Below are 136,761 nucleotides of genomic sequence, written 5' to 3'. Positions count from 1 at the left end.
ATATATATATATATAATATAATATATAAAAGTGTGTATAAAAATTATAAATATAAGTAACAAACAAAATTATTAAAGCGGAAACTTCTTTACAGCTTATTTGGTTTATCGTAATAAATATAGCATTGCGTTAAGGAGAAGGTGTAAGGTCAGCTTTATCATAAAAACCATATCTATATACATATAGTAACTTGGGCGAAGCGGTTATCAATTGAATACATAATAATATATATACATATATATCCATAATTCATATATTCCTTAAACTAATTATAATCAATTGTGCTATTTATGCACGAGTTGTCAAATCCGAGATAATGAATTAATTTAAGAACGAAACTGCAAAAAAACTAGATTACAAGAAAATCACCAAAAATAAAAGAAATTTAGAGATATAAAAATGAAATATTTAATACAACGAGTAATTAAATTGTCCCGTTTCTTTATACAGACAACTGTTTTATAATAAAATAGTCCAAGATGTCAAAACTTTTCTTATCGTAAAAATTTCAGAGGGAAACAGCCGTTTATCACAATATTAATGCTTTCATTGTCGTGTATCGTCGTAATTAAATAACAAATTAAGATTCCGTTGAAATAAAGTCTGCTCGAAGAAAGTATATGACTTTGCACAATCTTGTTTGTTTCATATATAACGTCATAAACATATTTATTTCAATAAATTTACTATTCAACTGATAAGTGGCGTAATATGTTTTCACTTTTCACATAATCTGTTTTCACAGAGAGACAAGATCGACTCGAGTATAGACTGAAGAAAACTAATGCAATGGAAAAATAAAATATTCTAAAAAATAAAGCAAAATTAAAAAATATTATAAAATTTAGAAGTGAACATTTTCAAACTGGCGATCCACAATTATAATATTATTTATCTTTTAATTTATAGTAGTACAGTATACATAATATAATAATATACATAGAGAATACATTTCAATTTTATCCTTAAAACTTTTTTATACATTTCAAATTTTAATCTTTTAAATACACAGATATTAAAAAACATTATAAAATTTATTTAATTAAAAAGTTATATGAAGTTTAATAAATTTAAAGATAAAATGTATTTTCTTAATCAAAGAGCGAGAGAGAAAGAGAGAGAGGGGGGGGGAGGGGGAAGAGAAACAATTTCTATTATCATAGTACATATCTGAAGGCACGTGTTTTTCTTAAACTCAAACAATGAAGACTCGGTGCAACGCACGAAAATATCACTTCCCTCTGAGAATCTATCAGCCGAAGATACATATCTCTCTGGATTAGATTAGTGCGTATGTACTTAGTGTACTCATAAGAATGATAAACATGATCGAGCAGTTTAGATAGTCGCGTACACGGAGAACAGACCGTTTACAATCGAGATCAACTGGGATTGAGCAGTTCGTACCTCGCTGCCAAACATTGTCAGATCGTAAACTCTGAAAGAAGGGAAATTTTAAAGAAAATTAATATTAAAATTGCTAATGAAATAATAGCAACGTGTAGTGCGCGATGGTGTCGATCACGGATATATTATAATTGGAAATGTTCGAGCATTCATTTGAGAAACCATAATCAGATTTACATAACAATCAGATTCGTCCTTATAAAGTAGTACGGAGCTGTTGGCTCTCAGGGAAGATTGTATATCACTCAGTACGTAATAAAGTTGCTTTCAGAGTGTATAATATTCTCGAAAAAAAGTTTCCGTTTCACGTCCATCCCCATTGAGTCGTCGAATTCTGTTTCAGAAATCATGAATGTTAAAGGTTCCAGTGACAACTTTCCTGAGAAAGATGAAGATGGTAAGTAAAGGGATTAATCGTAAAACGCTTGGCAATTCTAAGACATTGATAAAGCTAAGGAAAAATCAATAGTTTACGAGATACTTCATACTTTTTTTTCTAGCAAATTTTGACATGAAATATAAACTATCTTGTAAAGTATTAATTTTTTATGTTTTAAAGTAAAGTATTAATTTTTTATGTTTTAATATTTTTATGCACAAAACGATGAGATAAAGAAAATACATTGTTGCTTTAAAAAAATTAGGAAATTGCATACTTTTTATCTCTGTTATTTCTATTTTAATAATCAAATTTTGTATCAAAATAATTAATAAGATCATATTAGATGAACAAATTTATGTAATATTTTACTAAAAAAATGGAAATAATCTATCTTTTTATCGCTTCTATTTAAAAAAATACAGTATAACTAAAATACATTTTCTTCGAAACTATTCTATTTTTAATTAATTTTTTAGATCATTTTTTGTATCATTGTTAATTTAAAAAATAGTTGACAGGATTGATTAAAATGCGACAGTCTATATATGTATTTCTCTTTTTAGCGGACAATAAAAACGCGTTTACAGATGTTTTATGTGAAACGACCGCTGATGTATTGCGAAACAGAATACAGGTGCGAAAGATACATACTCGACTCAATCTGTGATTGAACAATGGATTGATCTGTTAAATTCAATCTGTGATTGAATAATGGAATGTCAATAAAGTTTTGTTAAATATATCAAATTAAGCGCCATGGAGTCTGATAACCCATTAAAAGCATAAACCGAGAATATACGATTTCGTAAGAGAAACATGGCTCTCCAATATATTATTTTTTTGTTGTAAAACTTTTTTATCTTTTTGCAGAAAATAAGAGAGGATGTTTTGGAATACGTTAATAATCATATTAACGATATGATGTCTGAGATTTTGCGGAAGATGCAAATGCCTTTGGCAAAGAATGGAGAATTTTTGTATACCGTAGACAAATATCGAGATAAAAGGTGAGAAATAATCAAAACAGAGAGAAAACTTCGAGCAGAAAATGCTCATAAAAGTATATGGTACAGATAGGGTACATCTATACGGTAGATAGATTTAAAAATATAATATTTGATAATAAAAATATTAGATAGCAATTTTAAGCGAAAAACATCAACTTGAAAAGATACTGCAACATTGTTGCTTAGATCTAATTTGTTTTCTAAAAAATATAATTGTGTACCACAAAAGTACAAATAAAATACAATTTTTACTATATAATTTCATATTTTTATGCTTTAATATTAAAAATATTGTATTAAAACTGTCACATCTAATAAAGTATTATATATTGATTTTTATAATATAATTAAGAAGCTAAGAATCTTAAGAAAAATATGTGATATCAGATTTTAAGATAAGAACCAATCACATTCGACTGTTATTTAGCTACTCAATGAGCAACTGTGTCAGTGAATGCATCCATAGTTACAATTAACATAAGAATAACGCGTATAAACTGAGAATTTGCAATGTATCAATAAAATATATCAATAAATATAATTATAATATGTTGATCATATTTGCATTTTTGTTATCTTTTTAGGAAATCTAGCAATAAAGATGCATTACCAGATAAAGTGTTTGTTGAGAGAAATTCTTTGTTCACTGATCTCTTAAAGATTTCGCATATTCGTGCGATTTACAATTTGTTCTTAATGACCTTTATAATTTTGCTTATCAACACCGTCGCATTCGATATCATGGAGACTGGAACGTAAGTTTGCAATTAAGGAATCTAACTCGTCTTTATTGTGGAATCATTAAGATTTCGTCATTTCGTGAAAAAAAAAATAGAAATATCGCTCTCTTCATGAAATATTTATTTTTATATCATTTAAAAAATATATAAAAATGTATGTTTTTAATAAATATAATATTACTTAAATAAATATCTTTAATAAAAAATTCTAAATATATAATTTTAGTTTTTTTTAAATTTTGCTAACAAATATCAAGTTTTTAAAATATTTTAATATTGTTAGTTTTAAACTTATAAAAACATTTTGCGATGTCACGTGGATCGTAACTTTATTATATACTATCTCACCAATCAAACTGTGCACTTATTAATTGATTATGAGAAACAACGAATTATCAGAATTGAAGTAAATGACATAATATAGTTATTTCATAATTACGTCTAGAAAACCACTTACGATAACAAAGATGGTGATTAAGATATTTACCACTTATTTCAAGTGTGGTGAATCTTCTGTTGAAAGAAAAACTTGTTTAATTATCTGATAATTTGGTTAGATTTTGGACATTCGTTGTTTGCGACATAAACACATTTGTTTCCTATTGACTATATATGCTTTGATTCTAATCATATAAATTTTCCTTTTTTTAATTCACGATTCTTAAGGATTCGCCTTGGTTCCAACACGTTATGGGTTAGTTTCGCAAAGTTTCCAACATGCATTTACATTTGGTCGTTCATGCAAGCTTCGACAATCAGTGTCTACGTGGTTTTTACCCTCTGGGCACATCAACGACTTCGATTTTTGCCAAAATGTAACAATCTCTTCAACTTAGACTTAAATAAATGTGCTAAATTTAAACGTTAAAAAAGTTAAATTAACTGAGAAATTTAAAATTGGAAGTAAATCGCTTAAATTAAAGAATAGTTTGATTGACATAAATATATAAAATAAAATTTCAATTTTTTAAATAATCCTTTTCGTGGTAACATAATAATTGACTAATTGAGTAGAAATTATAATACGACATCATGCAAAAATAATTGAACAAATAATTGTAAAGACCATTAGATAACATTAAATGATTAAAACAATTTTACATTAAATAACATTAATTAATTTAATTCAAATAACTTAGCTATATCTTTCTGTACAGCCTCCATTCAGAAATTGTGGGATTACAGCTGGCTATCCATGATTATACTATATCAAATTCTCTTCATTATTTTTCCTATTAAGGCGATGCTTGAGGCGAATCTTTCTATAGGTTGCAATATGATTATTATTTTTGAACAAGTATGTATCTTTAAAAATCTATGATTATAGCATTTCTCAAATTATGTTAGAAGTAAAAAGTTCGAATCTTTTTTGCAAAGTATACACCAAAGATAAATTTTCTTATTTCATACATTTGATAGTACAAATAAATAAAACGTGTTAATAATTTCTTCTTATTATCGAAGACATTAAAGTAATTTATATTTGAGTTCGAACGATTTACATATAAATATTACATATAAAATCATTGATATAGAATATTTTCAATTATTCCAACATTACAGTAGATGATAGAGTAAAAATTTTTGTACTTAAAGCAATATTTGTTTTTTTAGATACGCATGTTGATGAAGAGTCACGCTTTTGTCAGAAGCGCAGCACCTAGATTTTTGTCATACAAGCCTCACACCGAAACTCCGCGACCGAATGGCCCCAGATTCACGCAATATCTGTATTTCTTGTTCGCACCAACTCTTGTATACCGCGATGAATATCCTAGGTACAGATATTTTATTTTTTGGAGATTATCTCTAAAATTTACAAATATTTTTAAACTCTTCACTTTCCCAATAATGTAATTCTATAATTAAACTCTTTTATTTATCGTCATATTTAAAAGACAATTTAATTACCAGGTATTATCAGGTTGGCTACATTTAATTAGTACTAAGAAACTTTAGAAAAAGAAGATCTTTATTTGAGAGCAATTGATTATTTTAGGACGAAAAGAATTAGATGGAAGGTGGTGATTCAAAATTTCATTGAAGTGGGCCTAGCAATCTTATATCTCGTCTTTGTTTTGGAACGCTTTGTAATACCGGTCTATCACGTGTTCGGTACACAACATTTGGAACGGAAATGGTTTGTCACGAGTGCTATTGAGTCTAGTATTCCCGGCTTTCTCTACTTTATCACTGGACAATACTTACTGCTGCACTCATGGTTGAATGCTTGGGCGGAAATGTTGCAGTTTGCCGATCGATTGTTTTACAAGGTAAATACATACGTTTCTTTATCTACATCTTATTAAAAGTTAAACGAAGAATATGCATAAGTACCTATTTTTACGAGTTATATCGTAGACAATAGCTTTGACATAAACAATAGCTTTTATACAAGCGGTAGCTTAATATAAATATATACATCAAGTCAAGTGAAAGTAAAAATGATCTTATTTTGACGTCATAAAAATCAAAATGATGATTTTAGTTACGAAATTTGACTATTCATTGACGTTAAGGATCAAAATAAAGTCATTTTGATTTTTTAAACGTTTCTTGAGAGTCCAGAATTGACCCTATGATTTATTCACATAGTAATTTTATTTAAAAAATACAGCTGCGAGGAAGCTACTTCCCTTACACGAGAGTATTTGCGATAACTTCGGAAGCACAGTGTAGATTATAGACTTTTGTAAATTATAGCTTCATGAATTACTGTGTCGCTTATTATATTACAGGACTGGTGGAACAGCACGAACTATTACACGTTCTATCGTACGTGGAATCTGGTGGTGCACGACTGGCTGTACACGTACATTTATAAGGACATGTACGAGATCTTGGTGCCGAACAATCGATTATTATCAGCCGCCACTGTGTTCCTCATTTCCGCCATCTTCCACGAATATATACTCGCATTTGGACTCGGCTTCTTCTATCCGATGTTGTTCATCTTTTTCAGTGCCATAGGTTTCCCTATGTTCTTCATCAAGGTCAACAGCGTCGTGATGTGGTTTAGTTGGAGCATGGGCAACGGCCTCCTATTTTATTTATACGCGATGGAGTTCTACGCCCGGCACAACTGTCCGCCTCATCCTAATTACTACGTGGACCTATTCATATCGCGAAGCTGGAACTGTCAACAGCAATTTAACGCTTAGATTTTTTTCGTTTACATTAGCGATACAATTTTTTAATGGGTCGATATATTCCCTGCTCTGCAGCCAGAGCGACTATGTGTATGTAAGAACTGTTATCTACAAATTGGAGCAATTGGTTTAATGTTAAACTAGAATAGAGCAAAGAACAATTGTTGACGTAAAATCGTATTAATAGAGGTCCACGCAATTGTTAATAAAAGATTATTTATTTATGGAATTTTTTTGCACGGCGTTTATTTTTGATGTATTTTTAAATAGCAAAAATAAACTGCAATTCTTCACATCTTTAATGAAAAAAGTTGAAATGGACGAAAACGTTAAATTTTTTTTCATCTTTACTGAAATCTACGTTTATAACCGATAATGATTTTCAAGTTGCACTGTACAAAACGACGTAATATCGCTCTATTGTGATTCTCAGTGAAAATTATTATTACTGTTGAAAACGAAGAAAACTGTCAATTTAACTTATTTTTCAAATATTCTAGTCTATACCAGCATATTCTAGTAACATTACAGCAATTGCTGTAATATTGCAAACGTTGCAGCATTGCTACTGTTAACTTCCATGTTGTATATGGGAGACTGATTGTCTCATTTATTTATTATTATTCCAAATTTATCGTGTCTAATTTTTTCGGAAAAAAGGCTTTCAAACTTCTTTTTTATTTTAAATTTAATTAAATTAGTACTACGGTTGAATAAATTCGTGGTATTTGCAGAGCGATTAGAGTAGAAAGTAGTATTGTTTACAAGAAAAAATATTAATTTTGTAATGAATGTGATATAAAGCGAAATGGACAAATACAACTTATACCGTACAAAAATCTATTAACTTTTCTAACTTTACACGATTTTTTCTTCCTATTTTCGATCTCAATGTCGAGGAAATATTTAGTTTTATCTGTAAAAATATGCGCCATATAAGATCTACAAGTGTATAACGATTCAAGAATAATATCTTATTAAAATTTTATTTCAGTGGAAAGTCACTCTCGCTCGTTCTACTGAGATAAGATGACCGTCAACATATTAATTCAAAAATTCATAATACGTAATACAAGTATGTAATACGAATCGTCCGCATAAATACATATAATGTGTATTTGTATACATATGTGTGTATAAAAATTAATTCGCTCTCCGATCTGGGTCATCTAACTTAGGCATAATATATCGCGCTTAAGATATTAAATTTAGCTAAATGGTTAAATATAATAATGACGTACATATAATGTCACGCCGTGACGGCAGATTGTCAGTACTTGATTATGTCAGATCATGTTGTATTTTTACCGCGTTTTCGCTGTCACGATGTGATAGCAAATAATGATTGATTTTTGTTGTTTATTTCTATTGTTGTGTTAAGTTGGCAGGATAAGCTGTTAGAAACTAAGCTTAATGAGGAAGCAGCAGCTTAATATCTGCTGCACGCCATGATCATGTTTGCTGGCATACTGCTAGCATACTACTAACATTTTGCTATCTGGGTTAAGAAAAACGTCAAAAAAACCAGTATATTTTGAAATTGATAAACTATTATAAATTTAAGAAATAAAACACATAATTTTTTAATTGATGATTACAATATATTTGATATAAGCATTAAATTTATTCTCAACGATCCAAATTTGTATTATAATTGTTTAGAAAATAAAATAAAATTTTAATTTTACTAAATTTCAAAATAAATTTTAATTTCTAAATTAGAAACAGACACAGACAATTTTTCTAAATCAGTAATGAGTGCGCGTGTTCTATTTAAACAACGATAAGTCGTAAAGATTTATTGATGAGACCCACGAAAAACACTTGAGACTTGGGATATGACGATGTCCGTCAAAGAATCATCCAAGGTACACATGTCCTCTGAAGCTAGTTCAGTGCGCACTGTACTCATGAAGAGATAATACGATATCGACCTATTTAAATAATCCGCGTGCACGCAGCAATGTATGCACAGTTGAGATCGGGATCGAACATTTCGTGTTTCACTACCAAACACTGTCAACCGTGTGTTTAAGAAATCTTAAAAAAAGTTAAAACAATTGCTAATTATAAAGAAATAGTAATGTATGGTGCGGCGTGAATTGCAGGTGTATTATGATCGGAGATCTTCGATTATTTAAAAATCCGATTTATTTTTATAAATCAGCACGGAGCCGTTGATTTTCTGGGAGGATCACAAATCACAGAGTTTCATATTCTCGAAGTAGTTCTAGTAAAATCCATAGATCATCTTTATTTAGACATGAGTCCTGTTATAGAAACCATAGATCTGTCCGAGAAGAATAAAAATGCAGGTAACTCATACAGTATAAAATATTTCTGAATTATTTTCAAAATATATATATATATATATATATATGTAAGAAATCAAAGTGTTTTTAAAATATCTTTTGTTCATACAAAATATATTTGTATGTTTTGAAAAATATTCACAAATATTTTTAAAAAATATTTTTGTGAAATAGTTTAAAATGTTTTACAAATTTTTAGGAAGTATATTTGAAATATGAAAAAAATAATTTATATAAACATTCGTTGTCTGGAAAGTAAATTTTTTTTATTAATAGTAAGATGCACGAAAATATTAATTCTGAGACAATTAAATTATATTCGGCTATACAAAATTTTGAATCATACTTCAAATTTACACGCAAATTTTTTCAAAAACAATGACAATTATTTTGGAAATAAAAACCATCATGTTCAATATATAAATAAATTTACCATCAATCTATGTGTTGTCTGATTACATTCAATAATAACTAGAAAAAATAATTTTGCAATAGCGAAAATTATCTGGAAACGATAAATTAATTAAAATATATAAATAAATTTCTAATAAGAGAGTACTGTGATATTGGATATGTTTTGCATCTAATCAGATTACGTAATAGAGATAGAATTTAGATGTGTGCCATAAATTCTATGCGTACGGTACACAATTTTTTATTAGATATAATAATAATTCTAACTGGAGCAAAATATTTGTTTACGCGAAGAATAGAAACGTGAAAAACGAAAATTTTTGTATCTACGTGTATATACATATATGTACATATATATAGGTAGTTCAAAAAGTTCTCGGCCTAATAAAAAAAATAATATTTGACAATTTGTTTATTTATCAATATAGTCTCCTTTCATTTCAATAATCTTATTTTAATATTTTAACTCGTTATACTGTTTATATATGATTTTTCTTCAGTATGTGTCTGTACTTATAATATTTGAGCAGAATCTTTTTTTTGCGAACTATATTTCTTTATACTATCTAGAAAAAGAAGTTTCGGCAATAATTCATGACATATTTACATTAACGAATTAGCGACGATGTTATTACTACACATAGTGATTATGAAAATTTTAACTGTCGCCAAGTTGTCACGAATTATCACGATGTCAAAGTTCAAATTATTTTAACAAAACGCAACGGAAGTAAATACTAAAAAATTTTAGAAAATTTTAATAAATATTTAATAAATAGTACCAATGAAACATCTGTTATCTTACATAAATAAATATGTATTCAATTAAAAAAAAATTGCACTTAATAATTGAAGTATTTTTTAAATTGAATAAATATTTATTTACTGTACGCAAATGTTCCATTAGTATTATCTGAAGTAAACAAATATTTACTAAAATTTTGTAAATATTTTCAGTTCAAATATTTCAGTAGAATTTTAAAAAAAAGATTTGAAAATTTACTGCTTAATTTAAATAACTCGCCATAACTCAATATAACTAGTAATCGTAATATGACTAAAAATTATATTTTTTTAAATTTATATTTATATAATATGATTGAAGAAACTTGTAGAAAAAATTTTGTTCTCTCCGTATGTATGTCATCAAAGTATATACATACAAATACGTCTCTGCATTTCTTATTTCAGCAACCAACGAAAATGCATTCACGGATTTATATGAAGCGACCGCTGATGTATTGCGAAAAAAAATACAGGTGCGAAAAACACCACTGATCTCGACTTGATCCGCGTAATTGGAATATAAATTTAAATAATTTTGTTAAGTTTATCGAGTTAGTACCGTTCAGGTCAAACAAGCACGATCATGTTTCACTACTTATCATTTAAATGTATAAATCGAGAGGATACAATGTTGTGACTCTCTAGTTTATTTTGTTTAATGTAAAACGTATTTCTTCGTAGGAAATAAGACACGATGTTTTGGGATATCTTAACCACTGCATTAATGACATGATGTCCGACGTTCTGCAGAAGATAACGATATCTTTGGTGAAAAATGGAGAATTCTTGTACAGAACGAACAAATATCGCGACAAAAGGTAAAAAATTATTAGAGTAGAGAGAAAATAAATACAGCACAATATTGTTGGGTAAATTTAGAGTTCTCTCTTTCCTTAAAAAAAAGTAAAAGTTTCACAAAGTCCAAATAAAAAAAATTGAATTTTTATCGTGTAACGTTTCTACTATATAGTATATGTCTTGATATTAAAAGTATCACATTAAAATATGATATTTAATAAAAGTATAAATACGACTCTATAATATCTGTAAAACTGAGAATAAAGAAAAATATATAATATAGTTATAAATATATAAATCAGTTCTTCATATATTGATCATATTTTCATCTCTGATATTCTTATAGGCTATCCAGCAAGAAAGATGCGCTGTCGAATAAGGAGTTCATAGAAAGAAACTCCTTGCTCACTGATCTTTTCAAGATTTCGCATATTCGCACAGTTTATAATCTGTTCATGATGTCTTTCATACTTTTCCTTCTCAACACTATCGCATGCGATATCATAGAGTTTGGAACGTAAGTTTGCAACGAGAATCTAATTTGTTTCGTTTCTAGAATCATTAATTTTTTTTATTTTGAGGAAAAACATAGTAATTATCATATGAAATATATATTTGTGGATATATAGAAATATATATTTTTAATTTTTTAACGCTGTGGTTTAATAAATATTTTTAGTCAAGATTTCTAAATTAATTCTTTTTTAATTTTTAACATATTTTGATTTAAATTTTCCAAATTAAATTTTTTAAATGAAGATTTTAATGTCTTAGATTTTTAAAAGAAATTTAGTGATATTACGCAGATTATAATTTCATACTGTTTGACTAATCAGAATCGTTTTTATTATCTGACTGTAAAATATGACGTATTATCGAGGTTGAAGAAAACGGTATAATCACTTCATTATTGCGTTTGGAAAACTACTCATGATAAAAGACGATAATTAAAATGTCTACGCACTCTAAGTACAATGAACCTTCGTTGGAAAATAGAAAAATTTCATTAACAAATTAATTATCATTCAACTCGTTAATCACATATTTTTCATGACATATTTATTTCCTGTTGATTATGCTTTGGTTCCCGCTTTATTTCCCTTTATTAATTACTGATTCTTAAAGGATCCGCGTTGGAACCAACACGTTACGGAATGGCTTTGCAAAGTTCACATCGTGCATCTTCATTTGGTTGTTTATGCAAGCTTCGACACTCGGTGTCTACGCGGCTTTCATCCTCTGGGCATACCGACGATTCCGGTTCTTGCCAAAATGTAACGATCTCTTCAATTCAAGTTTAGAAAAATATATACTTAATTTAAACATTATAAAAGTTAAATGAACTGAGAAATTGGAAATAAATTGTTTGGTTAAAAAGCAGTTTGACGAAAAACAATATATATGTATAAAATAAAATCTCATTCTTTTTATATAATCTTTTTTGTAGTGTAATAATTAATTAATTAAGTTGAGATTATATTACAATAATGACATGGTGCAATAATAATTGACCAAAGTAATTGTAAAAGCTGTTAAATAATATTAACAGATTAGATTATATTATATTAATTAAGTCAAATTATCTATATCTTTTATTTTTGCAGCCTCCATCCGAAAATTATGGGATTACAGCTGGCTAGCAATATTTATATTGTATCAAATTCTCTTTATTATTTTTTCTCTTAAGGCGATGCTCAGCATGAATTTGTTCATATGTTGTAGGATGATTATTATTATGGAACAAGTACGCACTTTTAAAAATTTGCACTTTTTGCGTCTTAATTCAATTATGATATTAGAAGTAAGAAATATGAATTCTTTTCGTAAAGTATACGTCGAAATAAATCAATTTTCTTGTTTCGTACATTTTATGGTACAGATAAATAAAACATATAGTGATCTCTTCTTATTGTCGAAGATATTAAGTAATTTGTGTCTAAATTTGTTTGGACATTTCATATATAAATGTATAGAATAATTTAATGTTATTCATTATTCCAACATTATAGGTGGAGCATAAATTGTTTCACTAAGATAATGTTTGTTTCTTTATAGATACGCATGGTAATGAAAAGTTATGCTTTTGTCAGAAGCGCAGCACCTAGATTTCTGTCGTACAAACCTCATAGCGAAACTCCGCCACCGAGTAGGCCCAAATTCTCGCAATATTTGTATTTCCTTTTCGCACCGACTCTTGTGTATCGCAACGAATATCCCAGGTAAAGATATTTCAAAATTTCTTCGGAAAGATAACAATGTGAGTTTCTATAATTAAGAGATAGAAAAGGCAACTTTAGCGCTACATACTTATTAATTATAAAATTTAACTAGTGTTATTCGGCAGTAATGGATTTTTGTATATCTTAAAAAAACTTTAACAAAAACTTAGAATTAAATTTGTTCACGAAATGTATGTACAAACAGTATATTCTAATCTTTCATAATACAATTCGATACAGCTTAAATATTTATCCTGATATTCAAAAAAAGATAATTTAAAAGTATTCATGTTGGCTACTTTAATTTGATGTTAGAAGAGAAAGGAAACGTGTATTTGAACATAAATAATTTTTTTTAGGACAAAAAGAGTTAGGTGGATGGTGGTAATTCGTAATTTTATTGAATTTGGCCTATCGATCTTCTATCTCACCTTTATCTTAGAAAACCAGGTAATGCCGATTTATCGTGTATTCGGCACACAATATCTGGATTGGAGGTGGTTCGTCAAGAATACCATCAAGCTTAATATTCCCGGCATTATCTCCCTTATGACCATAAATTATCTTCTGTTGCACACGTGGATGAACGCTTGGGCGGAAATGCTACAGTTTGCCGACCGAATGTTTTACAAAGTAAATATGCCTACATTTTTGCAGTAATCTGCCTCACAAAAATTACATGTTGGATATGCGAGTCCATTTCACGTAATATATCACATTTTCATAGTTTCGATGTACGTAATGCGTTATACAAGAACGTGTGTTAAAATTTTTTTATATTGTAATTTCGTGAAGGGAGCAAAGAACCCAATGGCCAGACATGCACCTATATTTGAACACTTTTACACAAAATTTATTATTGTTACTCTTAAATGATTTTTTAATTCCAATATTTAAGAAAGCATTAGATATTAATAATAATAAAAAAAAAAAAAAAAGTTTTTAATAAATATCTGGACACAGACATAATTCTGGTCAAGAGGCAAATATTTTTCTGAAACAAGAGGATCTTGACATTATATAATTATGGATTATCTATTTCTGCAAACTCATTTCATGAATTATTGTATCTTGTGTTACACAGGACTGGTGGAACAGCACGACTTACCACGTGTTTTTCCGCACATGGAACGTGATAGTGCACGACTGGCTGTACATGTATATCTACAAGGATTTATACGAAATCGTCCTATCTCATCGGATGTTGTCAGCTACTGCTGTATTCTTCACCTCCGCCGTCGTCCACGAATACATACTCGCGTTTGCATTTGGCTTTTTCTATCCTGTAGTATTTACCTTATTCAGCACCGTAGGTTTTCCCATGTTTTTCGTCCGCAAGACCAGCAACCTTCTTATGTGGATAACACTGTCCCTTGGAACCGGCATCATTTTTAGTCTACTAACAATAGAGGTATATGCTCGGCAAAACTGTCCGCCTCATCCCGATTACTTCCTGGACCTGTTCATACCGCGAAGCTGGAGCTGTCAGGAAAAATTTAATGTGTAGATCTTTCCATTTGCATTGGCGAGGAAATCAGAAATTTGAAATTATTTTAAAAAATGAGACGATGTACTTTTATTCTGCAGTCAAAAACTATTTTTCAAAACTAATATTAACGTGCAAGTTTGTGTTAAATTGGAATAGAGCAAAAATTTGTTTGTTGAGAGAACATACAATAATAAGAGGATCAGTGAGGATTTAGTAGAAGTATACTAATAGATATACTAATTAGTAGAAGCACATTTTCTTGAGAAGTATATTCTTATTATACTATTATTTTTTAATAAAGTACCAAAAATTAATTGATGTAAAAATATCCTAATGATGTCTACCAGAAATGCGTTGCTTATTTTAAAATTAGAAAACGCATAACAAACTTGATTTAAAATATATATAAGATATATCAACTATCTGGTTTTGGTATTAAATATTCACATTATAAATGAGAAAAGGTCTGTGCCGCTCTAAATTTTGAGAATCATTGTTGGAGCTACATCATACCGAGCATGATCAGCAATATGAACCCACTTATTCCAATTTTATTGTACAATATCAAAAAACAACAGGACCATTGTTGTAATCTGCACCATTGATCAACTTGAAGAAAAATTTTTAGCATTCATGTTAGAAAACAAAAAATGTTTGTTAATTTTTTTGGACACGTGGCAGGCTCATAAAGTAAGAAAAAATCTTCAAATTTTGTTCCGATCAGTTTTCTATATACAAAAATTACTAAACTCACAGCAGCTTAAAAGACATAACGACCTTTCACAAAAGAATAGATTCTTCCCCCCCCCCTTCTCTAAAATCCTTCCTTTAATTTCAATTTTGTTCATTTTGAACGAAATCACAGCTTGAATTTTGAAGTTCGTAGCGCTATGAACTTTTGTTCCGACCCAAATTCGTATACATATGCACGTATATAAAAATTGATTCGCCCTCGGATCTGGGGCATCTAATATATTCATATGTCGAGCGTATGTACGTGTACGTATGCATTTACATCATCAGAATCATAGGTCACTCCTCGCGCTGTTAAGATATTATGGCACACAGTGGCAGAATAATAATAGAGTATATGTATACTGCTCGATGCAAAAACCGATTGCCGCGAATGCATTTCAATTGCTTTAATTACTTTCGTCACCCAGACACAGCGATTACGTAGAATCTAATTATCCAACTGTATTATTATTCTGTTAAACGTAATGATAACATAATTAATGCGCGTTCCTGCAGAAAATCGACAATTCTTTGCCGATTGGTCTATAATCTTAATTATAATAAGTCGACAGATAATTCCTTACGTTTTAATTCGAATTCTTGCGATTTTTGATCTATAAAAATTGCACTCGAGCTTTATATAATGACAACAAAATCATTGAGTCATAATTAAGTGATTAATATTTATAAATATAGTACCCAGATAACACAAAGTTTGAAAAAATTCAGTCATATCTTATCAATTCTAAGTTCATTTCAAGTAACAAAACAATATATATAAATACTTACATAGGCCTCTAATTATAATATATTTATAATTATAAAGCGATAAGATGTAATTCGCAAACAATACGTAATAATTTGTACTTGACTTCCGCACTAAGGAGAATTCAAATACAAAGTCTCGTTTACAATTAACTCCGTTGGAAGTATAGTTTAATTGTTTGCAAATTCTATTTTATAGTCTTATATCAAATATACACATATTATATTATTTATTTATCAATAACCATGGAGGTTCAGTTCACTTATATTCAAGATTCTTATATTTATTCTTTTTATTTTCAATTTATATTTATTTTCTTTTTATTTTTGTATATATTTTATATATAAATGTGCGTAGAAATCGCGGATGCTATCGTAACAAATAAAGTTTCCAAAGAGAGAAACTTCTTAATTTTTCTCGTAGAGGATACCAGCGACTGTAACAATCACAAAAAGACGGTATATAAAAAAATTTGAAAGACCTGTATCAAGAGTTCCTTATCGTTTATCACAATATGCGCATGCACTTGTTGCATACACTCGTACTGTGTTACGAAGGAGGTTTAAAGGTCAAGTAAATCATAAGGATTAGTGTGGATCATTCAAATAATTCATTGTGAGTATATCTAGCATTTTGTAAAGAGTTCATTAAAACTCTGCGTCAACTGATTATCGGTGAATGACGCTTGTAATTAACTAATTAATTACGGACAGAATATCAAATGTTACTAATGTAAACTATTTCAATAACGTAGATAATTATTGATGCAGCTAATTCTTTTTTTCAATGCTCGCATACGCACTCGTCGTTTTGCGATGAGTCAATGAAATCCGAGACGGCAAATTAATTTAAGAGCGAAATTGTGGAAAAAACAAATGTCGTTAAGAATGTTAGGAGATATAAAGATATGAGCAATAAATATGTAATAAGGTGTAATTAGATTATGTTGCATTTCTTTCCGGCCATCATTTCATCATAATATAGTATTTAACGTCAAAAATTTATTTATCAAATGTCAGAAGATCAACCATTTATCGTAATATTCACGCATAGTTATTGCGTATCTATGTATAATTAAGCAACAAATTAAGTTTCATTGAGGAAAAGTCTGATCGAAGTTAATTGTAGCGTATAATTTTGCAATTTCATTTGTTTCATAAAAATTTATCAGAGAAGCTTTTTAATTTGATCAAATTTACTATTTGATCATGATAAGTAGTGCAATATACTTTTGCAGAAAAAAACATCGACACGAGTAGAATCGACTGAAAAAAATAATACAATAGAAAAAATTAAAAATAAAATAAAAAATTGTTATAAAATTTAAAAATAATATAGAAATTTAATTTGAATTAACAGTTATAATACAGTAGTATTTTAATTGATGGGTATGCATAAAATATATTTCAATCTTACTTTTAAAAATTTTATATTTCAAATTTCAAGTTCTTCATATACCTACAAAAATGTAAATTGAAATACATTTTACCTTTAAATCTTATTTTTATAATTTTTTTATTAAATAAAATTTACAATTTTTCAAAATTGGATAAGTATTATAAACTTTTAATTAAATAAATTTTACAATATGTAATTTAAAAAATTACACTTGTATAATTTTAAAATTTACAATTTGAAGAATTATAAAGTTACTAAATTTAAAAAAAAAACGTTTCCTTAAATCATCAGAAAAAACGAGAGAGGAATCATTTTTTTATTACTACGTACTTGGGAGTACGTGTACTCCTTTATATTTTTGTAAACTCAAACGATGACGAGTCGTTAGAATTAAATTTGTGCGACGCACGAAAAACAATTGGAATAGGTACATACATACGTACGACGTCATATTTCACCCGAGGATCTATCACCCAAAGTACACATATTCCCTCAAGCTATATATATCAGTATATACTGTATTCATGGTGGGATGATAAGTACGATCGAGTCGTTTAGATAATCCGCGTGCATGAAGAGGAGCGTGTACAGTCGAGACCGGGATCGAGCAGCTTACGCTTCGCTGTCAAATACCGTCAGATCGTGTCGTACTCTCGAGAAATTTAAAAGAAAATTATCAGTTGTTAATTTATACGTAATAGCAACGTCTTGTGCGCGACGGCGTGGATTGTGGATATGTTATGATTGGAGATCTTCGTTCGTTTCGAAATCCGAGAGAATTTATCAGAGTTCGTTTTTATATTATTTTTATAAACTAACATCACGGAAACGTTGACTTTCTGGAAGGATAGCAAATTACTCAAAACGTGACAGAGTTGCTCGCAGTATAATATTCTTGAAGGAGAGTTTCCATAAGATCCACCTTCATCCCCTTTTTAGTCATGAGTTCAATTATAGAAACTATAAACAGTAAAGATGTTGCAAACAGCCTTCACGAGAAGAGTAAAGATGGTAAGTAAATTTGCTGGCTTAAATAAAAAGTAAGATGTATAACAGTCTTAATTTCTATTCTAATGTGTCTATTATAAATTAAATTTTTTTTCTATAATTCATGTTATATATAATCTCAACAAAATTACCTTTTTAAAAAAAAGGAAAAAAAGGCGCCAAGTGTGTTAGCCTCACAAAATAAAATGAAATCTTTTTAAATTGCGCCAATTATGAAAGAAATATATTTTCTTGACACATATACATAACATACTTTATTTCAAAAAGTAAAAGTACAAAAAACTTGGCGCTGCTAGACCTCAAAATATATAATAATAAGATGGTTATTAAATAATTCCGAATATGAAAAATAATAAGAAATTAATAGAAAAAGAAATAAGGACTCGTTATATAAAAATAAACAATATGAAGAGTCAAGGGCGATATTTTTTTTCTATAATTCATGTTATATATAATTTATATTTTTTATATATATGAAATTAAATTCTCTCTATTATATATTAAAATAATTTAATTCCACAAAAGAAGCTTAAAGTTTCATAACATAAATGTTTTCCTTTAATTTCTAGCGTTTTTTAACTCTAGTTTTCTAATCTTTTATTTAAAATAGGCAGATAAATATAAATATATTTTTATTAATGCATATTTAAGAGAGATCTGATTTTTTTTACATTTACTAATATATATATTTAATAAACTTCTAATGTTAGAGATTAATATAAATATTTCTTTTAAATTAAAATTTATTGAAAACGTTTTTAAATTATTTATTTTAATTGTTTTGATCTTTTAAATAAATAAATTTGATGAAGAAATTATAGTGTTTTTTTTTTTTGGAATTAATTCTTTCTATTCAAAGTTTATCAAATTTTAACAAACTTGTTATTCGCAATCATATGTGTCATGTTTTAAATATCATAAAGGTTTACGAAAATATTATGTATGTTTTATTACGTATATTTGATCAAGTATGTATACAACAAGCTGAGCTTTTGTGTGTTTACTATGCCGTCTGTATCTATCGGTTGACCTCTCTGCAATCGCGGTAACACTTCAAAGTTGATAATTGGACGTTGATACAAATATATATACGTTACGTTGTCACGATTTCATTGCATAAAAATTCACTTTGTTTGAAAATGCTTAATGATTCAAAAATTCTGCCGCTTTTGCATTAACCTTACATCAGCAATGTGAAATTTTCGATCATCGTTTGTAGTTTTAGGCACTGAGATTTACAGCAGTAAATTCTTTTTTGAAGTGACATTTCACTTCGACGAATTTAAAGAGTATACGCGTTTTTCTAATTTAACAAGTTAGAGAAATTTCTTCTCCAATTTTAAATTTATGTATTTATTTTGTCAATTATAAAAGTCCAATGTATCTATTGATCTCGATTAATGTTGATGTTACAATTACATCAGTAAAAAAATAGATGTAAAATACAGAAAAATCTATTAATCTTTATATACTTATTGAAATGTTATCGTCAAAAAACATAAAATACAAAAAAAAACTTCAAATTTTTTATTTGCACAAAATCTTACGCGATTTACTACAATATAGGTCGTCGAGGGCACAAGCATGATACTTCTAGTTGTCCTTGCAACAAAACAAATAATTGGATATTGACAATCTTAACATTATCAAGTTTTTTTAAGACGATATCGAATCCCGGTACCTATCAATTTTTTTAAGTTCGTACTCAAAAAATCGGCTGCGTCTTTATTTTGTCTATTTAAAGTTACTTAGTTTTATTTTCTAAATTACTCTCTCAATTTGTATGAAACTTGGTATGTAGGGTAATTTGATAGATTATTTTTTTGAAATTTGAATTTTAAAAGTCTGAGATCTCAAAGTTGAATTCAACGATATCGAAAATTTTGAAAAAACATATAGGTTAAAAAAGTCCGCATTGCCGGTGGAGGCTTACTATTTCAATTAACTTTCAAAGATTTCTAGTTTCTAATTTTTAAAGAAATAAGTTAAATAAAATAAATAATAATATTTGTATTTTTCTCGACAATCTTACAATTCTAAATGGTAATAAAATTCCAAAATAATTATAAGAAATAAATTATTCTTTTACATTAATTTATATTTCATTACTATTGCCATATTTTTTTTTTTTTTTTTATTATGATGTACAAAATGAAATTTATCTTCATATTGTAACTTCAAAATTAATCAATAAAGACATAAATTTTAAAACATGATGATATCAAAATAAACAATTAATTTGTAAGTAACAATTGAAAGTTTTAAATTTTATTTCAAATATTATTATTATAACAACGTATGTAGAGAAGAAGAGCAAAGAGCCAATATACTGGCTCTATAATTTTTTATTATATTATTATTATCATAATCTTTTTTAATTAGAAAACCGATACATTTTGTTCTGCAATGGAACAATTAAGTCAACGGCCCATTTATAAAAGTTACTCAGCATGAACTTATTAAGTCTCGATAAATATAAATATATTCTTGTGCTAAATATTATCTGCTATCTTTACTTATAGTGTATCTGCGTTTTCTCTTTTTCAGTAGCCAATCGAAACGAGTTTACGGATGTTTTACGTGAAACGACTGCTGATGTATTGCGAAAAAGAATACAGGTGCGAAATAATATACTATTGACCTCGACTTAATCGGTGATTGAACTTAATATAATGTGAATTAAAGTAGTTTCACTAAATGTATCAATAAAATATCGTCTGTGATAGAAAAATAAAACACAATGACATCCAAGAGCACATATTCGAAGATTAAACCGATAAGATACCGTATTCGAGAGATAACGTACCTCTCTAGCATATTCTTTGTTTGTTGTAAGGAGTATTTCCTCGCAGGAAATAAGAGAGGATGTTTTGGAGCACGTTAACAACCGCTTTAACGACATGATGTCCGAGGTTCTGCAGAAGTTAGAAGTGCCTTCAACAAAGAATGGGGAACTTTTGTACAATTTGGATAAATATCGGGATAAAAGGTGAGAAGTGATCAAAAAGGAATGAAAGTTTCGAGCAGGAAATACTTACAAAAATATAAGATAAAGATAGGATAGATTTAAAAATATTTGAAGGTATATAACAATTAAAAAACGTATCAGTGTAAAAAATAATGTAGTATTGTTGCTTAAATTTATTTTTTTAAGTGCCATAAAATCTAAAAATTTTCATTAAATTTATAATAACTTTCACAACAGAATATTAATATTAAAAATATTACATATCAAATAAAGTATGTGTGATATGAGTATATTATATGATATAATTGTGAAGCTAAAAGTTCCAAGAAAATATTTAAAAAATTCCTGACTACGTATTTCTTACGGTTGTCATAGTATTTCGCAACTATTACGCATTGGCGTTGAGTCGCGAACATGTTTCTTTTCGTCTATTAACATAAGAATGTACAGGCGCGAAAAATTGCAATGTAATTAATGAAATATCCCAAGGATTGTATATATATATATACAATACGCCAATACGCGTATAAATGTGCTTTAAATGTAAATTTAAATGCACATTAAAAGCGGATTGCACATTTAAAGCACATATATTTGTTCTACATTATATGCGAATTTAATATGCACTTTATGATAACGTAATTCAAAAAGCGTATCTATATGCTTATTAAAAAGCCCAATTAAATTTCATCAACTTGTTGAAGCTGCAAGCATAGACTTTTGCATAATGTATAAAATACATAATATACAATAAAAATCAACTAATCAAAGTCCATTCTTTTTATGAAGTAAAAGGAGAAGATTAAAGGATTGATTTTCTTATGTCGTGTATGCATTGTGAAAAAGTCTATGCTTGGGCATATATAAAATTTAATAGTAGATCTAAGGACCACACATTGACACTTTGATACAAAAATATGAACAAAGATAATTAATTAGTAAAACCGTTTATTATGTTAATCAGTTTGTAAAATTAAGTAAATATTAATACGTAAGTTTACAGCAAATAGATGCTCACCTTTGGAAAAAATATCACTTCTAAAATATTACTCTAATTTACTACCAATAAAAAAAAGTTAGGACTTGCCCTTAAAAATCTCAATCAATACAGGTATTTTTGGTATAATATATTAATACAACATCACGCTCACAATTAGCGCTGTGTGTGTCAAAGTTATACATTGACTTATTAAATATGTATGTTACGTAAAGAAATATTTCTTAAAATATTTTTGAAGTACGTACATACTTTTAATTTATAATGCTTAAAAAATATTATTTTATATTAAAAAATCAACACATATTACATTTACAATTATTGTAAAAATAAAAATAGAACATTTTTTATTTATACATATAAAATGTAAATAAATTCAAATATGGATTAGGCTACAATCTACTTGATGCTACAAAATTTAAATGCTCGAAGTATATGAATTTTTCGATCGGACTATTATAGTAATATTTTTTCATTTAATTGATTCAATCAAATGAAGCAGTCTAACTCAAAATCCAAGTTGACATTATTTGTCGAAATGATGTCAGCTTGTTACTTAATATGATAACGCCAATTGTAATGAATCGCATGCTGAAATCTGCAAATGCGTAAAAATATCGCATTAGAAAATATGTGCATTTTAAATGCTTAATTAATATGGTTTTGAAACTCAATGCAATATCATACGCGAATTAAAAGCGCATTATACGCGTGTTGGCGCTCCTTGGGATTTACAATAGTATTTCTGTCATTTCTTCAGAGAATCCAGCAAAAAAGGTGCACTACCGGATAAGGAGTTCCTCGAAAGAAATTCATTGCTCACCGATCTCTTCGAGATCCCGCATATTCGCACAGTTTACAATCTGTTCATGGTCACTCTCATACTCTTATTTTTCAACACCGTCGTATCCGATATCATGGAATCCGGAACGTAAGTTCACAATGGATGACATAATCCGTTTCTCGCTGAATCATCGATTTTATGGAAAACTAAACATATCATTTCGTAAAATGTACATTTAAAAAAGTTTTTTTTAAAAAACATTTATAATAACAATTAACTAAATATTTTTAATAAATTCCAAATTTAATTATTTTATTTTTTAAATATCTATTGAATTTTCTTGTCAAATTTTATTACCAAATTGTTAAAAGATATTTTGCGATGTGATGCAGATCGTAATTTTATACAAACTCTCATTAATCAAAACTGCACATTTCTTATTTCTGAATGAGTTATCGTGATTGAAAAGTAAACGGTTACTCATTAGTAATAAAAGAGAACAATGAGATTTATCTATTTACTTATTCGAAGTATAGTGAATCTCAATTGAAAAATACAAGAATCTGATTAATGAATTAAATATCGGATAAATCAATAAGATTTTGATTATTTTTTATTTGTCGTACATACAGTATTAGTTTCATGTCAATATGACAACTTTGATTTCTACCACCTAATGTTCCTGTTTTAATTAATGATTATTAAGGTTTCACGTTGGCACCAACACGTTATGGATTGGTTTCGCAAAGTTTCCAACGTGTATCTATATTTGGTTATTCATGCAAGTCTCGACACTTGGTGTCTACGTGGCTTTCAACCTCTGGGCGTATCAACGACTCCGATTCTTGCCAAAACGTAACAATCTCTTCAACTTAAACTCAAATAAATGTGCTTAATTTAAATATTAAAAAAGTTAAATTAATTGAAAAATTCAAAATTGGAAATAAATTGCTTAAATTAAAGAACAGTTTGATTGAAATAAATATATAAAGTAAAATCTAAATTTTTTCCAATGTTCTCCTTTGTGATGTAAAATAATATACAATTGATTAATTCGGTTAAAATTATAATACGAGATAACGAGAAAATAAATAATCAAAATAATTGTAAAAAATGTTAGGTAACATTAACCAAAAGCAATTTATATTAGATAATATTAATTTTAATAAAATTTAATTCAAAAATTACTTAATTATATCTTTTCTTTTTGCAGCCTCCGTCCTAAAATTGTGGGATTATAACTGGCTATCAACATTTATATCGTATCTAATTCTCTTCATCATATTCCCCATTAAGGCGATGATCGATTCGAATCTCTCCATAGGTTGCAGTATGATTGTTATTATGGAACAAGTACGTATTTTTAAAAACCTGCTTTTATAGTATCTTGAATTAGGACTTGAAAAGTTTAACAAAGTTTAAATGAATTTTTTTACATGTCATCACACACATTCAGTAATGTAAATTAATAAAACGTGTTAGAGAATTTTCTTCGGACTCGCGAATTAATAAAGACTGTGAATCATGAGTTTTTTCGGTAAGATCAAATTTTTGTGCTCTCTAGAATCCGTGGGATGGATCGAAATATCTGTGAGATTGGATGTTTCATCTTACTTAGGGTAGATCTATTTTTGTTTTAAAATTTAATATATTAATCGATGCGTTTAGAGAGGCGCTATTAGCGCTATTCTTTACTCTTCTTGATTATTAGATATAAGACAAGGATAGAATGACACAGATAGTGCTAATAGCATCTCCCCGAACGCATCTCTTGAGAGATGTTGGTTATTATAGAACGCCGCACTAGCTATGCGTGTTGGCGAATCTTGAATAAAACATGTGATGGATACTAAATAAAATGATTAGAATTATGGTTAAAAGGGACATGATTTTTTTTCTGGAGAAGGGCGCAAAGGAGAAACCATGGCTTACGTAGGAATACAAGATCGCTTATTCTAAAGTATAGATCTGTCCCTATATTAGGATAGTAGAGGAGTACCTACACGCTACCTTATGATACAGACTACCTTAACGATGATGATGTGAATTATGAGATTTGTTCCTGCTAAAATTTTTTCCACTCTAAAAAATGTTTGTTTTTTTAGATACGCATGATGATGAAGACTCACGCTTTCGTCAGAAGCGCGTCGCCCAGATTTTTGTCGTACAAGCCTCACAGCGATATTCCGCAACCGAGTGGCCCCACATTCTCGCAATACCTATATTTCCTGTTCGCACCAACTCTTGTGTACCGCGATGAATATCCCAGGTAATATATCGTAATTTCTCTGATAATAGTGTGAGCTTTTAACTGTGCGATAAAGGAGACAACTTTTGCTACATAATTTTATTAATTATAAAATATAACTTATTATTCAGTAGTAATAGATTTTTATATCTTAAAAAACATTTGAAATAAGAAATAACATCAAACACTATTTATGAAATGTAAAAACAAAATGTCGTTCCTCAATAAGGCAATTTGATGATATAGCTTCGTGTTCCAAATTTATCTCATTTAAAAGATAATTTTATATTATAATATCTTTATGGCGATATATCAAATTAATACTAAGGGATTTTAGAAGATTTATTTGAATACAATCGATTTTTTTAGAACGAAAAGAATCAGATGGATGGTGGTAATTCGAAATTTCGCTGAAGTCGGTTTAGCAATCTTTTATCTTGCTTTTATCCTGGAACGGCTTGTATTACCGGTCTATCACGTATACGGTACACAGCACTTGGAACGGAAATGGTTCGTCAAGAATATCATCGAATGTTGTATCCCTGGTATTCTCTATTTCATTACTGGACAATACCTCCTGCTGCACGCGTGGTTGAACGCTTGGGCGGAAATGCTGCAGTTCGCCGATCGTTTGTTTTACAAGGTAAAGAAAACGAGTCTTCAATATTTTACCTTGTAAACCTTGTACTTTGTCATATATGTATATATTCTACGTATAATTTTTATAATTTTAACCCTAGCTGTACAGAGTGGGGTTCCAAAAACTCCAATGCAATTTGTTAAATCGAGCTTTTCTCTCCAATGTGGAGGGAAAAAGACGAAATATAAACCATGCAGAAAACCTTAGTTTAAAAAAACAGATGCGTTGTGTCGTTTGTGTTACAGGATTGGTGGAACAGCACGACTTACCATACTTATTACCGCAAATGGAACGTGGTGGTGCATGATTGGTTGTATACGTACATCTACAAGGACATGTATGAAATCTTGGTGCCACGCAACCGGATGATATCAGCTATCGCCGTATTCCTCGTCTCCGCCATCGTCCACGAGTATATCCTTGCATTCGGATTTGGCTTCTTCTACCCTGTGATGTTCATGTTATTCGGAGTCGTAGGTTTCGCCATGTTCTACGTGCGCAAGGTCGTCACCAGTAACGTCTTTATGTGGTTGAGCTGGAGCGTTGGCAACGGTATTATGTTCAGTCTGTACGCGATGGAGTTCTACGCCCGGCACAATTGTCCGCCTCATTCTAATTATTACCTGGATCTGCTCATACCACGGAGCTGGAGATGTCAAAAACAATTTAACGTGTAAATTATCTCGCTCGCATTAACAATAAATTTTTTTTTTAGACGATGCGTCCCACATGTAATTTCCTTTTTGCAATCAAAGACTATATATTTATGAGACTGTTACGAATTTGTGTAATCAGTTTAGCTTTAAACTGGAATACAACAAGGAGTCGTTTGACTTCTTGAGAACAAAATCGCAATAAAAGGATCAATTAAGATCCAAACGCAATTGTTAGAGAGTAACATTGATTTATGAAATTCCGCACGTATCAATTTATTTTGGATAATTTTTTGATAATAAAAGTAATTGGCAACTTTTTCTCTAAGCCATCGATAAAAAATGTGAAATAAATAAAAACATTTTTTAATCTTTTTTCTGAAGCTTACAGTCATCGTAATCAATGATTCTTTTAACGATTTTCAAGTTGCACCGTAGAAATCAAAGTTACATCATTCTATCACGTTTCATAATAAAAGTTATTTATGGTGACGTAAACAAAACTCAATCCAACTTATTCTTTTGAATTCTGGACAATTCAATTATTAATTATTTTAGATTTGTCGTGTCTTTTCGCAAGAAGACATCTGAGCTTTACTTCTATAGTTACTTTTTTATTTGAGATTTTAATAAATTTCTGTTTATTATACATTTCTGTTTCTACTTTTTATAAAATTGTTTATAAAAGTGTTTTAATAAAATTATGTAATTGTATTTGAAATTTTAATAAAGTAAATGCGTAATATTATCACAGATTAACTATAAGGAGAGAAAAATAGTACTCTGTTTATAAAAAGAAATTAATTTTTGTAATAAAAATAATAAAAATAAAAAATTAATAAAACTTGTCAATGCAAGGTAATTATGTGTAATTTTTTCAATAATTTAAAACTTATTATTTAATTATTTTATTGGTAGCAAATTTTATATACAAAAAGTTTATCTTGAGTTTGTAACTAATTGTAATTAACTCATAAAGTTCCAGAAAATTACTATATGCTTTTTTTTTAAATCCTTATAATTTATTAGATCATAATCAACATTTTTTGTTATTGATATTTATTTCGTTATTGATATTATAGAAATAAGAAAAATTAAAATCTAAAATTTAAATTAAATACATAAAAATATGTTGAAAATCAACACACGTAGGTTTTGTCGACGTAACATAATTTTAAACTTCAAATAGTTATTTATTCGCTCATAATACTGATGTCTTGTTACATGTGAACTAAACTTTCTTATACAATAATTGAAAAATTGTGGAAAGAAGTTTCCTTCAATCCAATACAATTGTGTTGTGTTGTGTGTGTTGTGTAAGAAAATTTAATTTTACAAGGTTATACATGGTTTATGGTAAATGGTTAACATGTAATGAATTTATGATGTAACGAAAGAAATTTTGTAATTATAAGAAATATTCGCTAATACTATCTTGCGTGTGGTTGAATGCTCTATTTCTGTATATCATTTTAAGAAAATTTAGTTTACATGTAACGAGACACCAGTATTATGAGCGAATAACCATATGAAGTTTAAAATATATCACGTCGAAAACTTACGTGTGTTAATTTTCAATGTATTTTTATATAATAAATTTAAATTTGGTATACTAATGACCCAATAAAGGGCAAAACGTTTATATTTATGTTAAAAAATATTTTAAACTTTAAAAATAAATTATAATCTTTAATTATAAATTTCGCAGAACTCTGATATTGGCTTCTATGCTTTTTTATAACATACAACTGTCTCGTTGTTAAAACAAACTTTGAAAAAAAGCTTATTTAAAAAAAAACATATTAATTATCCAAGACATATAAAATAAAATAAAAGTGACTAAAGTCCCAATCCTAGTGACTCTTGTAATTAGTCATTAAAGATTCACAAGAATTACAAGTTACTGATGTAAATTGATTCAATATCGTCAATTGCTAATGCAGCTGATTAGTTTTTTTTCTTAAGGTATGCATCCATCATTTTGAGTCAGCCGAGAGATTTGCACATAAGTTGCGAAATCCGAGACATCAAATTAATTTTATAAGCAAAACTGTAAAAAAAGCAGGTGGTAGCCAAAAATGTCAAAAGATATAAAAAATAATTATAAAGCGTAATTAGAGTTTCTCGTAAAGCAATCATTTTGTGATAAAAGATTCTTTAACGTCAAATCATTAATTAATATTCATAAAATACATTTTAATTTTACTTTTAAAAATAAAAGTTCTTTTTCAAATTTTAATCTATTTTTAAATACAAATTCCTTTGTCTAAATTCTTCTCTAAAATTCATTTGAAAGTACGAAGATTGCTAATTAAATTAGATAGTTAGAGAGAGATCTTGTTTTTATTAGCACGTGTGTTTCCTCAAAAGTCGAACGATAATGACATGGAGAAATTAATCGGTGCGATGAAAAACAATGAGCACAAGTATATATGTGTGCGACATCACACGTCTCTCCAAGTATCTATCAGCCAAAGAACACATGTTTCTTAAGACTAAATCAGTGCGTAGTGTACTACATAGTAGGATGAACACTCGAGCCGTTTAGATAGTCCGCGTATAGGAAGTCGAGACCGGAATCGGGTAACTCGTGCCTCGCTGCAAACCAACACCACCAACATCAGTGTTGTACTCTAGGAAGTCGAAAAGAAAATTAACAATTACTATAATTAAGAAATAACAGTAATGTGCGAGGCGTGAATTGCGGATGTATTTGATCGAAAATTTTCCATCTCTTGAAAATCCAAGAGACTTTATAATTCGTTTTTATAATATTGGTTCGGAGTTATTAATTTTCTAAGAAAATCATAAATCACATTCGAAACGTGACACAGAGTTGCTCAGAGTGTAATACAATATTTTCGGAAAGAAATTTTTGTAAGATCCACAGGCCATTCTCAATGTTGGCCGTTCTCTAGTCTTTGTTCTGTTACAGAAACCATAGACTGTAAAGATTCCGGTGTAATAAATGCAGACCTTCACGAGAGAGATAAAAATGGTAAATAAAAAGTTCAATTTATCATGAGATAAATAACAATCTTAATTTCTGTGAAATAATTAAATTCCATAAAAAATGTAGAATTTCACGAAAAACATTTCTTTTATTCAAAGAAACCTTTTTCTGGGTATTTTCAATATGCAGTTTTCTAATTTTCTAATTAAAATAGACAAGTAAATATAAATAATAAGAATAATAAGGAAATTCCCATCCTCAGTCCTCGATTCTTCTTACAAGAGACATTCTCAACGCACGTGAACAATAAGTAAATATAAATAACGTTTTTGGAAACTTCAAAATAGCAATTTCATAAAAAAGTAAAGAAATATTTAAAGTATTATTATATGTATTTACATAAATGCAAACATTATATCTATGCGTTTCTTTTTTCAGCGACTAATGGAAACGCGGATGTTTTATGTGAAACGACGGTTGTTGTAATGCAAAAAAGAATACAAGTATGAGAAAATAACCCGTGTGAAGCTGGTCTTCCAATATTATAAATAAAAATCGATTTTTTTTCTTTATGCATTTGTTTGCTCATCGTTTGCTCACCCTTAGTTCAAAAGATGTATGAAAATTATGTTTTAGGGGGCCATCTTCACACTAGCCCCCCAATATTAAAAAATCGATTTTTTTCTTCATGCATTCGTTTGCTCACAAATGCTCAGTTGGAATTTTCGTTGCTCACCCTTAGTTCAAAAGATATACGAAAATTATGTTTTGGGGGGCCAACTTCACACTAGCTCCCCAATATTGAAAAATCGATTTTTTAATCGATTTTTCGTCCGCAAGATCGTCACTAGCAATATCTTTATGTGGGTAAGCTGGGGCATTGGCGATGGCATTATGGTGAGTCTGTACTCAATAGAGTGCTACGCCCGGCAGAATTGTCCACCTCATTCCAATTATTACTTAAACCTTTTCATACCGCGAAGCTGGAACTGTTATGAACAATTTAACGCGTAGATCGTCTCGTTTGCGTTAGAAATGAATTTTTTCGCGGAACAACGTGTTTCCCGATTATTCTACAGTCGAAGATTGTATTATGATTAGATTCGTGCTATAAATATAAACAGCGAAACTAGAAGGAAAAGTAGTGGCGTTTCCAAAAAAATTCGTAAAAAAAATGAAGATAAAAAATTAATAAAATTTTCGAAGTGTAGCAGCATTGTATTATATACAAATCTTCAGATAATTAAGTACTTTATTGGTTTTAATTTTAAATTCTCTATAAAGGAAACGTCAAGAAAATCCAAAAGTCTTCTTAGAATTAACTAATGACATTGGATATTTCGAATTTATAATTAATTGTAATTAATTCATTAAGTCAGAAAACTACTACGTACTTTTCTTTTAAATCCTTATAATTTAGATAATAAACAAAACTTTTAGATCACAATATTCAGATCGTAATCATTCTTTTTACCTCTTTTTCAATCTTTATCTTTCTTTTCATTAGATATCTCTTCCTATTGCCAACTAATTTCAAAAAGAGCAATTTTTTTATCTGGTAAATTGCACCCTAAAAACTTTGATAAAGACTCGAGTTGCAAAGAATAAAAATTAAAATTAAAAAAAGTGCGTAGAGACTTAATGTGTTAAATTATGTATAAAAAGGAATGGAATCATTAAAAGAACAATACACGAAAGTTTTTATATAAAAAGGGATAATTTTTATAATCAAAGCTCCACATACGCTTTCCAATTTCCACGTGGCAATAAAGAAGACGTACGTATATATCTTCCGTCCTATATAAATTAATTTATGTCATACAGTTGATACACATGTACAATCCTCTTTCATAATTATTTCTTTTTTCACATTATATATATTTATATATTTACATCGCTTTATATCCTTTTCTCCCTCTTCTCCTCACGCTTGATACAAAGAACGACAAGAAAAAGTAAAAGACGAGCACATACATCCACGCACACATATAATACACATATTGATTTTCATAATTTTATATGATTTTTGATTCCCGTTTTCGATCTCTGCCGCAACGAAGTTATTTCTTCATCCGCAAAAATAATTTATACAACGAGAATATTCGCTGAACATTCGGCATTTTCTCTCATAGTCTTCCTTCATCCCTGACATCTTTTCTTCTTCTCCTATTTGGATAGAAACAGACAATAACACAAAAAGGATGACCGTATCTTATTATGGGATTGCATACATCTTATTTATAAACATTTGTACCTAGATCTGCGCTTGTTCGCTCAGGCAGCCGCATATTACATTACGATGCGATACGATTAATGATTTTGACAGCTCCACGGAAGGAAAGTTTGTTGTAATATCTAAAAGTTAAGTATCATATATAATTTACTTCAACTTAAGTATCATGTATAATTTTATTTTGATAGTTTTCAACAAAAATTATTTTCAGAACTGTATCTAGCTAAAAAATGTTTAGATACTTCAACAAAACTTCTTTCCGTATCCAAATCGGATTTCCTTTGTCTAGGTCGATCCTCTATTCCAATCTTTTCTAAATGAACTTTTTTCTATAAACTTTCTTTCTACTTTATCTCGTTTTTTTCATAAACAATGAAAACGCAGAAACGCTCCCTTAAATATTGATAAAAAGAACATTATGATAAATAATATGAAGTGACAAGTAAATGTATAATATAATCTATAATTTCTAACTGAGAAAATAAGACATTTTAATTGTAACATGCTATTAAATTAAGGATCGGGACCGAAAGGAAAATCTTGGAATACAGGAAAGACTCTTCCTTAATATTACTCTCTATTCTTTGGAGTACAAATCTTACTCTAAACAGTGAAAATCAAACCCGTCTTGAAAAAGAATGACTCAATCATCAATCGTTAAGAGTAAGATTTAGCTCTGCTGACAATAAATGAGAATCACTCTGACGATCGTTTCTACCATTACAGATAAATTTTAATTTCATTCAGCTAATTCCTCATCTGTTTCTAGTTTTAAAAATTTGAACAAAGTTAAAATTACATTGGCAGGTATGAAAGTTTTAGAGAGTAAAGGAAATCGCCACTTGTCAATCGCCAAAAGTCAATTGTCCAACGTGACCTCCCGCTTCGAACAATGCGAAGATCCAATTAATCAAACGTGCAAACCTTCGCATTGTTAGAGGAAAAAAATGTACGACAAAAACGAACACGGAAGCGCAATGTTTATTATTAGCACCGCTCTAAAATTTGTTAACCACAAATGGAAACAACAATTCTTGCTCTCTCCGACATTTTATCTTGAAATTATACAGAAAGAATTTTTTGCTGATGGATATACGAGCTATATCTTAACAAGATACCTCGTCAATGCGAACTGTTTGAAAGAATGAATTGTATACCCAGAATACATACTCTCTAAATTATTTGGAATAGGATCTCACTCTAAAAAGTGAAAATTGAGCCACTTTTCTTCAAGTGAATCAATTTTTGATTTATAAGAGATTTTACTCTCGAGAGTAAAATCTCTAAGTTTAGGAGTAGAAAAACTTTCTATCTTTTTATTAGTACTTATTCCAAAACATTTATTACACATAACAATGCATTCCTTCCCTGATTGAGATCAGCAAGATCGTTCATTGTTCTGGCTTCCAAAATATTATATTCTAAGTCCAGGAGAATAGTAAAATTACTCAGTAAACAAACTTATTTGCTGGGTAATTCACATACATCTGTTAAATATATTATGTATATACTAAATTAATATTCTTTTTTTTTCCCATTCTTGTTGGAATCGAATAATTCACCTCGTTTCCCTATCATTCATTCCTCTTGAATTTTTTCTTTTTTTTTTCAAATACTCGTTTTGACATAAAGATATAATACGTTTTTACTTTTTTTTATCAACGAATTTCGGATAGTCTGACTCGCAATAACTAATTCTGTTTTTTTTAAATTTTTTTCTTAATTATAATATATAGATTTCCGTTTTTCAAAAGAGTATTTTACCCTGTTAACTTGGAATTTGAATTTTTTTCCTTTTTGTAGCAGAGTAGGAAAAAAAAAATTTATTTTTATTAAAAATCCTTACGTCGTATACTTCTGTAGATTTCCTGATAAATCACACACGAACTTCGGGAAAAAGAGAAGAGATAGAAAGTAGGAGATAGAAAGAGAAAAAATGTCACAATTTACGTTCCTCTGCTTTCCTCCTTTTTTTTTAATGCACAGCCTTTGTAACACTATCATTAACGTTCGTATCAAAAGTGCATATCGTGCAGCTGGCATTCTCACTTGCATCGTTAAAACGAAATCTTCGAGAGAACTATCAGACGAAAGGAACGAATAACATCTCTCATGAAATTCCACAGAAAGAGAGAGAAAATCTTTCTTGGGGAATTTAAAAGCAATCGATATACACTTGGCAGTGTTAGAGAATACTTAATATATATGGCTTGACACGAGTGATCGCATCATCAGAAACCAACTAACTTGGAGCAATATACTCAAATATTCCGGAAGCGCGACATCTAAAGACAGAACATGAGAAACGACGGAAGAATACCGTTGAAAGGAAGATTTGCAACCATCAGTCCTCGCAGACTGAAGTGGAGAAGTCGGTACTTCGGTGCAATCGATCTTGACTCGTTTAGACTTCATTCACGCTGCAGTAATAATTTTTCAATTTGCGTCTTGTCCTAACTTTCTCAAAATATACAGTGAATGTATAAGTTTCGTAATTAATAAATAATTAAGAAATATAAAAACTTGAGAAATATATATATATATCTATATACTCTTTTCCTAATATTTTACCTAAATTTATATATCTTTAATTTAATATTATTTATTTTTTAATAAAGCTAAGAAATTTTAATTTATAAAAAATATTTAATATTATATGAAAATAACAAAGTTATATGAAAAATATTAATAGATGTCAAATCTTTAAAAACTGCACCGTTTATTTTACAATTGAATTATATATATATCTATATACGATTTTCCTAATATTTTACCTAAATTTATATATCTTTAATTTAATATTATTTATTTTTTAATAAAGCTAAGAAATTTTAATTTATAAAAAATATTTAATATTATATGAAAATAACAAAGTTATATGAAAAATATTAATAGATGTCAAATCTTTAAAAACTGCACCGTTTATTTTACAATTGAAGAATGCAGTTTTCATTACAAACTTAATTTAAAGTAACACATTACTAGCTAAAAGTTTGAAACTACATATAAAATTTAGAAATATTAAAACACTATTTAAAAGTTCAATTCACATTTCACTCAATATTTTTTCTTAATTAAAAAATGGATATTATATTTAAAACAATTATGATTAACATAGCATTGTTTAATTTAAAAAAGTAGGCTACAGTTGTGAAGCCTTTTTTCCCCAAAACTGAATTATAGGCTATTTTAGAAGATGAATGGAAAATTCTTAAAAAAATAAATAAAAATGTAGCTATATTATTTACATTACTTAAAAAATTAATTAAATAAAGCTAGCTATTTCGATAAAACAAGTATTTAATTAATTCTTCTTGAATTTCACTGAAAAATGTCAAAAAGCAACGTGTAATTTGCATAGTAGAATCAACTCGGCGAATACGATGCTGAAAAGATGACGAGGGATGCATGTTCCAAACAAGATTGCGAACAAATACGAAGAAACGATTTGCTTCAATATAGTATACGAACAGTGTCGCAAATTTAAACGAGTCAAAGATCAATTACATCGACGAACACATTTTCATCTTTTATCAGAAGAAAATAAGCTCACTGCATTCGTTCATATTCTCATACGTTTGTCTTACTAATTTAATCTAGATCGATCCATCTTTTTATATCTATCGTCATACAATTAAAATCTTACAAGTCTCGATAAACCGATCTCAGTGCTCATCAATTTTGCAGTTATTTTTTCACTCTTTTTTGTGATACACACACATACACACACATATATATATATATATTTTCATCCATCTCTCTAAACAGAAAGTAGAACCTAAAACACTCTAGTGTTATTCTTACACTCATATTTCAAGTACACCGAGTTGAACGTCTCAGAAATACGAAATATTTTTATGTAGCCTTTCCGAGTCGGTCACACACATAACAAATATAATACGTTTATCGAAATACGATCATTGATGAACTTTAACAGGTCAATACGGAGACTACAATCAAAGATTTAGTCAATAACGTATGTAAAATGGTCCACCAGAGTAGAGAGAAAGAGAGAAAGAGAGAGGGAGAGAACACGTGAATAACTTCTAAATTCGAAGAAAAAGTTGGATACAATTTGTACAATTTTGAGAGAAAAGTCCAGAGAGAGTTTTATTCGGATATTCCCGTTCCCGGTGGGACTTCTTCTCTGATCTAGAACATTGGAGAACATGAAAGAAACGAGTATTCTCTCTTTGTCTTACAGTTTTAGTAATCTTCATTTGCCCATACCGACCAGCGCCTCGTCCATGAGTTCGTCATCGGTAATACAAGGTGACGCGGACGAATGGGGTGAGGGTGGGATCACTCGGGGACTCGGTGCTGGACTTTTGACGATGTGTACACTAACGGACGGACTAGCAGCAGGCGGAAACGGAGCAGGAAGCGGCGGTGGAGGCGGCGGTGGTGGCGGTGTATTGCGACGCACCGTCTGCGCTGCCTGGGTCATCGCCCGCTCCGGAATCGTCGTTAAATGATGCTGCGTTAAGGATGCTGGTAGACCATGGCTTCCCTTCGTTAAAGAATCCTTGTTCGCCGCAGAGAAGTCCAGCAGCATTTCCGCCGCGGCCGCGGCTGCTGCTGCCGCTACTTCCTGTTCACCACCACCACTGCCACCGCCACTACCGCTGTCGGACGTCATGACGGAATTGCCGTCTGATGAAGTCCCGACACTAGTCAGCGACGAGAAAATTGACGATGATGAAGATGACGACGTAGAGGAAGTTGACGATAACGATGCCGATGACGTCTGCTGCTGTTTCTTCTCCTCGACGGTGATCTTATTATATTTGGTTTGTAGGACTGCCTGGTCAGCAGGCTTGGTACTCAGATTCAAACTCTCGGTAACGATGGCGCCGCTCGATGCGGTCGACGTACTTGTCATCGTACCGTAAGACTTGGCGCCTGATGACGCCAACTGATCGGATACGTTACTTTTGGAGAGAATCCCACCAGCACTTGTGTCGTCCATCTTACCGAGGAACTGCTGACCAGTGGATGTTTGCCTCATTCCTAGATCCTTGCACGAATCACGGGATGGTTCATTGTCCATCGGTTGGATGCACAGATTCGTAGGTACATCAGAATCGGCAGTCGACTGTGGAGGCAGCATCAAACCGGTGTTCTCCCCAACGAGATTCAAAGACATCGCGCCGGTGGCGGATGTTGTGATCGACAGATTGTCCGATTTATTCTGCGAATGGTCCCGTCTCGATTGGTCGTCCGGCAGCGATGATTTGGATATAGACACGGTAACATTGGACAAACCAGCGATTTTGCCCTGTTCCTGTTTCAGACCATCCAAGGTCTGTTTGCTGGAATCAGACAGTACCGACAGTTTATCCGATGACTTATTCTTATCAGCGTCAGCTACATTTGCGCGAGCCGATAGTTTCGGTATCTGAAACTTGGTGTCCAACTGCTTCATTAGGCCTTCCATCATTAGCTGAGGCGGTAGACTCGGCGAAAGGCTAGAGATAGACGCGTGCGCGGCCAGCAGCTTGAATGCTCGCTCACTCTCGCTCTCTTCCCGCAGAGCAGATGGGCTCGATTTTCTGGCATCACCGAGGCCTTTCGATGCGAATATTCCCTTGTCGCCGGATTTCGGAATCCTAGGCTTATCTCGACCACGACTCAGATCAGTTACACCTGAACTCGTCTTCGGTGAACCGGAAGCTTTAGATGAACCACTCTTCGATAACGGGTTTCCTCCAATACCTCCCGTTGTAGTCGCCGTGATACCCGCACCACTGCCGGTATTCGTAGTGCCCGAAGAGATGGTGGATTTCATACCGGCGGCCAACATCATCTTCGTGGGTAGCATTTTCTGTGCAGCCTGTAACGTTTGTGGCTTCTTCGATGCCGGTCCAGAGTTTACGCCAGGTTTAAGACCTGTATGTGTCTTTGGCGAACCATTACTGCCGATAATTACGTTACTGGATGATGAAGAAGCCACGGACGATAAAGAGCTCGAAGATGAAGTCGCCGCCATCGATCCCGATGACGACAACTTCAAATTGGCGGCTTGCTTGGAATCTTTAGTACGAGTTTTATTGATGGTGATCTTTATTCCGTCTGAGCTGTGCTTCACCATATATTCGGCAGGATTCTTCGTATCTACGGACGCATTTTTGGTAACACAAGACTTTCCTCCTTCACCAATAGTCTTCCCTCCACTTGACGACGACGAGCCACCGCCGCCAATATTCTTCTCCTTTTGTCCAGCGCTACTCATTCCACCAGTACCGCTAAGGCCAGAGGATCCACTACCTTTCACGTTACTGCCACCGTTCCCACAAACATCCGTTTCGGTACAATGTTGCGCATTCTTCAACTTATCGATCACGGCGTTGAGAGAACTCTTGCGATTCCGCGCCTGCTGGGCTGCGATTGCGGATTTGCTCGCTGCATCGACCTGACCAGATGGTGGAGTGCTTCCGCCAGAAGCTTGCAGAGACGAGACTTGAGCTTCGCTACTGGGGGAGATCATCTCTAGCTGCTTCATCTTACCACTAGAGGACTTGGTCTTGGGACTCTGATGGCCACCACCTGAACCGCCGGATGAACTGACGGATGATGTTCGTCTGTCTTTATCCCCACGACCGGAGGAATCCTTACTGGAGGACGACGAAGAAGACTTGACTTTGGATGAGGTCGTTGTTGAGTCGGAAGAACTACTGCTGCTGGTCTTACTAGATGGCGAATTTGCCGCTGATTTTAGGGCGGACATGCTAGGTTTGCCACTACTCGCGGCCGAGCTACCATGTTTCGGAGACGAAGTATTACCATGTTTCGGGCTCGCGCTAGCAGGTACCGGGACTGGAACAGACACCGCTACGGACGGCACGTTGCCTACTGTGTTAGGCACCGTGGACACAGATAGCGACATCGGAACCGACATAGGAACCACTGAGACATTCGGCGCGTTGTGCTTCGGACTACTGCCGTAAACGGGTGAGTGCTTCGGGCTTTGTACTGGTTTGCCACAGGTTGCTGCTGCCGACTGACCAGCCTTCAAAGTAGGACTGGACTTACCTACAAGCGTGGCGAGCGAACTGGAATGTGTGGGTGACGGACTGAACTTCCTTACAGCTGCGGGCGAAGTAGGCCGCGAAGATGAGCAGCTCAAACCAACACCAGTACTACCACCACTCGGTGGTGATTGCTCGGGGCTCGGTTTGATGCTCACTGACACTGGTTTCGAGAGTGGATCCTGTTGTTTGCCACTCGATGGAACTTTTTCCGGTGGACCCATCGGACCACCGTCCTCCCGTTTACGTTTGCGCCGTTTCTCCAGTTTGTTCCCACCACTCTTGATATCCTCAGAACTGCTTTTACTACTGCTGCTGCTGCTGCTTTTTCCACCACCACTTTTCCGTTCGCTTCGCTGCCGATCTTCCGTTGCACTCGTTAGACCGCTGGTTTTCGGAGACGATGTTGGACCGGCAATCGGCGTGATGGTAATTGAGCTCGGTAGATTAGTCTGCGACGGCGACGAGGCGATGGGTATGATCTCGATGCCAGGTCTCCTTTCCAAACCCATACCAGTCAGTACGGAGTTATAGTTGGTGGTGCTCGCTTGATCCAGATTACCACACGAAATTGGAGTGATACTTACTGATGGTGGTACCGGCAGACCTTTGTTACTACTATTCGTTGTCGATGTCTCGTCAACAAATATATTCGTTGGGCTCGACTTCTTGTCCTCGCTACCACCACTACTTCGATTTTTTTTAGACTTGCGTGTCGATGAGGATTCGCGTATCTTTATCAATTCCTCTACGTCTTGTTGCGGTTGTTGCTGCTGTTGCTCTACACTAGTGTGTTGCACTTCCATGATCTCACTATCTTTCTCGGAATTGTCGAGATCGTAATCTGAAGTACTCTTATCGAGTATATCGGTAGTATCCAAATTTGAAAAATCCATACCGCTTGTTAAACTAGTAGCTGAAGTTGGTGTAGACGTTCTGGTCTCTGACGCAAGATTCTCTCGACTCGTAGGCGTTCCCAGTGGTGTTGAATTTTCTGAACTTGAACTCTCCAGCAGGATTTCCGTTGCGGTACTATCTCCGCCGTCGTTTTTTCGTTTGGGACTACGCCAAAGACCGTCCGTGCCAGTCTTTCTTTTACGCGTCTTCTTGCCACGCTCATTCGTATTTGAGTTACTAGTTAGGGAGTTTTTTGGTTGTCCCAGCAATGCACCAAGCTGTAACGGGTTCAACATAGAAGTAGAAGTATTGTTCGTTCCAGTAGTACTCATCGTCATCGTCGTCGTATCGGATTGGCCGGAATACGACGGAAAACCGATACTATTTTCCGTTCCGGCATCTAAAAAAGACTGCTGTTGCTGTTGCTGCAATTGATTCGATGACAGTTGCTGTTGTTGTTGCGTTTGTCTACCTCCCATACACCCATTGCTGCCGTTATTCAAACCGGGCTCTTGCTTTATTTTCGTCTCGCCATTCGTAAAGTCGGGCATACCGGACGCGGTACCGGACGCGTTTTGTCCGGTCTGATCTTTATTACCGGATCCTAAATTGAGATTGTAGCTACCATTACTACTGCCACTGCCGCTGGTTAAACTGTTCATTACCGCGGGCAAGGAACGACCCTCCCAGATCTTCAGCAGCATTCGCATGGTTAACGGGATGCTGAGGCAACGTTGTAGCACCCTACCACTGAGATCCGATGTCTGCTCCGCGTTCGTTGTCATACTCACGCCGTATAACCGGCATTTAAGCGTTGATATGTCCGTCAAGTCCAGTTCTGCGGTGGCCATTGTCTCCTCGTACGGATGCTCCACGCTCACGCTGATGTGTTGCCACGAAAGGGCGCTTACCTCGAGTATAGTAGTATGTTCCGGATCCTGGCGTGCCATCGGCCGCACGCAACTCGCAATTAGACAATTGAACAGCGCCTGCTGCCGAAGGTATACCAAAATCTGTGGAACATGTGCGGGATGCGTAAATGGGATACTACACACCAGCACACCCTCCATATTCTTGTTTTCCGTCATGAAGTAACAATGCTGTTGATCCGGCAAGGTCTGCAAGTGAGAGTAGCATGGTTAATCACAGGATATAAAATGATATTTCTTTTATATATATAATCTTGTCACTTACCACATATAAACCTCTGTTGTTCCGACAATCCAGCTGACCGTCGCTTGCATGTTGTATTATCAGACTAAGTAACGGATGTGGCGCGGAGATGTCGCCGCATTCGAGCTCCGTGACTTTCTGTATCCTCTTCACCAACTCCATGCAAATAGGCATCTTCTTGACGAGCTTCAGCACAAAACAGGCAGGCAGCATGGAGGAATTTGTACTAGTCAGGGGAGCATATGAAGGAGTGCTGAAAGAAAAGGGCAATGATAAAATGGCAAATTTGTTTTACTTAAACTAGAATAAATTCAAAAATAAATAATATAAAAAAATGAAAATATAATGGTAGTATAGAACGACTCAAGTAATACAAAATAAATAAAGGTATGTTGAGAAAGACTCTACGAGTCAAAAAAGAAAACAGATTTAATGTTTTTTTTTTTTAAATAAAAGTGAAAATGACAGTATAAACATAGTTACAAACGTTTCGACTCCGATCGGGTCATTATCAATTATTATACAAATATATTATACTTTCGGCGGTTGAGTGTAAAAGCAAAAGAAATAAAACTTGCTCTTACCTCTTGCCTGTGGGACTTCGGTTTACAGTTATAATACTAGAAGTAGGCAACTTGTGACCCGTTGAACCTTCCATACAAACAGTCACTGAATGTCCGATTTTTCTTTTAATAATAGTATCAGGATTCAAAGTGTCATAAGTTCGATTTTCTTCGTCTATTAAATCGTACGGCGACACAAAATATGTCAATTTCATTGGATGACCGCCTCTTCTTCTTTCTAGGATTCCTAGATACAAAAACATATAATTGAGTCACATAATACATAACAGAAGTATTAATATAAATATGCAAATTCACTGCGCAAAAAACAAATAATATAGAAGATAGATATAATAAAAACTAGTATATAACAAGACGCTAACCGACGGGACTCTTGTGAACCAGATTAAACGGTTCTTTCATGAATGTCTGCAGCTGTGCCAGAACACCCAGGTCAGCCTCGAGGGATTGCAGAGCGCTGAATGCCTTGCATTTTACTTTCTTATCGGCATTCAGCTGATAGATCGAAGCCAGTCCTTCTAACTGTGTGGTGAAATCGACGAAGTCACCGCGCGACAGAGCCGAGGCAAGCGCTTCGCAACTCTGCAACAGCAATTTTCAGAATTAATGACGACACTTTAAGAAGAAATAACGTAATAACGTCTGTAGTTCTTACCTGTTGTTCACTTTTTCCCTCATGATGGATTTTAACATCCCTAACAAGTCCTGACGGAGGTTCTAACAAGACCTCCAAGAAGAACATGTCAGAGGATATGAATATTTCCGTGCCTGGAGGACCAGACATCATGAACTTTAATCTGTGCAATGAGATAATTGTTTACATTTAAGTACAATTTATTTTACATGATTTATAAGAGTTATGAAACATTAAATAAATCCTACTCTTACCAAATGACAGATACTCACCCTAACTGCCTTGCTAAGCTCTCTAAACGCTCTACCATAGACTGGAAGGAAGTAACCTTGATAGAATGCTGCAGAGTGTCCAAACATTTCTGCAATTGATTCTTCTCTATGCTGTCGATCGCGAATCGCTTGTCCTGTGTATCAAAAAATCGTATTCATATCTCGATAAGCTTTTAAATGATAAAGTAAGTAGAAATCACTCACTAGCATGGCCATACGCATGTTCTTAGCTGTTTCCACCAAGGGTTTATATGTGGAAGACTTGGAACGCAATTTTTCCATCAGAAACTCCATTTGCCATTCCTTGCCCTTATCAGAGGCAGGTCCTCCTCCAGGTGAAGGTTGCCCCGCTATAAAAAGGTTTCCAATATATTAAAGATATTGCTGTATTAAATATCCAACTAAATACATATTGCTATAAACTAATTCCTCTCTTACTGATTCATAGATCTTGTTTTTCATAATAGATATATAAATACAATTGTATTAATAAAAATTATATTTATATGTATATACTTATATAAATACAAATTATATAAAGAAAAATAATATATAAAGATAAATACATAGTCATAGACTATAAACGTCTTTAAAGAATACATATCATTTTAAGGAGGTTTTCTTGTTTGATGAAATATAATATAAAACAAGTCAATAATATACAATACATGTAATACAAAAGTTAATAATATCAATATCCAGAAAAAAATTCATTGACTTTTACTGTATCATTTTGAAGATATTTAATTCTAAATTTATAGAATTTGACATTACAAGTTAAAGGTATAACCTTAATCTCTAGTTATTCTGTTTTAAATTAAGATATATTTATAAGACAACAATTTTTAAAATTATTATAATTATAAAGTAAACACTTAAGTTTGTTCTCGTAAAGTTTCATTTAAACTGACTGTACAGTTTGAAAAATTTTATATTTTTCAATGAAAAAAGCGAGAATGTATGTCAAATGGACAATATGCATATAAACTGTATAATACTTCAAATGAACATCTTATAACTTTTTTTCATTTAAAAAATATTTAGTAACATATAAAATTAACAGTATAATTATGTATAATGGCATGGTATTGCTGATAACTTTTTTAGTCTATTATTTTAATCAATTTATATATTTTTATGAATAAATCGTCTATTGACCAGGAGATAGTAAGAAAACCTTCTTAAATAAGATATATGAATAATCAGGAGCCACTTTTTAATTATATCAGTGATCCTTTTATTTTTTTGTTGTTTCTATACTTAATTAGGTGAGCATAGCATGGCAGATAGCCCATTGATCTATAAGCCAGAAGTCCTAGGTTCGATCCTAGTGGGAATCAAAATATTTATGCTAATGTCTCCTCTCGGAAAAAATCAGCAACCTCTCGAGTGTTTTTGTTCATAGTAACACCTCTCAAAAAATCCGCCATTCAGAATCGGTATTAAAACTATAGGTTCCATGTACTTGTGGCAATTAAATAGTGTGCGTAATAACATGAGAAAAATATAACACAGGTCAGAGACCTGATGTAAGAGGAAGAAGAAGACACTTAACCATCTAAAGTATAATATATTTAATTTTGTTGTAATGACCTAATCGGAGTCAAAACATCTAAATATAACTATGTTTATATTGTTATTTTATTTTATTTACGAACATTAAATCTATTGTTTTTGGCTCATAGTCCTTCTTAACATACTTTTATTCAATTCATATGAATAATTCCATCAATTATAACTAATTCCTCACTGATTCATAATTTCACATGTTGACAACAAGACTTAGAAAGTCAAATTGAGATTTCCTGTACATAAAAGATATAAATACAGGTGTTGAGAGAATACCCTGCTAAACACACTGCTAAATTACAAAACATCCACATTTGGTAATAAAAGAAAAATTATACAAATACAATTGCGCACAGTTGCATACTGTAAACTGTTTTGCAGGACACATCATTTTAAGTAGGACATATTAATAATTCTGTCAATTAATTAATCTATCACAAAGACTTATATTTCACATATTGCAAAACGATTTTCGAGATTTAAGCAGGTAACATTGATACGAGTTCACGCCTCGTGAAAAAGATCTTCCTCCGAATAAAAAGTATCTCTCACCTTGGAGCTTCTGCCCGTTGGTCGCATCCATGTGCTTCGGTGATTGGCACGGATGCATCCGCGATAGTCCGCGGTGTTTTGCGTTCCTTATGCAGCACGCTATCGCGAAATCGCGACGCTACGTGCAGTAGCCTGACCGGCCATGGCGAATTACAGAGCGGCCAAAGCGAACGAAGAACGACGTGATCGCAAATGCAATCCTTCGGATAGTATCAGGATGCCAGATTCGTGATAATCACCGGGATATTACAACATCAGTTCTAGCCTGGCGATGCCTGCGACTGCTCGCTAAATTCTTCCACCCAGCCTAACCTAATCAAACGTAATCCTGACCTTACCTTACCCTGCAAGACGCGTGTCGCTAGGTGGCGTTACCAGAATTGTCAGATGTGGCGATTTATCCATGAACTTGGTGATTTTTTACTTGATTGGGCGACTTATTTTCAAATTTGACTCATTTGACTGATCCATCTCATTTTGACATATTTAACTCCCTCCTTCTCTCTCTCTCTCTCTCTCTCCTGTTACAAAATATGCTGGGAAATTTTTAGGTGAGTGGTTTACCCCAATTTTCAGTTGACTAACCGACCAATCAACGTTCTACGTTGATTGAAATTGATTTAATTCGATTTTTTGTATTATTCTGTGTAAAAACATCTATACAGACTTTATTTTTTTTATATGGTTGTTAAAATTTAGATACATTTATGTTTAAAAAATTTAAACTTTAAATAAAATTTCCAAAAAATTATATGTAAGTTTAATTGGATCAAAATAAACATTTTTTGTCTGTTAGACTTTTTTTAAAAACCATAATTTTCGAGACAAAAAATACTTAAATTTGAAAAATGTTTATTTTTATGATTTTTTTCTCACAAACTGTTTATAATTGTTTCGATTTTGTGTTCGCCATATCCACCATATTGAATTTTTATTTATTTTAATTTGACATCAGATTCGTAATCAAAAATTTAAATAAAATCCACAAGTATTGATTTTCGAAAAAATTCAACAAAAATTCATGCTATAAGTAAAAATTGATTATGAAGTAACATCATAGATCGAACACACATTAAACACAATAATTAATAATATTAAAAGTAAAAACCGCAGAACATTCTTCTTTATACTGAGAGCCATATTAAAACTAGATAAGAGCAGAATTACAGATTTAAAATTCATGAAATAATAGAACACTTAATTTAACAAACATTTTCTATATTACACGATATACGAAATTACACATAAATTTTTAATCTCGAATTCTATTATTGTAAATTACAAAATAGACTCGAGAAAGTCAAGATAGTTTTTTCGATATATATAATCATTAATGCGTAATGATCGCAACAACATTACAAGAAATGCATGAATGCTTCTGTTACACAGAGTTTCTTTATTGTACATAGTAAAAATTGCGTATAAAAATAATCTCGGTGCGAGATGTAAAATATAAGTCATTTTTTTATATACACTGATTGCAAAAGCGCAATACTAGACTTAATTCATTATAACTTTGTCTTGTAACAATCAGACGGCGCGTATCACACGCTTACATCGCGTTTACTTTACGTCATTTATAAAAGTAAACGCGGCGCAGCTTAAAATCATGGATAAAAATTAAGATGTGTGCCTAATTAACGAGTGACGTTATATATATTGTGATATTTGTACTGTGGTGTTTTTCTTAACTCTTTCCAACATAAATTATCCTTCTGATTTATTTGTGACCGGATGTGTGCAGCAAAAATATATCATTTTCTCGTTAAAAAATATCCAATATCATGATGGGCTAAGATTAATTTCCTAAAATAAATTTTCTATCGTGACTTACAGACTTTTAGTAAACGAGAGAAAATCTTAAAACTTATAAAAAATTCCTATAAATTATAAATGAAAAAATACACTTGAGTAAGATAAAATTGAGCTGCCATACAGTTCTTCATGAAAAACAACAGTATCGAATATAAAAAAGTTCTTCGTTACAAATTTTTGGTTCGATAAAAGTGAGTTTTGTTTCACGTTTGATTGTAAAACGTGATCAAATTCCCTGTAAATGATATAATAACGTAATAAAATTCGCTGTCAATACATAATAAAAAAAAATAATCGATAAAAATGAGTTTTGAATCGATATTCGACTATGAGGCATTCTACGTTAAACCGGGCACTTTTGAAATATTATTCTATTTTTTTTTTAAATTTTTTAATTTGCAATATTTTAAATAAAAATAAAACATGTTTCGCGAAGAAATTGAGACTTTTTTATGAAGTTATTCACGCTAGTAAGTTATAGAAATTCATAAAGAACGTTACTTATACGAACATTCAAATTATTATGTCGTTAAAACCATTAATCGTACAAAAAAAAACGCAAGAAATCGATTTTAATGATCTTAAATTGTTCTATGGATGGGTTATTTTTAATTTATCGTTTTCATATGAATAAATCATTGTCCATTAGTTTATGATTTTTATTAACATTTTTCATCAACTCACCGATTAAAAAATTTTATTTCAATTAATCTCGAAATGGGAATATGATATTTTTACAAAACTTTTTAATTAAATTAAGCTTTAAAAATTTTAAAAAAGAATTCGAATGGACGGTATAGTTTCAAAAAATTATGTTGTGATGGCGCGATTCCATGGCACATACGGTTTTGACGATATACATTGAATGTTGTATGAGCGACGTTTTTAATGAATTTCTGCAACTTCCAAAGGTGAATAACTTTACAAAAAATTTTCAAATTTTTTTCGCAAAATATGTTTTATATTTTTATTTGAAGAATATGTCAGCAAATTAAAAAATATAAAAATACCGATGTTTCAAAGATGCCAAGTTTGACGTGGAATGCCTTCTATGAAACAGGAGTGAAAAAATCAAAGAATGCGTTTATTATAAATTTTTGGTGCTTGGGTGAAAGGAGATCCGTTTGTTCCAGAGTTTTGGAACCGGCGAGAGAACCTGCTCCAAAAATAAGTGCCTCTTCTCCTTCAGATTGAAACGCATGTTGCACAGCGATTTGTCAGTTTTCTCATCTTTTTCTATAGTCCAAGCGTGACTATCATTATTGTCCCTGTTATCGTCTATATTATTAATCTGCCTGTTGTTGTTCGACAAGCTCGGTGACAGATTCTCTTTATTTGGCGATTTTTTCGATACTGTGGGAAGAGTGTTTCTCTTGATGACGCTTTCCGTCTCGGCAGTTTTAGCGTCAATAGACCTGGCTTGACACAGATTATCGCCGTTTTCAACGGATACCAAGGGACTCATTTCAACGTAAAGGTCACTCTCATTCGTGTCAAAATCGTTCTTGCAATCCGCGAACGTGACTTGTCGCATGAGCTTGCTCGCCTTGTCCAAAATCGGTGAATCGGACAAGACAGCGTCTATTAAAGGCGTCTTCTTGATGGATTCGATAGCACAGCACCGAACAAACTCCCTGAATGCGTCTATTTCGCGTTTCTCGACGTCCCATGCGGTCAGATCGATCGAACCGGTCGTCGTCGAGGCGTTCCTGAGATCATTATTGAACAATACTTTGGCAAAGCGCGCCTGCGTCATCAAATTCTTGGGATTCAGGTCTTCCCAATGAGTCCCAGTGGTGTGATAGATATGTCGTGGCGAATTATCCGCTGTATACCGCCTAATCTGATCTATCGTGCTCACGAGAGTACTCGCGGAATCGCGCGATGGCTCTGTCCCGTGTTGAAACTTCTCATCCGACAAATCATCGCGCTCCTCCAATATCGTGTCCAACGCAAGCATACCGCCCCGGTCATCGAACACCACTGGCTTGGCTACATATAGACTGGCATTTTGATCATCAGCGGATGTGGAGAATGTGCTATCGCCGTAAGATGATTTATTGCCCTTAGATTCCACCAAATCGTAAGTCAGAGCGTCCGCGTAATCATCCTGCTTTAATATTCCTCGTGAGATCATACCGTCAGAGTATTCCGAGCTGTATGTTGTGCCGGTCGTGCTCGTTAGAGTATCTCGCCGCCTATCACGCACCACACTATCATCGTGGATGTATGTCTCAATGTCTGTATAGCCCTTCCAGCTGCGGATACACCAAGGCGGCCGAGCGATTCCTAGCGGGCACACATTTTCATAATCGTGAATCGACGTCACGCAGCTCATCGTTTCGTCCCGCTGCTGTAAGAAAAAAATATACATGAAGGAAAAACAGCATAACGAAATAATAAGCAGAAAGCAATAAATTCAATATAATAAATAAATAAAAAGATATAGTGCAAGTCAAAAATATTGCATTATTTATAGAAATAAGGAAATTGTTATTTTAGTACTACTACTTTATACTTTGATAGAAATGCATTTTGAGGGAAAAAGGTAAAGAATTTATAATAATCTCTTAATATATAAATAATAATTAATAATAACAAAAAATACAAAGAATCCATGATAAATAAGCTATGATTGATTTGCATTTTCTATATTATTGGGGATAATGCAAAACTTTTGATCGAGATTACAGATTTAAAATATTGTTAAACCTGCAGTTGCAGGTCTTTCGACACCTTCTCTATATCGAATATCCTGCTGCTTTCCAATGGCGTTGGAGTCGTAAGCTTTTCTCTGTTCTTAATAATGTCCAACGCGCCGATCACTTTACTGCAAGAATCCAGCGTAAGAGAATTGCTCCGCTCGCAGTTATCGAAACCAAGTTTGTCCAAATTGATATTCAATATATCTGGCGCATGCCAGTCTAATTGGGGTGTAATATCGTGCTCGTAAATGCCACGACGTTTACGGGATGAGTCGATGTCAGGTAAGCCAGAATACGGAGAGTTCAACGGCGCACTACTTGTAGTCACGTTGTCCGGATTATCATTAACTGATGTGACTTCCTCCTTGTGTTTGACACCAACGCGACTGTGTGGCCTCTCGCATTCTGTAGAGAGGCGCAAGGCGCTCGCGTTGGACTCATTCTCCGAGCTGTAGTTGCAATTGACAATGCCTTCTTCTACGCAATCGGAAATTTGCGCAATATTTGTAAGCAAAGATTGCTTGTCAGTAGGCACTTCCTCGGTCTTCGGCGATATGTCCATGGAGTGGTGCAACGACACCAAGGAGTCGCGATGGAACAGTTTAAAAGATCTGGATGCGTCAACCTTCGTAATTGTAGAATGCTCGCTGATATTTCGAGAGATGTTTGTCGTCGTTTTTGATGGATGAAACTTGCCGTAATATAGTGACATGCTTGCCAGACTGATGAGCATAAAGCCGATTATCACGGACACAATCATAATCATCGTGATACTCTCGATAGTTCCCCCGAAATGTAATATATACATGATCAGGAAGAACAGATTCTGTGCTGCGACCACCGAATAAAAGATAAGCACGCGATAGCGCGATCTATCGTCGCGCAAGTTGAAGAAGTCAAAGCAGTAGATTAGCCCGATGACACAATTGTAGATGCGCTCCTCCCACGCGGTAGAACAGAACTTTGTCTTCTGCAAGATCACCCAGACTGTCATAGACAACCAATGCAGACCTGAAAAACAACAATTCCTTGAAAATTCAAGCATTACAGCAAGATATTTAGACAATCGACTCAACGTATTATAACTTATAATCACTTAAATCTCTCTTCTATAAAGATCGACTTTCCTCTTTATCTAAAATAGATCTGATTAATAATTACAATTATTTCACATAAACATAACATGGGCTTCTACGTTCTAGTTACAGGACTTTCTCGGTAAAAACTCACCCAGAAATAAAAAGAACCATGCTTTCAGGAAAATAAGCGCTAGTACCAGAACTACGACTCTCGACAACAGCATACCGCTGCGCCAGACAGCCTGAAGAGCGAGAGCGACCCAAGTCACACTGCTGCGCTCTCGATTGATATTGTACATAGCCTTAACGTATGTACTCACTGCCCATGTTAAGGAGCAGAAGGAGGTCACGGCGGAGGCACCTGTGCAAAAATTGCATATGTTAATTTAATTATATTAATAACAATATTTTAATATTTTAATTCTTGGTGGTGGCTGGATCACTTAAGATCCGGACCTTCGTTGATTTTAAAAAATTATAACTTTTTTATATCGCAAGAATATAAAAACCTAAACTTGAAAATTATTACGTTTTTATTGCTGTTGTATGTACTATTTATATGAGAGTAACCAATAGATAGTCCGGATCAAGAATAATCCAACCACAGTCTTTCGAAGAGTTGAGCCTGTAAATATATAAAAATATATACTTTTTAATTTAAATGCAAATATATATTAAGGATATATTTTTTATAATCTATTATAATTTTTATATATACATCTTCCGTAATGCTAAAAAAAAGAACATCAACAATTATAGATATTTGTTTAACAATGTCGAAGTTCTCAATATTCATTAAACAAAACTGGAATGTAATCATATTGAAAAGTGTGATAAAACATAAAATAAAAGATACCAAAGCACTCCTTACTGAAAAAAATCATATCACAAAGTTATACATAACGAAATCATATAATTAAAACAAGTAAATAAATAATAAATGCCTTTGACCAAGTCAACGAATTAAAACAAGCTATGAATTAGATGTACATTAAGTTTACTTTATTGTAATATTTTTATCAAATTCATGGTGTGTTTCGTCTTCACTTAGTCTTTATCAAAAAACACATATAAATAATAACCCTATATATTACATTAGAGCAACACATTATCGATTATTATTTTAATTATAATACAAATACCAAAAAAACAAAGATAGAATACAAACATATTAAGTATAAGGACTATCTCACCTTCAAATTACAAGTAACAATTACGGTAAAGAACAATCATATTATGTCTAATCATATTTATCCAATTATAAATGAAATAATACGTCATTAATCCAAGTTAATTCTTTGTACTGTGATATCAGTTACTACTATAGCAACACATAAAGACAGATCGTAAGAGAGTTTAAACACAAATGAAAAAATAAATAAATCTCATAACAAATTGTTCCAAATCAGTAATTTCTTAAAATCGTACATAATTTCTTAAAATCACATGATTTGAAAAATTACATACAATATTAGAAATTTCATCTATTATGATTTTATAATTATCAAATTTTAAATAATTAAATGACATAGAAATAGAAAAAAAATCATATCATCGTATGATTTCAAATTACGTGATTTTAAAAAATCACGTATTGATTTGGGACAATCCGTTATGTGATTTATAGTTTTTAAGTACGTGAATTTATTATGCAACATTGTGACGTGATTTTTTTTAGCAGGGCTACTATACATATATGTTTCCGTGACTATTGTCCGCGATGGGCTACTGCCTTCTTTTCGGCTATTTTTGAATACGCTTCGACTTTGCTTCGCTACGCTTCGCACTCTTAGTCGCTTTTATATTTAAAACCGTGGAAGAGGACGAGAGGGTCCCTCGCCTGCGGGATCCCTTAGAATTTGTTATCGTGTTGTTACGTTCATGCATTGTAGAGGATAAAATAGATAAACAGAGTGATATTCCTTGCTTCTTCCTGTTATCTGCGGAGGCGGATCACGAGAGAGGAAACGAAAAAATAATATGCATGACAACGATTCATTACGGATTCACGTTTTCGAGCTCAGCATCGATACAGCGGTACAACATAATTTCCAGCAGTTCAATCTTCAGCGATTTATTGAAATGGTGTATTATCTCAAGTGAATCATATATGTGACAAAACAGGAGGCACGATGCATATGTCACACAAAATACTAACGATCAACATATTAACGCCGAATGAAAATAAAAATTATTCGGGACTGAAAACCGGCTTTTATTATTCGAAAAGGCTCTTTTCGTCAATGCAGGTAGGAACACGAAGGTCTAGATTCATATCTCACTTTTATTGATAATTGCGCGCATTTAGTACACACAAAAAATAAAACTTTTTTGTTGATAAACAATGATAAACAATACTGCAAAAAAATTTCATATTCTAGCAACAATAAAATTATTTTCAATTCTTTATCCAGCACAGTTTTCGATCATCCAGTAAAATCGTTCTTTCTGTGTATGTCTCACATATACTGTAAAATCTAAAATATAAATTGCGCATTTATTGATAAAAGCGAGGTATGAATACAAACCACGAAGTGTCCCAAATCAACCGTGTCTTTCTCTTTGTGCCATGCAATCCGTGTATGATTTTTCCGTGCTTCTCGTCTTACAATTCTTCACATAGAGAGAAAAAATTATTTTTATTCGTAGAGACAAATCACGGTGATAGAGTCAGTCGCAATATTAGCGACGATTATGACATTGTTAATACTGATGAACTTAGCACATACGGAGACAAACATAGAGCCGGCCGCATCACTGAGGTATGCATCGCCGAAATATGCATCTGTTGCACGCGCCGTCGCGCCTGGAATAATGCCGCGAGCTCCGATGTCACGAAACCAGATGGAGGATGTCAGGCGTGAGTTGGACAAGAGGAGGTGGTGGGTGGCACGTATGTGTGAGACAATCGACACGAAGAAATCGCACACAGACGCCGCGCTGACAAATATGATCATCGACACGTAAGCAAGAAAGATGCTGAAAACTTCTTTTCGAAAGGACATTTTAGATAACGATTTTAATATCGTTCTAAAAAGTAGAGATAAGTTTTAAATGCTTTTTGAGTCCTCTCCACTATGATAATTTTTGTCAAAGTTACACTTTTTCGAAAATTACCTATTTTTGGAGGAAAAATACGTAATTTCTTAATTTTTTAGTGTAGTGTAGAAATTTAATTTAAAATAATTAAAAAATGTTTTTATCAGATTTTTACGTTAGATTGTGAAAAAATTTAACAATATTATAAAATGCAATAATTTTTTCTACAAATAATTTTATAAATATAATTTACAACAATTCGAAGGGAGCATAACGTGTCGTGGTGTCCAATATATAAGGCGGCGAGTTCCACGTGGATGAATTATTTCGCCGTTCTAAAAGGCACTTTGACGGACGCTACTATAGACTTGGTGCGGCGGAATCTTACGCAGATCAGCGATATCGTGAAACAAAAGTTTCAGCAAGATGCTGATTTTAATCAAACTTATGAGGTAAGAATTGTACTTCCCAACGCCTAAATCCACAACTAACTAATCATCAGCTGTAACTAGCAATAAAAAATTTTTACATAAATCTATAAACAGCAAAAAATCTGTACATATAACAATAAAAGAGAATTTCAAAAAACATTTTTTTTTTTAAGTATTCTTAATAAAAGAGTTAATTATTAAACACAGAATAATAGCTTTTTAGATAAAAGAATCGAATTCCAAAGAATTTAAATAAATAAAGAGAGTGACAATATATTAAATTACGAATTTAACGGGTAATTTTAGAAGATGGACAGAACAAAAAAATTCCTCATTGTGCGACATCCGCTGGAGCGTCTTTTATCCGCATACAGGGATAAGTTGGAACATATACAGAATCGTGAATATTATTACAAACGTTTCGGCCGACGCATCGTACTCAAGTACCGTCAATCCGGTAACACGACGAGATTGGAACCAACGTTTGCCGAATTTCTACGATTTATAGTCAGTGAGAAGTACTTTGATGAGCACTGGATGCCGTATTATCGCACCTGCGAACCGTGCATGATCAATTACGACTATATTCTTAAGTTTGAAACCCTGGACAGAGATCAAAACTTTTTCATCCAGGATGCCAATCTGAATGGATACTTGTATGAGACAAATTATCCGCGAAATATTAATCCATTGGGCACGACCACCAGGAAAACACTCGATGAGTACATCAAAGGAATCTCGCGATCGCTTCTCGATAAGGTTTACAAAATTTATGAGAACGATTATAAATTGTTTAATTACTCATCTGTTTAATATTATCTCTCTGTTGAACAGACAATTTTTACGATTTTTATTTTCTTACAACGTTTTTATACTGACAGTGCGAAGAGATGTTAAAACATCATGAACATTTTAAATGTGATATAACGTAAGAACTTTTTAAATATTTTCATTTTTTTCAGATTCTTAGAGAAAATTTTTTATTTGTTAAAATATATATGAAATAAATGTAATTTTAAAAATATGTTATACATTTTAATACCATTGGAACTTAAAAGGAAAGACCAGGGCTCGTTGACAAATTGGTATTGCGATCCATTTATTCATTGCAAAAAAAGAAAACAATGAAAAAGTTACTGTAAAATATCTCTTTTTATAACATAGATATTCTCTCCTCTCTCTCTTCCTAAATTTTATTTAAATCAAGCAAGTATTGCAAAAAGAAGAGAAATCTGATTCAAGAAGAGGCAAGCAAGATTTTCAGCGTTTTAATTTGTATTAATATATTCTTCAATTTTTCCCTTATTAGAAAAAAAGAAACTATACAATATAAACTATATTAATACTATACTAATACAGAACTGTTTCTGATATGAAAATGTATAGAAAACGAATCTCTCTATTATCTTAGTATATTTTAATGATAATAATTAATTATTTAGAAAGTCTAACGTTGTCCAACAAGCTCTGATCTTCCCTACTTCAATATTTATACATTCAAACACACATACACATATCATTGTACTATACAAAGTATAAAATAATACAATTTATTGAAGAGAACACTTACTCGTCCAAAACGGCGTGTGTTTTAACATCGCAATGATATACAGCTGCAATATCAACTGTGGAGCAGCCCCCATAAACGATTTAAACAAGTGCAACATACATATATCGCTTTCTTGCCGATACACCCAATTCTTGTCCTTGCTAAAGCCGGACTTATTTCTCAAAGAGTGCATCGCAGTGCAAAGTAAAGTTAAGTACCTGAAAATAAATATAAATTGGTAAATAATTTATTATTAGCAGAGAATATACGCTGTGCTCGTACACATTAATTTACGGACAATGACTCGCCGGAATTTAGGGAGAAAAAATTTACAAAAAGTACCTGTGCAAAAAGCCAAGTAGGAGGAAGTGCAGCAACCAGTGAACAGTCCGCAGGGAACCGTCGCTGCGATGCCATCTCAAACTAAATAGTTGGGTAACACAAGCGGGTAAGACGGTGAAACCCAATGCAAAGCATCCCCACGCTAAGTGGCCTTGCAAAAGGTATTCCACACATACAATGCTGTCTGTGTGTGCGAAAAATATTTTACAAGGTGTTCGGTTTACGAAGATAGAAGCTTTCCCGCGCATGCTTTGAGCAAGTGTGCAAAAACAAGTTTTACCACGTATGTGACAACATTTAGACAATTTCAGCACAAAAAGCACATTGAAAGACGTTAGCGAAAAGTATTGCGAGTTTCGTTACAATTATTTATGTTAATTATAATTATAAAATATAATTAATATAAAATTTCTATATACAAACATGATAATTGTTATAATTATTTATTGTGTTAATCATAGCTGTAAAAAAAAGATTAAAATATAATTAAATTCTTATCTCCTCTTGCTATTTTATCACTAAAAATGCAAATGCATAAAATAAACATTAATAATATAATATACAAATATAATTAAAAAAATGTAACTCTATGTTTTACTATTTAGTTTAATATAATATTTTATTTCCATTGTAATCTCGACATACATTTTGAAACTTTCAGAAAGAAAAGATTGCGATGTACTTTACAATGTTCTTTCGGAAAGTTATAGTTTTGCTGTCGCGATACTTTTTACCAACGTCATTGACATAAACAAAGCTGACGTAAAGCATTCGGGGTGTCCCACGATCTCAAATTTTAATGTAAAATTTCGTAAATTAGCTTACTGTGAAATGTCAATACAATAGATATCTTATTCATCGCGATTTTTTGCTATCATCTTTTTTATTTCTATCTAATTTCACTATACTTTATACATCTTCGGAAAGTTGAAGTTCTAGCTAAAATTTAAATTCTGCGTTTATTTTACCTTCGTTTGATAAGTACATCCCAATTGATTAAGAATTTATTGATAATTGAGTTATGTGAATCAATAATTTACACACCAACAACCGCGGAGGCTCCAATAGATACTTTAATAGTATTAAATTTTTTAAATTTCAAATTTTTCCTCAAAGTAAAATCGAAAATAATCGAAAAATACAAATTTTGCAATCGAACAGAAGTTCACTCCGTTCCGTTCAGCCGCAACTTCAGACGTTCGACAGCGCCTCAAAGTATTATTGTACCCTATCGAGTCATAAATACATAATTTAAGCGTCAACAATCGCGGAGGTTTCAATAAGTATTTCACTTTGTGTTAAATTTCTTAAATTTTAAATTTTCTGTCTTAGTAAAATCAAAAATAATGAAAAAATACGAATTTTGTAAACGGACTGAAGTTCGCTCCGTTTCGTTCGACTGCAACTTCAAGGCGTTCGACTGCGCGTCGAATGGACCTGTCAACCTAGATCGAAATTAGGAGGGTCGCAGGACACCCCGTGTCGCACGCACACACGTGTCGCCACGTGCACGTGTGTATGTGTGTGTGTGTGTGTGTGGTCACTCTTTGTTCACCTGTTGCTACGTCCGCGAAAAAGAAACCGACCGAGGACGCATAGTACAGCAGGTCGGCGGCGCGAAATCGGTAAAGCTCGACCTGTCGGCGCGGCGTCGCCGCGCGCGGCTCGTCCGCTTGATCCGTTGTCGCGTCCTCAATGTCGCGCGGAACATCGGCGCACTTCACCTCGCACGACTCCACCGCCGCCGCCATCTTCCCGCATCCTCGCCCGGCGTGACGCACCGGCCATTCGCAATCCCCGGCGCTTTTCGGATCCGTCCGCGCCCGGCACGATGTCGCGATCCGCAGACCGGCTTTTCCACTCGCACATGCGCAGTGCGCATCGCGTCTCCCCGTACCCCCCACTCATTAAACACTGGTCGTGTTCCGAAATGCACTGCCAGTACTGAAAATCTATAGTTCACGTTACATATACTATAAATTTTCAGTACTAGCAGTGCATATCGGAACATGCCTACTGTTGTATGTTGTATGGCGCTATTATCAAATGGTCTATTCGCATTATTCGCATTTTTTGCACTTAGAATATCTTTGTTTTCTCTCTTTTCAATAACCGAGTAAATATTTATTACTTTTTAAATGCATTTTAAACACTTGGATATTTCAATCAAAAGAGGATATGAGAGCCTTTTATCTGTCCTGAAACCACAAAATGTTTTACGCACTACTGCCCTCTGAAAAAATAAATGTTAACTTTTACGCAACACAATATCCATCTTTTTACGGCACTTCTTATGGAAATAAAACGCTGAAATCGTTAAAATCTTTATTAAGGGCCACTCCGATTAACTTAATCGGTCGATTAGTCCATGGGAATTGACCAATCGCGTCTGTCGTCAAAACGAAATGATAAATGCGATTGGTCTATCTTGGTCTATCTTGCAAAGTTATTGAAATGGTTAAGTTAACCGGAGTTTAGTGAAAGTCGCCCTAATTTGATGGATTTTAGTTATTTCAGAGATTTCGACGATTTAAACGATTTAAACCCAAGACACAGTGATCCCTTAATTTTTTTGTGTAATATAATTTATGTAATTATTTATTTAATCATGTGCTGAAGATGAAATTAAAAAATGGAAATATTTAACTTAGCTTTTTTAATTATTTTTTTTACTGATCCGCAGTTATTGATTTCAGTAAATAATATATATTTTTCAAATTATACAAAGTAGAAAAAACATAACATACCTCGCATAACGCAGAACAATAATTGAAGCTTTTATTTTCCATTTCACAATTTATCAGTTATATACGTAATTGCTGTGGATCTCTTGAAAAATTATAATTTATTTTCGAATCATTTGCGTTAAATTGAGTTCTCTTGCATCTTTTAACAGCACATGTGACCATATTGTGAAGATATTCTGAATACACAATCAAACATTTTAAGTATTTAAAAATTTGATTTTTAATAATTATATAATTAAGTGAAAATAAAAACTTACCACGTGACTTTAAATGAATACAAACATCACAAAAGTAAGCAAACATACTGTATGTCAGACACAGACGTTCAAGCTGCGAATCAGCCGGAAACTGATCGTAAAATGGCAGAACCAATCAGGAAGAAAAACCAGGACTGGCTTCACTCTCTTTATACCCACTGTAGGAAATAGAAGATTGGACCTAGATATCTATCATGCTACTTTTTCTCTTGAGAGGATACGTGAAAAGTGAAACTTATAAATTTATATGTATGAACATATACACACATATATACAGAAATTGTCATTTTCCACGTTTCTGCCCTAGGGAAAAATTTACATGATCGATACCTTAGACTTCGGAGTCGAGCAGACGGCACTGAATGTAGATTTTGCCTGGAGATTTGAGGGTCTCTTTTTGCCGAAGGGCCGAAACATGGCGACTGGCGAGTCTCGATGACTAGACGTGTGTAGTGACCATGAAGGAAGATATAAGGAGACTCCACTCGGTCTCGCCAGTCTACAAGACATGAACCCATTTTAGGTTTCGAGTTCCGTTTCCGATTCTCGACACTCGCAGCGCTCGTGAATTTAGTAGTGTGCGCATAATGAGTGCGAGTAAGAGAAATGATCATTTCTCTTACTCGCACTCATCAGAATCGGAAGCTGAACTCGAACCTAAAATGGGTCCACTTTTATTTTACGGAGTGGAGTCTCCTTATATCTTACTTCCTGGTAGTGACCCTCTGATAAGAGTCTGGACACGTGAAGTTCGCCATTATTCGTCGAAATTGTGCGAGAGAGAAAAAATCATGCTATCTCATTCTAGTGGCGCTGTAAGTTGTAGCTGATTGTAGCTCTACAAACTTCATAGTTTCTGTTTCTGTTTCGTCTCGCCTCATGCATCGTATCATTTTTAAGACCAGGACCATTAATATTCGAAGAAGAAGAAGAATCATTATTAATAATATTATTATATTATTATATTATATTATTATATTATTATATTATTATTATATTATTATTATATTATTATTATTTATTATTATTAATTATTATTATTATTATTATTATTAATATTATTATATTATTATGATTAATATTATTATTTATATTATTTTTATTATGCGTTAAAGGAATATATGTTTTTAAATATTTTTTTCTGCATAAATATACTACTTTATTTATTCCCTATTGGTGCTACCTAAGTATTTTTTGTTAAGAATTTTAAAGCATTAATTGTATTATTTGTATTTAAATTTAATTTTTATTAAAGTTTCTTAATCTTGTAATATTTTTATAAATTTTATATATTCTTAATATATTAATTTTTATATTTTCAATATATTTATAATACTTACTTAATTGTTGTTTTTATTTTATGAAAGACATATTGCAACGTTTTTTTTACATAAAAGTTTTTATAGAAAATATTTAATAATGTTAATATAAGTTAAATAATAATAAAAATAAAAATTGTAATTAATTCTACTTTAATTTTTACGAATTTATTAATTTTTACAATTTATAAATTTAAAGAAATTTGCGGGAATGGATGATAAATGTCGGACCAATCACAAACCGGGGAGAAGGTGGCCAGACTCTTATTAGAGGGTCACTAGACGTGTGCGGAGGAGATGCCCATATATGGAGATGCCATACACACATTCCTGACTTCCAGTCGCGACTCGCGAGTCATTCATGGTCGAAGTAACAAGGTCTGCTCGTATCCATGACAAATATTCGTCCGGTTCTGCGCAGGACTGAATTCCGCCATTTTTTATGTGTATGTGTCTGCACACAAAATCATTTTTAAATATATTTCATATATATGCGCGCAATATGGCGGAATTCAGTCTTGCTTGCTATTGGCTAGATATAAAAGGCTGCGCAATAGCAGACCTTGTTACTTCGACCATGGAGTCATTGTCTTTGCCCGGTGATGGACCGTGGAGGATCGACAGAGTATCGTACATTATCGCGGATCCGTCGTCGCGGCATCCGCTAGGTCAAGAACGTTTCATCGAGAACCTTGGATCGTGTTTAACCTTCGAACAGCAGCCGCAGTTTAAAAATTGACGAAACTTTCGTGAGAGAACTTTACGTTGAAAAGGGGGAACATGTGAATCCTAATTACAGAAAATGTCCCATCAATTTCTTGCAAGATAATGAAGACGGTTCACTTATCTCTGTAATTGTTACGAGTGTTTTGGATTTTTGCTGAAGGTGAGTTCTGAGTCTTACCAAGCATGATTAAGCAAGATACATCAACTTTATTATAAATCCTTAAAATTGCAGTACATTTAACAAAATAATTATATATGACATTCAATAGAGTCTGTTCCACAAGATCGTACGATTCCACATTTCATTAATAGATGACGTACAGATGTTAAGTTTGATTTTTTCGATTCTCTGAGCAATTCGGAAGAATGCTTTGAGGTTATATGGATAGTGTGACTTGTTTTATCTGTAACAGAGCAAATTAAGTACAATGAGTGCTGTGTATGGAAGTCATTTTGAAGCAGTATTTTTTTGCACATATTTGAAAAGAACTGAAAATGTAGCTGCCAGCTGCTATATGAAAATGTCAAAAGGGTTTGTTAAAAAGTGGGTAAAATATTATAACAAAACAAAAAGTGTTGACAATCTGCTGACACTTGGCACTCAACAACGAGAAAGGACGACAAAGCTATCATCAAGATACACTAAGAAGAATCCTGGGTATTCGTTACAGCGAGCAAAGACTTATTGAAAAAGAATGTAGAAGTGAGCCTTAATACTATTAAACAATTGTTTGATTCTGAAAACAGCTGGAGGTTCACAAAGAAAGCCCGTACGCTCTTGTGGAACAAACTGTACAAACAAATGTGACAAATTAAAATTTCTTGAGCTGTTAAATCAAATACAATAAAAATGTCAATGCAAAATAACACTGGATAGATGTGTATATAAAATGTATTTCTATCTACAAATCTACAAATATAAATAATAAAAATGTAAATGTTAAAACTTTATATTTTGAAGTCTTCTCAGGTACTTAAATAGTGATTACATATGTCGAGTTAACTATAAAATAATGCTAGTAAAAATTCTAGTAAACTGTTATCAAATAGAATGAGATACCATAATCAAGTGATAATTATTCATCATAAAAATTAGGAATCTAGAAATAAAATGATAGATTATATCCAAGTGTTTTTTTTTATTATGTAAAAAATATTTAATGTAGAAATAATTATTTTACACAGAAAGAGATAAAATTATTTAGAACAAATGCATAAAATAAATAATTGTATATTTTATGTGAAAAACTTGACATTGCTATTATATATTCAATATTTTATTTGTTTTATATATATATATATATAATTATTACAATATTTTTTTATTAATGATATATTTAATACATATTTCAGAGATAAACTCAAGGTGTTGGACAACTGATCATGAATCATGTATAGTTTTGAGGGAGATTATAGGCGCAAGCCACAGCAGAATTTATCAGGTGCTAGCAGACGAGACGAGAGGGCCGTTCTCCTGCAGCATGCACAGTTAGAGAGGTTAAAAAGGGAGCAACAGCGCAAGAAGCACGATGCGGCGCTGAAAATACAGGCGCGCATACGCAGCTTTGTCATTAGAAAGCTGGTGTGTGCGCAGAAGAGAAATGAGTTTGATGAGGCACAACAAGCAATTGGACGCAGGAACCTGAGCCTAGAAGAACTAGTGCCGTACCTGCGAAAGTTGTTATTCTTTTATAATCGCGCCTTGGACGCTAACAGACTGATATGGGTCCTTCAACATTTTTTGAAGCATCAGAGAGAAATTAAATTAAAGTCAATAAGTTCGTCGCAATGGCTGTGGAGATTGCGGTAAATTATTAATATAAATAAACTCAGTTCTAACGGATTCTCCAGATTCAAAAACATAAACTCTAGTAATAATCTAGATTACTGGTATTTATTAATATGAACATATCATATAGAGAAATTAGTATTATGGCTATTATAGATATAATCTTCTTCTTCTGCTTTAGTCTGTTCTTATCCATTCTTGGACATAGATCACTTCCATTTCTTTTCATATTTCTGAGTTCATTTTCCAGACTCTCTAGGTGTTTTTTCTGCTTCATTGTGCGGATATTATAACTTGCTATTAGGATGCTCTTGTTTGTTCGGCTTTTCTTTTTGGAGTGTATCGAAATTTTTTCCCTAGAATTCTTGAGACTATTTTCATGTTGATTTGAAAGGCTTTAATATTAAAACGCCACACTTGCTATTGCATGTTGGTGAGTTTTGTTTCTGTTTTACCGTTAGAAGTCTGTACGAATTACGAAATTTTTCGTAAATATGAGGTGCAGAACTCGTGACCTGTGATTACGAATCCATCGTTCTCACATCAAGCCACACGACCTAATAGAAATAATGACTCCTCTTAATATTTTTTATTATTTTTATTAAATATGAACAAATTCTAGTGATTACTTATGAAATTATTTAATTGACAGTAGCTCGATATTATGTTATGACGCCATAATACCATCTTCTCTACTATATTTAGAGAATATCAATTTTTATAAATACAATTATACTAAACAAATAATAGTTTACATTTCTATTCTGTAACTTTTAACGATACTGTTGTTAAGAGTTATAAAATAGGGATCTTCAATACAACGTTCATTATATATGTCGTACTTATTTTAAATAATACATTATTTGGTACAGATGGATTCTTCGGATGTGTATGCGATATAATACGGAGACGCTGCCAGATGGAGCATACTCCTTGGCGATACCGTTACGAGTTCTGGAGGTATTCACTACGCGAGAAGACACCGAGAAAGTGTTACGTGAACACAGTTATCGACATCTAGAAAGTATATTTGTCTACTTGATCCAACATAATTATTTCGAGCAGTTGAGAAAGCTGTTAGATGAGAAAGTACCACTGATGGCGAAGGTGACGCCGGTCGCGCCGACGCCGATCTCCAAGTGTTTACTGGACATGATCAAACGACCTGTCGATTTGATTTCTTACGTGAATCACGAGAATTTCTCCGCGCTCGTGTTACGAAAATTGTGCCGAAGCGTATTCTCGCCCAGACTGTCCGATCCGATTCGCATGTTTATCGTGCCCGCATTAGCAGAATTTAAAGAATTTCCATACGTCCAGTTAATCATCTGCATCAATCGATTTCAGTTGGTACCTACAATAAACTTACTCTATTGTTTGCTGTCATTGGATTCGTCTAATCAGTTTTGTAAGTTTAAAGAAAAACTCTATTAGCATTATTAGCTTTAATTCTAAAACAGACACATAAACAAACTATATTATTCAGTTTTCTTAATTAAATTATTTAAGCATTTTTTATTAATATTCTTATTCATGTTAATTATATTTTTATTTTTATATAATCTGATTAATATTTTTTATATTTCATAATGCTGACAAAGTCGCAATTTAATTTTATAACATTTATATTTTTAATAAATTAACATTATAATTTTACACTTAACTTTTTTCGTAGCATGGTGCAAATCCGAGGACGCGCTGACAAACTACTTGCAAGTACTCGCGTCTCTAAGTTCAACTATCGTGCCGTTGATGACCGAGCAAAGCGTTTCGGGGCGACAAACCGATAATGATTCAGACAACGAATCGAATGGTAATGTGACCGATCAGGAACAAGCTGATATTTTACGAAAGTGCATCGAGATATTAAATGAGCAGGAGCGTGTAAACGAAATTCTATCGGCGATTGAGCAGAGCCAATCGGACCCTCCTGTGCTGCTACAACCACTGTGTCGGTTATGTCATCATCTACTTATCACTAATAAGCTGGCCGTTCAAAAATATAAACTGCTGTATATGCTTGCATTCAAGCCAGTGTTTCTTAAACATCTATGGATCAGCTTAGCGTCAATTCGCCAGACATCGTTGTTTGGTGGTGGTACCGCCACATCTCTTTTACAGATTATATCGCGCGGAATCGCCCTTTCAACCGAGGACACCGACAGAATAGTCCCATTACTAGCGGTGTTCTGCTCATTGTTTAGCCTATTGATCGCGACATTGCACGACACGGAATTCTTCCTCGAACAAACTTCCGCAGAACATATGTCCAACGACTGCACATATATCCAGCAGAACGCAATGCCTTTTACCATCGCGGAGCTGGCAGTGATGTCCGGTCATCTAAAGGGTGTCTGTTTGGGTCTGGTGGAACTAGCATTTCCTGATACACGACCCACAGTGCGCGACGACTACAGAAACGCTGTACTGGGCCTTACGTCCGCTATTCAATGCCGACACGATACACAGATCTGGACACACTTGTTCAAGGTTCCACCAAGATTTTGATATTTTCGTAACATTTAAAAATCTATTGTTAATTATTGTTTAGCTTTTATACATATACATTCTTTTTCAAGACAGGCTCAGTTTTCACTCTGTAGAGTGAGGTTTCAATTTAAAGAACAGATTAGTTTTTCAGTTTAATTTACTCTTTATTTTTTCTGATTCTTAGAATTAGAACAGAAAATTGAAAATTATTAGCTAAGATTAAAATTAATCTACATTGAAAAAGGTCATGATACAATATTGCTATCGATACATAAATATTAATATACAAGGATCAGAACTGATGTATAACAGAATATTTAAAAGCTCGTCTCAGCTTGTCTTAGCTTTTAGCAGGACAGATTAGATTTATAATAACCATGAAAATATAGCTTAGCATTCATGACCTCACTCACTTGTAAAATTTATATATTGATAACATTCTAAGATTAATGATTCTCTGATTAATTTAGAATTAATCTTTATCTCAAAGAAAATGTTCGAGTTTTTATAAGTTTTATTAATTGCGATTAAAAAAGAGTTATTGTTATGATAAATAATGTTAAACGTAGTTACAAAAATCACATTTATAAATTTTATTATAAATTTACTCTTATACTTATGTATATTATAATTTTATCAAAGGTTACGGTGGGTCTTCTACGGCAATTACACACTCGTGACCTCAGACGGCAGTTCTGTCCGGAAGGCCACTGGATCGCGTCTAACGTCGTCATTCCCATTGACAAACCGCAGGACTTTGCATTCCGCAGACGCCGGCTACGTGGATACGTACCCTTTCAGAATCTGAGGGCTTTCACGAGGGAGGAATTCGAAGAAGGGCCACCGCTGTCGGCGACGGAAGTGCGGACATTGACGCTATTGCGCGAGATACCATTTGTTGTACCATTCAACAATCGTGTAGTGGTATTCCAGTCGTTAATTTACAAGGATAAAGCGGAACAACAGGGTGAACTCGCGCATTTCATGCAGGGTCCATCGATACAGATCTCCGTGAGACGAAACTACCTCTATGAAGACGCTTTCGATAAGTTGTCACTGGAAAACGAACCAGAACTGCGGTTGAAGATGCGAGTTCAGCTGGTTAACACCGCAGGATTGGAGGAAGCCGGTGTCGACGGCGGCGGTCTATTCAGAGAATTTTTATCCGAGTTATTGAAGACCAGTTTCGATCCTAATCGTGGCTTTTTCAAACTCACCAAGGACAACATGCTATACCCGAATCCCACGGTGCAGTTGTTATTTGACGATTTCCCGAAACATTATTACTTCATTGGCAGAATCTTGGGGAAGGCACTATACGAGAATCTGTTAGTAGAGTTACCATTCGCTGAGTTCTTCTTGTCGAAGATCGTCGGACGCCAATCAGACGTGGACGTGCATCATTTGGCCTCCCTTGATCCCGTCATGTATCGCAATCTCCTGTCTCTGAAGACATACACGGGTGATGTATCGGAACTCGGATTGGACTTTACCGTTCTTAGCGACGAGCTTGGCGAGAGACGAATTGACGAATTGAAGCCGAGTGGCGCCAACATCACCGTGACAGAACATAATCGCATTGAGTATATTCATCTGATGGCCGATTACAAACTGAACAAGCAGATACGCGCACAATGTTTCGCGTTCAAGAATGGTATCGGCAGCGTGGTACCGCTCGACTGGTTGCAGATGTTCAACAATAAGGAGTTGCAAGTACTCATCTCGGGCGCGCAGATCCCCGTGGATGTGAACGACTTGATGTTACATACAAATTATACCGGTGGATACGCGCCCGACCATCCGACTATCACTGCCTTCTGGGAGGTCGTTAACGAGTTCAACGATCAGCAGAAGGGCCAACTACTAAAGTTTGTTACCAGCTGTAGTCGCCCTCCTCTCCTAGGATTTAAGGTGCGTTGTAAATATGTGTGCGGTTTTATAATTCAGTATTTGGAAAACTAGATTGCAAAACTGAATCTTAGTCTAAATTTAATTAACAACAATCGGTATTCTAATCATACGTTTATGATATACGTTTCTCCGCTATTTCTCCAACCCTTGATTTTGTTTATAGGAACTCGATCCACCGTTTTGCATCCAGCATGCCGGCACCGTGGATCGTTTGCCGACCTCAAGTACCTGTATGAACTTACTGAAACTTCCCGAGTTTCCGGATGAGAAAATCCTGCGCGAGAAACTTCTATACGCAATACAGGCCGGCGCGGGCTTTGAGCTTAGTTAAAAACTTTAATTTCATCTTTGATTTGACCCAAATGTGTAAATACAAGATGTAAAACTGTGAGTACGTAAGATGTAATAAGGAGAAAATACCGTGAAGAATTTATTCATGCTGTATTTTACGTGGATTAGTATACATATATTAGGACTTCGTACAAGAATTCTCATAAGGAAACGTGGCGAAGATGTTAATATTATGTAACAGGAGGGGCCAACTATATATACACCAGGCAGTCCAATTTAAACTGTGGGACCAAAACAAAAGCCATTGACGCAAAAAAATTCAATGTGAGTAAGAGACTTTAAGGACTGCAGTGTTTGTGTCACTCAGATATATATCAACACCAGTCAACACCTTATATAGTCGCTGAAATCTTAAATTGAATTTTTTGCGTCGATGACTTTGCGTTTGAACTCCGGAGCTCAAATTGGATAGGCCTGTATACATTTAGCAAAAGTACCTATCAACGGAGATTATCATTGATGTCACTTTGATGTGCCGTTTGTAAAAAAAAAGAAGACACGAGACGTATGTATAAGTGTGTATAACGTATATCGGAGAGCATATGGATATTTTTTCGGTTTCAATTTTTCAAACCCTTGGCCTACAATTATATATAAATTATGTATATTTTTATTGTTTTATATTCGCCATGTGATGTGATTTTGTCACAACGACTGCTACTTTACTTCAAATATGTATGTAAGAATAGATGTATGTTTTTATGAGGTATATTGTTAAGTTGTGTAAATAAAATACCTGAAAGTGTTGAAAATGTTTGTTAATATTATTTTAAAGGACATTTATAAACATATATTAATTATTATATTTGCAATCGAATATCAATTATTCTGAATTAATTCAGTAATATATTAATTTGTACGTATACTTTTTCATTATATCTAAACTTGTATCTAAGTCAGATATAAGTATATTATACAGCTTCAATTTTTGATGTCACTCAATTGCGATTTTTAATACGTAATGACTTTTCGAAATTAATTACACATTAAATTAAAATGCAATTAATATGCGTGTCGCAATAAATACATAACGTTGTAACTATGTAATTATACACATACAAATATACATAATAATATAATAATAAATTTTCGAATGCGGCATATCGAAATGCGGTCGATGCAATAGATATGTTAGTATTCTTTTGTCCTCCCAAAGTATTTGACAAAAATTTGTGCCCAACATATTACGTACACATGTAGTACATAATAATGTTGATTAAGCAAGAAAATTTAATAAAATTTTAAATAAAGAGCAGAGGGAAAAATAAAATAGTTTTTAATACATAATAAACGATATTTTTGCAACTAAATTAAATATGAGAACTATATCCCAACAGGATTTAATTTCCTCTCTCTTAAAACAAATTGATATTTACGATTCAACAATTTTTTACACATTCTTATGAAATTATTGAAATTATTCAGAATTTCAGGGAGCACCCCCACAGCCTCCCTCCCCCCCTTAGCTATCCCACTGGATCACAGTATTATAAATTTCTAAAGATCAAAAAATCTAGTGCATGCTTCTCCATGAAGAAATTAGAGGTTTCTCTTCTGGATAATATTTTGATATAATAATAAAGTCCTATACGATCAAACAAAACAGTATGTAGCTTCGCATAACGAAGTCCGAAATTGATCGTATAGTACAGCGCCAATTGACTCTAAGAAATAAAAGCCCTCAGACGAAAGACTGACTTAAAAACCAATACAATTCAAATAGCCAAATTACTTTCTTTGGCAAAATCAATCAGATATTTCGTAAAAAAAAAAGAAAGACAAGAATTAAAGAAATCATGGGATTCGCAATTATGAAATGCGTTAATTATTTTCACAATATAAATATTGTATCAAATTTAAAGTTACCCCCAACAACTAAACTAGCACCAGAAAAGAGGGAAGGCAATTTAAATTAATCAAAGAAATAATTTGTTTTGAGTTGATGGACCAAAGCAGAGAGATCAGTAAGATATCGAGACGGTATTACCGTGGTAACAAGAGCGAGATGGTGAAAGGGTGCGTGAGAAGGGTGAGTTTTCGTTACCACCGCCACCACCGTCCACCAACGGCATCAGCATGGTACATATAAAGTGGTCGCGTGCTCGAAGCGCGGTCACTCTGTCGCGCGGAGACATCGAGGCGACGTTATCTGAAGAAAAGAAAGAAACAGGAAAGAAATTTTTACTCAAAGTATACCATTCTTCTGAGCTGAGGGTGGGAAACCAGGCGATACACCAGTCTGCACGAGGTAAACTTCCGTTTCCACAAACTTTCTCGCGATTTTCTGACTCTTTCTGTTCCGGCAAAAGTTTCTTCGCAAAAGAAAATAATTGCATCGATTATATGGACAAATATTAAACTATATATTTAAATTAATGTAAATTAAATTTTAAAAAATGTAGAAGAAATAAAAAGAAAAATATCATTCTACTGCTAAGGAAAGTGATTGCTTTATTAACTTTCTTTTTCTTATTATAAGTAATGTAATTTGGCAAAAAATATTTTCTTAATAATAATATATTTTGAAATATACTTACAAATTGTATGAAGACTCATTACTATATACTCGAAATAAAACTTTTTTTTGAAGAATAATTAAATTGATCGAACAAACGACTTTATACAGTAAAAGCATCGAATTTCTTTTAATTTATAATAATAATCTTGATTAAAGAATATTGAACTCTCTCGGTAGAATTTAGAATATATTTTTAATAAATTTTTATTTTTTTGATAAACTTATGATTTGCGGATACATGAAACATTTGAAAAAAAGAGTATGTTCTTAGTTAGATATAGTACATATTTTTCTGTAAGTAGAAATAATAACGCAGATGCTTACACGTGATGATCAGTAGAAAGAGACTTTCGTCATCGGACATTGCTTGCCCAGACAACACAAAATTGAGATGTAAGAGACATTCTGCAATGTGCTCTTTGTGTCCTGTTTCTTGCTTTTTATCTTTTGCTTTTCCCTCCTTTACAATTGTTTTATCGACAATTGTATTTCTTGCTACGTGTTTCTTGTTTCTTTCGAAATTTGTTAACTTTTATCTCGAATAATAGAAAACGAAAAACAGAATAACAAGCAAAAGGAAAAGCTATGAAAAATAACAAAAAGCACATTATAGAATGAACTTGAGATGTTTTTTTTTTTTTTTTGGAAAAAGATGTCTTATGTTCTCATTTTGGACACTGTGTCATCTGGATGCACATACGCGGAAAGAATATATTTTATTGAAGAAAAATTTTTTTGCTAGAAAACTTAAAGATTTATTAATCAAATACAGATTTAAAAATAACCTTATTATAAACATCAAAATAATTATGTAAGACGCACGAGCATGATAAGCAATATTGCAAGAAGTTTTGACATTATAGTAATCAATTTGAATGTCCTATCAATAAAAAAAGAATCTGGGAGGAATGGATAGTAGCTACTAAATGTTGAATAAGATAAACAATATTGAATGACATTTTAATCAAATGTTCGATTAATATATCCAAAAATAATTTTACTTTTCTAAATATATACTATATTTAATCAGTATTGTCAAACATGATAATATATATGAGTTGGGGAAAGTCTTTTTACATGTATGTAAAAGGATCTCTGTTTTGCAATATCTTCGTTAAAAATGTAAATTTAAAAAAGGGATTTAGCAAAGCTTGAAATCTTTACTTTTGAAAGGTTACTATATTTTTTTGAGTTTCTGCGTTAGTTTGATAATTTTTACATATAAAAAACTGCGAGCTGAAAAGATGATCAATTTTCCTTTTATTTTGTCGACTTCTTTCACATGCCCCCCAAAAAATCATGAAAATTGTCGACTACCTATCGTGAAAGCTTGAAACCTTCTCTCAAAATCGTTTTTTTTTTTTTAATATTCTTACGATTTTTTGTTCCTGAATTATACGTGAGTAAAGGAAAACCTTCTGATTTTAATTGCTCATAACTCTGTTGAAAATCATCATACCGCAATTAAAAAGCAGATTTTCAAAACTGACTTTATTCTATCTAAAGCTATAAACATTACTCTATCGAATGAAATAACTGAGACGAAAATTTTGCAACAATTAATGAATTGGGGAAGAATCCTTTTACAAGAACCCTTTACAACATTAATATAAAGACATTCTTATTTTCTTTTTTGTTCCTTGAGCCAAATCAAATATTTTTATCAAATCGTTCACAGTAAAAATAATATTATATATATCAGCGTAAAATGGAAAGCATACAAGGTTTTTCGTGTTCAAATGTCGTTCCTCTACGATTAATATACAAATTCAAAAGAATGTTTGAATTAAATGAACGTAAATTTAAATGAAAAGAGAGTGCTAGTTACATTTTTTCACTTGTAAGAAGATACGACTGGCAATCCATGACTGTAAACTTCTCGAATTACACACGACTTTTTTCGATAAAATAATATAATAATTAATAACAAATAGCTTATAAATTGGAACTCACGTTTGTGTTCGCGGCGGCAGTAGAAAAGGTCAGCTTATAATCGGACGTAGCTTCCGTAACATCGTAGCATGTTCGGAAACATGCGGAATTGAAATAATTCTTTTATCGCCAATCCTCGATGTAATTTGCAATAATATCTCAAATGGAGAAAAGTAAATTAATAGCGTTTTCGAGTGCAGAGAATTTGAATCTGACCCAGATCGGTTAATCCACGTTTGACCCGAAAATACCATGACCTTGTCCAATCAGAAATCGAAGTAGAGCATGTGACGTCGCATAGATCCGATTTGACAAGTGTGAGTCAAGTTCAAACTCACTGCACTCGAAAACGCTATATGATAGAATTAACTTGAGATGGAATAAAATAAATAAATGGCATTGTTTATAGTAATGAATGTATAATTTTGATGAATTTATGATGGATATAAAATCTACTATATCTGTTAATTCAATTAATTAAGTTCTTGTTGTTAAATAAATTTACTGATGTAATTTATTTTTCAAAAAAGGATCGAAAAATGAGGAAAAAGGTTCAGAAATCGGTAATATTTCAAATAAATATATTTACGCTCCGATTAAGACTTCATTATAGTTTCAACATACCTCATCAATTTTGCCTTAATAATTCGTCATGTTTGCTAAAATAATTCGTTCAACCGAAAAACTTTAATCTTTTCTTTGTAACTTCATCAAATAAAAATTTTAATTAAAAGATGTTGTATTCTTTCATATGATCGAATACTTTCGATTCCGAGGGGGTAATCACTAGCTGAAATGTCCCACTGATTACATTTTAATCGGTACCTGGATTGTATGCGGATCGGGTCGGAAAATAATGTAGATTGTATATTTCACGTTTAAAGCTGCGTCTTTATTAATTCGATCTTACATAATAAGTATGTTCGCACATGTCGAGAAACGGTAACACAGTCGCTGTCTCGCGAGCATTCACGTGATCTGTCTATACGGAGATCCGTTTCGTTTTGTCGTTATTCGAATTATTTTATCATCTAACTTTAAAACGGACGCGATTTTTACGTTTCTTTTATTTTTTGATTACCGCATGCACTATTGTCGACTAAAGCGCTCGATTGCCTAGTCTCCAGCTATGGACGACTTAGCCGAATCGAAAAATGTTTTATGATGCACCGTAATTACCCGCTTGCAAATTCTATGCCATTTAAGTATTCGGCAATCGTTATAGTTACTTTTATTCTTCGCTCGTTTACCAATTATTATGCTTATATTGCAACCGAGATAGTAGCGACGCTATATTATTTGCATGATATAATGTCATTTGATTTCATCTCTAATTAATATAGATTTTATTTAATTGCATATGAATTTATTATGATTTCTGGTGATTTCATATGATTGCATCCGATTTCATGATTACATCTGATCACAAAATGATTACGTAAGGATATTTTGTGAGTATTTCAGAATAATTTTGAAAACACACTGTTATATTATATTATAAAACCACGATTATATTAAGTTATCTTCTTGTCCGATTCATCGTGTGTGACCTCGAAGGTTAACTTTTAAAGCGTTTAATTTTGAATTCATCTTTTTTATCTCCGATTTTTTCTCTCTTCTCTTGGAATCTTGAACGCGCGTGTATTTTATCAATCATGTTTCTAGCCTTGTATTTTCGATATCAACGCGGCATTAGTAGACAGTTCCCGATAAATGCGTATTAGCCGGCGTTCGAATTATCGTGATGACCTTCTCTAATTAATGAATTAAATTCGCAACGTGCAAACCACCGTGGTGCTTTGTGATTCAAATATACTATTTCATGGCGTTGACGGCGACCAATAATGCGCATCGTTTGTTCCTCCAATTAGTGGATTGTGAAACGGACGGTTGGTGAGTTTCACTGGGCTTCGGTTTTCATTTAGCTCTCCCTCGCCCTCGCATCAATGTATTTGCATCCGATATCTATATACTTTTTTCGCTGACCTTTAATTACACTCCTCTATCGAGTGACGTAAAGAATCTTGATACTTCGATTATTTTTGCGTCGTTAAATTAATAGACACAAAATCCGTTTAAATATTTTTTTTTAATTATCGACTTTGATTCGATCAATCATTATTTTTTGTTTTGCTATATAATTTTTTTCTTTCTTTTTATATAATTATAATTCTTATGTTGGAGATATTATTTATACTGTATATCTTATATATATATATATATAAAGTTAAAAAGTAAGTAAGTAAGTAAGTAAATTCATTTAAAATAAATTTGATACTTTCGTAAACTTATGATAGATTTACAGATACATGAACATTTGAAATATAATACTTAATGTTCGTTTCAAGATGAAGAAAAAAAACATTATAAACTTTATTTGTTCTATTTTTGAAGAAAAAAAACTTGATGGATTGCATTAATTATTTTATTTTAAGTAGATAGGTTTAAGATACTCTTAAATCGATAGGTGAGATGCACAAAACCCTAAAAGAATTTAATTTTATAACCATATTTTTTTACTAGATACTACATTGTGTTATAAAATTAAATTTACATTAGTTGTTATACCTTATGAGATAGAAGAACGTAAAAATAATGAACTTTAAGACTTCTGGACAATATTTTTTATTTTTCTTTCAGAGAGAGAGAACAAGGTTTTAAAGAATTAAAGAAAATCGTACGGAGTACACTGTAGCCACTCTCAACCTACCCAATTAAAGGTTAATTGCGTTTTCTATATATTTATATCTGTACGTTATCAATAAATAAATTACTATGAAACAATTGTGGAACATTGCATTTTAATGTAGACATGCCAAATTTTTTCTTTATTGTAATCCACTTTAGTCATTTTTAGCACGTTTATATGGATCTATATAGGATTATATATGCGTTAATTTTACATATATATATTTCTCTTTCAAATCTCTAACTAATAAAAACAGATTTACCAATTTATTTTCATGCTTGTTCCCAGATTTGGAGCAATGTTGTCCATACAAAGTATTATTGTTCTAACACTAATGATCTTCATCTTAGCGGAATATTCGGGAGCGATGCCGATGCTCGACAAAGATAAAGACAGATTTTCGGACAACATAAATGTAAGTAGAAAGATAAAATCTTGCGATTCTAAAGGTTAGTGCGAGCCAGAAGGACTTCATGAATTTATGCAAAATTTTTTTGTAATCCCGTTTTTAAGATGCAATCGTCTTTTAGAATTATATTCGAAAACTGGTAAGCCGATGTTCGATGAACAAAACAAATTCCGAAGCTTTTGAATTTATGAAACGCTAAATCCACGAGCGACGTTTCGAATCCCAAGAGACCAAGAGACCGGATTTATTTATATTTTCCTGTTCAGGCTCACTTATTGCATGATTTTTATTTTTATTGTTATCATACAAGAGTATAATAACGTACGATGTCAATGTTTAAAACTTTCGAAAATTTTCGGTAAAATATGCCAAAATTAAAATAAGTATTATATATAAAATTTTTGTTCTCAAAAGTCTAAAAAAGAACCCCATATATATATTATAGGTAAATAAAGTTGCCAAGAATTATAAATTGCAAAAAATATTTAACAATAAATAAAAATGAATTTCTCAAAAAAATCACGAAAATCACGAAAAACGCAAATATTTTGAAAAAATATATTTTGCTTAAAATACAATAATTGTATTTGTATTTATATTTGTATCTCAAAAATTTATATCTACTTAAAATAAAAATATACACTTTTTTAACTTTAATTTTTCATAAACCTTTTTGTTGTGGTATTCTGATTCGCGAATTTCAGGATACCTGTATGTATATGTAGATATATATAATTGACGTCTTTCCCTTATTTTTATTTAATTTAAACAAGTTACTGCAAAATTCTCCAACTAAGGGCGGCTCGCGTGGCGAAGGCAACATTACTAATATCAAACTTAAATTGTGGTATTCAAACGCGATGACTCGTCTGATAAAGCGGAGTTTAAAAAAAGATGGGCGAGCGTTTTGCGTAAGCGTTGAACTTTCTTGCGCGACTTTGTTGAAGAAAGGCGAAGTAAGAAAGGCTTAAGGAAAAAGAAAAGAAAAATGTTTACCATCTCCGCAACAATCGCAACGACGACGGCGTCGCCATTACGCAACTCGTTTCCTCCGCGATCACCGCGTTCAATTGGAAATTCCACTTTGAGAGACTTTCAAGAGCTTGTAATAAAAATATGATTGTTGGTGATCAGAAACGTAAACTGACGCTAACGCGAGAAAGAAATAGGAAAATAAGAGGACATACTGTAGCCGTCGCGAAATCGGCAGTCATCAAAAGACACAGCGTCGGCAAATTGTTATGTTGTTACTCGATTTCCCGAGCTACCGGGGAGAATTTTTGTTCCGTTTCCATTTACAAAACGACAATGAACGGCGATACGATATATGATAAGGGAGCGGAGAGGAGGATGGGAAGCTTTATAAAAACGTTGATACTTTCTTCCCATTTGCAACACGCGGAAGAAACGGTTCGAAGAAATTAAATTACGCGTTGCGTAACTCTGTGTGACGCATCCCTGAATCTCGTCGCAAACGACGAGATATGAGTATGCAAGGTGGCACGTATAGGAGGCTAAAGGAGATGAAGAGATGCGAACATCATTTTGAACGTTAAAATCGAGAAAAACGGGGAAAAAATAATACCTTGTTCAATGTAATTTAGATTCATGTTTCCTATTAAAAATAGGAAAGATATCGCACAAAAAAGAGAAAGAGAGAGAGGGAGGGAGGGAGGGAGGGAGGAGAGAGAGAGAGGGGGGGGAGAGAGAATAGGTTTTATCGACATACATTTATGAATATTTATAAACTCTCGCGTTTGTGTGGCAATGAATATTTACCATTGCAGTTTATAAGATAATATTTTTCGCAATACATTACATTATTTATAATTTTTAAGATATTTGAATTGATATCCAATTATTATTATCCTTCGAAGATGCTTATAAGCATTAAATATTTTTAAGTTGTTTATCAATTTAATATGTGATGTTAGCAGGGTTTGGGAAGCACTTTAAGTTATTTTTTAGCTTACCTTATATGTGTTTGTTATAGAAATTGAATACAAACAGTAATACAAAATTAAAGCAAATAATAAAATATGTAATATAAGAAATAAAATACGTGAACTTATTGAACTCAATTTCTATAATAAAAAGTAACTGTTACGAAACTTGTAAAGTGATTTTTCCAACCGTGGATATTATTATATTTAGTTCTATTTGTGATTACGTTGCAAATCGAAAATAGTTTTTATTTCTCGTAATTTATTAATTTATTTCCGTTGACCTAACACAAGTTAAAATTGTAATTAATGAATGTTTGCCGTGTTAAAATAGATTCAAAAGTGTTAAAAAATTATTTTTACTTATTTTTATTACATTACTTTGAATTATTTTGAGGCTAAAGTAAAAAATGAGAATTTCTGACGTAACTATCGTTTTTCCATTCATGGAATTGTGTCATTATGTCTGCGTAAAACAAGTCAAGACCGCACAAAGAAATAAAAAAAATAATCAAGACAGCGCGAAAGTGACGATGGCCAATAAATCTACAGGTTGCAAACCGATAAATCGATAAACTGTGGTTGTCGACGACAATCGTATTTTTGTGGCGCTACCCGTGTGAAGCCTGTGCCCCCCCATATTAAAAAATCGATTTTTTTCTTCATGCATTCGTTTGCTCATCGTTTGATCACGAATGCTCAATTGGAATTTTCGTTTGCTCACCCTTAGTTGAAAAGATATACGAAAATTATGTTTTGGGGGGCCAACTTCACACTAGCCCCGATAAGCAAACGAATGCATAAAGAAAAAATCGATTTTTTAATATTGGGGCCTTTTTTTAAATCAAATTTAATAAATTTTTTTAGTAAAATTATTTAACTTTATTGTTTTAAATTAACGATATATCGAGTAGGAGCAACCTATAAAATGATTAAAAATAATTAACTCAAACTAGGTATAATAACTTTATTATGAATTTAATCAATAGACAATACAAGAAGAAAAGAAACTTTTCCAAATATTAGTCAAGGATTTAATTTTTTCTCTTAAAAAGCTGAAAAATTTAAATTTATATAATTTTTATATAATTTCTGTTTTTTTTAAATGATGAACACCTTTCGGTTTTAAAAAATTTCGACATTTTCGTAAGGTGTGCGAATACATTAACTATATACTTGCGTGACATTTAAACCGAATATTCTGAAAAACACGCGCGAATGTGTGTGACCCAGAAAAGTTTTCTAATATAAAATTGCATAAAGCGTAGTAATTTCGTAAAGGGCAGAGACGTGATAAAAGAAGAGAGAAACGATCCGAGAGAAAATTCCCCATACCAAATCACGTGATATCACGCGAGACGAGCTCATTATATCTTGTAGTACTTTATAATTTACTGTTAGGATTTCACTCCCTCGCTCGTGGCTCACTCCCTTGTTTTATTTAAGTGCATTTTATATAGATATAGTTTTTGTCTGATGGAGTCATTAATATTACTTTGAGGACACTTCGATTTTTTAAAAGATTCTTCGCCGCACAATACAGTTAAGAAGAAAAAAAAGATCGCGAGACTACATAGACTAGGCTCGCGATGTCCTTAGTTTATATTCAATTTTTTTCTTTCTAATTGTATTTTCTCCTTTTTGCATCACTCCTTCATTTCATCATACATTTACGTAAAGAAATTTTTATATCTACCCAAATTAAGTTACGACTTGTTCCGGTTTATCTAGAAAGGCGTGTTAACTTTTAAAAAAAGAAAAGGAAAAGGCATAGCCGGACTTTCAATTGTTCCAGCTGGTGGACGATGACGGCAGCATTGACAAGGCTCTGATGAATTACCTATTCACCAAACAGATCGTGAAGCGCCTCCGTAATCAGATGAACGTCAGCGACTTGCAGCGCAAACGGTACTTCTGGAAGCAGTGCTCCGTCAACGTGGTGGCTTGTTTTGGTAAATAAGTTCGCGAAGGAAAAGCCAGACGAGAGCGAGAGAGAGAGAGAGAGAGAGAGAGAGAGAGAGAGAGAGAGAGAGAGAGAGAGAGAGAGAGAGAGAGAGAGAGAGAGAGAGAGAGAGAGAGAGAGAGAGAGAGAGAGAGAGAGAGAGAGAGAGAGAGAGAGAGAGAGAGAGAGAGAGAGAGAGAGAGAGAGAGAAAGGCGCAAAAGAGTTCATTACGTCCGCGTAATTGCCAGAAAGTTCAAGAACCTCCGTGACATGATGGGTTACATTCGGAAATCTACTTGATTAAAGTAAGATTGAGCTTAAATATGGCTGACATTCATGATTAATATTTAATATATAAAAATAAAAATCGAATACGAATAACATTCAACCTTATTTTACTCAATGAGTATATTTCCGAATGCATCCCTGAGCAAAAGAAATCAGTTCGCGCTGATAAATGAAAAACGCAACGCGATTTGACATTAATATTATTTATTAATAATAACGATAACTATAATTTACCGCCGTTAAATTGTAACTCGATGCGCGTTCCTGATCCGCTTTGCGTGACTTAATTCGTGACCTAATAATGAAATAATTCGACACGAACCACGAAATAAGCCCCAACTGCGAAGTTTAACGCGAGTAATTCGTTTAATCGGGGACACCAAAAAATGTGTTTGGCGATGAGGAAGATCCAAGCTCCGATAATATTTACAATAAAAAGTTGAATGAGTTTTAATAAATACACTTACGCAGTCCAGCGTAATTCACGCGCAAGTGAATTTGCCGGAAATCGACTCCCACTCGAGTTTTCCATGTACCTAAAATAACATTTGTGAACATTATAAAAATGAACCAACCGGAAATGAGTGGCGCGAATAAAAAGCACGGGGCGTATAAAATCTCATCATCGGCGCGCAAGTAATCTCTTTGTTAAAACAATACTAAATAAATATTCCGCACTTTGAAAATGAATCAGTAACTTTAGTGCTGCACTTGTAACTGATGTAATCATCGGCGAATATTTATTGTTTTTCAGTAATAATACCGATTCACTTTTAGAGAGCGATCCGGCAACTGCATAGAGATTTTATAAAAATGTCTAAATCGTTAAAATGTTATAGTTTACGAATGAAGTTGAAGTCGAGATGCCATTTGTATCCAGTAATCATGTACAACCTCGAACAAAATGCTTTGTGAGTGAGTGTTGGTTTTAATCTATGAACATCATCTCGGATACAATTATATCTTTCGTAATTGTAAGTATTATAAATAAAACTAACAAATATTTTTCTTTTAGTATTTTATTTATTTTTTTTCTTTATTTTAATGTTATTTATTTCAGTATTATTTTAGTATAGAATTTGTCATTTTTTTATATTTTTTGGATAATTTCTGTTAATTGGTGTTTACTAGAATATAGTTAATATTTATTTCGGAATACTAATTTGATCGAGTAAAAATGAGCGTTATCCCTTCATTGGCAGAAGAATCTGCTTCACGCTTATAGAGATAGAGATCTAAATATTTCTATAGAAATCTGTAGGAGCAACGACCATTTTTTCGCGGAGTGTGTTCTCGAATCTTCTGGCAAAAACAAGACAAAGAAAGACAAAATCTTCTTTCTCATCCCCTCGCAAATTGTTCAAGCTTTCAAGATTTAGCTATGAAAGTCAGCTTTCGTCGTCTGTTCTTTCCGGACCCTTCCTATATCGCAAAGCGAGAGAGAGAGAGAGAGAGAGAGAGAGAGAGAGAGAGAGAGAGAGAAGAGAGATAACACAGAAAAATAAATTTGTTTACGTTGTGCTTGAAATTTTTGCACCTATAAGAAAAACGAGATAAATATAGATATATTCGGGCGTTGAAAAGAGAAAAAGCAAAGAGTCTGAGTGCAAAAATTGCAAGCAATGCGAATAGATATAACAATATATGGACGCGGTGGATCACAAACGATAAAATTACAACGACAAATGATGATGGAGAACGGTGGGATTGTGTGTAATCAGAATACATATCAGAGGATACCACAGACGACCACATGTCAAATCGAATTCTTCTTTCATGTCGTAATTTACCGATCACCAATTAGTACTGTTTGCCTCATCACACGAATATATATTACATTGTATAAATACACATATATAATATTATTATATATATATGTTTAAGTAAACGTGTTTAATCTCATTTGCATGTTACTAAAGTATCTCGCCTGTACTCGTCACAGAGTTCTATAAATGATTAAACTGTTATGATTGACTCTTTGATCGCATAAAGTATTTTTCAAACCTACCCGCAGATTAATTCTGCGATCGTAGCAACACAAAAACGTAAAATAAATGCACTAATTAGGAAATAGTTAACTGCAGCGTTATTAAAAGTAATAAAAATTTTAAATATCAAGTTTTTAATGACGACTCTAAATAAATTCGTTATTCATAAAAATTTAACAGAGAAAATTTATTTAGAGTTGTACACCTAAAATTGAAAGCTTGACATATCTAAAATTTGTGTTATTTTATAATTAGGTTATGTCTACTGGCACATTTACATTACGTGATGCGGCAACAAAATTCGGTGAATATTATTATAGGAAAATAAGCACCACTAAATTATACAAATAACCTATATTACCCTTCTAAGTAATCTTTAATCTTGGATATTACTCTCGTTGTTACATAGTGATAACAAATGAGACAAAACAATATCCAAAGATGACTTTTCACAGAATTTCCGCAAGCTGTACAAACGTTGTCAGAAGTATATTAGGAAAGATTACTCTAGGAAAGATTACTTTAAAGAGCAATATAAAGGTAATTTGTATATTAATTAAGTAGTGTTTATTTTCTCATGACTGAATTCACTGAACTTTATATTGCCACATCATGTATTACTGTAAATGTCACGAATTTAATTCATCGCAACGTGTTACTTGTTTGCGATTCTGTGTTTATCGTTGTTTAATTATCGAGATGCCACTTAACAAATTGAGTCTTTCTCACTACCAAATTGAGAAATTTTTCTATGTGTTAACGAACTTTGGAAGAAACAAGAAATACGTGGCAAAAAATACAATTGTCAATAAAACGGCTGCAAAGAGAGAAAAAAGCAAGAGCTAAAAAGCAAAAAAAAACAGGAAACGAAGAAGAAGACATTCAGTAGAATACGGTTTTAATTTTGCTTTATTACAGCTTTACATATATTTTATTGACATTTACAAATTTTATTAAAGACATTTACAAAACACGAGTTGTAAATAAATCGTATACGTAACGCGTGTGCATGCATTTGTTGCGTTAACGATGCGTGCATGGGCAATCACAGTAATCCCCAGCCAGCTGGACCGCGTGCCGGATTTCATCCTGTCTCCTGGACTGCGCCGCGGTTTCCTCCAACCAGGACACATTCACGTGCCTAACAGTGCGCGGAAAGACCACGTACTCCTTGCAAATGAAAAGAGCAATATTTCACGATAATGTCTCGTGTATTATCGGAATTAAAGTTCGTTCATTTATCCTTTTAAATCTTTTCAGAACTTTCATCTCCAATTCTTTTTTCTTCTTCAAATTAATTTTTTATGAATACTCTTTCTTTGCAAATACTCGTGAATTTTGAAATTATCTTATTGTAAATTTGTATAATATTTTTAATAATCTAAAAAATTTAGGGAGAGGACTATGGATGTGCTCATGCTGAAATATAAAATAAAAGAAAGGAGAGGGCTAAGTGGAAGAATAAAACTTAAAAATTCATCTGTGTAAAATCGTGGGACGGCAACGCAAATTTTCGTGACGTCCTCATGTCAAGCGTTCCGCTTGCACGCGCAAATATATGTTTTCCACCACTGCTAGTATAACGACGGAAAATTAACGGCGACGTGACGGCCGGTAATCGTCTCTGATGATTAATTGAGCAAATCTCCTAGACGGAAGCTTGCTATTAAGATAACGGAAAATGCTGAACGTCGGAGATAGCAATAATCGCAGTATTAACCGCGATTAATCCGATTTGGTCTCTTACCTTTTCCTCTGTTCCCGCCATGTGGATGTTAAATTTCCGCGCAGCCACGATTTTTCACCGATAAAAGTACTAAAACTGCCTGGCGGCCGTTAGGCAATGGATTAGCGAAGTGTTATCGCGAACGAAGTGTTATCGCGAGCGAAGGGATGTTAGGGAACGAGAAATATGCAACCCTCAGTAAAAATATTGCGACGAACTATTATATATCATAAAATTTTTATTCGCTACGTTTATAAATCTATTAATGAAATTTATGCTATTTTGCTAAAATATTCTCAGATTTTCACGTATAGGAGATGAGTATCTTTACCCCGAAATTTACCAAACAGATTTTTCTCGGAACTGTTTTACTCAAAATTAAATTTCTCGCCAGTCCCGAGCCGTCCCTTCGTCGCACCCTTCGCACAATCAAGTTTTATTACAAAATCTTGCAAGAATTAACACGTGTACGTTATGCCGTTTGAACTTACCCCAAAGACAGCCGAGGACGGAATTTCCGTGCAAGTATGGATGACATGGGTCGCCGTCGAGTCTTGTCCGTTCACCAGCGTAACTATCTTGGCGCCGAGTCTAACATATCAACGTTGTCAAGGAAAATTGTAGTCTGAGGACATCAGCATAGCTTTAAATTCGCCCTGGGAGATATATATTTCTCGTAAAAACGAGGAAAGTGGATCTAGAATCACGCTACGGAAACATCGTAGGGATGAACCGAACGATCCCTGCGGGAATAAAAGTCCTAAGTACACGAATTTGCACATCTCTAGTCATTGCAACTCATCGAGAATCTGATTTATAATGTACCAACTTCCCTACTAATATACGAGGTCGACGTTGTGTTACTTTGAAAATAGATTAGAAGATCGAGAGAGAGAGAGAGAGAGAGAGAGAGAGAGAGAGAGAGAGAGAGAGAGAGAGAGAGAGAGAGAGAGAAAGAACGAGAAAGAGAGAATGATAAAGATTTATGAAATTACCGAGGGCGAGCATGGTCATCACAAGATCATTGAACTTTAATGAGATCCCGAATGTAATGCGAGTGTAAAGATAACGTAATTATCGTAATTAAAAGCGACCCACGAATTATCGAAATATAATATATTATGAGAAAAAGGATACGTTTTAAGCATCCTTCGCGTGTCCCTCTCCCTGCTTGTGTCGAAACCAGGTGCGAGACCCGCTCGCACGTCTTGCAGTACATTACTGAATTTCTGGAAAAAGAATTGCAGTTAACAAAGTAAAAAAGAGCAAGGTAATGCAAGAGTAAAAATAATAATATGTGAAGCTGAAGTAATGCAAGATAAAGAAGAAAAAAGAGAAAAATTCATATAAAAAAGGTAAAAATAATATCAAATAAATTAATTTAGGTAGATATGTCAATGTAATAAGTATAAAATTTTTTATAACATTATAATACAATAGAATCGATCATTCGAACCTCGATTTTCCAATATTTCTCTTATTCGATGCATTATCCGTACTTTGTTTATTCGATATCGATTATTTTCTGATACGCGTGAAACTTCGGATGGCTATATGCATTTATGTCTGCGTTTACATGTCACATGCGCATATTATAATCTGAAAAACAAGTCATTTCTGTCTAATAAACATGTTTTGATAATTATTTAGATAAGCGCATGTTCATATCATAACGTTGCGTGGCTGAAACAAATTTCTTAACCTAAATAGTCACGAATTTTAACGATTAATATCTCTGTTCTGTAATATATCTGCCAAATTCTTTCTTTTATAAAAAAAAATTCGTCGAATAATTGTTTACCTTCATTGACTTTTTAATTGCGAGGGTCTCATCTAAATAATTATCCATGTTTTTTAAATAAAATAAAATATAATTCTGATTATTCGATTTTCACGATTATTCGATCTAATTCCCGCGGTCTCTATTAGATCGGACAATTGAGATTAATACGTAATTAATTATTATATAAGAAAATGTAACATATACAATTACATATATATACAATTTATTATATAATTACTTTCGTTATATTTATATTTATATAATTAGTATATAATATATAAATAATTGTATAAAAATAAATTTATTGTGCAAAGTAATATACATATAAAATATCCACAAAACTGAACTCAGTTAAATAAATGCAACAAGGACACATGCGCAACGAACTTATAGTGAGTACCAGTAGCTAGATAAGTGGCAATCACGTTAGATAACTTTCAAGAAGACAAATGGAGGAGACCGACTTTGGCGGCACGATGATTCAACATCACCAATGTAGATAACGAATTACGAATAGCGGAAATAGGTTTGTCAAAGATCGTTGATAGAACACGGTGGCGGTGATAGATTACGAGAAATCAGCGAGACAGACATACTCGTATTTTATCATTGGGTTTCTAAGGGCTTAAAAGAGAATAAAAAACTTTGCCAAAAATAACATTATCCGTTTCGATAAAAATTGCAGGTAATCGTTGCATATGAAAAGACACTTCTAATAAAAAAATCGGAAATGATAATATACAATAGTCTTTGCTTCTTTGAAGATAACTTCTTCCTCAAGAAAGGACATTTCAAGCAGTCGCGAACAGAGCTGTCACAAATCCTTTTTATTCTACAATACCATAATTTTTCCCCGATTTCTAATTTTGTAGTAATCTTGTCTTGTTCAAGCAAAACATTCTGCATGGGAAGCATAATTCCATGTTCACAAAGGGATTCTGCGGTCTGTAATATTTCGATTTCTTTATTTTTTCACAAGAAGAATTAAAGGAATTCAGCTACATCATGATTAATTAACAACGAAAAGATACGTTCCTTGAATGTACAGAGAAATTCAGTCGCCGAATTCGAGCGTACCGAATAGCGTTTACACATACGCAACAACTGGCTACGTAACATAAATAAATAAACGGTTTTCAAGCACAACCATAGAGCGGTATAAACAGAACGCGGAGATGTACGAGCTCTTGAATAACATTAATCGGGCAATGTGACCAATGTTATTCGAGCACAGAATTAATAAATCTAGAATTAATTAATCTAGTAGGTAAATACGAATCGAAAGAAGATACACAGTTTGTCTCGAAAGATTCTGAACTTTGTTTAAAAATCTAATCTTTTATACCATTTATTTAATATTTATTATTCAAAATACTTTGTCTGTTTAAAGTAATACAGTCTCTGTAAAACGATTGTGCAATTTCTAGAAATGTCTTTAATAAATCACTTTTAAAGTGAAGAAAACTATCTCAATTCAAATCTTCTTGTAAGAAATAAAAGGCTGGAATTTAGAAAATTTTGCAGAAGGCAAGAAGTAATTTCTATCAAAGAAAGAAATATATTACTTACGGTATCCTCGACGTCCGAATCGATGGAACTCGCATCGAACGAGGACTCGAAAGATCCTTCTGTTCTCGAATTCGATTTCGCTTCCTTTTTTAATTTTGTTAACGAAAGATTCTCCGTTTTTTCCTTAATCTCACGTTTCAATCTCTTCCTTTCCGACCGGACTTTGTCAGACGATCTTTCGTCGCACTCAGTTTTTTTGCGTTTTTTGAGGGTTCCTTCCAGAAGCGATACTTCCTTGACTTCCTCCTTGATGTTCTCCGGCAACTCAGTCTTGGAACTTGTTGATGGTTCGTCCCAGGAGCTGATTCTCAAGCTCTCAATCTTCTTCGGCGATGTGTTCTTCGCAGGATCGGACGGTATCTTCCTCGGAGAAGTCTTTACATTCGTTATCGTATTGAGCAAATGGCCGAAATCAATGGACTCGGGCTTCCTTTGGAAGAGAATACGCAGCTCGTCCAGGGTGGTGGCTGTCGACCAATCTTTGTCGTGGCGGATCCGTGTGACACGCGGAAACCGGATGCTGATGCCATCCGCAGTATGCACTCCCTGGTTCGTAAACTCGGCGCCTGTTATCTCCCATACCGGCTGCTTCTATTTATTCCCCCGACGCCGAAATAACGATTAGTGGTTACGACGGATTAAGGATGAAGCATATTAACTCTGTAGTATAACGAGCTTCGTAGTTTACGTTGGAAAAAGAAACTCAAATGAAAACGAAGGAGAACAGGGATAGATAAATTATTATCATTAATTAGTTAAGACGTTAAGTAATTACAGCAAATTTTTAGCTAAGAAATTGACCAATTTTAGTTGGTTATTCTTCTCATATTCAAGTATATTTGATGAATTTTTTAAGACTTGAAGTTTTTAAGGTTTACTATACCTAATTGCTTTGTAATTAAAAGAGGTCTTAGACCAGTATTCATAGTTTATTCTTATTTTAAGACTGTCTTAAGTAATACTTAATATTTTAAGATGCTAACTCGGCTCTGTGATTGGCTTATGACTTTTTAAGTCTATACTTAAGACAGTTTTAAATGTAAGAACCAACTGTGAATATAGCCTTAAGGATTGTCAGAATTGTTTCAGCAACGGGTTGATTACCCACATAGCATAAAATATGTATTCATGTGAATAAAATTTTTAAAAACATTTTAATAAAATATTTTACATGTTGATTGGTAAATTGATTGGTAAACTAATTGGACCTTACCTTGGGATCCTTCGCCACGAAATCCGGCACCATGGGTTTTTTGGCGTGCAACCAACTCGGTAGCTTCTCCATATCTTTGCCGATCTTCACCATGTCCAGCTGATCCTGTAGCATCGTTAGAGTGGCATCGTCATGCCCCGTGTGTACCTACGACAACAGAGTGGGGGAAGGGGGTGTGATCTTCCATTTTAATTCAAGTTAACATTTAAAATTCATTAAATATTTTACTTACTTTGGTAACGGTTAACCATTTGTCGCGCTTCTTGTCGTAGCAGCCCATTAAGAAGACCGACAGCATGCCGCCTATACAACGAATGAAAGAAAAGAAAAACACGTAGAAAATAGCAAGCTTCAAGATCGAGTCGGTGTGAAAGGTCGGCCGTTTCTCTATGAAATAAATTTCATTTTAGACACGTAAATTCCGCATTACTAAATTTAAACTTTTTAAGAGCTGCATCGAAGTAATAATGGTGATGGTTTAATCATTATGAAACAATGTTAAGCGGAGAAAGCAATTTTGCAATTATTGTAAAATTCTTTAATATAATTGATCTTGCACTTTTCCTTCACTAAAACTAAATATTAGGTTGAAGGAAAAGTTCTGCGGTATTTTATTAGCTCAAAATTGTATATTGTATATTTAAAAAATTAGCGATTATATCATTCGATAGAACAAAGTTACAGCTTTAAGAATCTGATTTATATTTCCATTTTGCGATTTGTTATTTTTTGCTCAGAATCGCGGCTCATACGAACCTTTGTTACCCGTGCCGTACCATGCACCAAGCACAACGAGATCTGCGCTATCAGCCATCGCACCACCGCACAGATAATCCTTTTTTACCTTCAACCAGTGTCTCTTGCCCGGCTCGTATTTGCTCTGGAAACGCAATTTTGAATAAACGCGAAATAAAACCCAAATGCCTGACCATCCGAAACAAATTTCACGAGAATAGCGTTATCTTTAAAAAAAATTACCGACTTTATCGCCAACAGTTACAAATAGATAAAGGAAGAAAAACATGTTTGAATAAATAATCAAGTAAATATTAAATATGTAATTGTATTACGTAATGATTATTCAGTTAATCGTATCAATAATATTATTAAAAGAATATAGCAATAATGTGGAAATCGATACGCACGTCGATGTCTTTCAAGACCAAACCTTCAAGACCCAATTTCAACACATGGACAATCCTTCCTGCTAAATCTTGCGGATCCTGAAACCAATCCGAATTGTAGATATCGCTGTAAGTAAATGGTAATTAACATGTTATTAAAATTTTGATTTCTTTACATGCACTTCGTAAACCTCTGATAACGTTATTCTGTTTGGTATCTCGGTCATTCTGTCCTTCAAAATGTTCCTGCGCTCCAGCATAGATCTTTAACGCGATAAAAAATAAAGACAAAAAATATAGTTTAACATGTAAGGTCATAATAATATTAGTTTACAGTCAAACATTATTTTTAATTAAGCAAAATATTTTTTATAAATTTTTAAATGTTGAAAGAAAAGTTAAATGTTATTTTACTAAAACTTTGTACGCAAATCCATCATAAAATGGCTAAAAATAGATATTAAAATAAAAATAATGCATTTTTAAAAGAATAAATAAAATATTTATAACTTCTGATCAAAATTTCAATAGGTTAACCTTTGCATTAAAAAAAATTTTTGGTTTCATCAAAATCATTTTAACGCATTAAACCTCAATTATTTCAGAAACCTGATGCTGATAAAATGTGATTCACATCGTTTTGAGTATCCAAAAATAAATTTAAAAAATCATCTCATCTGATTTATAAAATAATTTCAAAAATTAAACTAGTGTAATTATTATAAGATATTATTATTTATTTTTATGAAAACTCGATATTTACTTGTCAATAAGTATCTCGCCGTTGTAGTATAAGCAGTCGAAGACAAAAAGACACACATTGGCGTTTTTAAATTCGGCTTTCTGAAAACAAATTCGACACTGTATTATTAAAACGTCGTCTTAATATTCAATATTTAAAGTATTATTAAGAATATTTATACCTTAAAATACATATATTGTATTATTATACAAACTCATTATCAATTGTAAAATTCAAAATTGAATAACGTAAAAACAGACGCAAAAATATTACATTCAAAAGTTTTTAAAGAAATGAAGAAAAGATTTAAAACAAGAAGTTCATCGCTTTTACTTTGTGAATTCCTAAGGTGCCGAAAGGCAAAGGTTGTCCGGTCTCATTGTCGACCATGAGAACCTCAGAATCAAGGATTAGATCGTCACCGTCAGGAAACGCCTGCGCTATGTAATCCTTGAAGAGATTCACCTAAAAAAAAGTATATTACTCGATCGGTCAATTTTTAGAAAAATTAAATACAAAAAGTCGAAAACACGCTTTTGATTTCGTATTCTAATTGTTAAATTTCCGTAATAACAATAATTGAGGGAATGGACGAAATAAAGGCCTAATTACAAAATCTTGATTTTGAAAAAATTAAAAATAACTTGCTACTTTTTTATTATACATATACAACAAATGGGAACATTATGTTAAATGTATATTTATGTAATGCCTTTGAGAAGTTATATATTATAATATTTTTCTATTATGATCAATATTTAAAAAGTTATTTGCATTATAAAAAATGTACTTAGTCCCTGTTTCGAATATTAATCATAGTATTGTAGAAATCAATAGAAAGAAAAGACAATGAACTATATACATACATATATGAATGTTTATCTTCACATTCTTTTAAAAGAAGTACAAAATGAATATGGAATACACTTTTACTTTTATACTTATATAAAATAAATTAAAATAATGCATTCAATCATCCGATGAGCTCTCGTGAGATCTTTTAACATAAATGTGTAAACTTAAATGTTATACAGTAAACATATTATTGTCGTACTATTTTCAGTCTGCAGGTAAAAATTTCATTAAAATGATATAATCTATGGAAAAAGATATTCTATAATCTTCTACCATAGTTTATATCATTTTCATCACCACAGGATAATCGAAACAAGTTCATATTTAACTAATGTAAGCAACTCCTTGTGTATTTGCGTTAATCTCCAAAAAAGAGCCTGAGTGGAATTTGTGTGCCTTTATTCCGTCCATCCCCTCAATTAAATTTTTTCTTACGTTAGTATAATATGATTCTTTCTGTTTCTATAACAAGGCGTAAAACTTTTAAATTATAAAATGATGTTATTGATATATATATATATCTTCCAAATGGTTTAAGCGTTTCCACAAGTTATCGTCTCTACCTTGTGCGGCAGAACCGGCTTGAGGGATCTGCTGAAGTATCGAAAGTCATTTCCGCTTTTGTGCACCTGCACGCGCTCGCCGTCGTACTTCACCTCCGACAACATTCCGTTCGGGCACTTTCGCATCGCCATTTCCACAGACGTGCATGCCTCTGCCTTAATTAATTAATTAATTACATCTATCTTGTTGTTGCAGTATTTTGATTCATATAGTGTGTGTGTGTGTGTGTGTGTGTGTGTGTGTGTGTGTGTGTGTGTGTGTGTGTGTATGTTTATAGATAGATAGATGGATATAGATATTATTATTAAAACTAATAAAAGACTAAATAATTGCAGATTTATTTCGATACCAGCATTGGTAAAACCGGCGTCATCAATGAGATAGCCACTTTATTTCGACCTAAAGATGAGCCTGAAGCGCTTGATTTTTCTTCCAAATTCGACAAAAAACGTCGCACTACCGTTTCCAGATTTCGAGACATCTGAAAGGCCTTGTACGCATCCGCATGGACCGCCTCGAGACTGAATATGTATATATTACATATATTGTATATACATGTATATGTATTTTAATTATTATGAAAATAGGTGAGTGCAAAAATTCGTGCCCGGTTTATTATTTAAAATTCAAGCAACTGCGGTTTCGTTAAAAATATACAAACTTTAGATTTGAAAAAAGGATTTTAAAACTTAAAATTTCGACCTTTGGAAAGTCATTACATCTATTTTTCATGTTTCTGTAAATTTGATAATTTTTACATATAAAAATCGAATTGGATGAAATGAGAAATTTTTCTTCTCACTTTATGAGTCTGTCGCAACTCAAAAAAACAAATTTTTAAAGCTAAAACTTTGATCTATCGAGTATAATTGAAGGGATGCCAGTAGTTCCAAATCCTGAAAAGCTAGCCAAAAGTAAAAAAATAAAATTTCCATTTAGGGAAAATTTATATGTTGGGTTGGATAGATTACTTGACATTTTAAATGCTAAATAGCAAAGTCAAGACCAAGTCGACCATTTTTGGATTGGAGGAAAAGTTCTTACATGCAAATTTTGCTAAAATCGGGCGCTTTTGCACTTACCTGTATTTTAAAATTGACAAAAAAAAAAAGTAAAACGCACTCACATATGTTTCGGTCCGGCGTTAATCCTCAGATCATGTTTGATTAAACGCACGATCATCTTCAGATCGTTGGCGGTACATCTAAAATTTTTATCGAATAAACAAATAAATATAAAAACAAAACGATAAAAAACGATGGCATTTGACCGTTTAGCTGCTAACATTGTTTACATAATGTGTCTTTCGTATCGTAAAAATAAATGCAATTTACAAACAAATAAAATTTTGAAGGAAAAATGTTAAGAAGCAATATTAATAAACGTAAATAAATACGATAAACTCTAATCTATTAAAATTCCATGCGTTAAATTCTAAAATAAAACAATGATAAAATTTCATCATTTTATATTTATTAGATATGGAAACGATAAATCGACGTTAATTAGCAAAGTGGAGCGATAATAAAATTATATCACCACTTTATGCCAATTGGATATAGAAGCATCGAAATGGCACGAACGTAATCATAGTGCGTTTATACATTTGTTGCGTTGATAAAAATTCCGAGAAGACCTTCTCGCATGCCGTAGCTGGAAGGTTAACGAGAGAAGAATGACCGATCAATGAACTTACTTATCAAGAATAGATCGAAAATGCTGGATCTGCTCCTCCTCCTTAGTCAAAAACGATAGATTTTCCAAAAAGAGATCAACCTGTCCGATAAAACTCATTAATAAAGACATTATATCGTTAATAAAGACTTTGGCAAATTACTCCGCACGTGTTTTTATTTTTTTTATAAATCATACTAAAAAAAAATCGAAATTTTCACAAGCAAATGTTACATGTGACGTTTTTCATAATTACTGATTACAAATGACTGTGATGACGAAACATTGTATATGTGTTTCACATTTCTATTCAAGATGAACGAAAGCGTTGACCGACATAATTATTAAATAATCTATTTTTTTAATGAAAAAAAATTATGTGTACTACACAATCGATATATACTACATTAAATTTTAATTTATAATATTAATAAATTGCTTAATAAATCGTTCAATTACCATTATTGTCAATTTTATTGCCATCTTTGAAGCGTCCTTTCTACCAATTTTCGTGATCGAGTAAACTTTTATTAAGAAAGAATCGCTACATAAAAAAAATTTTAAACAAACAGATAGAAAGGTTTTTTTATGCATTAAACAGAGAATCTTGATTATTGTCTGATTTTACTAAAGAGAATGACTTATTTAACGATGAGTATCGATAGAAGCCTCGAAGCTGTTTTACGTCGCACTCGAAAGGACTGAAGATGCCAAAAAAGGATACAAAAAAAGTATAATATGTTTGTAAACAAAAAACGGTATAAAACAACGTTGATAATTTGCTGGACCGCGATAAGACACGAAGAATATGTCAAAAGTTATAAATATATAAAATCAATTATGCTTTTATCTCGAACAGACTATAAAGACATGAGACTCAAATCACTCAGCGTGTAATTGCATTTTTTCATATAAATTATATTGACAAATAAATTCGTCTTTTAACGCGAGAATGCTAAGAAACATTAATTTTCATTACTCTGACACTTTGTTATTTCAATTTCTTTTTAATTACTGAATTTTACTATTTTAATTTCTTTTTTTATTTATAGTTCACCGTTTTCTCACCGCGATTTGTCTTTGTTCTCGAAATTCGTAAAATTGTGTCGACTTACGTCTTGAATAGTCAATGCGCTCGCGGCACAAGGCGACGCGGCAGCGCTATTTTCAAAGAACACGCTGATTGTCTCGGCCACGTCACCTTGCTCCAGATGCACCAGCATCGCGTCCTCGTCCTGGAGCAGCAACCGCGCGAACAACTTTATCAGCTGCTTGCTTTGCAGATTGTAAATTCTCTTCACGGCGCCAGGCAGCAGCAGTTTGCACCAGAGCACGATGTCGCCCTTAAAACCGTCTACAAAAGGAACGAAATAAAAAAAATAATCTGCACAGAAATATTGTTGTTGACATTTTTCAACAAATTAATAATCATGACTACTGGCGAATCCAGAAATTTAAGGTGAGCCATTAGCGCCGCAAAATTTTTTTTAAGGTCAAATATAAAAAGATAGAATATTAAATAAAATTATTTAAATTATTACATTAAGAAAGTATTATTTAAAAAATGTATGATTCATAAAATATTTTATTCAAAGTTATATATAAAAATATATAATGAAATCTATATCTTTTATAAATAATGTAAATTTTTTAATATTTTTTATAGAGTATAAATATTTTAATATATCAAAATTGTGATTAAGCGCGTGCGTGTTTTAAAATATTAAAAATACACTGAAAAAAATGTTTGATTGCAGCAGCTAATTAAAAACATGTATATTCAGCCAATCTTCTTTTTTAGTGTACATATAAATTTTGCTGTAAATTTAAAAAAAAGAGACTCCAAAAAGAGAGGGCTATAATCTCCATGTCCCTCTCGTGAATCAAAAGTTTTTTTTTTCATCGAAATCGAAAATCTTCCACATTCGGTTGCCAACACTGAAAAGATTGGCTGCTGCAGCAAATTAGATGTAAAATAAGGTATAGCATGTTTAATTGAATGCAGCCAATTAAAAAAATGCTTTGCTATATTCAGTCAATCTTTTCTTTCAGTAAGATAAAAACATTCTTCTATATTTCAAGATCTTATATGAATAAAAATATTTTTTTATTTTTTGCTTCAAGACAGTATCACAGAAGAGAATGACACACGGAAGAAGTTAAGCGTTTCATTAAAAATATTAAAATACGAACGTTTGTAGAATAATCTCGTTTTCTTTAACATCCTACAAAGATTTTTTAATGAAAAGGGGCAAGAACGAAGCAATCTCTTTTTAAGATAAACAATATTTAAACAAAAATCAGAGCACCAGGAGTTTTTTATCGCTCAATTTTAAAATCAGTCTTCAATGATTAAAACGAATTGCTCGCTCGTGTGCACTCGATACATTTATCTGTGCATATAAATTTTCTATATTTACAAATGATATATAAAATTAATTTAAAAAAAAGTAAAATCTCAGTTGCTCCAATCAGCCCATCGCTCAGAAAAAAAAGATAAAAATTGCGCAGCAATCAGAAAAGTAATAAAAAAAAATTGCGAAATCGATTAATTTCGCCACCAACGTCTACTTTATCTCGAATATTTGCCTAATAAGTGGATTTGCGTATGATAATAATTTCGAAATCAATGACTAACCGCTTACTATTTCATAATTTGCAATTCGTCATAAGATCGTTGCTACTACGACGTTTGTGTTTATATTAATGCTATCTTCGATAAAACAATATAATAATACAGCAAAATTATTTTCAGTCAGTGTTTTAGTCAATGCGTAGCTCAATTAATGTGAGACGCAAGACTGCCGCCAAAGCAAAGACGTATGTGTAACAACTGCGTGTGCAATTGTAACAATATTCAATCGATACCAATGCAGAGTACACATGTAACCATGGCAGCTACCTTCTCCTCAATGAGGACAAACCGAGATCGAAGCATGGGAGAAGTACAGCCGCGTGACGCGCGCGTTTAGAATTCGCACCCGTCCACGGAATTGCTCATCATCGGCGAAAATAGAGCGGCCGCCGGCCAGCGGGATTTGAGCACAAAGTAAAACGATGGCTTTTAAGCCGTCACATGTGCGCGCCGCGGTTCCATTACCGCGTGCTATCGACGCGGATCCGACACGGATCCTCCGCGTTCTGCGACGTCTTTGAGATGCGCAGCGATAAATTCTTCCGTGGATTGCGATTCCGTCGCTCGCGCTTCACACACCGGGTCCCAATCGGGACAAGGTGTGATTGAGCACGCGATTCGTAAATAATGGTACCTAAGAATAGAGGGACTGACCAATTCGGGGTGGAGCACCGAATTTCTGACTGAACGGCTGTTCCGCCTAGCTAGAGACCCTATAAGAGGAGTCTGGCCATTGAAACTGTTTTGTAATAAAATGGCATTTATCATTATGGAACATTATTCTATTGCATTTCAACATCATCAGTTAATTAAATTTTGCAGGGCTCGGTAAAATATCTGATATAACTTATTTAAAATAAAAAATATAAAATAAGTAAATTCCAGAAATTTATTTAAAATATTAAAATCGTAGAAGTCAATAAAAAACTACAAAATGATTTACTTAAAATAAAAAGTATAAAATAGATTCCAAAAACTTTTAATTAAGAAATAGGACAGGAGGTACTATTTAAAATAATAAATACTAAATAACTTTTATTTCTTTTTATTTAAAGTACATATTTTAAATAACTTGATTTGAAATAGAACAGCAATGAAAATTTAATTTTATTAATTAAAAGATACATTTTTGTGGTGAAATAATAGCAAAATGTATTAAATTTCACTATTCAAATATTTGAATAGTACTAGCCGAATATTTACTTAATGTAAAAATATTTATTTTGTACAAAAAGTATTAATTTAATTACCTGTAAAACAGATTTTACTTGTTGTCTTCAATTATCATTTTTATTGACCTTTTACTGATTAAAAGATATATTCTTATTAATTGTTTGAGTAGAGGGGAGAGAGAAGGAGTACTAGCTAAATATTTACTGAATGTAAATATATTTATTTGGTTTATGACATCTTGAATCCAGGGAATGGAAAGTGACTTTTTAAAAGTAACAAGTTACGGTTACCGCTACTTGAAAAAGTAACTTCTCGTTACTTTTCCATTTTTTAAATGAATCTAAAAAATATACTTTTGCAATATTGTTTAAATGTTAATAAAAGCAATATACAATAATGACAGTAGCTATATGTTCTAATTTTTTTTTTAAACATTACTACATAATTCTGAAACATGTAAAATATGCGGCAAACTGAGATATCTATCCAATATATCACATAGAAATGTAAAATAATTCCAATCGAATCGTATCCAATCGCGTATGCCAAATAACGATAAAAGTAACTGTAAAACTCATCACTGTCACCAAAGAAAAAAAATGTAACTACGTTACTGTTACAGTTACTAAAAAAAAAGTAACGCAGTTGTCAGTAAAGTTATCTAAAAAGGAACTTGTAACTATATCTTCGTTACAAGTAACGAGTTACTTCCAGTTCCTACTAAAATCTTAAGACTGCATATAAATTTTAAATATAAGAATAGACTATAAGAGTCTATTCTTATATCCATCAGCCTGTAGGCCTAGTATAGAGACTAGTAGGACATGCCTCGTCTCACAAGCTCTCCTTATTTGATCCTCGCTTGAAATATGTCTCGCCGCCGAGACACGTTGTAATTAGAAAGCTCGACAATTGCAATTGCGTAGGCGCCGCCAGGTTGATCGATCGCACCGCAATCCGACACCCGTCATTATTGCTTATCGCCAATCATCAGCTCCGAAGCGCGCGCATTATCGCACGTATCGTTCATGATACGAGAGCCCGCTTTTTCCGTCGCAATTTTTCACTCCTTCTTTCTCTCTCACGCACTCGCGTGATGATTTTTTCGCCGCCACGATTGCGTCAGGTCGGAATATGATGTTGCGTGTATACGCCGAAGAGAGCGGAAGATAAATTAGTCCACGTCTCTTCTCCGCCATTTCGACCGTTGAAAAATTAAGTATGAAATGACACTTTCATTCATTAAAGTTACAACGTAAAAGAATCCTTGAAAGTGTCATGTAGATTATTTTTAATTAAACTATATATATATTTTATATAGAGTTTTTTAAATATCCTTTTTATAATTCGTTTTAAAAAATTATGTTATATTTACAATATTTTGCTATTTCGTGAATTAGTTTGTAATTATTTCATTGTAAAATATTCATTTTTTATAAACAATCCAAGTCAAAAGTTTTTGAAAAATATTTTAAAAAAATTGACATTTTTGGAATTATTTATTAAAATATCCATAACAATTTATTTTTCTAAATAATATTTTTTCTAGATTCAATAATTGTTATTAATGTCAATTTTTAAAGTATTCCAAGTTTTTATTCGAAAGTATATAAAACAAATATAATATTTTGCAATAAAATAATTACGAACTAATTATATACGAAAGAGCAAAAAATTGTAAACGTAATGTAAAACAAATTATAAAAAAATTATTTAAGAGAACAATGTTAAAATACTTATTAAAAATATATTTTATTAAAAAATAAACTATAAGACACTCTCAGCTTAAAAAGATTCCGAAAAGTTTAATTTTTAAAAAGTGTATTTTTAAATTTTCAGCCTGAAATATATTTTATTAGATAAAAGAAATTAGAATAACTTATCGACTTTCTGATGTTAAAATTTGAATAACGAATAATGCATATAAAAAGACCGCGGATGCAACGCTTTATAAATATTAATTTTATATATGATTTTTTATAAAAATGCGCATATTTTTCATAAATTAATATTTCTCGTATACTGTTAAAAAAAATATTGCAAGCTATTTATCTTTTGTTTATGAGATATTACTTCGTCATTCGAGTTGTACTAAATTCTACATAGCTTTATCTTAGTATTTATAGATATTTGTATATATAAATTCTTTTAATTTCTTAGAACACTTAACTTTATCGCTTGAAAATCTTAAAATATAATTTCTGAGAACTATATATCCACACTGAAGAAAGAATTTGGTTGCGGTAATAGAAATTTTGGTTGAAAATGAACGAACCAGAAAATTCTGATTATATGAATTCCGATTATCTCAAGAATTAAAATTATAATAGATTCGATCGGAAAATTCTGATTTGTCCATCATTGTTAATCAGAATTCCAATCAATGCAATCGGACTGTTTTATCTAGTGTACAAAGAAAAAATAATAGCACAAACCAAATCGAGTATATACAATTCCAAAATAATAAAACAAATCGAAATCCTCGTTACTCAATAAAAAAATTCACATAACACATGTAACAGCAAAAGCCTTCCTCCTCGCTTTCTCTCTGTCTCCCTCTTTCTTCTTGCCTAGCGTTATTGTCCGGAAATGTCGTAATATCGTCTCACGATATTATAACGGCATAATATCTATCACGAATGGATATCGTAATTGCGCCGAGTTGTGAAAAACGCGATCATTCAGCCTCGTCGACGGACAACGGCGATGAAGAATGCCGGGGCGGAATCGAGAGATAAAGAGCCCGCGGACTCTCGCGCGGGAAATAAAGGCGGTGGAAACGAAGAAGGAGGAGAAGATGAGAAGGAGGTAAGAGATAAAGGAGGACACAAGGGTGAGAGAGGAGACGATAGTCTGGAGCCAAGCTGGCTAACGCGAGAAGGGGCTCGCCGTCGTCGCAGCGTTCAACTGAACCATGTTTGCGGAGAGGAAGAGGCTCCCCTCGCGATTAGAGGTGGGGACGTCAGAGTGCTTATAAGACACGATGATCCCGCTGCAAGAGACCGAGAATCGATAGTTTGCAAAACCGTGGGGCAAGTGAGATCATTCAAGAAGCACGAAAAAGCGAAAAGAGGATAGAGAAAGAGAGAAAGAGATAGACATAGATATACAGAGATACGCGAAAATATCCAAATGAAAGTGGACTTGGCGATGACTTAAAGTAATCGCGATCATCCGCGAATCGGACGTATATATAAGGACAGACTTATATAAAGCGACGAATCTTTCTTTGAGGCTGTGCGTGCTGCGGTAAAGCCCGAGCGATCATCGAGCATCAGGGAGGTTTGCAGGAGTAGGAATTTTAGCGAAGACTGATATTGGGCTACGAAAGAATATCTCATCAACCCTTGCGACAACGATAGTGAGTATCCTTCGTGAAAATTGCTTTAATGAAATCGAATACGGGAAAGACGGTAAAGTATTTAAAAATTTAGCCAGATACAGATCTGAAAATATAATTCTGTTGAAATCATCAAAATATAATAATTATATGTAGGGCACTCAAACTAGTTGCTAAAATATAAAAACTTTTTGCATCATGGCTCATCATGTTTGAAATTAGATTTAAAAAATATTAAATTTTAATAAACAATGGTTTAAATAGTTCCAAGTAAATATTTATTAAATATAAACGTATATTTAAACATTAATTTAATTTAACCATCTTTTTTTATTAAGTAAATATTTATTTACTGTAAAAAATATGTATTAAAATTTGATAATTTTTTCTGTGTACTTAATTATATTGATGATCCAACAAAATTATTTTCAGATCTGTGTGTTTAAGTCTATAAGACTTAAAAAATTACTGAGCGCTTATTGGAGGGAGGATCCTGTTAGCCTACATTCCTGATTGTGCATTCCACTCACATAAATCGGTGTCTAATAATTTTTTATTATTACTTCATTAATGAGAATGTTTTATATTAAATTGGCCAATTAGCGATGTGCGTAATTGGAACCTCCCTTGGACCAATTAGGTCCAAGATGGCAGTCTAAACAGCCAATAGAAAAACGCAATAAGAAAGCAGCCAATAGGGAGGCGCAGTGATCCGCTCAGATAAAAAAAAGACGCTTATTAATAAGCGATTTTTGCGTGATTCAGGTACAGCACCCTAAGTGTATCACAACATTTTCGCGTGTCATTAGAAGCATGTAATAGAAGCATAGCCAGACATTTAACTCACGCCTTATTCTCTCTATGTGTGTTTCTTTTATTATATATCACGTTAGAGTAAGAAATTATTTTTAAACAATATCAAATCCGTGCGTATAAAAAAATCAGTAGATTTAACGTAATAATTGTAAGTACAGGTTTTCAGAATAAGCTTCACTTTTACAAACATCTATCAGTAACAACCCTAGTATACCAATCCAGAAAGTTCAAAAAGAATTCAAAAACAATTCCGTTGTGTCTTCAATTCTAGGAGGTTTATTTTCAGATTTTTTCTTGTCATTCATTTTCAGATGCAAAAAAGATTCTTTTCAGAACATTTGAGAAAAAGAATTTTTCCTACATAACGAAAATAAATTCGAAATTGAAGACATACGACTGAATTCTTTTTCAAATCTCTGTGCGATCGCCAAAATTGTCTTAAATAGAGCTTTAGTGCAAAGCGATTCGGATGTAAGCACGGAGTTCCTCACAGAACCTCGACGAGAGCTTTAGACGGTTTCGCGGCCTCTCTTTCTTTTCGTCCGGCCGCAGATAACCCCGGTAAAAATCTTCCACTTAGCGTGCCCAGGTCCCATTCACGCCCGCTTGGATGATTAATGGTTTCCTTGTATCCGATTCCGGATATCATATTTACTAACCGCCGCTCCGGGTCTCGCCCCATCGCCTCTGAGAAAAGCTCGCGCGGGAAAGAGAGAGGGCTAGGGGAAGGGAGGCAGAAACCGCGCGCGCGAAAAGAAGACGAGGCTCTCGCGAGGAAGAAGCGATAATACGAGAAGAGGATCGCAATGAAATGAGAAATAAAGTAATGCAAAAGGCGGGGAGTTTCGTGGCTTCGGGGTGGCAGCGGGGCGGGGGTGGCGACGAGATAGACCTCGTAGTGTTTGCGCGGAGGAGAGAAATGCGCCGCACCGCTTCGATATCCCCATTGATGGAATCGGCTAAAATATTCTGTATCGGTTCGCTCGCTCTCGCTCACTTCGCCCTCGTTTTCGCTTCATCTTCACCGCCGTCGTAACACGCGACCTACGACGTACGAGACCCCGTGATTCATTCTGGTTTATTCCTCTGTCTCGCGCGAGTCACGTCCTGCCTTTGCATTTTTTTATTCACCGGGTAAAACAACTCGCTAGAAACACAGGTGGGGAAGAAGAATGTATCGCGTAACAAATTACAATTTTGAATTGTGAAAAACAATTTTGCTGAAATACTTAAAAATTTAGCTACGTGGAAAGCTTGATAAGTCAGTGACTTTATAAAAGGATATTATGTTGGAAAATAAGTCGAATTTTGGTTTAAAAAAGTTGAAAAAAGTCAAACCTTTCATTAAACACGACAGATTTGATTTTATAATATATCTTTTTAATTAACTAAAATTGCAACACAATACAAAGAATTTATATCGGGTTGTGTTCGTAGTCACTATTTCGTTTACTTTTTTTTCTATTAAAGAAAAGAAATCAGTGTTGCAAAGAAAGAAAAAATCTCGGAAGTTTTTTAGATCTTTATTATTATTATTTTTTGTGATATCTTTAATGTTTTACAATGAATATTAGATTAACTGCTTAAACAAGGAAACAACTTTTGGAGTACCTTAAAAAACGAGTAAACGGCAAATTACTTTTGTTTTGTATCATGTTTTGTAATATCATGTAATTGAAGAAAGGTGTTATCGTATGTTTTATTTTCAATTTCGAAAGAGATGCATATTTCGCTCAAAAATAAATATGATATCCCTATCAAATCGCACTCTTACTTGTAAACTCGCATTTCCGGCCAAAACCGTGTATCTCACGATAAGAATTAATGACATGCAAATCAGCAAGTGGAATTTTTTATTTGACATTGTGTTGCGAATATGAGAGGAATTTTTCGAACATTTGCACCTCTGTATATAATTTATATGCAATATTATTTTTTACTTACATGTATCACATATACAACTATTTCGCAAGAATAATTTTGCAGCAATACATTTTCTATTTGCGTGTCCAAAATTATTCCAAGAAAAATTGCGTGAAAATTCTGTTTAATCCATACTTTGTGCATCTAATTACAATGTATTCATCACGTTACATTAAAGTAAGTATAAATTCTTTATAAATCATCTTCTCTGCGGGAAGATTCGTATTTAACACGAAAATGGTAAGAGAAATCGTTAATAAACATTTCCACGACTGGACACCTTCGTGAAAAAATTATAAGAATTATGATTAATAAAACACTCACCGTTCTTGGACAGATTATTCATTCTCCTCTATATATTATGAAAAAGACACAATAAGCAATAACGTGCGAACCTCCTCTCGTAATCATATCGCGAGAAAAAGAGGAACCGATTGATTTCGTAAAAGATGAAATTAAAGTTTTGAAAATTTGCCAATTTGCAATTTTTTGTTAGTTTACTGAGATCACCGAAATGTCTCCGATCTCGAAAATTATTGTAAATTTATTACAGAATGTACCGATTATTGCGTAGGTGAAAATGATTAATTCATCTACACATATTAATAATTGTTTAATCTCAATTAAATTTATTTGCTCTCGCTGTCCGGTCTCAATCATTCCTGTCGTTCGTCGATAATATTAATTATTATTTACTGATTATGTCATATTTCTCGAATAAATGTTGACATCTACAATGTATATATCGAGCGTTCCTATCGTAACATGATGGAGAAAGCGAAGAATTTCACTAAAATTTAGAATTTATATTTTAGCATATTCAAAGAATCTTTAGAAATTAAATTTAGAAATTAAATTTAGAAATAAAAATTTAGTCTCTATAATCTCTATATAGAATATTTAGAGAATATTCAGAAATCTCGATCTTCAAAGCTTCATTTTCAATACGCTAATATATATACCTATTGTACGAGTATAAGTGATACAATAACAATGCACATAAATATAGTACAATCTCTCATCGGAAACCTCTAGATTCCTTTAATTAATTTAACAGGTGTTCGTTAGAACGTTTCTACTGTACGACCTGTACGTATATCCTCTTGATCTTTTATAATGAGAAATGGAGATATAGGTACTTACCTCCGAGTGATCCTTTTGTCAACATCCTCTTAATAATCGCGGTCTTGTCGGTGTAGGCATCAACGTCGGCGACGTTGCTGCACACACGCCGAAATTCACGAAAGGAGTCATCCTTCGACGGGACTTTGTTCTTTTCCTGCTTATCCTTCTGCTTGTCTTTTTCTTTATCATCTGTTGCGATCCTTTTCTGATCTGAAGTCTTCTTCGCTGTTTCTCCCGAAGAATTATTAGAAGAAGCCGCTTTACGTGGCGTTGCAGCTTTCTTCGATGCCTTAGCCGGAACTGGGAGAAAGAATTAACGCATTAAATGTAATTAATTTGTTATTAATACAAAGCAATAATTTCATTTCCATGATTTTAAATTAAAATTATAAATAAATTTTAATATTTTTTTTTATATTAAAGTTTTTAATACGAAAAGTTTGGTTTAGCCATAATTGCTTCGTTTATTAATAGATACTAATTTAATTTTGCTCTTATTTTACTTCATGATTTTCGTGCATGTTTTATAATCTTTCCGTAAAAATTTGATATATATTTTTGAAATCTAAACACATTAAAAGAATTTTACATATTATTTACTACCAAAATAATATCAATCGTAATAAAATCGATAAAATCCTAATAAATTTTGTTTCAAAGATAAATGTTAATGGGTCAAATTTAATGACGAAATTTCTCAACAAATCTTCCTATGTACGTTGGAAATAGTATCCACCTTCGCAAAACGATTTCTAATTACAGGATGAAATTACGCAATGGAAATGGCGCAATATAACACGTTGTAATTTTCTATCTCAATAATATCGATGAACTTTTCCACCCTTGAGAATGGCAATCTCGTCAATGGCTGTCTCATAAGCGTCGAGCTCTTTGGAACTTTCCGTCGCAAAGCTCCAATCGTAAGGGAGAAAATCTATTAGAAGTCGCGAAAGTTTCGAGGAGGAAAGCCGGAAACCCTTTGAATGATTTCTCCATGCAACACCGGGCAACTTCACTTCGAAATGATGCGAAGAATATGATTGAACTACGTTCGAACGTTAATTCGTATCGAGAAATTTCTAGATGAAGTGACGGGATCTACAGATAATGAAGCTCAAGTCTTACACGTAAGACGTCTTAAAATGAAATGTTCTTTTAATCGTACATTCCTTCAATTCGAAATTAATTTTTTCTTAAAATAAGTAACAATAATTTATGAATTATACGCGATTGGTAAAAAAAACTTTTTACAAATTATATTAAATTTAGAAAGTTGACCGAAATTTTTATACTTCCAGTTAATTTTAATGAGATCTTGATTTGAGAACATATAAATATAGAAAGATATCAGGCTAAAAAAATGCGATACTAAACGAAAAGAAAGAACGGTTATAAACATAATTATTAGTTCAAACAAGATTATTTTCAGAATTGTATCTACAAAGAAAGAATAATTTTGCCGAAAGGTCTAATATTTCATCTAAAACCTAAAATTATTTTATTGGAAACTCAAATTGGTTGCTATTCAAAATCTGTTGCAACATTGTTCTCATCATTTTTTAATTTCCAAAATAATTATTTTGATTGTCCAATAAAATTATTTTCACGTCCGTATCCAGCAAAAATTTAAATCTCTTTCAGCAAAATCACTCTTTTCGTGTAGCTAAATTTTTAAATACTTCAACGAAACCGTTCTTTCTGTGATGAAATAAGTCATGTGGAGAAAAGAGGTGTTTTCTCTGGATAATTACAGGATTTTTCAAATGCCTCCAGCTTGTCCAGGATGACCTTCTTGTCGTCGTCGGACAATTGCTCCCAGCCCTTCACATCCTCCATGGGATCGTCGATCCTCTTTGTGCTGGCGCGCTGTTTCGCGAACGCTTCGAACAGACAGGTGACGTGGTGCCAGGCTGGCATCAGTTTGCCGTCCGAGAAGAAGCTCGCCACATACTTAGCGATCCGTATTTCGCCCTTCTCAATTGGGCATTTGCACCTTTTGCATTTCGCGCGGCCGGTTTTCGCGCGCTCCACAGCGAACGGTTTCTCTTCTCCTTGCTGCTGTTGATCCTCATCATCAGTCGACATGATATTCAACGTAATTGGGCGAATGAATTTAGGGAGAACGAATAACGACGAAGGAAACTCTATTCCTGAATAAAAGAATAACAAATAAAAAAATTATACGAATATTGAATCGGAATAAAATTTATTCGTTCGAATAGAATATTGAATTCAATTGGATAATTGTTGTATTAATCGGCTCGAATCAGTATGATTCGAGCCATTATAATTTATTGATATATACGGCAGAGAATTTATTTATGATATGAAAAAAGCTGTTTAATAATACACGAGAAAAATACATCAAATTAGAGAATAAGATTATCAATTTTTAATTTTTAAAATAATTTCTTCGAAAATATTTTAAAAATTAAATAGATATTAACAATCTATTTTAATGTAATGTATTTTTCTTTAAAAATAAAATCTCACACGCTATTTATATGTTCATAACTCTCTATAGTGTCATAGCAAAAGTTGCTTTCCCCTACACCGTTGCATACACAATTAAAGGCCTCTTTGTAAATTCATGTGTATTAATATAATAAATACTTCGTAAGCGTTCTCGCAAGGTTTCTACACGTGCTCCTCTCTCTCTCTCTCTCTCTCTCTCTCACACACACACACACACACACACACACACACACACACACACACACACACCCACCCCTCTCTTCTCTCCCTCTCCCTTTTCCCTAATTATTGTTTTACGCATTACAACATTCGAACCCGAGTAACTATGGGGTAACGCAGGGATCAATTACAAATCTATTGCGGATACACTGCCTCCCAGGTAGCTTTGTATTAATTTCGCATGCAAGCTAAGCAGCTCCTTCGTAAAGGTGGAGCGAACAAAGCGAGGGTGTAGTTGCGCAAGTCGTCATACTACAAGCTCGGAAATATCCGTGCACGTGCAATGGAGTATTAGGTAATAAACCCAACAGACGCGGGATTCTCTGTTGAGACACGTGGATATAGACGACAATCGTTTGCTTTCATAGTCCGTTCTTATTTAAAGTTTAAGTCTTAAATAATGTCTTAAAAGACGCTAATGCAGCCCTCTGATTGCCTCACAACAACTAAAAAGATCATACTTGAGACAGTCTCGCATGTTCCTAAAAATCGGCTACAAATACGGTCTAAGAGTGGTCCTTATCTGACGAAAACAAATAAAGTAGAGTTAACGCAGAAAATGATGCATATTTTATTTAATACATTTAATTTTATATTTAATTAATATATTTAATATATTTAACTAGTTTTGATTATATGTACGTATTCCAGTTTGATCTTTTCAATAAGACAACGTTAAATCTTGCTAATTATCAGAATGTAATAATCAAAATTGAATGTATTTATAAATAAAAGATATGCGTCGTTTCCTATGTTGACTTCTAGCGTTGACTCTTGACGCAGTTCGCAATGTCGAAAGCCTTCGTATAACAATTAGTAAACTGCAGTTATCAAGCTACCATTAGAGAGCAACTCAAGTACAATAATCCTTGGATTAGCATATAGGAACGCTTTAAATAGCATTTCTCTATCTCTCGTTAACGAGAATTCGAGATCGAGTGGGACGATCTCGCTGTGTTCTTATCTGTCGACAGATATTGGACAGTCCCGATCGTCCATCGAGGTCGATCGAGATCGAGGATTTGTTTACTCACAGAACTCTAAGAATTTCGTCAGACGCGAGATTTCGCGCGAGGATGAGACGAAAGAGGTGGAAGGAGGAGGAGGAAGAGAAGGAGAAATCTCCTCATCGAATCTCGATAATACTCTTCCTCTCCGTAATCGTGTGAGCCCCCCCACTTCTTCCACTCTGTGTTGCGATAAGGAGCGATCACAAGTGTCATCATCCGAGATGTACAGTAAAATACATATCATACACAAGTAATATAGTTACTTGTTTCAAATATTTCGAAAGTTCATTTATTCGCATCTTTTAAAATTCATCTCAAGCATTTTATTCAAAATATATCCTGAATCCTGAAGTATAATGCTTTAATACTGCAATAAAAATTATTAAATTAAAATAAATTTGATTTGTTTAGTATTGTATAAAATCGCTTTTTCGATCAGTTTTTATAATATTCTTGAAAAGAAAATAAATTATTGTTCTCTCTGAGTATGTTATAATGAGTTTTTCTAAAATTTATGATATTTTATAAAATGATTGTTAAGATTATATTATTGCGTTTATTAAAAATAACTATTATTTAAAAGAAAAAAAGTAAATTCAGTAATTACTTTTTTTTAGCAATAGACTGACGTTTTTACTGTGTGGAACCGAATGTTGTTAAACGTCCAATTATAAACATTCGATCATCAGTACTGAATTGTGATTGGATTCATATATATACGCGTTTTCTCGCGACCGTGCGATCTTAAAACGCAACCTCTGTCTTCCCACGCTCGAATGCCTAAATTTCCTAGACAGAATTCAGACTTCGGAAGAGAATGTGCGCGTCAAAGACGTTTGTTTTCATTGCATTGAGACTATCGGCAGCCTTATAATGCGCGTCATTTTCATCATCATTGTAATCAACGCGTCGCAGTTAAATAAATGAAATAAAATGTCGCGAGGCAGACAAGAAGTATCCAAATCGAATTCGAATAATCCTAGGATTACTATACCTGTTCTTTTTATTCAATTCAATTAAAATAGATATAAGATTCAATTTATTTATTTACAAAAAAGAATACATGTATATATCTTTTAAAAAGATAATCCGATAGTGGTTGGACTCCGACGGAGTAATAAACGGTTCTTTGAAATTAATCAGTATCTTTTAATTAATAAGTTAAGTGGATCTTACAAACTCAGCGTCAATAACTGTGTTACAAATGTTTGTATCAACTCGGGAGGGTTAATATAAGGTAAAAAATTAAAGTCAAAGAGAGATAAAAACAATTTTCTCTGTTTTGATAATTACACTAAGATAAAATTTGGCTACAATAATTTACTTCATCTATATTTCTCTCTCTCTTTCGTTGGAGAATTATTATTTAAGTCAAATATTATTTATTTTTCAACGAAAGAAATAAAGGTGAACTGAAAAATTATTATAGTCAAATAAACAATTGTGTTGCTCAGTGTAGGTAATTCGCTTTTGCACTGATCCATAACTTTTTGTTTATTTTTGTTTTCATAAATCCTTGTATTCATTCCGTACTCAAAGTTATTAAAGGAAGATTTATCGAAACAAAAACTTTGTATGAATTATTTTATATCCATGAGATACAATATCTCGTTTGGACAAAAAATATGTGATATAAAGTTTTTTCCTCCCTTGTAAAGCATTCATTTTCAACTATCTTATCCGAATACTTTCTTTCATATATATGGAATAACAAGGAACAGATTTGTGTACAAAAAGATGCGATTCCATGCAAAATACAAGCAAATTAACGTATATCAATTTGTATAATAATAAAATTACTGGCGCTGAGTCAGCAAAATCCATTTAATTTACATTAATTAAAAGACGCTGATTAATTTCAAAAACCGATTTAATTTACATTAATTAAAAGACATTGATTAATTTCGAAGAACCAAAATGACATATAAAGAACAAATAAATACCGAAAATCGCATTTACCTTTATAAAGATTATCGCTTTAATTAATTTTTTTAATGTTTTATTTGCTAAAGATAATAAAAAAAAGATTTCTCTGTTATTATTTTTGACTTTAATCTATTGAACCTTAAATAGAAATTATTCTTTTATTTTTAAAAAGCGATAATAATATTGAAGGACTCCTTATAATAAAATAATGTAAACAAATTTAACAACGGCTATTAGGAGTCAACGCAGTAAGAAGTGCGCAATAAATATGTACGATAATATTCGATAATATAAAAATATGTTTAATACTAAATCTTGAAGTAGTCAAATAAAATTCTATTTTTACAATATTTATTGCGCACTTTTTACTGCGTTGACTCCTAATAGCCGTTGTTAAATTTGTTTACATTATTCTTTTATTTTTTATTTGCGTTTCTACAAAAAAAATACATTTTTTTGTCACATAAATAACAAAAATATTTATTTATACTAGCTAAACAATTTAATTTGCAAAAATGAAAATGTAACCTCTTATTATTACAGCAAATTTTTTGTTCATAGTACAATATTTTTCCTACTGTTACTTAAACCATAAGTAAGGTTACCAATATTTTAAGTTTAAGAATACTATTATACTCTTTCTGAGATGATAAAACTTCTGCCATCAATTAAAATTTTATATTTATAAAATTATGTCAATAGGAATTGACAATAAAAAAAATTAGGTTCCAAAAATTTTATTTTATTGAATACTTAATATTTAACGCATAAAAAATTATAACCCCTTTTTTCCGCGCTCGGATCTTTTTTTTTAAGTACACATATGTACTTTTTTCTTCCGATTCAGAGGGTAACCCTAGCTGTAAGAAAAATTACAAGTCACAAATTGCGATTCGACGGAAGGAAAGATCTCACTGATTCGATTCGACAATGGAAGGGAAATTGAAAACCACTCGATGCAACATCATCTCACAATTCCGTTCACACGATATCAGGATTTCCTTGGATTCCACAAGTCGGAATTCCAAGTCCGGTTTAACGGCGCGGTCAAGGAAAATCATTTGTAAACAGTAAACGTACGTTTGCTGTTTAACGTTTACCGATGAGAAGAAACGAGGGTACACGCGAGGTGGGAGTCGCGAACAGTCCTTCTTCTTGTCCACGTCGTGTCAGACACCTACTACAGGGTGGTTAAGTGAGACGTGCCCGGAGGGCGGAAGGCGGCACATTGGTGCGGAGGAGGATACCTGCGCGGGTATAATAGAGGGTGCAACAGCCCTTCGTCGCTCACTCTACTACCGCGTGTCGTATCGTTGGCGAGATAGAGCGCGAGTTTTCATCGAGGTTCGATCAAAGTAAAAGTTACTTCCCGCGGTTCCAACTGAAGTCCTGGTAGGACCTCCACGCGCTTCCATCTACAACTTGCATCCCTCGGCTCGTTTGAATTAAACGGTATTGTAAAATGGGATAATTTTGGCCCGACTTTTGATAATGTCCAGGTAGCATCTCAAACTCAGGATAAGGCATCTTACGTCTATTTTTTTTTTCAATGTAGATTAACTGTAATCTCAGTTCAACTTACTCTTCACTCTTTTCTAATTCTTGAAACTATAAAAAAATAGTCACAATGAGATTAAAATTAAACTGTATTAATAAAAAAAGAGGAATTAATCTCTGCGGAATCTATTCGGTTTATTCGATCTAGAACGTAATTTTTTTTCTTATTAATATTTTACTTAAAAACTTTTCTGATATTATGTAATAATTTCGTTTCTTGATGTACGATGTTGTTTTTTTTTTGTGAAATTTTTTATTTTTTAGAACTTTTCATAACCATATTGACTCAAACGATATGATCGTACAATAAATATGAACGAAGACCAACAGAGACGTTTTATGATGTCTGACATCCCGATTTTAGATATACGTGCTGTCTAGACATTTTTTTAATTTGGGCCAAAGTTATCTTGATGGACAAGGAATCTGTCGCAACTGTTCGGAATCGATTCAATTCTTTATGAAATATTCATTAAACACATCTAATACATATTTTTTTATAACGGTCCAATTTCAGCTTTAAAAGACAAAGCAATCTTCAAAACTTCATGGCGATGGAATATTTTCAAAATATTAAATTATAAATTAGAACAACAAAATTTTTTAATTTAAAAATACAAAACATTTCTTAGAGTACGTCAATCAAGCTAATTATTATTATAATTATTTTGATAATTCGATAAAATCATTTTTGAATCTGTATCTAAATTTTTAGACTTCAGCAAAACCGTCCTTTCTGTGTTCTAATAAATAAATCGCCAGTGCTTCTGCGTCGAACGCGAGCGAATTGGTTTCTAATCGTTTTGTTTGCGACGCGAGCGTCGCGATGCGCTCGTCCTCGCGGCCAGTAAATAATAGCGCGAAATCGATTTAGAATCTATAAATAATAGTTAAACGAGAGACGCGCGGTGTCTCTCTCTCTTTCACTTTTCAAATATTGGCGATCGCTCCTGTTGTGGCCACCGATTTCTGGTACATTTATCATTATTTTCCTCTAGCATTGTTATGATCACCGTGACGCGCGACGTGTCTGCGCACATCTGTCACTATCGTTTTCCCACTATCGTCATCGTGACACGCGATATCGCGCAATTTCGTGCCCGACAGCTTGGCCGCGGTCCCACTCCCTCGCACTGGATTTTACTTCGTTATCACGTGACACGCAACCCGTCACGCGATAACGCCGTATCGGTCAAGAGGATAATCCGCGATAACCCTCGGGAGACCCTCGCCCCGTGGATCGCACCAAAACTCCCACCCGTTCCCGCCTGTTCGCTCCTAAGACTCGGTCCATGACGAGGCAAAAAATCAATTAGACCAACGCGAGATCATCGCCGACGAGCGCCTTCTGCTTGAACCCCCCGCGCAACGTGAACACGCGGATAACCCGCGAGAACTTTTTATCTGTCGACCGGAGATGAGAGGAACATCAGGGTGCACGATACAATCATCATCATTATGTTTTCTCTTAATTTTCTCATCTTCGCTGTTCGTGAGGTACCGATGCAGCTACGACGGGGGTCTACGTGTCGAAAATTCTTTCCGATTGTATTAAGTGGATCCTCTAAACTTATTTGTGCCTCCTACTTTATTACATATTTATGTTATATAAATTGACTGATTATGACGTAGCATTTTTATCGGTTGCGTTAACCTATCGAAATTTTATATTGATATTGCGGATAGACTAACATAATAAAAAAATTGGCTGCTGCAACCAAAAGTTGGCTTTCTTAAGAAATTGACTAATAATAATAATAATAATTGACTAATCTTAAACCGTAATTACGGCTTAAGATTTAAAGTTTAGGTAATAGCCTATTCCTATTAGATGCATTAAGAAAAAAAATTTAATAAAATTTACTATATTTTGATAAATATTTCTTTAAATGATATACTAGCTAAACTAAATGTTTAAATACATATTTATTTGACACAAAAGAACCATTAGTTTTTAACTATCATTTTTTTATTTAGCTAAACATTTATTTACTCTATAAGTAAAATAAACATGTATTAGAATTTAGTAAATTTTTTTCTCTGCGTATCAAAGAAGATAATACAATTCCTTGAATTAAATAATAATTTGTTATTTTAAAAAAATTATATTATATATCAAAATATAAATCAGTCCACACTTCTACGGATATGTTAAGTTAGCACCCCAACTATAGTAGTACTCAGGAGTTCTGATTAGAGTTCCCACTTCCTTTTGACGAGACGAAGAGTTCCCTATAGTTAATAACTAGAGTTCCGCTCAATAAACATTTTTTAAAAATGGGGTGCTAACTTTTTATCGAATTTCAAGGTGGAATAGTTGTGAGCGGCTTAATAGCTACAATTTGCGATTGTCTAGAGTTCCTGATATGTAAAAAAAATTTTCGAAAAATAAAAAAAAATTAAAAATTTTTGAAAAATTAATTTTTAGATACAATAGTTCTGATGATAATTCCTGCTTCTTTTTGACGATACGAAGAGTTCTCTATGATTTTTAATAACATATGTGCTTAATAATCATTTTTTAATAATTTTTAAAAAATGGGGTGCTAACTTTTTAACGAAATTCAAGATCGCATAGTTCTGATCAGCTTAACAGAACTATTTTGTGAATACCTAGAATTCTTGATACATAAAAAACATTTTTGAAATATAATAAATTTAAAAAAAAATAGTGGAAATCTTTGAAAATTTAGAACTCGTCGAGTACTATAAGAAACGCAACTCAGAACTACTCGGTACTCTCAAAAAAATTGTCAAAAATTTCTACTATTTTTTTAAAACTTTATTATTTTTCAAAAATGTTTTTTATGTATCAAGAACTCTAGGTATTTACAAAATACTTCTGTTAAGCTGATCAGAACTATGCGACCTTGAATTTCGTTAAAAAGTTAGCACCCCATTTTTTAAAAATTATTAAAAAATGATTATTAAGCGCATATGTCATTAAAAATCATAGAGAACTCTTCGTATCGTCAAAAAGAAGCAGGAATTATCATCAGAACTATTGTATCGAAAAATTAATTTTTCAAAAATTTTTAATTTTTTTTTTAATATTCGAAAATTTTTTTACATATCAGGAACTCTAGGCAATCGCAAATTGAAGCTATTAAGCCGCTCAGAACTATTACACCTCGAAATTCGAAAAAAAGTTAGCATCTCATTTTTAAAAACTGTAAAAAAAAATGTTTATTGAGCGGAACTCTTTGTTATTAACTATAGGGAACTCTTCGTCTCGTCAAAAGGAAGTGGGAACTCTAATCAGAACTCCTGAGTACTATAGTTGGGGTGCTAACTTAACATACCCCACTTCTACGTAGTTTCAAAGTAAATAATCTGTATTAATGTATGTATCCAGTAAATTCCAGTATAGATTTCTGTAAGAGACGACTTTCGAATGACTCAACTAGATAAAACTCTTAACTCGTAAATTATCATAATACATGTTTCATAATTCTTTCATAATTCTTATCTACATCATCTTTCTCTCCCTTGTATAATTTCTCTATCAGTCGTCATTACAGTCACATATTAATTCTTGTAATAATAAATCCTGATACCTCATATATTAATTCTCTATGTTATCCTTATCTTCTGTACGAGCGCACTTATTTCTCGTTTTCGCAGAGAGCACGAGATACAAGGGAATGACGGAAAGAGGTAGCCGACGAGCCGCCACTAGGACAAGCTTGTGTCTGTTGGCGGCACTCGTGCTGTCCTGTACCACAAGTGGCAGCGACAAGGCCCACGCGCTTCCGCGACCGGAACCGTTGCCATCAGGCATCTTCTTCGGCGATTCCGCGGACGAGGCGGAAAATATCGTGAGTAGTATACTCTTAGACCCGGTTTTTCATTTAATTTCAGGCTAATTATAATTATGTTTAACCTGATGATAATATAAAAATTGTATTTCTCTATCTATGGTTAATCACTAAACGGATGGTTTTGTAGTGATAACTTAAAAAGTTATTCATTATGAAACGATCGATTTAGAAATTAATCATAGCTAGAAAATTAGTTTTTGTATTATCGTTAAATAAAATAAGATTCAAAATCACAAGTGTAAAAACCACAAGTTATATCTTATAATCTTTTTTAATTACAAATTATATCGATCTTTGTTTTTATTGACGTCTTTAAAAAGATAAGTCCTTCATATTCTTGAGAAACGTAGAAAAAATTTTGTCAAATTAATCGGTTTTTTAAATTTTTAGAAGAAAATGAAATTTTTCCTTTTACTTCCTACATCCCTGAAATTAAGCCGTTTCGGCCATTATTCATATAAGGTTTTCGTTTCAAATTAATATAGAAGACTCCTCCCCTTTAAAATCTTTAGAATATTTAATTATCCATCGTAATATCCATGTAAATTTTTCATTCTTCATTCGCAATCTTTGTCTTCAAACTTTAGTGAAGATTTTTATTATATTGTTCTAATTTCGAACTGTTTAAAAATCTAAAAAAAATTCTTACATGCTCATATAATTGCTTTACCAACAAATTTTTACTATTATAGAAGTTGGATTGTAATTTACTTATTTTTTATAGATTTAAATTGATACATCAGAATTATTTACAGTAAAAAAGTGTGCCTTTAAAGTTCATCATTGTCGACAGAGGATTCGCGCGCGCGCGTTGAAGGATTTTCTCTACATATATAATACATAAATTTCACAAGAAGAATCATATTATTAATTTAATTATTTTATATCATATCTCTGAAATCTTATTGTCTCGATCACAGATGTTAGTGAACCGCCTAAAACAGCTGATGGAGCAGAAGCATCGGGTAGTCGAGCAGGAGCACGAAATCACCGACGAGCAGATCGAAATCCAGGCACTCTTAGAGGCGAAGGCGAGGGAGCGGGAGCGTGCGATGTTAGTGGAACAACCGCCACCGGACTACTCCTCTGGAGAAGCGGAACCAGAAGCGTTGCCGGTACCCGCAGCTATGATCCACGATCATCAACATCCAGGCAAACGACAAGGTGTGAACGCAGTCAGTTGTGAGTATTCTAACAGTTTTTATTTTTGTTGCAAAGGGAAGATGCAGGCTCGAATCGAGTCCCACCGAAACGTCGTAATACTCCTGAGATACACCCAGCATAAAAAAGGGTAAAACAAGAACTATTTGTGATAATAAGTATCTATTTTTTTTTATAAAAGAGAAACGATAAATCACACAGACGCGAACCTCGATATATAAAAAAAAGAACGGTTGCTACAGCATCTAAATATTTAGCTAAAAATCTGAAAATCATTTCAAAACTATCGAAATAATTATATAGAACATTCAAGCATGATGAGCAACGTAAAAAGTCTCTAGCAACCAGTTTGAGTGTCCTACATAATGATTTTGATGATTAAACAAAATAATTAATTTGTTTTCAGATTTAGCTAAATATTTAGATACTTTAGCAAAACCGTTCTTTTCCACTGCACATAAATTTAATTACCAACCGTCATGAGTTATAATCCACTACCTCTCCTTCTGATTTTTATAATTATTTAATATAATTTAATAAATATATATATATATATAAAACACACAAATAAGAAAGAACGATTTAATTGAAATATCTAAAAATTTAGTTAGATACAGAGCTCTGAAAATAATTTTATTGGACCATCAAAATAATTATTATAGAACATTCAAGCTGTATATCAAAATTTTTGACAACATTTCTCATTGTATATTTAAGTTTCCTAATTATTTTGACGGTCCAAAATTATTTTCAAATCTGTATTTATACTGAGAGAAATGTTGGAACAACCATAATCTATAATTGATATATAAATTACAAAATTTTTAATTTTTTTATTAAAAAGTTGTGTTGTTCTAATCAAAAGTTTAATTAGCCTAATCAAAATTTACAAGATAGAAAAATTGAGAGCATCATATCGTGAAACGGTTTAAGAGAAATTGAATAAATAAAATGCGAGATATAGAATATAAAGCGAAAGATCGCAGAACCCGCGAAAAGAATCTAACGCGAAAACGTTTTAGTAACATTAGATACGTAACGAGATACGTTTGGGACATTCGGGACCATTTCTATTTCCCGTGGATTTTCCGTAGCGACGTGAAATGACTCGAAATTATCATTTCTCCCAGGATTAGTCAACTGGATCCCGAAAATTGGAAACTTATGCCGCGCACGTTTCAGGAAATCTCGCGGAAAATTCTTTTTCATTTTCTAAGAAGGCGGCCGAGAATGCGTTCCCTTCTATTTCGGCGGTAAATGTCGGGGGAAAATCTTTAGAAAATTCGAAAGATTTTCTCAGCTATCGATAATCTCACGAATAAACTCTTCTCGTCAATAGATGTATATACGTATTGCATACATATATATGGTATATATATATATATATGGCAATCTGCGCGGCGTTCGAGTCGATCGAAGGCGATCGATGCTAATTGATTGGAGCAATTGGCGCGTGACGCCATTATATGTCTTTAGTTTTTTCTCTATCTCTTTGTCTCTTTCTCGTACGTGCCTTTCTTGATTGATTCCTCGAAATTGATTCTTTGATTCGAGAAAGGGAGATCGCCGATTGTAGATTTTTCATTTAAACTTTAAAGTAGGTAACAAGCGGTATTTTTGACAATTACGTTCATTGAAAAAACGAAAGCGGCTTTTTGTCTTTTCGTTTACAGCAGAGATAGTTTATGATATCTAAAAATAAAAAACGTTTATATAAATGCAACTTCGAGAATATTAATATATTTAAGATGCGTGATAATATTTTTCATGGCCTTTAATTTTATTGAAAGTGAGTAGTTGTACAAATTAAGTTTCATTTTTAGTTTTAATTTTACAAAAAAAGCGCATTTTAAGTTCAAATATTTTCTCACCGCGGCCTCGAAGTGTCACTCGTTGCGTTTACTATACGTCACGTGACACAGTAGTGCAAGCGATCTAATAATAATCTAAAAAAGCATGACGATCACTGATAAAGACATATATATTAGACGTTGCATTCTTTTCGCGTTTCAATTAAAAAAGAATATGGCTGAAGCAACCGAAACTGTACTGCTCTTGACGTCTGTGAAGCTGGCCCCTCATTGTCAAAATTTTGAAAAAATAAGCAGAGTTCTGGTTGCCCCTCGAAGAGTTCTAGAGTTCTCTATCAAATTTAGGAAGAGTTCTATTGATTAAAGCAGCGAAAACATTTGAAATTACGGGGGGCCAACTTCACGATTCTGCAACTTTGAAGAGCTATAACTTCTAAACCGTTCATTTTAGCACGTTGGTCTATAGAAGACAATCGATAGAACTCTTTGGGGGGCTATCAGAACTCTCAAGAAACCACCGAATTTCCAAAATTTTTTTCCAAAAAAATTCGGCAATCTGATACGAGTTCTAGTAGCCCCACGAAGAGTTCTAACGATTATCCTTAACAACCAATGCTCTAAAATCAATATTTAGAAAGATATGGTACTTTGAAGTTACAGATTATTAATAATTTTCTAAGTCCACAGACGAAAAATTTTTTTCTCGGAAATCCGGTGTTATCTTGAGAGTTCTGGTAGCCCTCCAAAGAGTTCTAACGATTATCCTTAATAATCATTGCGCTAGAATCGTGAAGTTGGCCCCCCCCCCGTAATTTCAAATAGTGTTTTCGCTGCTTTAATCAATAGAACTCTTCCTAAATTTGATAGAGAACTCTAGAACTCTTCGGGGGGCAACCAGAACTCTGCTTATTTTTTCAAAATTTTGACAATGAGGGGCCAGCTTCACAGACGTCTGCTCTTGAGTAGTGAAAACGACGTGTAAAAAGCGACAGAAACGATTTTGTTAAAATATGTGAAAATTAAACTAGAAAATATTTTTTTTGGATCGAACATTTTAATAAAATCGTTATTTAAATTATGACAAATAATCATAAAAATCAGAAGGACAATAAACTTGTGACGGTTAATAATTATATTTGTTTGTTGATAAACACGAGCGCATACAAGGAAAGAATAATTTTACTAAATTTTTTGCGTTAATTTTAAATTTGTTTGTCGTGAGAAGAGCTTTCTGAGTAACATGCATTACAAAATTCCTGTACTTATCCCTTCAACAAATAATAAAATGATTTGCAGGCAATAGCTACTAAATTTAAGATGATTTTCTATTTATTATAAAAGGCTTTAAAAATAAATTATTTTAAGTAAGAAAAAGATCCTATATAATAAACTATTATTAATTTATTAGCAGAATGTACAAGTTTTTTAAAAAGATCAAATATGTCGATTACAAAAAATTCGAGCCTATTGGATAAATTTTAACCTCATTTTCAGCATCAAAAAAATATATGATTCATTTTCCTCCAAAATTATCCATTTGACAAAATCATTGTTAATTAGTGCTATTGCTATATTATTGGAGCGATGTGACATTCATCGAGATGCAACCACAGCAACGGCGAGTAACGAACGCAATTTATGTTTCAGACATGTCCCTGTGCCACTTCAAGATCTGCAACATGGGACGTAAGAGGCAATCGAAGTAAATCTCCGTAAAAGGCAGTCGCGAGAAGTTCGAAACGGACGGCGGATGCGACGAGGAGCTGAGGAGCTAGGAGGAGACCTCATTGTGCTTTAAGAAAATACTAAGTAAAGATCAATAAAAAAAACACATCTTGCCACGACCAATTAAAAATTGAAGTGAAGAAGATAGCAACGACGAGCGGTCAGTCTCTTTAGTTGTTTCAATACTTCTTGTCTTTTCGAGACATCTTTTTCCTTTAAAGGAGAGGAAAAATCGAATTGTTGTCTGTAAAATCGAGTTGTTCCTGAACTAAATTCAAAAAATATTCAATAATTGAGTTAAAAAATTCACTTAAATTTTAATAAATACTTGTTTAAATAGTACTAAAACAAAGTATTTACTTATAATAAATATTTACTCAATAAAAAATAATAAATCAAATTAATAGTCCTTGTACTAAATAAATGTATATTTATATTTAATATCTAAATATTTAGTTAGTATTATAATAGTATTATAAATATTTATTAAAATTGAGTAAATTTTTTTTCTAGTATATAAACAAAAATATTCATTCTTTTCTATCAAAAAAAAGGTACAATAAAAATATATAAAAGCAAAGAAAGTTTGCCGTGAGAAAAACGTGACACATTGTTAAAGAAAAATTATCGTTTCCTCTTTGCTATCCCTTCGGAACAATGATTGTTACCAGTATTACACACATATACACACGTCACGTTGGATCTATAAGTGCGGCAGAGTTACAGCGAGAAAAACGTGAATCACGCGAATCGTTCGACGAGCGCTTCCATTAACGAATGTCGAGCCTCATCAAGTTCCACCCCTTCCCGTTTGTAACAAAGTACCGTCGGACAAAACAACGTGCGTGTGTCGAAAAAAAAAATACAATAAAATAAAACGTACTCGTTCGAATTAATGTCGAAACCGTCCTCGGCCGTCAGACGAAGACATACCGTCCGACTGGTTCGGACGAGAGCTGCGCGAGCTGCCCGACTACGGTTGTCTGGAACTACTTACTGAGATTACGACGAGATACTATTAAGTAAGGATTCGCACGACTCCGAAAACGATGCACACGAGATGCATGCGCGATTCAAAACTCTAAATTCTTTGGAGTGAAATCTCACTCTAAAGAATAAAAATTGAGCAAGTATTAAAAAAAGTTATTAGTTTTGTTATTAAAAATATAACGAAAGCTTCCAAGAGAAAATAGGATGAGAAAATGGTAAAGAAAGTAGCAAATAAATCAATTAAATTCTTCAAAATTGTTAATAATGTAATCTTAAATGACTCCTGTTGTCTTGAAAATAGAGAAAGTAGGGTGAGAGATGTCTTAACAGATTCTAACCATGCTGACTTCTAAACAAGACTACGAGAGATATATAGGGGAAAAAAAGCAAACAAGTGTGATTTATTAACTGTTGATTTTATTTCGAGGCATAGAATACCTGACGAATTTAAGAACAAAAAGCCAAAGAAAATCATACGTAAACTTTGGAATCACTAAATTTTAGAACAGTCACAACTGAAATTTGAACTAATAACTCGATTTGAGAATATGTATCTCGATTTAACGATAAAAAATTTTACGAAAAGAAAATCTCGTTATATATTTCACTTTACAAGAAAAAATACAAAATCGTTGCTCAAGTTTTACATAAATACTCGATTAAATTGATTGATACGAAAATTGAAATCTTACTTAAAAGTACCTCATTGATGGTAAAACACGAGAGAGAGAGTGATTAGATAACTTCTCTTTTTTTGCAAAATTATATCAACCGTTTGAAAAAATGGTGTCAATTGAATAATTGGGCGATTAAATAAGCAATTATTATTTTCGGCGATAGTATATATTGTTGTAACAAAAAAATTAGAAAATTTATGATATGAAAATAAATACGATTTGTGCCGAAAATAAATGGTCTGTGTATTTATCGAATATTGAAACGTTCCTCTAATAACGTTATGGATACGTTACCATTAGTCCCAAACTTTCTTCCCTAAACTTCTTTCCCAAACAAAATTAGAGATAGATTTAGAGTGATAGATTTTATTATTTAGCAGAAATTTTATAATATATATATTTTTACAATCAATTTCACAAATAAATTTCTGAGGAAAAATTATTCAATGATGTCTTTCGATTGACCAAACGTGACATTCGTCGCGCTATTGGAAAAAACCAATGAAAGAGAATAATGTGCAAGATTTCTGCTATGCTGGACGATTATATGTTACATATATCAATCAATGAGAGAAAAGAGAAAAGAAGTGGAAGAACTTGACCAGCTGTGCGCCAATTATTTAATCGACACCAATCGAACCATTTTCTCGGTCGTGCTTGATAGATCGGATAATAAAGCAGTAATAAAAGATACACTGTCAAAAGAAAGAAAAAAAGAATAGCAAAAGAAGATCGAAAGCTGAATTTCAAAAAAAAGCTCTCCTCCTCGCTTGTGTCGCGCGGACGCTCTTGCGACGTAAAAAGAAATTATTTAACACTAACGGACTACGCGCGAAGATTTCGTGAAGAAAGTATGTATAATAGAGGGACGAAATATATCGCGTTTAAAACGGAAATTTATCGACACGAATAGGCGACTGAAAGACGATCTCGATCGCGCGCGATCCAAGTTAGAATACGAAAACTATTGACTCGGCCTCGTCTATATATTTATTATTACCATTGTTATTACTACTACTATCGCTAATTATTATTACTATTCCTAGTTGAGTTAAGCCGAAGGAACGCGCGTGCCGAATCCATTCTCGAAACATCATCAGACACAAGAAGTGATTTATTTAAAATTTGTTCGTTAATAATATAATCGTAGAGATTTTACTCTTCAGAGTGAAATTCACTTTAAAAATTTTAGGGAATGGGCATTGAAAATTTTTGAATTAATTAAAATTCATTATTTGATATTTTTCACGTAATATTTAGTTTACACATGTTGCATTTATCATTATTTAATTACGTATCAAATAAAATCAATTATAAAAAAATTTTGTGAAAATATAATGATAAAATTTTTCAAATATAAAAAAACACTTCTATAGTGAAAATAAAGAAAGAGAAATTATGATATTACTTATATTATAAACTATATTAACATTTATTTGGATAATACTTAAAATTAACTCTTAAACAAATTTTTCTTAAAAGAAAGTTTGGTGTTCGATTATAATCTTCAATACACAACTCCAATAAAACCCCCCCAAAAATCCACAAATTTCGAATTTTTTGCCTAAAAAATAAAACAGCCTGGATTTTTTGGGGTAAAATAATGTATGTTATATTATTAAATAGGAAAATATAACTAGCAGACGTTTCTGTTAGTTGGTGTTTTTGAAGTAGTGTTCTACGCGATATAATCAATCAATACAATTTGCCGGTAACTCGCCATCACTTGAAATCGCCGATGCATTTCGAGTACATTTCGCGAGGATAACCGATGGAGGAGGTGATGAAGGAGGGCACCCGCATTCCTTCGTTATTTATGAATCGCTGAAGTCCGACCGTTTCTTCGAGAGAAACGCAATCGCTTCTTTATTTATTTAACTAACAATTATTTCGTAGAGCTTTGTGGTATTATATCCCTCCCCTCCTATCTGTAAATTAATACTCTTGCGCTTAATTCGTAATCTATCGATGCTTCCTTTTACTCTCACCTTTATTGTATTTGTCAACTAAACGTACCTTTCCAGGTTCGTTTCGTTAATTAAATTTGAACCGGGACTTGAACGAGAAAAAAAATAATGAAAAAAAAAGTAGAAAAAGGAAACGTCCCGATATGACGCGCGAATCGGCGCATGTATGGTACCTCAAACAATGCTAACGATAATAAACTGTATCATCAGAAGTCCCCTCGTTTATTTATCTCATTTTTATTTATATGCGTCCAAATGATCCTATGATGTAAAAATATTAGGTGTAACATTCTGGTGGAAGAGCATAGTTATTCAAAGTAATGGCGATATTCGAGACCAACCAAAAATTGGTTCCAATTTTTAATTGAGAGCCAAATTATTGACGCGTTCTACATATTTCGATGAAGATAATACCAACAGAATATAGAAATTGATTAACTTAAGTTAAATTATTTTTAATGCTTGAGTAAAGAAGGCAACGATTTAACTGCACAGGAGCGACACAAAATGCTAATATTAATGAAGATTTTAAATTGACATTTAAATATAATAATCTATTTAATATATTATTTTTTGTTTTTTTAATAAAGCTTATTCATTATATTTATTTTCCTATGTTTATTATAATATAAAAATAAGATTTATAATTGCATAATAAAGGAATTTATAGTTTTAATTATACATTATTCAATACTTTAATAATCTTTTATTTTAATACTTATATTTATATGGTAATTAATTGGAATTATATAAAATTTAATATTAAAAATATTTATTTATAGAATTACAATTATATTAATTCGACTCTACCAAAATACATTCAGCAATCATAATATGCAATATTGCATCTGGCTTCTCATTATATATGTTATACAAAATCCATTTTTTTTTTTTAAATATTTGTCCTTGTAATATATTTATTTAAAAAATAACATAATATCATCACGCGAAGAGTTTAAATAACATATTTCAGTGTTGAACAAGAGGCTGCTTGTTTGAAACAAATTTTTGTAGAAAGCGATCGAGAAGAATTAGAATTTATCATTTATAACAATAAATGTTTTACAATGAAAGTGATTGCTTTAGAGATCGAAACTGCAATTTGTTTTTAACGATCGCGAATTTTGCGACGACAGTAGATAAAATTGGCATTTCTAAGAATAACGTATGAAAAACATTAGTATCTAAAGAATCTCTGCAAAAATTGAGAACTGAAGAAATGTGAACGAGCGCACAAGAAAACAAATCGGAAACCGCATCGTTGCGCCATCTATCATAAAGATGGGAAGCAAAACGAAAGGAAGAGGTAAGTACACGATTTGATAAATATAGCTATCATATCAACGCAAATAATCATAATTTCGCGTCTTTATTGATTATTGCCTGTCGCTCCCGTAATTTCTACTTTTAAAAAATACTGAAAAAGTCTACACCTTTTCTTAGAATTTTTCTTATATATGAATTCCGTGAGAGATGTGTAAATTTTCTCAACTTTTCTGAAAAATGTTCCTATTTGTATAAAAAATCTGAGAATTGAAAAAAAATTTTTAATTATATTCATAAATTATGAAAAGTTCTGAAAAAAATTATCAACAAAGCCACTGAGATTTTCAAATTTAATAATTATATAGTACAGAACAATATAATAATATAAATCAATGTAAAATAATACAAAATAATAATATAAAACAGTAATTTATAAAATAATATTTTTAAACAATCTAGAATAATTGTAATCTAGATATAAAACAAATAATAATATATTAAAAATAATATCATATACAAACGCTTGGCTGAATTATAATTATGCAAATTAATTTATTAACAAAATTTAAGGAAATGTTGGAGTTACCGACGAAACGAACGTTCATTTCGTATTTTTCCTTATCAATTTATTTTCCTTATACAGAATAAAAAATCCTTCCTAAAAGAAAAAAACACAAATAGCTTTGGAAAAGTACAAACTTGTATGAAAATTTCAAAAAAATTGTAAATTACAGTTTTCTATTATTGCGTAGATTATTCTTATATACTCGTATATATAAATTCAAGTATATCCAAACAAAAAGTACTTTCCTATATTTGAATAAAAGAATACCATGAGACTCTTAAATTATGATTTTAAAGCTTACAAGAGAAATGACAAAAAAGTACGATTTGAATGTACATACATAACATATATCGCATTTATGTGATATAGTAAAGCAAGAAATGTACGTATAACGTTTTACTTAATGTTTTCTTGATATACATAATATTTTATTTAGAATTAAAAAATTATTTTTATCGACACTTTTTATCAAATTTAATCGTCGCTCCAGTATATTTCCTTAAATGTGGAATGGAATCATATTTAATAATTAAGGCAAGTTTTTAAAAATCGAATTCTCACTCTAACTGAAACGTTTTATTTTAAAATTTTGATAAAAATTTTTAATATATATATAAAGTACAGGTCTGCATGTACAATTAATCCTAATATATGTAAAAAAATTTGCAATCTAACATCTGTCATATATTAGAAATTATCACAATGAAGAAACTAGAATACTAAATGCAGGAAACCTAAGGTAGATGTTTCTCCCTAGTTAGGCAAAATAACCTCTTTGACTGAAGGGTTCACGCACTGCGCTGTTTGCCTCGAATATCCCTGTCTGCAATCCCAGCTGTCCATCAAAATTTGTGAATGACAAGTGATGAACACTCACCGAAATAAAATTTAGTTTCTTCACCAACAGGACGATTTTACGAGTTATTCTATTTTACGCATATTCACACTGTGGCACAAGAAGGTTACGAATCGTTACGACACAGACTGATATAAACGTGAACGCGCCTTTACACCGAAGATACCGGCCTCGCGCGGACTGTTTATTGTTTACCAATGTCTTGTAGTGGTCACACTGTGTCCACACATACAAACACATACTAATCTAATTAAAAATCTTACATGATACAAATTCAGGCAGCACAGAATATTCATAATATATATATATATATAAATATTTATTATTATTTATTTTTTAATATTACATAAATATTTTATGTAATATTAATGATAAGTATAAAAAATACTCCTAATAAGTATTTTTTACTTGGATTATAATTACATGTCTTATTGAATATTTTTATAACACATATTTACTACAATATTTACAATAAATATTTCATAATATTTATAATAAATGTTTATGATCTGTACAATCTAAGAACACAAAGATATTTACAAAATGTTTAAAATAATAAGTTTTATAAATATATATTTTTTGAAATTATTTTGTAAATATTGTGCACTATTTATAAATTGTCCATACAATTTTTTAAAAAATCTGATCGTCTCTAAAGGACTAATTAAAATGCAAGATAATTTTATATACTCACCAATACGTCACATCATTGATTATACGTGCGTGTTGTCAGGGTTGTGTAGTGATGACGCATCTTTCAAAACATTTATCATCTCAAAACGTTATCGATGCAACAGGAATGAATGAAGTAAAAGCGAGGACAGCTCCGTGGAAACACCGCGAAATAACCGTCGCGACCTTCTCCCGTTCTCCTCTCGCTCGATGGAATAAATCTCGCGAGATGCATCTTGACAGATCGCCGATGCTCCAATCCCTAATTTGTATCACACGATTAATAAATCTCATCTGTATGACTAATTATACATAATACTTACTGATTAATAGCATCGGAACGCATCGCTGTTCGATCCGGAGCTCAACCGGCCCGTTTTCGCGACGATTTTTACTGATCCACTGATTTGAAAATGGCGCTAACTTCACTCTGATGCCGTGTGACGTACGCTACTATGGGGTCAAATTTAGTTCGATTAAAAAATATGAACAATTAAAATTTAATATTGTATATGCAAGCACAAATCCTGGAAATTATTAATTTTTATTAAACAAATTATTAAACAATTAGAGAAATTTGTAATTTATAATTCATATACAGAACCATTCATTTTAATTGTAACAGATAAATATTTCGAAAATGAGTTATACAGCATAATAGAAACGTCACAATTTGTACGTCTCCATCAATACCATAAAATATACTTTTCTGGTAAAATTGCATATTTTTGGAAATATCGTATTTAATTTTATTCTTAACGAATATCTCAAAAATATGCAATTTTATCAGAAAAGTACATTATATATTATCAGGGAATGGAAAGTTACTTTTTAAAAGTAACTAGTTACAGTTACTCGTTACCGAGTAAAAAATGTAATTAGTTACAGTTACAGTTATCGCTTTTTAAAAGTAACTCGTTACAGTTACCGTTACTTGAAAAATAACTTTTCGTTACTTTTCCGTTACTTTTTTAAAATCAATTTAAAAATGTACTTTTGCATTTTTTTTTATATGTAATACTGACAAATATATATATAGTTTTATTAAAAAAAAAAAACAATGTAGAATGGCTCAAATAATAAATTAAATAAAAGTAAAATGAGAAGGGTTACGAGCCAAAAATGAAACAGTTTATTTCCGATAAGAACGACGATGACAATGTAATTAAATGTATAAATATATATTAGAACAACAACATGGATAAAACAAGATAAAAACAAACGACGTTTCCACACTTATTGTCATCGTCTTTTAAACTGTTTCGCTTTTGGGTTCGTAGCCATTCTCATTTTACTATTATTTAATTTATTTTTTAATTTTTTTTAAACACAATTTTGTAATTCTAAAACCTGTAAAATATGCAGCAAACTGAAATATTTGTATGTCCTATGTATTACATAGAAGATAGAAGTGTAAAATAATTACTGAATCATACGGCCGAATGTCTAAGGGCTTTCAAGTCTTATTGATAAGCGCTGTAAATAGCATGTATCCAATCGAACCGTGTTCAATCGTGTGCAAAGTAACGACAAAAGTAACTGTAAATTTCGTTACCGTTACCCAAAAAATGTAACTCGTTACCGTTACAGTTACCAAAAAAAGAAAGTAACGCAGTTACCAGTAAAGTTACCAAAAAAGTAACTTGTAACTGTAACTTCGTTACAAGTAACGAGTTACTTCCATTCCCTGTATATTATTATTTACTCTTTAGAAAACTTTAAAGCGCGTTTGCAATAAACTGAATGCAGCTAATTGCGCGGCGGGCGACAGACCAATCCGCGTCGCCGCGTGAACTTAGCCGCGCTCGCAACGGAACGGACGTATAGCGCGACGCGCGACCCGACGCGAGAAACGAGAGAAGTGAACACTCCCTACGGAGTGTTGCGTGCGCGTTGGTGCGTTCGTTTGGTGGATTGCCATTTATGGTGATCTCGAGTGACGACGAGGGAAACATCAAACCAAACATCACGTCTGTGATGCTGTAGAACAACACGGAGGAGAAAAAAAAAAGGAAGGAGGAAAGACACTCCGTCTCACGGAAACAAGTAAGCACGTTTCCTCTTTGCCTCTCTTCACTGCTTACGACACGAACTCCGCCGCTTATCGTCCGCTTCGGTCGCACGCGCGAGTAGACATCGGAGTGATGATGCTTGGCAAATATAAAGATGACGGCATCCTCGTCGTATGAATAAGCAGCGGAGGATGCACGTCGTGCACGACTAGGCAGTCGTTAGATTCGATCGCGATCCGTCCGTTTCGCATCGAGACGGTTTCCTGGAAATGGAAGCGAAATCGTATGTAATCTAAGGTGACCAAGTCCTCAATGAAAAAGAGTGGAATATTTAAAAAAATTAGTACCATAATTAAATTTTAATGATTAAACATTTTTATAACTGTTAATGAACTTCATAATACAAGTAGCGAGGTAGCCCTTGATATTCTAAGGATGTTTTGAAGTTTTGAGGATACTTTGATTTTTGCTCTCGGGCAAGAAATGAATGGAAGTAGGGAACGTCCTGAGTATATGTAATATTTTTCTCAAAATATCTTCAGAATATCATGTGTTATCTAAGGAACAATATTATGTTTGAATTGTATTACTCCATCAGCCTGTTTAAAACTCTTTTTGACACAGATCCCTCATAACAAATTTTGTTGGATACACTAGTATGTATATTATATACCTATGATTTTGTAGAATATTCAGTAGTTCAAGCTTGGTCTTTATGTTGGAGGTACTAGTGGCTAAATTTGCTGCTACTTTAATGCCATTAATTACTCTTTTTTAATTTTCATATCCTGTTATTTCTGAAATATTTATCTATGTGAATTTCTTGTTAAATCAAAGGATTGATAGTGGTTTACCTGCGATTTTACAGAATGTTCGGCAGCTCAAGATGGATCCTCGTGTTGGGGGTGCTAGCAACGAGCCTATCGGCCTTGTTTGCTCAAGCAAACTATCCTCCTCCTCCAGAGAGATTGACCGGCATGAATCCATGTATCAGTAAACAGACATGTCATGAATGCATACAGACTCCACACTGTGCTTGGTGCGCGGCACCAGTAAGTCCATATTGATTCAATCAGAAAGTCTATTATACCTTAGTTTATTATTATCTTCTCTTTATAATCATGTAGCTCTTTCACTAACAGAAAGATGAGTAAATTTGTAGTTTAATATTTTATTGATATAGATTCTAAATTGACGTCACTTTTGTAGAAATTCTCAGAGAAGAGGTGCTTCCTACCGAATATCAATACTAAAATATTTGCGACGTGTCCTCCTGAGTATACATGGAACCCAGACAACGTCTTCAGCATGCTGCGACATCGAAACTTGACAAAGGGTGGTTACGCCACTGGTGGAGGAGGAGGAGGAGGATACGGTAGCATCGAGAGTTCGTACTCCAACTTTTCGTCTTCTAGTTCGTCTTCTTCTCATTCTCATAAGGAAAGTTGGGGCGGTAGCGGGAGCAGAAGACAAGAAGCTGTACAAATGTGGCCGCAAGAAGTTAATCTGAAGCTCAGAATAAGTAAATTATTGTTATATTATTATGTGAAAATAAAACTAAAATTTTGTATATTTTATTCTATCGACTCGATACGTTAATTTGTTTCAGATGAAGCTTACAGAATGTCCTTCGCTTATTCCCAAGCAGAGGATTATCCTGTCGATCTCTATTATCTTATGGATCTGAGTAAATCCATGGAGGATGACAAGAAAAAACTGTCTGACTTGGGCCAGTTATTGGTCGAGAGTATGAGCAAGATTACGAGTAATTTTCGTCTGGGTTTCGGTAGCTTTGTCGATAAAGTTGTGATGCCATACGTCAATACAGTGCCGAAATCGTAAGTCTCGAGATAAATTGAAGTATACCATGTTGTCCAATGTACTGTTACTCATTTTTTAAATCTCTCAGTCTTATCGAACCGTGTGACGGTTGCGCGGCGCCTTACGGGTACAAGAATATCATGAGGCTTTCTCAGGACACGAGCAAATTTGCGGTACGTAAATATCCATACACATTAATATAATATTCAAATTTCAGATTATAAATAAAATCTAACTGGCTTAATAAATCTAACTTTAATGCCCGTTTTTAGCAATGTAATTTAATTTCATTTCAACTAACTCTTCAATTTTTTGTAGTTCTAATTAGAAAAAGACGAAGAGTAAGTTGAATCATTAAAGTCAATCTACATTGAAACAGGCATATATAAAACTAATTTCTAATTTAAGATTAATTTTAGGTATAATTTAATTCTCTAGGTTCAAAAAGAGAGAAATTCTTCATTATATATAATTCTGAATTGAAATTAATAAAAAATCTTATATTGTACTTTTTATTAGTTTTTAACGAAATTGTAAATAAAAAAAATTTACTGATTTCTCAAGTGAGACGTTCTCTTTTACAGGGATTGGTACGTAACGCTTCGGTGTCTGGCAATCTTGACGCGCCAGAAGGTGGCTTCGATGCGATTATGCAGGCGATAGTTTGCCGGAATCAGATCGGTTGGCGTGAAAAAGCGAGAAGGCTGTTGGTATTCTCAACTGATGCCGGTTTTCACTACGCGGGCGACGGTAAGCTGGGTGGTATCATCAAACCGAATGACGGTCTCTGTCACTTGGATATCGGTGGCACTTACACCCACTCGTCTCTGCAAGATTATCCAAGCATTTCTCAGATCAACCTGAAGGTAAAGCAGAACGCGATAAACATCATATGGGCGGTCACCGAAGAACAGATCAACGTCTACAAGCGATTGACGAAGCAGGTGGAAGGTTCTTTTGCCGGTAAACTCTCGGACGATTCCAGCAACGTCGTAGAACTGATCCGCGAGCAGTATGACGCTATCTCAAGCTCAGTGGAGATGAAAGACACAGCCAGCAGTGCGATCAAGGTAAAATATTTCTCGAGCTGCTTGGGCACTGGACCAGCGGTTGAGACGTCAAAATGCGACGGACTCAAAGTCGGCACGAAAGTGGAGTTCATCGCAGAGATCGAAGTCACCAGCTGCCCTGCCAACAGATCGGAATGGAAGCAGAAGTTTGATATTTATCCGGTAAATTGAGTTTTATTTTATTTATGCAAATCTAATCGATCAATTCGAAAAATATACTAGTTAATTTATTTTATTTTATTTTTATCTTCTACATATTTCTCTTATTTTTATATTTTTTACATTGTAAAAATTTTGTCACCATTGTATATTAATCGGACTTTTTTTCAGGTCGGTATCAATGAGACTCTCACGGTGAATCTGGAAATGCTGTGCGACTGTGAGTGTGAGCGTCAAGGTCACATGTATGAGGAGCATTCACCCGAGTGCAATGGTGTAGGCACGCTGAAGTGTGGTGTCTGCGAGTGTTACGATGGATTTTTTGGCAAACACTGCGAGTGCAGCTCGAACGAGGAGCTAACCGGCTTTTACAAGCATTTCCATTCCTGTCGCCCCGACAACACCTCCCTCGTGGACTGCTCTGGTCGTGGTACGTGCGCCTGCGGTCAATGCGAGTGCGAGGAGCGAGAGAATCCGGACGAGGTATTACCTGAATTCTGTGACAGATAAATTCTTTTACAATAGGCATTTTTCTTTTCTTTAACCTTTTTTTTTTAAAGACTCGTTAGTGTAACCTACCTGCCTGCACATCTATAATTGCAAAATTTATTTATTCTTAATATCTTATTAATCATTATCTTAAGTAACAATAATTACACTCAGCGGAAGATATATACGAAATGCATAAGAAAATGCAACAAAAAGAAAATAGGTAAAATTAATAGTAAAACAAAATAGAATAGATAAACGTAATTATTATAACAATATTTATGTGGATAATATTTGCGATATGAATTTATGTTATTGTAGATAATATCGGGATATTTCTGTGAGTGCGACAATTTCTCTTGTGATCGTGATCAGGGTAAGCTCTGCTCTGATCATGGCACTTGCCAATGTGGTCAGTGTGTCTGTAATTCTGGCTGGACCGGACCATCCTGCAACTGCAGGTCTTCTAATGATTCCTGTATTGCGCCAGGAACCACGAATGGTGTGCTCTGTTCAGGCCATGTAAGTAACTAAAAGTATATGGTAACAAAAAATTACACTTGCTATTTAATCATCTTTTTGACATAATTTTAATTACAGTGAAATATAATAATTCTATTTACACATTCACATAACTATTTTAATAATTAAAAAAGAGAATATTTAATTACAAATGTAGAGACATATTACAAAAATTTAGAGATTTATCATAAAATGCTTCTCATCTGTTTGTTTATAAAGGGTGACTGTAGTTGCGGAGAGTGCATCTGTCACGAGGAAGGCAGCATTCGATATTCCGGCAAACATTGCAATAAGTGCCCGACCTGCCCAAGTCGCTGTGAAGAGTTGAAGCCCTGTGTACAGTGCCAAATGTACGGTACCGGAAATTATAGCGATCCTGAAGAATGCGCGAGAAATTGCAAGGAATTTGTTCCTGAGGGAGTGGAAACAGTGATCGTCGACGTGGACAATGACGAAGTGCCGTGCTTCGGCACAGACGAAGACGACTGCAAGTATAACTTCGTCTACTACTACAATGAGACCAATTGCCTGCAGGTGCGCGCTCAAAACGACCGTGAGTGCCCACCGCAGGTCTACATGCTCGGCATCGTGCTGGGCGTGATCGCGGCGGTGGTACTAATCGGTCTCGCATTGCTACTACTGTGGAAGTTGCTGACGACCATACATGATAGACGTGAATTCGCCCGATTTGAGAAAGAAAGAATGATGGCGAAATGGGACACGGTACGATTTGTATTTCTAATATTATAAAATTCTAATATTATAAACCATCAAATCGAGTTTTTAAGAATAAAATTTCTCAGATCAATTTTTATCAAAAATAGAAGGAATCTTGAGTACCGAGTTCGTAACTAATTTTTCGAAAAAAGTATAATTTAAAAATTAAAATGTATAAAAGATTCATAATGCAATAAAATATTAAAGAAAGGATAAAGTGATTTGATTAAAAAATAATATAATAAAATTAATTTTCCAAACCTCAAGCACAATTTTTGTAAGATTTATTTTATACTGATTAATTTAATAACGTTTTCTTCTTATCTGCTTTATAGGGAGAGAATCCAATTTATAAGCAAGCGACTTCCACCTTCAAGAATCCGACCTACGCCGGAAAATAATGTGTCTCGAAATGGAGGAAAGGATAATATGAGATTTAAAAAAAAAATCGTATTGTTGCCGCAATGTGACACGATTTTAAATAATTTGCAAATAATCACGAATGCCGACCGCACGCGATTTGGCATCTCGTCTCGAACTTAGCAAGAGTTTGAACTACACGAAAGCTTCAAACAGCATAACAAGATCTAAAGCTAACGTTTTAGCGTATATAATTATTTAAAGGAACTAATATTTAAAAATATATATATACTGTATACTCTATTTTTTGTTGAGATATTTGTAAAGAACGACTTAATACTGCCATATAACATAGACTGCATTTCGGATGCATGCGCGTGTGAAACGCGCTATTTGTTTACGAAGTCGTAATTTTATCGCGATCATGTTTTAAGAACCATTCTAGTTAGGCTAATTCTGAAACTCAAGTGCCTTTAACGTCAGTATCATAGTACGCTTGCATTAACTTTTGGTTTTTTTTTACATTTTTTACAACATTGTTTATATAACAATGTACGGGATGTTATTGACGTGTGAGATATAATTTAGAAACTAATTCAGAACTCTTGCAAAGCAAGAGAGAAATCTATATATGGATCTATTTCGCTTTGTTGTATCAGCTATTTAGATGCATTATATGCAAGTTTGCTATTTCTGTATTATAATATTATAAATTTCCCCGATGTCACTTTCAAGATAAAAAAAAAACACTTATTAGAAAAGCAAATATTAGAAAATGGCAAACTATTAGAACTTTGAATGCTACGTAACATTTTTTTTTTTAGAAGAGCAAACTGCGTGACTCATAAAGTATTACGAATATCGTTCTTAGTCAGCAAAATTATGCAGATATAAAACTGAACATTCTGAGATACTTTAACTGAGCATTTTAAGGCAATCAGTTGTAATAGTTTAAGAATGATTGAAACGCAAAGTAGTTGTAATTCCAAGATGAAGCGAAATAGAGTTGTATATAAATTTTTAATTTATTCTTCATCGCTAGTTTGATTTATAAATATATCGCATATATTAAATTATATCTCGTACTACATTATGTTTACTATACGTGGAAAAAAAGTATTGTTTCTTCGATCAGAAACGAATCTCGAAAGTTTCACACTATTTTTTACATTACCAGTGCAATCTGTATACTAAAGATACTTCACGCAGCGAAATTCGATGAATTGCATTTACCTGTGAACTTTTTATCCTGTAATGTAATTGTTTTAATCGTTAGAGTATATTTTTGCGCAACTAAAGAGACTCGAAAGTGTTTATAGGAAATTGTATAAATGTATAAAGTATTACCCAGCCCGAGTAGAAGTAAGTTTACTCCGTGTTATAACGTTAACTCGATGATGAAAACTGCACAATTATGTGACTTACGTATATTTCGTAAAAATATATAAATACATATATACACATATGTAAGATGCTCCTTAATTAAATGTCAATTTTTTATGGGGAAAAGAATCTAGAAGTGCAAGAAAAAAAGTGTCGGATCAAGCTTTATCATCCAAGTTGTATTAAATTTAAAAAAATTTGAATGCCTTACATTTCCGTTGTAATTTTTCAAAAACAAATAAGGAGAATAATATTTGAGGTATAATATTTCCTATAAATTTATATACACTTTCCTGTAAATTTAACTCCGTCAATATTTTGAAAGTGTTCGAAGACTCGAATTTTGACTCATTTAATTTCTTTTTGAGAAAGAAACTATTGTAGTTGAAAACGGACACTTAATTATAAAGCCTAAATGATTGGCATGAAGCGTTTGTCTCGAACTGCAAATTCTTCGGAAGGAAATTGGCATAGAACTAAGGATTGGTACCCTCCATACGTCACGTAGTCAGTCGTAATCAATTACGATATTTCTAACGTAAGAGGAGTACACCGAGAATATTTCAGAATACGTAAAGTATAAATAATTCTGAAAATAAACAGTTATGTGTGTGACAACTGAATTATTTATTTCAGTCTTCTCTCTCTCTCTTCGTAAATTTCACGAAGGAGTCAGATTGATTTGGAAGAATTAGGAGCACAGAAGTGGCCTTTTCTTCATTGTGTCACGAAAAAGATACTAATAATAATAGACGCGGTAGAGACGCAAAATATCAAGTCCGCCACGCGATCGTTATATACACATTTATCGTATTGTTTATCTAAATCGTTTTATTCTTTCTTTTAATGGCTAATTTTACAGTATCTCTAACCGCGTCCTCGCGACTTTATAATCGCGTTTTTCTTTTATATACATATATATTGTATAACTTCAACGAGAATTAATTATAGTCGATGTTACTCCACGTGCGATAGTTCGCAAAACTCTTTAGATCATATATAAAATCCTGTGCGAGGACTAATAAAGACGATGTGTTAGTAAAATACCGTCATTTTCTCATTTGCAGGTAGTTACCCGAGCCTGAGTAGTCCTTAAGATAATATTTATAGTCGATTCTTATATTTGAAAATATCTTAAGTATTAGGTTGCAGGAAAAAAGTTCTGCGGTTTGTTAGCTCAAAACTATATATATACACAATATTTTCGTCAAAACGGAACAAAATTTAAATTAAAAAAAGGTTTTAAAGCTTGAAGTCTCTACAAAAAGATTTTTATAATTTTTTAGTTCATGCGAACTCTGGGAATTACCAGGGAATGTCGCGGATTATCTTGTCAGCTAAAATGGTAGGAGAGCACGAAAGATTGATGATTTATGACTAAATTAATATAAGAATATTAAACGGTGATTGTGTGTGTATTTATGCGTGTTGCATAAAACGAGAATATGAAGAAGAAAAAAGGGAAAAGAGCATATGGAGAATATAAGGAAGAAAAAAGGGGAAAGAGAGAACATGGATTATCTCTTCTACGTGCTCTATCTTTTCTTATTATATCAATCAGCTATCCGCCGCGAGTCTGCTCGTGACGTCTCGATTCCATGCATTGATGAAAGAACTTTCTTTACTTAATTATTTTACTATATAAGATGGGATTATGAATTCCATTCGTACATAATGTATCGATATTAATATACATGTGTATATCGTAAAAATTTATTGTAGCAGTGAACAATCATTTTTTAATAAAAAAGTTTTTATTTAAATTCACAATTAAAATAAAATTTTTGTCAGTTATATCATTAGATACTAATTATCAGTATACAGTGTAAAAAATTTCTTTTTACGAAAAAATAGTATTGTAAATAACTCACATAAAAATTAATATAAATAAACATTATGAATCAGAAATATTACTATTAATAAATAATATTAATTAAAATCAGGATTGGTAACGGTACCTCATAAAAATAACTCGTTCTTGTTACTCGTTATTGATTTGCAAAAGTAACTCATTACCGTTATCGTTAATATAATGAAATATAACTCAAAATATAATGAATCGTTATTTTTTTTCTTGATACTAATAGAATATTATGTGCAGATTTTTTGATAAATGTAAAGATATCAAAATTCTATTTTTTAATAGAGGAATAGAGCTAAAAAGATGTACTATATACATATAGATATATATAATTATTAATTATATATATAAT

The 136,761-nt window shown here is 32.6% G+C and overlaps 10 protein-coding genes across 11 annotated transcripts; 7 read left to right on the top strand and 3 right to left on the bottom strand.

Annotated features, from left to right (window-relative positions):
- Positions 1-1,560: 1,560 nt before the first annotated feature.
- On the top strand, positions 1,561-6,697 carry LOC108777094 (sterol O-acyltransferase 1-like). The gene is made up of 10 exons (XM_018543896.1): positions 1,561-1,655; positions 1,751-1,804; positions 2,353-2,423; positions 2,660-2,796; positions 3,381-3,551; positions 4,203-4,351; positions 4,694-4,833; positions 5,151-5,314; positions 5,536-5,809; positions 6,275-6,697. Exons 2-10 carry the CDS (start codon positions 1,756-1,758, stop codon positions 6,695-6,697), a joined length of 1,578 nt encoding a protein of 525 aa, XP_018399398.1. The 5' UTR covers positions 1,561-1,655; positions 1,751-1,755.
- A 1,826-nt stretch (positions 6,698-8,523) lies between these two features.
- LOC108777084 (sterol O-acyltransferase 1-like) lies at positions 8,524-14,721 on the top strand. The gene is made up of 10 exons (XM_018543880.1): positions 8,524-8,553; positions 8,853-9,000; positions 10,603-10,670; positions 10,879-11,015; positions 11,342-11,512; positions 12,121-12,269; positions 12,600-12,739; positions 13,051-13,214; positions 13,574-13,847; positions 14,299-14,721. Exons 1-10 carry the CDS (start codon positions 8,524-8,526, stop codon positions 14,719-14,721), a joined length of 1,704 nt encoding a protein of 567 aa, XP_018399382.1.
- Positions 14,722-18,482: 3,761 nt separating this feature from the next.
- Positions 18,483-27,163, top strand: LOC108777093 (sterol O-acyltransferase 1). Of its 2 annotated transcripts, none has more exons than XM_018543894.1 (9): positions 18,483-18,613; positions 21,158-21,228; positions 21,463-21,599; positions 23,336-23,506; positions 24,066-24,214; positions 24,573-24,712; positions 25,465-25,628; positions 25,977-26,250; positions 26,493-27,163. In XM_018543894.1, the coding sequence occupies exons 1-9, from the start codon at positions 18,544-18,546 to the stop codon at positions 26,922-26,924; spliced, it is 1,608 nt and encodes a 535-aa protein (XP_018399396.1). In that variant the 5' UTR covers positions 18,483-18,543; the 3' UTR covers positions 26,925-27,163. The 2 variants fall into 2 exon arrangements, with proteins under 2 accessions (XP_018399396.1, XP_018399397.1); XM_018543895.1 differs by having other exon boundaries at positions 18,564-18,613; positions 21,447-21,599.
- Positions 27,164-36,158: 8,995 nt separating this feature from the next.
- Positions 36,159-44,861, bottom strand: MED1 (Mediator complex subunit 1). The gene is made up of 9 exons (XM_018543906.1): positions 44,796-44,861; positions 42,879-43,024; positions 42,675-42,808; positions 42,424-42,565; positions 42,131-42,350; positions 41,769-41,994; positions 41,206-41,437; positions 40,565-41,129; positions 36,159-40,411 (listed from the first exon to the last, which is right to left on the bottom strand). The coding sequence occupies exons 1-9, from the start codon at positions 44,851-44,853 to the stop codon at positions 36,303-36,305; spliced, it is 5,832 nt and encodes a 1,943-aa protein (XP_018399408.1). The 5' UTR covers positions 44,854-44,861; the 3' UTR covers positions 36,159-36,302.
- A 2,801-nt stretch (positions 44,862-47,662) lies between these two features.
- On the bottom strand, positions 47,663-55,631 carry LOC108777095 (uncharacterized). The gene is made up of 4 exons (XM_018543897.1): positions 55,435-55,631; positions 50,546-50,755; positions 49,347-50,326; positions 47,663-48,963 (listed from the first exon to the last, which is right to left on the bottom strand). The coding sequence occupies exons 1-4, from the start codon at positions 55,604-55,606 to the stop codon at positions 47,698-47,700; spliced, it is 2,628 nt and encodes an 875-aa protein (XP_018399399.1). The 5' UTR covers positions 55,607-55,631; the 3' UTR covers positions 47,663-47,697.
- Positions 55,632-60,706: 5,075 nt separating this feature from the next.
- Positions 60,707-67,996, top strand: LOC108777087 (ubiquitin-protein ligase E3C). The gene is made up of 6 exons (XM_018543886.1): positions 60,707-60,964; positions 62,158-62,610; positions 63,466-64,001; positions 64,269-65,083; positions 65,726-66,994; positions 67,158-67,996. The coding sequence occupies exons 2-6, from the start codon at positions 62,195-62,197 to the stop codon at positions 67,323-67,325; spliced, it is 3,204 nt and encodes a 1,067-aa protein (XP_018399388.1). The 5' UTR covers positions 60,707-60,964; positions 62,158-62,194; the 3' UTR covers positions 67,326-67,996.
- A 6,786-nt stretch (positions 67,997-74,782) lies between these two features.
- Positions 74,783-78,796, top strand: LOC108777111 (allatostatin C). Its single transcript, XM_018543912.1, has 2 exons — positions 74,783-74,899; positions 78,632-78,796. Exons 1-2 carry the CDS (start codon positions 74,783-74,785, stop codon positions 78,794-78,796), a joined length of 282 nt encoding a protein of 93 aa, XP_018399414.1.
- A 3,171-nt stretch (positions 78,797-81,967) lies between these two features.
- On the bottom strand, positions 81,968-125,455 carry DNAlig3 (DNA ligase 3). Its single transcript, XM_018543914.1, has 19 exons — positions 125,365-125,455; positions 105,069-105,467; positions 103,336-103,617; positions 93,421-93,659; positions 92,328-92,407; positions 91,758-91,835; positions 90,981-91,152; positions 90,631-90,786; positions 89,546-89,677; positions 89,234-89,313; positions 88,647-88,734; positions 88,492-88,569; positions 88,103-88,226; positions 87,579-87,649; positions 87,347-87,493; positions 86,134-86,724; positions 83,919-84,010; positions 83,273-83,372; positions 81,968-82,225 (listed from the first exon to the last, which is right to left on the bottom strand). Exons 2-19 carry the CDS (start codon positions 105,400-105,402, stop codon positions 82,079-82,081), a joined length of 2,991 nt encoding a protein of 996 aa, XP_018399416.1. The 5' UTR covers positions 105,403-105,467; positions 125,365-125,455; the 3' UTR covers positions 81,968-82,078.
- Positions 110,335-119,139, top strand: LOC108777113 (uncharacterized). The gene is made up of 4 exons (XM_018543915.1): positions 110,335-110,399; positions 114,129-114,322; positions 115,246-115,507; positions 118,945-119,139. The coding sequence occupies exons 2-4, from the start codon at positions 114,149-114,151 to the stop codon at positions 119,001-119,003; spliced, it is 495 nt and encodes a 164-aa protein (XP_018399417.1). The 5' UTR covers positions 110,335-110,399; positions 114,129-114,148; the 3' UTR covers positions 119,004-119,139.
- A 2,445-nt stretch (positions 125,456-127,900) lies between the features above and the next one.
- mys (position-specific antigen beta subunit myospheroid) lies at positions 127,901-133,922 on the top strand. Its single transcript, XM_018543916.1, has 10 exons — positions 127,901-128,061; positions 128,896-129,079; positions 129,237-129,549; positions 129,637-129,865; positions 129,937-130,021; positions 130,433-131,080; positions 131,249-131,560; positions 131,888-132,088; positions 132,308-132,811; positions 133,141-133,922. The coding sequence occupies exons 2-10, from the start codon at positions 128,897-128,899 to the stop codon at positions 133,204-133,206; spliced, it is 2,541 nt and encodes an 846-aa protein (XP_018399418.1). The 5' UTR covers positions 127,901-128,061; position 128,896; the 3' UTR covers positions 133,207-133,922.
- The last annotated feature ends 2,839 nt before the right edge of the window (positions 133,923-136,761 follow it).

Source organism: Cyphomyrmex costatus, unplaced genomic scaffold, assembly GCF_001594065.2.
Source record: "Cyphomyrmex costatus isolate MS0001 unplaced genomic scaffold, Ccosl1.0 scaffold408, whole genome shotgun sequence".
NCBI lineage: Eukaryota > Metazoa > Arthropoda > Insecta > Hymenoptera > Formicidae > Cyphomyrmex > Cyphomyrmex costatus.
This window is presented reverse-complemented; position numbering and strand designations above follow the sequence as displayed.

Bases quoted from the DNA above. Each gene is read 5' to 3' on its own strand.
- LOC108777093 (XM_018543894.1), top strand. From the start codon at position 18,544: ATGAGTTCAATTATAGAAACTATAAACAGTAAAGATGTTGCAAACAGC. The intron at 18,614-21,157 runs GTAAGTAAATTT...TCTCTTTTTCAG, and splicing joins TCACGAGAAGAGTAAAGATG to TAGCCAATCGAAACGAGTTT. The intron at 23,507-24,065 runs GTAAGTTCACAA...ATGATTATTAAG, and splicing joins GATATCATGGAATCCGGAAC to GTTTCACGTTGGCACCAACA.
- mys (XM_018543916.1), top strand. From the start codon at position 128,897: ATGTTCGGCAGCTCAAGATGGATCCTCGTGTTGGGGGTGCTAGCAACG. The intron at 129,080-129,236 runs GTAAGTCCATAT...TCACTTTTGTAG, and splicing joins GTGCTTGGTGCGCGGCACCA to AAATTCTCAGAGAAGAGGTG. The intron at 132,812-133,140 runs GTACGATTTGTA...TCTGCTTTATAG, and splicing joins TGATGGCGAAATGGGACACG to GGAGAGAATCCAATTTATAA.
- LOC108777084 (XM_018543880.1), top strand. From the start codon at position 8,524: ATGACGATGTCCGTCAAAGAATCATCCAAG. The intron at 10,671-10,878 runs GTGCGAAAAACA...ATTTCTTCGTAG, and splicing joins TATTGCGAAAAAAAATACAG to GAAATAAGACACGATGTTTT. The intron at 13,848-14,298 runs GTAAATATGCCT...TGTGTTACACAG, and splicing joins CCGACCGAATGTTTTACAAA to GACTGGTGGAACAGCACGAC.
- LOC108777094 (XM_018543896.1), top strand. From the start codon at position 1,756: ATGAATGTTAAAGGTTCCAGTGACAACTTTCCTGAGAAAGATGAAGAT. The intron at 1,805-2,352 runs GTAAGTAAAGGG...TTCTCTTTTTAG, and splicing joins TCCTGAGAAAGATGAAGATG to CGGACAATAAAAACGCGTTT. The intron at 5,810-6,274 runs GTAAATACATAC...ATTATATTACAG, and splicing joins CCGATCGATTGTTTTACAAG to GACTGGTGGAACAGCACGAA.
- DNAlig3 (XM_018543914.1), bottom strand. From the start codon at position 105,402: ATGTCGACTGATGATGAGGATCAACAGCAGCAAGGAGAAGAGAAACCG. The intron at 92,408-93,420 runs GTAAGTCGACAC...TTTATCGGACAG, and splicing joins GCGCATTGACTATTCAAGAC to GTTGATCTCTTTTTGGAAAA. The intron at 89,678-90,630 runs GTAGAGACGATA...ACTTTTTTTTAG, and splicing joins AGCCGGTTCTGCCGCACAAG to GTGAATCTCTTCAAGGATTA.
- LOC108777111 (XM_018543912.1), top strand. From the start codon at position 74,783: ATGTTGTCCATACAAAGTATTATTGTTCTAACACTAATGATCTTCATC. The intron at 74,900-78,631 runs GTAAGTAGAAAG...CAATTGTTCCAG, and splicing joins GATTTTCGGACAACATAAAT to CTGGTGGACGATGACGGCAG.
- LOC108777095 (XM_018543897.1), bottom strand. From the start codon at position 55,606: ATGCACTCTTTGAGAAATAAGTCCGGCTTTAGCAAGGACAAGAATTGG. The intron at 50,327-50,545 runs GTGAGTTTTTAC...GTTGTTTTTCAG, and splicing joins ATGGTTCTTTTTATTTCTGG to GTCTGCATTGGTTGTCTATG. The intron at 48,964-49,346 runs GTGTCGAAAGAC...TTTTTCTTACAG, and splicing joins GGATATTCGATATAGAGAAG to CAGCGGGACGAAACGATGAG.
- LOC108777113 (XM_018543915.1), top strand. From the start codon at position 114,149: ATGACGGAAAGAGGTAGCCGACGAGCCGCCACTAGGACAAGCTTGTGT. The intron at 114,323-115,245 runs GTGAGTAGTATA...TCTCGATCACAG, and splicing joins CGGACGAGGCGGAAAATATC to ATGTTAGTGAACCGCCTAAA. The intron at 115,508-118,944 runs GTGAGTATTCTA...TTTATGTTTCAG, and splicing joins AGGTGTGAACGCAGTCAGTT to ACATGTCCCTGTGCCACTTC.
- LOC108777087 (XM_018543886.1), top strand. From the start codon at position 62,195: ATGTATAGTTTTGAGGGAGATTATAGGCGCAAGCCACAGCAGAATTTA. The intron at 62,611-63,465 runs GTAAATTATTAA...TATTTGGTACAG, and splicing joins CAATGGCTGTGGAGATTGCG to ATGGATTCTTCGGATGTGTA. The intron at 64,002-64,268 runs GTAAGTTTAAAG...CTTTTTTCGTAG, and splicing joins GGATTCGTCTAATCAGTTTT to CATGGTGCAAATCCGAGGAC.
- MED1 (XM_018543906.1), bottom strand. From the start codon at position 44,853: ATGCATCCGTGCCAATCACCGAAGCACATGGATGCGACCAACGGGCAG. The intron at 42,351-42,423 runs GTAAGAACTACA...TTGCTGTTGCAG, and splicing joins AGGGAAAAAGTGAACAACAG to AGTTGCGAAGCGCTTGCCTC. The intron at 41,438-41,768 runs GTAAGAGCAAGT...CTTTTCTTTCAG, and splicing joins CGAAGTCCCACAGGCAAGAG to CACTCCTTCATATGCTCCCC.